Source organism: Triturus cristatus, chromosome 9 (assembly GCF_964204655.1).
Source record: "Triturus cristatus chromosome 9, aTriCri1.1, whole genome shotgun sequence".
Lineage (NCBI taxonomy): Eukaryota > Metazoa > Chordata > Amphibia > Caudata > Salamandridae > Triturus > Triturus cristatus.
Window position 1 is genome coordinate 1,277,176,703 of NC_140592.1, and position 144,179 is coordinate 1,277,320,881.

The window sequence follows — 144,179 nt, forward strand, 5'->3', positions numbered from 1 at the left end:
TTAGTACCCCTAACTTGTCACTGAACACTTCAGGGAATTCTTTCACTAAATTGGATCCCACCACTGGGGGGTCAATCAACAACACCTGCTCCTGGTTGTTTGGGTCGAGTTTTATTCCCAATTCCTTTTGGTGTTTCCACCCCAATAAACTTGACCCCTCCTTTGTCACGTAAACCTTCCCTACTGTGTGCCTGTCTTTGAACGAAATTCTCATCCTTATCATCCCCTCCAGTGGTATGGGTACCCTATTGTAGCCCATGGGAGCAATGTCAGCTGTTTCTAGTATTAGATTGTGTTTAGCAAACTTCTCATTGAACCTGTCTTTATCAACAAGGGTGAATGGGGAACATGAGTCAGCAAACACCTTAAACCTTTCCCCATCCAGTCCTATTTCACATGTGGGATACTGTGTTTGTTCATCCTTGCTTTCATCATCCACCTGAAAAATGAAATTGTTCTCTTCTTCTTCATCCCTCTCTCTGTTTTCTACTACATGGACCTTATTTGAAATCACATTGCACACTTTTGAAAAATGTCCTTTCCTATTGCACTTCCTGCATATTACATTGCGGGCTGGACAGCGCCAATTGTTTGCTAAGTGATTGTGATTTCCGCACCTAAAACACTTCAGGCCTTCCCCTCTATTACCTACGTTCTCTTTATTCTTATTCTCAACTTTACATACTGCCTCCCCATTAGCATTGTCTTTTCCTGCTCCTTTTCCTGTTGCTCCCTCCGAAACTTTCATTTCTCTCATGCACTGTGCAGTATGTTCCAGCCCCTTAGCTATGCTAATGGCTTCCTCCAAGTCTGGATTTCTAGTAAGTAGTTCTTCCTGAAACTTCTCCTCATTGGTGCATCTCACCAATTGGTCTCTAATAAGCAAGTCTGTAAGCGGCCCAAACTCACATGTTGCTGCCATGCCCCTCAATACCGCTATGTAAGATGACACCTTTTCTTCTTTCCTTTGTACTCTTTTAAAGAATTTGTGTCTTTCCAACACCACATTTATTTTCACCTTAAAATGTGCTTCTAGTTTCCTTAATGTATATTCATACACATCCACCCCTTCATCTTCTCCGCTCCCTTCATCATCTACCTGTCTACCTGTTATATCCTCAAAAACTTTCCTTCCTTGTATACCCAGATTATGCAAAAGAATGTGTTGCTTCCTTAGGTTAGAAAAATTCCCACCTCCTATAGCTATCAGATAGGACTTGAAAATACCTTCCCATCTCTTCCAAGGTATTTCTGGCTCCCCCAGCTCATTTAGAAATGGAGGCGGCTGACTCATCCCTGCACCTGCCATGATGTTGGATGCGTAAATAATATTATAAACCCCAAGTGCAGGCAAACAATTAGTTTCTTTCAGACCAAGTGACAAATACCACCTTTATACTGTAATTATAGATAAAACACAATGAATCTAAATACCACTTTTTCCCCACATTGGTATTAACAGGGACCTGCTGTAACCTGAAATTACTTCCCTATTTTTCTTAACCTTCCTTCCACAAATACAGTCCTCTTTCTTTGTTTGGTGTATTTCCCACCATTCCTCTTGTTGTGCTCTGATGAGTCCTTCCTGTGGCAGCCTGAAGAAAAAAACGAGTCTTCGATGAATTTCCTGCTCCTGAGGAGACCGCTCGTTCTGCAGCTTACAATGTCCTTGTTTCGCCCCCCTCAACACGCCCAGCCCCCGTATGGAAGGGGTGTCCTTCTCGTTCCTTGCCTGAAACTTCACTACCCTACCACAGCGCAGCACCCTTCGTCACGCTGAACACGGAGACCTCTAATGGCATGATGAGGCTCCTAGCGGCCGCCGCGCAGTGAACTTCCCGCGGACCAGGACCTTCGCAGCTGCTGGGTGAGTCACGGGCTTGAAGCGGGAGGGGGGGAGGTAAAATTAAGGTTGAATGTCCCTTCACCAAGACAATCTTTTTTCCGCTTGATCCCTCGTACGCCGCTGTGACGCTACGGTCGCTGTGCTTGGCCACACTCTGCTGCAATGCGCTCGCCCCCTACAGCTCAACCTCTGCTGCCAGCGCTACCTCAGGGGTCGCGACCATCAACATCCCATGCCTGCAGCTCCGTTTCACGTCAACACTCGCCGTGGCACCACAGATGTTAACAAATCGGCGGTTCCTCTCCTCGATCCACTCGTGACTGAACCAGGCTAATGGCTGAACTTATTTCGCCTTCTTCAACATCCATTCACCGATGCACAGCTATCCTGACCTGGTATAACACCACTGTAAATCCTCACTCCCCTGGCGTTCCGGGTGTTTCGCATGGGGTCAATTAAATACTGTCACTCCCCCAATTCATCACTCCTCACCATCAGCGAAACCAGCTATCAAGATACATGAAGAAAGCTTCTTCTTCCAGGAGTCTTCCTTCGCTCCACTTAATGCCAGTAAGTCAGAATTTCTACAGGGGAGAATGCAGCGCCGTCCCTGTCACAGCTCCCGTCATCCTCGTCGCCATCTGAAGTAAGTAGACGCTTTATATTTTCTTATAGTTATCTTTTATTAAGTCGTAGAGTAACTGCATCCTCAGCTTACTGGCCAGATCCTCAAGTGAAGGCAACCTCGTCAACATTCCAAGGCTGCCTTCCTGTCAACATTCTGAACGTTACAACTATACAGTAGAATGTGGGGGTGGCCGGAATGTACCATGTGCTAAGTTATAACACTTCCATTGCAATCGACGACGCGACCTGACACCAAAAGACACCTATGCACCCGGCTTCCCTGGGTGAGGTAACTCGAGAACACCAGTGCTCCCGTGGGTTCTAGCCCTAGAACTTCTTAAGCCCAAAAGGGTTTGGTCCTGACTCGATTCTAAGTGTCCCTAATCTTTAATTTTCCAACCGCGACATTGCCCATAGAAGCTAACGGGAACCCGCGGTTGTGTTTACACACTGCACACAGTCCCTGTGGGTCCCCTGTGCACTACCTTGGGTGGTTCCTTGGGGTCCCAGCGATTCTACAGGCCCTAGGCCTTGTGTCTAGTTCAGTCGTGCTTCTTATACCAATTTATTGGTATATGGTTTGGTACGCCCCTAGGGCCCAAACGTGTATTTGTGCTATTACTGTTGATTGCTAACTTGTAAATTAAGTACTTCGAACTTCAGTCTCATAAAGAGACAAGAGGGGTGTGTTTTATCCTAAATACATATATTTTAAATATATACCTGGTGTGGTTGTCCTTTCATTTGATCATTCAAGAGATTATAGACTGGTAAAACAAGCTGCTTTACATTCCTTCAAGACTTAGCCTGAAGGCTGCTCTCCATAGCTACCACTAAGGTAGCTTTTGATAAAGGTTGTCTTTAACCAATTTACCATAAGGGGTTGTTTGGACTGATACAAGGTGCCTACTAGAACTAGTGGAAAGCATATATCAGGCCACCGTCTCACACAGTTGCTCAAGGGATGGATTGGACCGCCACAACCTTTCAGCAAGTCTTAGGTTTCTCCTTTCTGAATTAAGACTATCTGTAAACCATGGTTTGGAGCGTTTGGAGGGGATTCTTTTGAGCTGTAGTGGGGCGACCGAGTCTAGGACATTCATCAATGCGTGGTTATAATGGGCCGTAAGTTCGTGGACATCCGACATGTTCGGTGGAGAGGGCAGGATGTTATCACAGAGATCAGTCAGATCATGCGGGTTGACATTTCGTTTAGGGCTCTTGGACTGGTCTTGGGCTTTACTTGTTCTTACCAAATCCAAAATACGGAAGGTGATGCAATAGTGATCGGTCCAATCACACGGGAGGATAGAATCGAGGAGGAGGGAGTTGGGCTTACCAATGAGGAGATCTAAGGTAGCTCCTTTGATATACGTGGGGCTGTCACAGATTTGAATTAGGGTAAGGTCAAGAAGGAAGGATTTGAGGCTATTATCACCCCATTGTTAGACCTGGCACCTTGGCGTGAGTCTCCCTTCCACTTTTTGCTTCGTTGTGCCTCATGTTTTGCTGGTGTTAGCTGCTCAGAGCACTGTGCCACTGCCAACCAGTGCCACAGTGCAGGTGCTCCCTATATAAAATGTATATGTTGGTTGGATTCCATGATTGGCTTATTTGGTTTACTGTCAGACCCCAGTAAAGTGCACCAGGAGTGCCCAGGGCTTGTAAATACAAATGCTGCTGGTGGGCTTGCAGCACTGGTTGTGCCACCCACAGAAGCGGCCTGGTAAAATGTGTCTAGGTCTGCCATTGCAGAACCTGCGTGCAGTCTGGTACTGTCATGCTGACTGGGCAAGTGCCCCTGCTTGCCAGTCCCTAAACCTTCTAATGCTAAGTAAAGAGTGTCTTCTCCAACCATTGTTCACAACAACTTAGTCTCTCTCAACAGTACAGTGTACACCCTTGCAGCGAGTGTAATGTCAATAAGTAAGGAATATACCTTACCACCACCCGCCACTGCTGCTGGCTCACCCCCTGCAGCTGCCACATCTTCTGCTCCTTCCTTACTGGCCACGTCGCCTTCACAACTGGCCCTGGCACTGGTGGTCGGTACGCCTAGAAAAAACATTGCACATTTTTTAGATGCCATATACACTTCCCCTTATTTATTCTCTTTCACTGGCAAGATTGAAAAAAAGTTAATACATACATATACAACATACATCACTAGTGCATATCGGGTACTAGAGTAGAGTAGACTCGTAGTAGTATGTCCTATTCTGTCAAAAATAGTAAAATATCTGGTCGGGCATTTTGTTGGTGGGAATTGTCGAAAAACCTCAAGATTAAGAAGACTAGAGGAGGACAGCCCAAAGGACTGGACTCAGTGGCTAGAGCTATTGGTGAATCTGATTTTTAAAACCTTTTAAATAAAGAGTGGCCAACTGGGCATGCTTAGCTACAGACAGACTAATAGTAGTAGTACAGAGAGTCATAGCAGAGGCAGTTAGAGCCAGGGATAACAAGAATTTAGAAACAGATAGTCTAGATCGAAGAAGAATTGGTAAAAAATAGAATTAGGAAACAGAAATAATAGTTCGGAAAAAATAAGGTGCACTAAAAGTTAGGGAAGTATAATTATTAATATTAACAACAGAGGACTTACTGGGGCCAGCAGCAGAGCCCTCGGTAGAGGAGCGCTCCTGGCCAGTATCTTCTCCTACAGCTGCTCCCGACGACCCCGTCTTCTTGCCCCTGGATGCTGATCATGAAAGATATAAGAAAGAAAGAGACAAACATTGATGATTGGTGTGAAAAAAATAAAATATTTTAAAAAACAGTCAAAAAAGAAACATACAACTAGATCATCTATGGAAACAACAATTGCAATAAAATTGACTTATCTAATCTGGTCGACTAGTAGTATTGCGGAATTCGCGGACCGTCTAGTTATTATTTATGAACACTAATCCAGTGTTCCATTCTGATTCCAGAATACTAACTAAGCCTAAGTACCTGACCTTGCCCACCTATTCAGACAGGCCAATTGTTCTTTAAGTCTGCATGTCCATTTATTTTAGTCCTAAAAAATGCATAGATGGAGGACACATGCATACATTTTTGCATACACCAAATTGTTGGTTGGTTGCTGCTGATGTTCTGCTAGTGCTAAGCCTACAAACCCTCACTAAACAAACTACAAAAGGTTCTACTAAGGACAGGAGTAAGCAGCACTCAGCAGCACATGACGTAACAGAGGATGCTTCACTCAGACCGCTAAAAAATTACCAACTCATACTAATAAGTAACTAAACCTATCAATCCACCACTAGCTCTTTGTGACAGGATGATAAAGGAAGGACTAGAGTCTCTCTAGCATTACCTAACTTAAGTTCTCTAAAGTAAACTCTTACATAAACAGCCCAAGCGAGCGCAAAGTTGCAAACAAGTAAGATTAGTAGCGTCGTGCACCTGTGGCATAACAGTCACAGAAGATTTTTAAATGTAATTTACCTGCAATGTAAGCAGCAGCATTCTTGCAATTCTAAAAAAATTATATTCGCAATATATAACACTGAGCAGAAGAACACAAAGTAGTAATATTAAATAGCTACTCACCAAGCCCCGGGACCTCAACTCCTAGCAGGTCAAGCAGGTCCTGCTCCCGGTCCAGGATATCCGACCACCGGTGTGTCAGCTGGTTAGGGGTGCACCGGACCCAAGAGCAGTGAAACACTGCCCGGCGCACTCTTCCCCACCACTGGTGACGCTCCCGGAGCCCGTACCTGGACACAGGTCTGCCGCCTGCTGCCAGGGTTAAGGGGAGGTGGCGCGGCACACAAAAATAAAGCCTGCGTCTGCACTTGTTTTGGGCGCCGCGGCTCTGGCTGCGGCTACAAGCCTTGTCCTTTCCCATGGTTCTAGTACTCGGGGGGGGGGGGGCGGAAAAGAAAAGGTAGGAATTAAAAAAGTAAGTAAATGAAATGAAAAAAGCAAGTAATAGAAAAAAAATGAAAAGTAGTGGAAAACAATATAGAATCAGGAAAATAGAGAAATGGATAATAAATAAAAAAGATCAAAAAAAAGTTTCCAGAAACAAAGGATTGAAAAGATAGAGGGAGGATAGAAAAGCAGGCCCAGAACCATAGCAAAAAACCTGAAAAATAAGATGGCTGCGCACATTGCGACCGCATGGGCAAGTTTGCGCGATATTTCCCCTCCGAGCACACAAAAAGCATTGCGAACACGCAAAACGCGGTCGTGAACAGGAAATATGCATCGCGAACTGGCGGGAACACACAATATACTTTCCCGAACAGGAAAAACGCATCGCAAAGGGGCGGAACAAGCAACTCCGCATGTTCGCGGAATTCTGCATAGCTCGCTGAGTTTTTTTTACCACTTCGTGGAACTCCGCCCAGGGTTAATAAACAACTGTATAATTCACTTTAACATAATGCAGTAGTCTTTACTAAGCCTGGGCAGTGAATTACGCTCCGCTCGCGGAGCTTGCGAAGTTTAGATAACTTCGCAATTCGCGTAGAGTGCGAAGTTGCAGATTGCTACGCAATCTACCGCATAGCGTAGTAGTTTTGCTTCCTCACACAATATTCATTCTCGCGCGCGCGGTAACGTCTTACCGTGATTCTGCGTTCGCCAACTCGCTTTTCTGTCCGTTCGCGTGCGCCACGAGATTTGTAATATGGCTGCCCGATCCCGCGAGAGTGTGCGAACGCGAACACGTCATTCGGATGCGCGAGCTGACTTCCGGCGGCTGTCTTTGTAAGATCGAGATCCCGAACATGCAAAAACTACAATCTGGCGAAGAATATCTCTCGAGCTTCATAAAACCTTCTAGAAAATGATAATTTTGCTCAGAAAAACTCCTCAGATTGTGATTTGGCTGTAGTCTTTTGTGCAAGGAGTTCTTTTTTTTTTTTTACTCTTTTTACTCTTTTTTTCAAGAGGAAGGAAGTGCCCCTGAGTCTCCAACTTCCTGTTCCTGTCCAGCAGACTCCTCCCAGTGCTTTGTCCATGTGCTGTTCACTTTCATTTGGATTTGGAGCTGGAAGGATCACTTTTTGTGTCTGTCTGCTGCATCATACCATTGGATTGGATTTATTTGAGGACTTTTTGATTTTAGATTTAATTTTACAAGTAAGTTGGAGAATTGGTGTACATGTTTGTTTCATTGGGGCTTGTTTGTACCTACATTTTTCTGGGATTTTCATTGTTTTTAAAAATTATTGTTGTGGGTGGCCTGTACTTTCAATAGGGGCCTAGGTGTTTTTCTTTGCAATTTCAGCCAGTAGGGTACCCATGGGTCCATGTTTCTGTGGTGTCTGTTGAATGTAAACATCATGTAGGGCATGGATGGCATAGGATTGAAATGCTAAATGTGGCTGTGGTGTAGTTCACTGTTTGTGTGTGTGTGTTAAATACCTTTGTTGGATGTGTGTGCATGCTTGATGTGTAACTTCTTTCCAATCCTTTCGTAGCCCTGTTGATTTTCATTTTTGTATTAACCCCTTCGCCGTGGCACGAATTCCGCCGCGGCGCTGGGGGGGTTTGGGGGCACTGCGTCGCCGCCGTGCTCATGACGGAACCACTCCATCATGAGTCACGGGTAAGCTGTGCTCATGACGGAGTGGTTCTGTCACGACTCCGCCCACTGCGCTAATCACCCGCACAGGCCGTGTGGGCGGAGCGGCTGCCAACGGCCGCAGCATGACGGAACCACTCCGTCATGAGCACACGGCGCCCGTGGCTCATGACGGAGTGGTTCCGTCATGAGCACGGAACCGGTTAAAGCTGTGTTGTTTAGCAGGCCTCCTTTGTCCGGTCATATACAGACCTGCTTCAGTTCATTGTTTTCCATGGCCTGTTGTGACTGTGAGAGCCCATGTGGCTTGTGGCAATTTTGTGGTGGTAGTTTAGTAGTGTGCTTTTTTTTTCCATAAAGGCATTCATGTCTTTTCTTTGTTCCCCTTGGCTTATACTTGTTGTTGTTGTGTCCTGGCCATGTGTGTGGCGGCCATTTTGTGAAGACCGGCATTGTGCTTTTGGCATAGGCTTACATTGTCTGTCTTCCATTTCTTGTTGTTGTGGGTGGGTAGCGGCCATTTTGTGGAGCCATCCAAGCAGTGTGCTTGCTTTTGCCATTCTGTTCCAAGATTGTGGCCTAGTCTGCCAGTAGGCCCAGAGGCAGTCATCCTCAAATCATAATAAAGAGGTTTATAAAGCGCCTGGTTATACTAACTAGTATTTGCCCTTGCGCTGCGGCCAAATTGGACCAGCCTCAAATACGTGGTAAGGGTCATGAGGGAAAGAAGGCTGATAGAATTAAACTGGCTGGAAAAGCCAGGTCTTCAGTTTTTTTCGGAAAATGGTTTCGGATTGTTCCAGTCTTAGGTCCAAGGGGAGAGTGTTCCATTGCTTAGCTGCAAGGTAGCGGAAGGATCGTCCCCCCATTCTTGTTCTTTTTATAACAGGAACTTGAACCTGGCCTGCGCCCGAGGACCGCAAGGCCCTGGAGGGCGAGTAGGGGGACAGAAGATTGTGGAGATAGATTGGGGCCTTCCTTTGAAGGATTCGGTGACTAATGCAGAGGGCCTTAAAGGATACTCGTTCTTTAACTGGGAGCCAGTGTAGGGTGGATCACGCATTTTTCGATGAGGCTCTCTTAGGAAGCATCAGGACAAGTCGGGCAGCCGCATTCTGAATATATTGTAGCCTCTGCATGCTTTTACTGCTGGCACCCAAATAAAGGGCATTCCCATAGTCCAAACAAGAGGTGACAAGTGCGTGGACTAAGGTTTTCCTAGCCGCTACTGGGAGCACGTCAAGAACTTTCCGGAGGCCTTTCATTATACCAAAACACTTTCCGTCAACCGTCCTGGAATGGTGGTCAAATGAGAGCTTAGAATCTAACCACATTCCCAAGTTCTTCACCTGCTCCTTAGGGGCAGGGATAGGGCCAAGGTCTGTGGCCACCATTTAGGAGACCATAGTTTGGTATCTCTACCCACAATCAGTACCTCGGTTTTATCCCCGTTCAATTTAAGGTAGTTGTTCTCCATCCAATCGGCAAGTTCTTGGAGGCACAGTGAAAAGTTGGAGGCATCCTCATCACAAGATTGGGATAGAGATACCACAAGCTGTGTGTCATCTGCATATGACACGACAGTGACGCCGTATTTTTTGATGTTATCGGACATGGGAGCCATATAAGGATTGAAGAGCGTAGGGCTCAATATAGATCCCTGGGGGACCCCTGCTCCATCCTGATGTTCTTGGAATAGAACGGTCCTTGGGCTACTTGAAAAATCCTATCCCGGAGGAAGGAGCTTAACCATTTCAGTGCCAGATTGGCCACTCCACCTTCCTTGAGGCGCTGCAGCAGAATAGGGTGGGCCACAGTGTCGAACGCAGCACTAAGGTCAAGCAGGATCAGCGCAACCGACTGACCTGCATCGACCAGTCTGCGGATGGTTTCAGTAGAAAAGAGCAGAGCCAACTGTGGAGTATGTCGCCCGAAAACCCGACTGCGTGGGGTGCAGCAAGTTATTCTGATTCACGTGCCTCATAAGTTGGTCGTTGACCACCTTTTCCGCAATTTTGACGATAAAAGGTAGAAGTGAGATTGGCCGCAGATTTTCCGGCTGACTATAGCTAATCCGGATTATTTTTTTATGGGCACAACCACAGCCTGTTTCCACTTTCGGGGAACTATTCCTGTAGTAAACGAGAGTTGAATGAGGTGTCTAAAGTAGGGCGCCAAAGTGTCCATACTGTCCTTCATGTTTCTAGGTTTCATGGGATCTTTCGGGGAGCCTGACTTAATGCTCAGGGCTAAAGCTTGAAAGTCTCTCAAGGATGGAAGACTAAAGCCCGAAAGACAGGAAACCTCATTCATAATACCAACTCTCAGCAAAGCAGACTTCCCATTACGAGCCGCCTCCGGAAAGGTTGAGTAAATTCTCTCCACCTTCTCGGAGAAGAATTCCGCTATCCTGTCGCATGCCTCAGCTGAATCCCTATTAGGGGGAGAGATTCTATCCAGCGACGATAGATCTTTAAAGATCATGAACAGCTCTCTAGAGGAGTTCTCTGCTAGTTCAATTTTGGTGTTATAATAGTCAGCTCGTGTCTTCCTTATAAGAGAGTGGTAGTTCTTAAGACTAGACTTATAGGATAGTTTCCTAACTTTGGAAAAGTCTACTCTCCAGCTACGTTCCAGATGCGGTGTGTTAAGGCATTGCAGGCAGTTTCCACATCACTCCCCCCTAGGGGGCCTCCCAGCAGTAGGGCCTGATTAAACTTAGTAGCCGAAAAGCTGGCCCACTTTCTCTGGGGTTTACCTGATTTAAGCACAGTAGGGGGTTTTAGAATCATAAAACTAAAGGGAACCAGATAGTGGTCTGACCATGGAACCGGGAGCGGAGCGTCCACCCTGATTCCTTCCAAGTTGGCAAAGATGGGGTCTAACAAGTGACCCAACTGATGGGTAGGGTGAGTAGATTGGAGCATTAGATTGAGCGCGGCCATCTCCTGACAAAGCTCTTGTGCAGGGGCATTATCCCTATCATCGAAATGAAGGTTAAGGTCACCCAGCACCAGTACCTTAGCATACCGTAGAGCTAATTGAATGACCTGTTCTCTCAGATTATTGGCAAACTGTAGGATAGGGCCAGGAGGACGATATATCAGCAAGCCCTTGATAACAAGGGAGCTGTCAGCCCCGATTGTAAAGAGAACCGCCTCACAGGCCTCTATGGTCACTCTTTCCAGGGCACATTCAATTGTGAGTTTATGGATCAGTGCAATCCTGCCCCCTCTATTAATGGGGCGGTCCAATCATAGAATCCCATAGTTTAGGGGGAGTGCCTCAAGGATATCAGGGGCAGAGTCCTCAGATAGCCATGTCTCCGTCAGCAGCATAATATCTGGCTTACTATCCATGAGGAGATCGAATAGCTCAAGTTTGTGTTTAGTAAGGGATCTACAGTTGACTAATATTATTAGGAAATTCTGTTCCTTTATAGTGTCTCCCTGTTTGTTAGCCAGTGAGAAGGGGCAGTGAGCACATTTTTGTGCCTTGAAATCGGACCGTATGCTATGCGCACATACATCCGTTACAGGGGGGTGCAGCAAACGCAGTTCCTCAGGAGTATAACTGAGAATGATTGGAGGACGGGCAGGGGTTCTGGCCCTAGGCCCCGGCAGGACGCGGACGGGCGCAGACGGGCTTGCCTTAGGCGCGCATTCGGCGCGCCTTCGGCGTGCCCACTGCGCGCGTCCGCGGCTCGTCCTCCCAAGCATGCACCTAAATAGGCCCCGCCCACCTCCACACTAGACCGCAGACCTGGTCCAGCCACCGGGAGACCGGAAGCACTGTTTCCTACTTCCTGCAAACCGTGACGGACCGGGGCAAGGAAGATTAGATCGTGCCACAAAGGGAAGTAGGCTTTGTTTGTTTTCTTTTTTTTTTAAATATACACACACACAATTTAAAAAAGTATACAGCGTTCTAGAACTCAAGCTAGCAATACCATGAGAGAAGCGGTACCTCACAGACTCTGCCACCGTCTGCAATTGAACCGCTGCGTGTCCTTCCAAGCATGCACCTAAATAGGCCCCGCCCGCCTCCACACTAGACCGCAGACCTGGTCCAGCCACCGGGAGACCGGAAGCGCTGTTTCCTACTTCCTTCCCTCCGTACAATCGGCACTAGCAAGCCGTGACGGACCGGGGCAAGGAAGATTAGATCGTGCCACAAGGGTAAGTAGGCTTTGTTTGTTTTCTTTTTTTTTTTAATATTCACACACACAATTTTAAAAAGTATACAGCGTTCTAGAACCCAAGCCAGCAATACCATGAGAGAAGCGGTACCTCACAGACACTGCCACCGTCTGCAATTGAACCGCTGCGCGTCCTCCCAAGCATGCACCTAAATAGGTCCCGCCCGCCTCCACACTAGACCGCAGATCTGGTCCAGCCACCGGGAGACCGGAAGCGCTGTTTCCTACTTTCTGCCCTCCGTACAATCGGCACTAGCAAACCGTGACGGACCGGGGCAAGGAAGATTAGATCGTGCCACAAGGGTAAGTGGGTGCATAAAAACAGTTTGTGTTGTCTGTTGAATTTTAACACCATGGATGTGTGTTAAATAAATAGGGCTTTTCAGCCAGTAGGTAACCCTAGGAATTCAGCTTGCGTACTTTTGGCAACTCTGCACAGCGCGACAACGCGGACCTACAGTTTTTGTTATTTTCGCGCTCTCAATATGCGTGTTCGCACACGCGGTAATGACTATTTGTACAGTTCGCAATGCCGAACACGCAGAATTTGCAATCTGGCAAACAATATCTCGCGAGCAACATAAAACCTCCTCGAAAATGCTGATTTTATGCATTTTGCTAAAAAAACTCCTCAGGTTGTCATTTTGCTGTAGTTTTGGAGCACGGAGTCACTTTTATTTAAAAAAAATATATTTTTAGGAGAGAAAGTAAGTTCCACAGAGACTCCAACTTCCTGTTCCTGTCCTTTGTATTCACTTTTTTGTTATTATTGTGGTGGGTGGCCTGAGCATGTGGGTGGTGGCCATTTTGTGAAGGCAGGCATTCTGCTTTTGGCATAGGCTTACATTGTCTGTCTTCCATTTCTTGCTGTTGGGGGTGGGTAGCGGCCATTTTGTGGAGCCATCCAAGCAGTGTGCTTGCTTTTGCCATTCTGTTCCAAGCTTGTGGCCTAGTCTGCCAGTAGGCCCAGAAGTAGTCATCCTCAAATCATGGGTGCATAAAAACAGTTTGTGTTGTCTGTTGAATTTTAACACCATGGATGGCTTTGGATTGAATTGCAAAAGGTGTTTTTTGGGGTGGAATTGCAGTTTTTGGGTGTGTGTTAAATAAATAGGGCTTTTCAGCCAGTAGGTAACCCTAGGAATTCAACTCGCGTACTTTTGGCAACTCTGCACAGCGCAACAACGCAGACTTACAGTTTTTGTCATTTTCGTGCTCTCAATATGCATGTTCGCGCACGCGATAACGACTTTTTGTACAATTTGCGATGCCGAACACGCAGAATTTGCAATCTGGCAAACAATATCTCACGAGCAACATAAAACCTTCTCGGAAACGCTGATTTTGTGCATTTTGCTAAAAAAACTCCTCAGGTTGTCATTTTGCTGTAGTTTTGGAGCACGGAGTCACTTTTATTTAAATATTTTTAGGAGAGGAAGTAAGTTCCACAGAGACTCCAACTTCCTGCTCCTGTCCTTTGTGTTCACTTTTTTGTTATTATTGTGGTGGGTGGCCTGAGCATGTGGGTGGTGGCCATTTTGTGAAGGCAGGCATTGTGCTTTTGACATAGGCTTACATTGTCTGTCTTCCATTTCTTATTGTTGTGGGTGGGTAGCAGCCATTTTGTGGAGCCATCCAAGCATTGTGCTTGCTTTTGCCATTCTGTTCAAAGCTTGTGGCCTAGTCTGCCAGTATGCCCAGAGGTAGTCATCCTCAAATCATGGGTGCATAAAAACAGTTTGTGTTGTCTGTTGAATTTTAACACCATGGATGGCTTTGGATTGAATTGCAAAAGGTGTTTTTTGGGGTGGAATTGCAGTTTTTGGGTGTGTGTTAAATAAATAGGGCTTTTCAGCCAATAGGTAACCCTAGGAATTCAGCTCGCGTACTTTTGGCAACTCTGCACAGCGCGACAACGCGGACTTACAGTTTTTGTCACTTTCGCGCTCTCAATATGCGTGTTCGCGCACGCGATAACGACGTTTTGTACAGCTGACGATGCCGAACATGCAGAATTTGCAATCTGGCAAACAATATCTCGCGAGCAACATAACACCTTCTTGAAAACGCTGATTTTGTGCATTTTGCTAAAAAAAACTCCTCAGGTTGTCATTTTGCTGTAGTTTTGGAGCACGGAGTCACTTTTATTTAAAAAAAAAAAATTTTTAGGAGAGGAAGTAAGTTCCACAGAGACTCCAACTTCCTGTTCCTGTCCTTTGTATTCACTTTTTTGTTATTATTGTGGTGGGTGGCCTGAGCATGTGGGTGGTGGCCATTTTGTGAAGCCAGGCATTGTGCTTTTGCCATAGGCCTGCATTGTCTGTCTTGTATTCCTGACCTTTTCTTCGTTTTGTGGGTGGCCTGGCCAAGTGTTGGCGGCCATTTTGTGGTACCAGCCACTGTGCTTTTTCCATAGGCCTCCAAGCTTGTGGCCTAGTCGGACAGCTGGCCCAGGGGTACTACTCATCAATCATCACGGGTGCATGGAAGTTAAACAACTGTTTTTGTGTTGTGCGTTGAATTTCAACATCATGTATGGCTTTGGATTGAATTGCAAAATGTGGGCTTTACTTTTTTTCTGGGGTATATTTCACTTTTTGGGTGTTGTAAATAAATGCTTTTATTTTTTATGTGTATATGTTCATTGTTGTTGCTCCCTGATGCTGCATCCATCCCATAAGATGCACACATTTTTATTTAGGGCAAACAGGCTACACTACATTTATGATTTTGTTCTTTGCTATTCTTATTCTTCCTGAGTGTACACAGTACAGTAGTACACCAGGAGCCCTGGCCTTGTCAGTCTCATAAATGGCTATACTGTTGTTGTTCACTGACTTAATAAAATTTAATATTTGTGACCACCCACCACACACTAAGAAGTTATATAATATATTAGTTTGATTGTACTATCTTTTGACTGATGCTCTTCTGGCTTTTTTGCTTTTAGGTACACAAAAGACGGAGGAGGTGTGTCATCATCGCCGTTGTGGTGCCAGACCGACGTCCTGCTGCTGTACACGACGTGACGTGTGAGTGACCTGACCAGCCATCTCTGCAACTGAGTGCTGTGTTGACATCTGAAGAAGGTGCCCCCAAAGAAAGCAGGTAGCAGGTCCTCCGGTACCAAGAATGTCAGGATTCAGGCGAGCAGCGCCTACAAACCTTCACTGAACTACATTACCCAGGAGGCCCACTGGTGAAGGGGGATTTAGGCTCCGGTGTCGCGCAGGAAGTTGCGCGTAATACTGTATCCGTTTTGTTTCACTCTCTCGGCTGAGAGAGTAAGGAAGCAGGAAGGCATCGCTGGGAATCTCTGGGTCCAGAGACTTCAGGCTGGATTGTTCGTGCCTCCAGGAAGACCGTGAGTACTGTGCGGTGGGGAAGTCGGGAGCTCGGCTTCTTCAACGTCAGAGGAGGGTTTCTCGTTGTGGTTGCAGGAGCGGAATACGGCGGTGCTTCCGCGTATTGCCGTTTCCTAAATCTGGTTCTAATTTTAGTAAGAGGACACAGTGGAATACAGCGGTGGGCACAACCGCGTATTGCCGTGTGTGCAACATCTCATGTGTTGGTGAAACACTTTATCAGCGGAGTACGGTGGTGGTTGCAACCGCGTACTCGAGTGTGAGCAACTTGTGTAATTGTGGACTACATTCTCATGGAATACGGCGGTGGGTTGTAACCGCGTATTACCGTTTGTTAACCGGATGACTTTTATTTTTTGTTTCCCCTGAATATATACAACACCTACTGGCAGGCCTCTCTGCTAAAAAACTATGTTTAGCTCCCCTGCTAGTCCCTATCACCGACTTTCTTTGCAGCCAGGCTTGTACACGTCATTAACCCTGTGTGTTTGTTGTTTCAGGTTCTTTTCCCAAGCTGTCCCTTCCCTTTCCTTTCCCTCGCCTGATCCTTCGAATACTCTGTGCACTTTCACGTTTCAGGGTGTTGGTAATATCAGGAGGTGGACCTTCTTTTCTACTACGACTGGATCCTGCGGAGCTGGGCCTGACAAAGAAAGTTGCCATGGAGAAGAAGAAGCAGAAGAAGAAGGAAGTGTCACTTAAGTCTGCTGTGCCTCCCAAAACCTTTTTTGGGACACCAAAAATGACGCCTGCAGCAGCGGTGTCTGGGGGCCAAACTGGGGGCAGCACCTCCGCACCAGTGGGTCCAACCCACCAACACAGGCCCAAGCAGATGAGTGTGGAAGAGGTAGCCAGCCTAATGGTTGAAAGCAGTGATGCTGAGCCTGAACTAAACTTATCGCTATCTCAAAGTAGTACACAATCAACGCAGGAGGGAACACAGCAGATAAGTGGTCAAAAGCAACAGCCGCAACCACTGCCCGCATTAGTAGTTGTTGTTCCTCCCGAAGTAGGGGCAGTTCAGGAAATTGAGCCTCATGCAGAGGAAGAAGAGGAAGCCACTCCTTCAGAAGTTCCATTGTCTTCCAAAACCCCAGCAAGGAAAAGGAGGGTTAGTACATCAAGTTCTTCGCCAAGCCCCCCTTCTGATGATCTAGATGCCACTTGGAAGCCACAAACTGAGTCTGAGAGGGAGACACGTCACAAGAGCAGGTATGGGAAAAGGAAGGTTCCAGAAAGCCTTACACTTATGGATGTTGATGTAGAAGAGCAGGATGATGATGATGATGATGATGAGCCAGTCATCACGAACATCACTCCCGGCCCAGAGGAAATGGAAACCAACAATTTTACCCTAAAACAAGAGGTGCACCACAGACAATTGGCAGACAAGGGAGTCCTTTGTCATTGATGAATTTTCTTCAAAGGTCATACCTTATAAACATTTTATTATTCAAATTATATAATAATTTCAAAAGACATGAGCAAACAGTTCGTATGACTTTACAAAACAGACCAGCCGACGCATTTCGTCCTGAGACAGGATTTCTTCAGGGCTGTCAAACAATGAACAAAAAGATATGTACATATAAATAACATACATGTAAAAGACATATACATATTATAAAAATACTTATACACAAATTTTGACACCATAAGAGCAATGACAAGACAGGACGACATTGTTTCCTAATAGTTAGAAACACTGATTTCAATTATGAGGTACATTTAAATCTGATAGTCATTTTGTTTCCACCAAAGTACTACCACATTTACAGGACCAAACCAAAGAGATATACCTTTATTTTTAAACTAACAAACTCGAGACAGATAAAAACAAACACAAGTAGGTGACAGAGATACCAATAGACAGAAACCAACGGAAGGAACAAAGTGAGGGAAAACTAACCTACCACTAGAATCGTATCGTCAGATATAGAGGGACGAGTCCTCATGAATTTCTTCTAGTTCTTGAGTTGAATATAGTTGGGAGCAAATTGTCATTTAATAAAATCTAAAATAGAAAAAAAGGGGGGAGGGGGGGCAAAGAAAGAGAGTAGAACACCTAGGGTCAATCATGATACTTAGGAAAATGGAAAAAATCAAGACAGCAATTAGATCAGTCACTGGTATGTACCAGAGAAACCAATTATAACTCACAAGAAAGCGCCAAAAAAGTCAGGTCAAATCCTCGTTAATTTTTCAATCCTTAAGTGGAATATATTAAAAGGCAATGTAGCATTCAGTTGACTCTAAAGGAAAGAGAGACAGAAAAATAGGGCACCTAAAGTAAATCATGAACCTTTAGAAACAACAATCATGAAAAAAGCTAATGCAATGGTAAGTGTATTCTCAACAAAATATGAGATGACTTACAATAGGGCGCAAGGACAGCGTCAACAATGTAACCGCCAAAATTCAATAACTTGTAGTCCACAATCAATGGAACCATATGAGCTCTAGACGACGGGGATGTTTGTATATAACATCGTCCCAGAAGTCTAAAAGAGAAGTGAAAAAGAATACAATTATAAAAAATGCGAGGTTCTGAAATAAATCAATAGAGGGGGAGCATTATGAACTTCACATAGAAAGGGCTAATCCACGCGTGCCTTGTATAGCGTGGATATATGAATTTATAAAATGAAAAATTTTTTACTTGTGTGCATCAGCACCAGAGAAGCAAACGGAGCTGATTATGGTGCAACAAAAAAGTTCAAGCAGGCAGAGCGTGTTAGAGTTTCCGAATCTCACTGCAATATAATATTTGCAGACTAACAGAGCACCGAGCAGTCTCCAACGGACAGTGCGAGAACCAATGTACAGGTGAATAACCTGGCCCAATTAGCCCGTAGTTTTTAAATAGTGTATCAAGGTGCAGGAAAACGGACCACGTAGATAGTGGTCATGGTAACAAAAAAACGCCAAGTAATAGGCGTAAACTACGGCGGCCATATTGAATTGGTCTATTGAACTGGTCTATGCTCTCATTGAAGAGCCTGAAATGAACAAATAGCCTTAAATCTCGAAAACTCAAGCTAAACATACACACATAAAATCGGTGTGTTAATATTGAATTATTATGGGAAGCACCAAGAAAAGCAAGCGGAGCTGATTGCAGTACCAAAAGAAGATCAAGCAGACAGAGCGTAATCACGTTTCCAAATCTTACCGCAATATGACATTTGCAGAAAAACAGAGCACCGAACAGTCTCCAACGGGCAGAGCGAGAACCGATATAAAGGTGAGTAACCTGGCTCTTTAGCCCGCAGTTTTTAAATAGTGTGTCAGGAGGCGGGAAAACGGACCACGTAGGCAATAGTCATGGTAACAAAAGAAGCCAAATAATAGGCGTAAACTATCGCGGCCATATTGAACTGGCCTGTGCTCTCATTAAAGAGCGTCAGATGACCAACTGACCTTATATCTCAAAGGCTCATGCTGGACAGACACACATAAGATTGTTTAATTAATGTTGAATTATTGTAAGAGGATGCGAAAAATCGCGAAAATAGTTATTTTAACGAACCCAAGTGGAGAATCTAATTTGGTAAATTACGGCGGCCATGTTGGCGCAATGCGTAATCCAATTAAAGAGTGTCCAATATACCTTTAGTTTGACCCTACAAAAAACACAAAAAGAAACAAATATCATATTAGGGATGTGTCGCTATAGAATTGTTTGGAAGAGTGAAAGGAAGGTCGAAAACGGTTATTCTAACGATCCCAAAGGTAAATATGATTTAGTACGTTACGGCAGCCATCTTGGCGCAGTACGTGGTCCAATTGAGGAGTATCCAATATGCCTTTAGTTTAACCCCATGGAAGACAAAGGGGGGAACAGGTATCATACTAATGAAATATTTCTATCCAATTACTTGGAAGAGTGAAGGGCAGGGCGATCAGAATATATAACAGCCCCATTCTCCACGATCTTATGATGGTGCAAATGACGATATGGAACACAGAATTGGTTATCATATCTGTAACTATAAATAGGACCTGACGTACCCCACGGTAACTATGATGAAATGTCTAAATATCTAAGGGTGAGAGTCCCCTTTAGTATTAAAATATATAGTTATGGTTGAAACAACAAATGGGTTGAAATATGTGAGCTTGAATCGTACAGTGTAACAGGTTCTATTTATCACAGAAGTTATTTCCATGGGAGTTGTTTGGTATTCCCTGTCACAGGGAATTTACCACTCTTGGGGTCTATCTTGATTCCAACATCATAAAGCCCCTCTGAAGAGCCCTAAAAAGATCAATAGTAATAGGGTGAGATTGGCAAGTGAAGAAAGCACTTTAGGAGTTAAGATCAGGATCAGCTAAGTGCGTCATAGATATAATTGTGCAGACAGCAGGAGGAATAGCAGGGAGAAACATATATTCTAATTACAGGCATACAATGAGTTTATACAGATTTCAAAGATAAGCCAAGTAGATTGTTTAGCTTGGGTTATACATTGTAATTTCCTGTTTTCCACCTGCAATAATAACCCCAGAGCTTATCAAAGAAAATAATGCATTTCATCATCGGTATTAAATCCAAATTCCACACTTCTTAGTTTACAGATCCATCATGCCTCATTTCTTCTCAGCGACAATCGGGAATTGTCGCTGAGAAGAAATGAAGAAGAAACAATCTACTTGGCTTATCTTTGAAATCTGTATAAACTCATTGTATGCCTGTAATTAGAATATATGTTTCTCCCTGCTATTCCTCCTGCTGTCTGCACAATTATATCTATGACGCACTTAGCTGATCCTGATCTTAACTCCTAAAGTGCTTTCTTCACTTGCCAATCTCACCCTATTACTATTGATCTTTTTAGGGCTCTTCAGAGGGGCTTTATGATGTTGGAATCAAGATAGACCCCAAGAGTGGTAAATTCCCTGTGACAGGGAATACCAAACAACTCCCATGGAAATAACTTCTGTGATAAATAGAACCTGGTACACTGTACGATTCAAGCTCACATATTTCAACCCATTTGTTGTTTCAACCATAACTATATATTTTAATACTAAAGGGGACTCTCACCCTTAGATATTTAGACATTTCATCATAGTTACCGTGGGGTACGTCAGGTCCTATTTATAGTTACAGATATGATAACCAATTCTGTGTTCCATATCGTCATTTGCACCATCATAAGATCGTGGAGAATGGGGCTGTTATATATTCTGATCGCCCTGCCCTTCACTCTTCCAAGTAATTGGATAGAAATATTTCATTAGTATGATACCTGTTCCCCCCTTTGTCTTCCATGGGGTTAAACTAAAGGCATATTGGATACTCCTCAATTGGACCACGTACTGCGCCAAGATGGCTGCCGTAACGTACTAAATCATATTTACCTTTGGGATCGTTAGAATAACCGTTTTCGACCTTCCTTTCACTCTTCCAAACAATTCTATATCGACACATCCCTAATATGATATTTGTTTCTTTTTGTGTTTTTTGTAGGGTCAAACTAAAGGTATATTGGACACTCTTTAATTGGATTACGCATTGCGCCAACATGGCCGCCGTAATTTACCAAATTAGATTCTCCACTTGGGTTCGTTAAAATAACTATTTTCCCGATTTTTCGCATCCTCTTACAATAATTCAACATTAATTAAACAATCTTATGTGTGTCTGTCCAGCATGAGCCTTTGAGATATAAGGTCAGTTGGTCATCTGACGCTCTTTAATGAGAGCACAGGCCAGTTCAATATGGCCGCGATAGTTTACGCCTATTATTTGGCTTCTTTTGTTACCATGACTATTGCCTACGTGGTCCGTTTTCCCGCCTCCTGACACACTATTTAAAAACTGCGGGCTAAAGAGCCAGGTTACTCACCTTTATATCGGTTCTCGCTCTGCCCGTTGGAGACTGTTCGGTGCTCTGTTTTTCTGCAAATGTCATATTGCGGTAAGATTTGGAAACGTGATTACGCTCTGTCTGCTTGATCTTCTTTTGGTACTACAATCAGCTCCGCTTGCTTTTCTTGGTGCTTCCCATAATAATTCAATATTAACACACCGATTTTATGTGTGTATGTTTAGCTTGAGTTTTCGAGATTTAAGGCTATTTGTTCATTTCAGGCTCTTCAATGAGAGCATAGACCAGTTCAATAGACCAATTCAATATGGCCGCCGTAGTTTACGCCTACTACTTGGCGTTTTTTTGTTACCATGACCACTATCTACGTGGTCCGTTTTCCTGCACCTTGATACACTATTTAAAAACTACGGGCTAATTGGGCCAGGTTATTCACCTGTACATTGGTTCTTGCACTGTCCGTTGGAGACTGCTCGGTGCTCTGTTAATCTGCAAATATTATATTGCGGTGAGATTCGGAAACTCTAACACGCTCTGCCTGCTTGAACTTTTTTGTTGCACCATAATCAGCTCCGTTTGCTTCTCTGGTGCTGATGCACACAAGTAAAAAATTTTTCATTTTATAAATTCATATATCCACGCTATACAAGGCACGCGTGGATTAGCCCTTTCTATGTGAAGTGCATAATGCTCCCCCTCTATTGATTTATTTCAGAACCTCACATTTTTTATAATTGTATTCTTTTTCACTTCTCTTTTAGACTTCTGGGACGATGTTATATACAAACATCCCCGTCGTCTAGAGCTCATATGGTTCCATTGATTGTGGACTACAAGTTATTGAATTTTGGCGGTTACATTGTTGACGCTGTCCTTGCGCCCTATTGTAAGTCATCTCATATTTTGTTGAGAATACACTTACCATTGCATTAGCTTTTTTCATGATTGTTGTTTCTAAAGGTTCATGATTTACTTTAGGTGCCCTATTTTTCTGTCTCTCTTTCCTTTAGAGTCAACTGAATGCTACATTGCCTTTTAATATATTCCACTTAAGGATTGAAAAATTAACGAGGATTTGACCTGACTTTTTTGGCGCTTTCTTGTGAGTTATATTTGGTTTCTCTGGTACATACCAGTGACTGATCTAATTGCTGTCTTGATTTTTTCCATTTTCCTAAGTATCATGATTGACCCTAGGTGTTCTACTCTCTTTCTTTGCCCCCCCTCCCCCCTTTTTTTCTATTTTAGATTTTATTAAATGACAATTTGCTCCCAACTATATTCAACTCAAGAACTAGAAGAAATTCATGAGGACTCGTCCCTCTATATCTGACGATACGATTCTAGTGGTAGGTTAGTTTTCCCTCACTTTGTTCCTTCCGTTGGTTTCTGTCTATTGGTATCTCTGTCACCTACTTGTGTTTATTTTTATCTGTCTCGAGTTTGTTAGTTTAAAAATAAAGGTATATCTCTTTGGTTTGGTCCTGTAAATGTGGTAGTACTTTGATGAGATTGTAATGTGATACATTGTTTGAAAGGCCCAAAATTAATTCTGTAGGTAGAAACAAAATGACTATCAGATTTAAATGTACCTCATAATTGAAATCAGTGTTTCTAACTATTAGGAAACAATGTCGTCCTGTCTTGTCATTGCTCTTATGGTGTCGATATTTGTGTATAAGTATTTTTATAATATGTATATGTCTTTTACATGTATGTTATTTATATGTACATATCTTTTTGTTTATTGTTTGACAGCCCTGAAGAAGTCCTGTCTCAGGACGAAACGCGTCGGCTGGTCTGTTTTGTAAAGTCATACGAACTGTTTGCTCATGTCTTTTGAAATTATTATATAATTTGAATAATAAAATGTTTATAAGGTATGACCTTTGAAGAAAATTCATCAATGACAAAGGACTCCCTTGTCTGCCAATTGTCTGTGGTGCACCTCTTGTTTTATGTAAATACACTTGAATTCCTAAGGGAATAGGCATTTCAACAGTGGGTGCCACTGAGTGTGCACACGTTTCTCCCTCACATACAGGGTCATTACAGATAGAGTGATAGAAGTTTAGGTGCTGGTCAAGTGAAGGTTCCACTGTTAGTTCTTCTTTCTCAAACATTTTTACCCTATCCAAAATGGCTGCGAGGGATGTAGCACGCATACCTCCAACACAGGTAACACCGACATGACCTCCAGCTTCCATATTTACATTAGCAAAGGGCCGGCAGCATTCTACATCCAGCACAAGCACCACCTCAGCAGAAGTAGGTAGTGGTACTGCACAGAGTCAAATTCAACACACACCCTCCAGTTCATCCGGCATTGGAAGTGGCACCTCCAGCAGGAGACAAAAGTTAAGCTCCCCAGCGTGGGACTTCGTTACGGTTAGCGGAAAGGAGGAGAACATTGCTATATGCTCCGTTTGTCACACCTCTGTTAGTCGTGGTAAGCTTGGTACAAACTATGGTACCGGAGGCCAAATGACCCATCTTTAAAAACACCACGCAATCCAGTGGGAGGAGCACCTTGGTCGCATAAAAACTGGAACCATTGCAATTGGTGGGGATAAATGAGTAGAAGGTCCGCTCACGGTGGAACAGGAAGAAGAAGAGGGAGACATTCTCTGTGGTAGTGGTACACAAAGTAGCCCTGTTCCCAGCACTGCAGTGGTAACACCCACATCCTCAGCAACATCTCAGTGGCACAAGAGTAAGAGTCAGCCTGAGACACCAAGGTGTACTGCTTTTTAAAAAAGTGCGACGTTGAGCACAGGAAGGAATACCACGCAGCCTACTATTCTTAGCATGTTTACTAGGCCGTCGGGGCAGTACGAACGCAACCACCCAATAGCACGTTTGTACAATGCAAAGCTGGCTAAAATGTTAGCACTGGACCTTCTCCCTTTTTCTTTTGTTGAAGGGGTGGGTTTTCTGGAATTTGTGACAACCAACTGCCCAAAATGGAAGGTTCCCAGCCGCTACTATTTCGCAAGAGTTGCTGTTCCAGCACTACATCACGACGTGCTGGATTTGCTTGGAAAAGCCTTAAAACAGAGTGCTGTTCAGAGTATCCACCTGATAACAGACATGTGGACCAGTTGCCAAGCCACTGATTACATGTGCATCACTGCACACTGGGTCTCTTTTTCGGGTGTTAAAGATAAGATATCTGGAGGTGTTGTTGACACCGCTGAGATTTTTAAAGTCACTCGCAAACATGCAACTGTAGCCATGTTTGCTATGGAGAAATCACATAAAGCTGCAAACATTTTGGATGAGTTTAACAGCAAGGTGTTTGAGTGGCTGCGACCAAGAGGGCTTAACATTGGTTTTGTTGCCACGGACAATGGCTGTAATGTAGTTAGCGCCACGAAAGATGGTGGCTATTTCAGGGCCCCGTGTTTGGCACACTGCATTAACATTTCTGAAAAATGAAAGCAAAGTCAGCAACTTACTGACCACCTGCAGAAGAATATGCACACATTTCAACCATTCTTTTAAAGCCCGGAAGCAGCTGAGGGTCATTCAACGTGAGCATAAAATGCCAGTCAAAGCACTCATCCAGGAGGTGCCAACACGTTAGAACTCAACTTATTACATGCTTGAGCGTCTGTTTGAGCAGTTCATACCATTCAATGCTTTTGTCATGAAAATGTCAGGAGATCCTACTGTGAAAGGCATGACCATTGAGATGGCCCAATGGGACCTTGTTAAATGACTGACAGAGATTCTACTTCCTTTTGAGGTCTTCACACTTGAAGTCAGCAGGGAGGACTGTACTATGGGCCAATCTATCCCATTGTTGTACATGCTAGAAAAAGAGCTGAAGGAGGTGTCAGAAATGAATGCAGGTGTGGATGACAAAGTAGACGCATATTATTTGGCGGACACCTTAGCCGTTCGCTTATCTGACAATACACGGATTCAAAATAACATTGTGTCACATCGACATTACATTACTGCTTCAATTTTGGATCCACGTTACAAATTATTGCTGTGCAGTAATGAAGTAATTCTTTTTTCAGAAGTGGATGTTGCCAAGTACAAAACTTTGATACCTGAGGAAGCCACTGACTTTGAAAACGAACGGATCTTAATTAGAGGCCCGCCACCCCAGGGCAGAAAAAGTACTACAGGGCACCCAGAGTCAAGTTCTACTTCAGAGCCCGAGAGTAGTGAGTTTGCCTCCCAGCAGTCAACAACACTACCAGCAATAACATCAACAACAGCACCAACAGGATCATCAGCCACATTTTAAAAAATGGCTGTTGATTGGTTTCTACGGAAAGGGTTTTGTACGTCCATTACTGATGCAATGGCAAAAGAGGCCAAGCAAATCGGAGCACCCCTGAACATTTAGCAGATGGTTCAGGCCTATCTAGATGACACAACAGAGGTCTTCATGGAGCAAAGCCCATTGGTGTATTGGTATGGGAATAGAAGCCAATGGCCAGTGCTCAGCAGGCTGGCGATAAAGTATGTGGCTTGCCCTGTTGCGAGTGTCTCTTCAGAGCGTATTTTCAGTGCTGCTGGTGCAATTGTTACTGTGAAAAGGACCAGTCTCTCGCCCAAAAGCGTGGAGAGGTTAACCATGATCAAAATGAATCAGCACTTTATACCACCGGAGTACAAAATACGTGAATCACAGCAGGAAGAGGAGAGCGACTTTGATGACATAAGTAGTGGGTTACATGAAGTACTTCTGTCCGAACCACCAGAGTTTGAGGACGAGCTCCTCTTCCCTGACAACTAGGCTTTCAAATTGTTCTTCCTTCCTTTATTTGTGTGTGTATCTGTTTTTCTGGTTCAAATCTAATCACAACAATCCATCAAAAGTCTCCTCTTTTTATTTCCCTATTGGAGTTGCACGTCTGTGCATAACTGTCCACTCCACTCCTCAGAGTCCTGCTCCATCTTCCTTACACTCCCTAAATACATTTAAAGCAAGCCAGACATTGGATGGAGATGGAGAATAGTACAATACATGTTGCCTCTAACAGTCCCTCCATAAGAAGTGAAATGTGACTACAGCTATATTCCGTTTTGTTTCCAAGCCGAAAGAAACTCATCACTGTCAGAAGGCTAGGCATCTGATCTGACAGCCAAAGAGAAGAGCAAGATAGGTAATGATTATTATGAATGATGGCATGCATTGCATTGGATGCTTGCTGACTACGAGTGAATGTGCATGAAGTCGAACTATACTAGTTTATCTACAAAGTAAAAGTGACTCAGATGACAGTCAATGTTTCCTTGTTGTTTAATAACCACATTGTACTCCTACCACTGCAGGTGCCGGCCAATATCCGTTGCAATGTTGTAATATGGAATATATTATAAACTTAATCAGTCACTACAGACTGAGTTGGTGTTGGAGAAGACGTATCACACGGTCATGATGCTGACCATACTATCTTTGCACACAGTCAGTCAGTTGGATCGGAGATAATTGATGGAATAACTGCGTTTCATGGACTGCCTTAAAAGGTAAACAGTTTCAACAAGAACCACAGCAGACCTAGGCTACATGTACGTGTAGTGGTATGGACTGGAGTAGAGTGTAGTGGTATGAGGGACAGTGGTGCATTGATTTAGTCACTTCATTTGGAAAATGCTAGTTTGCTGCAGTGCATATGCCTTTTGTATGGCTCTGTCAAAATTTAAGGTAAATGGGGGTAGGGTGCCTGGCCTGTGCCGTGGTTGGCCTGTTCTGCGCTGGCTCCTGTCTCGTTGTTGTTGTAGCTTAATGCTGTAGAGTAGACACTATGTATCCAAGCCGCCTCAGTCTGAAAGTGTTCTCTCAAGAGTCTTGTCTTCTCTTCTTGCACTCCACTGTAATTGAGTTTATTTTTTTTAATTCAGTTATTTTTCAATACCCCTTTTGTTTTTCCATCTACTCTTACAGGCCGGCCTTTAACCTGTGCTATAGTGGGAGAAACAACTCACATTTACCTTACCAATGCGCATCAGGCAGGCAATGGTACCCAAGATTGATGTGCAGAGTGTCCATGGAAGGGAGGACCAAGAGGAATGACGAGAATGATGCAACTCCACATTTGGACCAGGATAATACAGTAACTTTAGTATCATTCATCATTCGTCTTTACATTTATTTGATTCCTTTTTTCTCTTCAATCATTACGACTGTGTGTTGTGGTTTGTTTGGTAATTTATCCCTACAACAATTTTTTCATTTCCTTTGCTAGCTTGAAAAATAAAAGTAAGCCCGGTACAGCATGTAATTTGGTTCACTCTGAGGGCAGACAGGCAAGGCAAATTTCATATTAATAATTTATGCCCTGTACAGTCTAATTGTGTAGTAGTAGTTAGTAAGTACAACTCATTATAATTAACCATCAAGTTCTCTTCATCATCATGCATGCATTTACTTTTTCTCACTTTATAGATTTCGTTGATAATGGATCATGGTCGTCTTCCAAGATTGTGTTTTAATTTTGTTGTGTCCATGCATACTGTCTGGTTTTCTTTGTCAAACCTTTTCCCAAACCCCCGTTCCCATCCATTCATCAATCCCTAACCCTCTTCCCCCGGGCTGTGTGATTTATATAGAGGTGTGATGTGACTACATTAAATGTACACCAACAATTGATCACACGCTTGCTGGGGCAGATGTGGTGAAAGCATCACTAATTGAATTTCAACTAAGGCAGGGCAAGGATCTTCTTCTGCTTGCCCACCCGTGCTGTACTTTACTTTGTTCTACTACTCCTCCCACAGTGTCAGTCAGTCAATTGACTTTCTCTTTCTTTTTTCAAATGCTATTGCTGATGTCTACTACTACCACCACAATAACGGCATCTTCTCCATTCATTTGGGAAACCAACCATGCAGCCTTCACTGTGCCGAACTTCATCATCATCAATCACAGGTAAGATACGTTTGGTGGGAGGTATAATGGACCAGGAGGAGAGACTGACAGTAGTAGTATGACAATTAAAAATAACTCAGTGAGGGGTACCGCATCTATCTGTTTGTGTGTTACAAAATTGGCAGATCTTTTAAATCAAACACTGGTTGCGGGCATGCAGCAGCAAGGAAACAAAGTAACAAACCATGTGACGTAAATTGAATTCGTAAAACAGTAACCCACCACAAAACATTAACATCGTATGTTTAAGTAAATAATATATAATTTAATATACCCTAACAAAAATAAACTATCTCCCTCTGACCTGACCCACCCCCCTCCCTAACCCCAACCAATGTCCAAAAGTCAAAGTCCAAAATGTCCGTAAAAAAGTTAAACCCCAACACCCAAAACCCACCCACCAACAAAAGGAATTTAAAAAGGGGCAAATTGACAAGGTCCTAAAGTCGGCGGGCTTTCAGGTGTTTGTCCAGAAGGATTTTGACACACTCCTCTAGGTGCTCCTCCAAGCGGGCCATCCGGCGGAGCATCTGGCGGCGAAATGCCCTGCAGTTACATACAGGGTGGGGGGCAGCAGTGCTAGATATCGACGCATGGTGGCGGGCGGCTGCCGGACCACGGCGCCGTAAAACTGGAGGCAGGGCCTGCTGGGGCCCGGGGCATTGGAGGAGGCTGTAGCTGCAGCCGCCTCCTCCTCCTCCTCCGCCTGAGCCACCAGCAGCCGATATTCATCGCAAATGGCCTCCAGTTTACGGCGCTGGGCCCTGGCTGCCAACTCCTTCCTCATAGGTTTTTGTTGGGAAGGAGTATCTATATCAAGAAAGAAAAAGAACATGTTGTAACCAATACTCTTAGCAAAACAGAAACACAAAATTCATTCAACACATAGTGACACAATATCACTAGCAAGCACAGTACATAACATTTGTGATTTTGTGGTAAGTATCTATACTCCTACTTCCTCAGACTCTAATATTTGTGGGAGTTTCCGTCATTATACTCATACTATATACTCCAGTACACACCAGTCGTCTTGTTCTTATCTCTAGTTTAGTGAAATTACATAACCTTGTTGTAGCCGACATGCCAGCTCAGTCAGCTAAGCTTGCACCCAAGAGAAACAGATATGAATCACATGATGCAGACTCACGTTAGTTTTATTTGCTACTACTGTCTGGAGTTGGGGAAGCTCATATTTTTGTATTACGGGTGGCACTGGCCATACTCTGTCTGTTACATGAGGGCAAATGCTCAATTTCACTTTCACCCTGCCCTGGGTACTACAAAAAGGGTGATTATTTATCAGATCCAATCATCATTGCTTATATTATAGATGGTAATACGACATCAGGTCAGTAGCGGTCGGTGGTGGGAGTGCTGCCGGGTGGTGACGTGGGAAGGTGCAGGGTGGGGGTAGAAAACTATGGATTACGGACAATCACAGGTAATTAAACAATACATATAAATAAATAAAACAAATTTTGTTGCACGCTCTGCATCGCATTTGGCGGTGCAGTGCGCACAATGAAAATCATTTAATTTATTTTTATGTTTACTTACCTGTATTTGGACGTAATACATAGTTTACTTCCCACCCACCCTGCCCCTCTCCATGTCACCGCCCGCCAGCACTCCCACCACCGACCGCTACTGCATAGGGTACTTTGCTTTCATTGATTGTGTAACCAACAGATAGGCCACCCTTTGCAGGGTGGCTGACACAATCGAAAATACATTAACATAGGTAGGGAGTGGTCCTCGGAGTCGGAGGAAGGTGCTTCGGCTTGATAATATATATATATAAGATGTGCTTGCAAACTACTGCGAGTCAACTGTATTCTGAAAATACTACTTATATTCCCCTCCACTTTGCTACTCTGGCGCAGTTTCTTTTACATTTTCTTCAAAGTAAGACTCTCCAGTGACAGTCTCCACCTATGCTGTCTATTGATGATAGTACATCCAGGCATACATCCATTAAAATAAATGTCTATCCTTCTTTTTTATATATCTCTTAACAAACCTTATTTGGTTTCACCAACAACCACCCATGCGTCCGCTCCTTCCTTGCTTGCCTTGGCTTTGAATTTGAACCAAACACAGCTGATTCTTGCTATCTAGTACTATCCACCCATACTGTGTCGCCCACCCAGGCAGGCATTCTTTCACCTTCCACCCATCCTTCAACAACCCATGCATCTGATCTGATTACTATCAGCCACCTATGCATGCTTACAACATATCCTTTTCTGCCAGTCAGTCATATTATTTATCTCGCCCGTCCTTCCACCCTTCTTTCCCTCTTTGTTCAACACATCCATCAAGGTCATCTGATCTGAGTTTGTCTTCTCCATAAAACCTTCACAGCTGAGTTGGAGTCAAATAGAAGAGGCCATTGGTTACTCAACTCACGCTGCTAATGCTAAGTAAAGGGTGTCTTCTTCAACCGTTGTATAATGTTCACTACAACTTAATATGTCGCACAGTACAGTGAGTGAAGTAGTGAACACACTTCCATCTAGTAGTAATGTCAAGAAGTAATGAATATAACTTACCACCGCCCGCCACTGCTGCTGGCTCCCCCCGTAGCTCCTGCAGGTGCCGCCAGTTCACCCACCCCCTCCAGAATGGCCGCATCGCCATCGCTGCTGGCCCCGCCGGCACTGGTGGTTGGTAGTATGCCTAGAAAAAACATTACACATTTTTAGATGCCTTGAAACCTCCCCCTATTTTATTAGTGTTCACTTGGAAGATTGAAAAAAAAGTTAATACAACATACATCAGCACTAGAGTAGTACAGTCAGTAGACAGACACTAGTAGTGATATGGTTCCTAGGGTCATCTAGTCCTACTCTACTCTTTTGAAAGTTAGCCTGAGCCATGTGTAACCCTTTTAGATTCATCATGTCTACTACTCTTTTTGCGCATATTTAATTATACCTCGCAGCTTATTGACATGTGCAGTAGACGCCTTTGAGGCCACATGACGGTTGCGTACAAGTGAAGAGGTAGAAAAACAAGCCACTTTATTATGGAGTTTGGTTAGTCCGTATTGCTTAGCCATCACATACATGTTACACTTTTTGCCATGACTGCGAAATGCTTGCATTATTGCAGTATACTATCTAACGCGCAGCATTTTTCTCATATAATAGACGGAAGATTCCCTTCTACAAACCAGAGATTTGCAGAGCTTATGATGCATGATGTAACCAGTATTTATACGTTCTACGGTGTGGGGTCTTCCAGAATTCACACAGATCTTTTGTCTTGTTCTTGTTGTCCTGCACTTGTAAATGTTTATTGTTTTAATCTTATGCTTTTTGCTGTTGACGATGGCTGTAGTAAAATTTCATATAACGACGTACAGAGCTTGTTACTTGTTTCAAATAAACCTTTTGAACTTACACATAGACTCTGTGGTATTTGGTGTGGTGGACTTACACAAGTGAGTGAGAAAAAGGGTGTTATTATGTTCTGGGTTGTCTGTCTCAGTCATCCTCATTGTGTATCTTCTTTGTGGGGGGGTCGGAGTGAGATCCTAATGTGAGACACTATAGCTAGTCGGTCAGGGGATCGTGGGTTCTTCGGACTGAGGTGTGATCAGTAAGGTCCAACCTCCCATCACCAACATCCTATTTTGTTGTGCATAGTCCTGTATGTGGCTCTGCAGAATCACTACAACAGTAGTAGTATGTACTATCTGATCCAAAATACTAGTCAAATATCTGGTTGGGCATTTTGTTTGTGGGAATTGTCAAAGCCTCAACATTAAGAAGACTAGAAGAGGACAACCCAAAGGACAGGACACAGTGGCTAGAGCTATTGGTCAATCTGAGTTTTATTATTCCAAAGAAAACCTTCAATAAAGAGTGGCCAACTGTGCAAGCTTAGCTACAGACAGAATAATAGTAGTAGTAGTAGTAGTACTACAGAGAGTCATAGCAGAGGCAGTTAGAATGAACTTAGCTAGAGGCAGGGATAAACAGAATTTGGAAACAGATAGTCAAGGTCAAAGAAGCTTTTGTAAAAAATAGAATTCGAAAGTGGAACCATAATTTATAGTTCGGAAAAAAAAGATGCAGTAAAAGTAGAGGAAATATAATTGTTAATATTAACCACTGGAGGACTTACTGGGGCCAGCAGCAGGAGCATCGGTAGAGGAGCGGTCCTCTGGTTGTCCTGCCGACTCGGACCCCGTCTTCTTGCCCCTGGGTGGTGCTGATGATCATGTAAAATATAATAAAGAAAGAGACAAACATTAAGGAGTGCTGTGAAACAAATAAATCATTTGGAAAAATAAGTAAAAAAACATTTTAGGAAACAACACTTGCAATAAAATTGACCTATCTAATCAGATGGATCGACTACTGGGCTGCTTGCTGGATTCACGGATCGTCTACTTATTTATGAACACTCCAGTGTTCCATAATCATTCTGATTACAAATACTAACGAAGCTTAGTAAGTACCACCTGACCTACACCACCTATTCCAGACGGGCCAATTGTTCACTAAGTCTGCATTTCCATTTTTTTCAGCCATCAAATGCATAGATGAGATGGAGGACACATGCATACATTTGTGCATACATACATACAACAAATTGTGGGTTGGTTGCATGATTCTGATCTAGTTCTGCTACTGACTGACCATGCTAAGCCTACCACTCACTAAACAAAGTACAAAAGGTTCTACGGAGGACTGGGGTAAGCAGCACTCAGTGACAGAGGAGGTGTCACGCAGACCGCGTAAAACAATTATTAACTAATACTAACTAAACCTAGTATCCAATATCCATCCACCACTATTTCACAGGAGGACAATGGAAGGACTAGAGTCTCTCTAGCAATAGCATTACCTAACTTCAGTTCTCTGAAACAAACTCTTACATTAATCAGCACAAGCTAGCGCAAAGTTGCAAACAAGTAAGAGTAGCACCGAGCACCTGGGTCCTACAATCACAGAAGATTTTGAAACGTAATTTACCAGCAACGACCTCGACATCTAGCACGTCCAACAGGTCCTGCTCCCGGCCAAGGATGTCAGACCACCGGTGGGCCAGCTGATTATGGGTGCGCCGGACCCCAGAGCACTGGAACACTGTCCGGCGCACCTTCGCCCACTGACGGTGATGCTCCTGGGTAGCGTACCCGGAGCCGGGCCTGCCGCCTGCTGCCAAGGCCAAGGGGAGGTGGCGCTAAATGAAAAAAACAAGGGCAGCCACCTCCGCCTCACAAAAAAGTTGCCGGGCCTGCACCCCTGCAGGACGCATTCTGCCGCAAGGCAGGCGGCTCTTGGGCGCAGGCCCCTTGCCCTTTGCGCTAGAGCTAGATGATGAGCCCTTGGCCATGGTTCTGGGGTGGGTGGGAGGCGGAAAAGAAAAGTTAGAAGGGGAAAAAAAAGTTAGGGGGAAGAAGTAAGAAAGAAGTAATACAAGTAAAAAAAACACAGTAAAAGTAGAAAAAAAATGCAAAATATAAACTTAGGGAAAGAGAGATAGATGATAACTATAAAAAAGTCAGAATTTTTTTTTTAAATACTAAAAATTACAAATATTAAGGGAGGATAGAAAAGTAGGCCCAGAACCATAGCATGGAGTGAAAAACAAGATGGCCGCGCCCATTCGCGACTGCGTGGGTAAGTTCGCGCGATATTTCTCACGAACATGCAATAATCGTCGCGAACAAGTAAAATGCGCTCCCGAACACGACATGCTATACGCGACCCAGAACAGGAAATAAGGCATCGTGAGCGGGCGGGACAATTGAAAAACAAGATGGCTGCGCCCATTGGCGACCGCATGGGTAAGATCGCGAGATATTATCCCCCGTGCATGCAAACAGCTCCCCAAAAACGCACATCGCTTTCCCGAACACGAAAAAGGCATCGCGAACGGGCGCCCCAAGCAACTAGGCACGCTCGCGAAGCTACACGTAGCTCGCGTAGTGCAAGAACATCTTCGCGTTGCTTCGCGAAGCACAACTACGCGAACTATGCCCAGGCTTAGTCTTTACATAGTACACTTTCCTTACAACTTCCACATTCCTGAGTGGCGTACAGCTAACATTTTTAAGTGATGAAAAGTACTTTTACACACTTTTCTCGAAAGACATGCCAGAGAATGACTGTTCTTCTTAGTATATTTTCTTACATTACATGGATCTAGCCCTTGTAACAACCTAATCTTCTGTTTAACACTTTTCGGTGCATATTGTCGTAAAGAATTTCGCATTAAGTCAATAGATTCCAGTCGAATACTGCAAATTATATACAGGAGCTTTTGTGCGCTTCCCTTGCACTTCTTGAGCTATTAATTCTTTTGCAATTGGACAACCATTCCGAACTTCATAACAGCGACCTCCAGTATCAACTGCAAATGGTAAATCGCTGTCTTGAAAGTTGCTTTCTTCATTAAAGAAAGGCTCACTAGTAGAAGTGTGTTTCCACTCACCACTGAAAGTATTACAAAAGTTACTTCTGTTAACAAGCCTTTATCTTTTGCTTTTGTTTTTCACAAACTTTATTATTTTATTTACAGATTTCATCCTTTTTAGAGTTAATATAAATAATTTTCGTTTCAAGTTAAAAGCAGAATCTACTACAGTTTCAATTCACTGCTTTTGTTTGTAAGTTAGTAATCTTCTTTTATACTTTTTACAGTCTTTCAATAAATTCTGAATTACTCTACTTTGAAAAAGTTGTTGTCGAATCTCTTGAAATTGTTTTTGTCTTCGTGTAACTTTTGTTTTTGCCTTATTTTTTGTTTTCTTTTTTTCCATTTGAAGTGTCATTCTATTTCTCATTAGTTGAAAAACTGTTCTTTGTCCTTTCATTCCTATTCTTCTCATATAATTTCTCCACAGCTTTTTTAAGAAACTGTTTAGTGGTCTTACCTAAACAAACTTTAGCATTAGTAACACTCTCATTTTTTTTGTTTCCTTCTCTTTTCATCTTTTTTTGCCATCTTGAATTTGTAATCCAACCAGGATAATTTTCTGAAAAGCAAAGAAAAGGTTCATTAGTTTCTTACATGTATTCAATATTTTAAAATAATTTCATATAATTACTGATAATAATTACCAAGCAATTATTTACATTACTATTTTCTGGATTTAAAATATCAAAACACCACTCATTCCACACAAATATATACTGCGTTCTTCAACAATAGCTTCCCAAACACTTATATAAAGTATCATAATCACTAAATCATTTCCTATCATGTCTTTAACCTCATTGGCCTCTTGCATCGCACTACTCAGCAACTACTAACAATGTTCGGCCTCCCAAACGCAAACCAGAAACCCTTTCCATATAACAGTTCAAAGTGTCACCATATTACTCAAAGGATGCATACATCTCCCTATGCCTTTTCTTAGTGGCATCATACTTAAAAGAAACATACAACTAGATCTATACCTGTGTTTTATAGGTATCAGATATTCTAATACATAACCCATGTGAAAATAGATGTTGAAGCATAGACATACCTTAGCAACGTTAAACTGTTAAGACAAATCATCGAGCAATGTAAATTGGAGTGATATGTAAGTTGCAACTTTGTGCAGTTTTTTCTATACCATAGAACTACATTACGACTTTCTCTGTGCTCCTCACATGTCCCCAGATATTACCACATACAATATACACCATAATCAGATTTTCAAGATCTTAAATAAGAATTGGAATTTATTGAAGTGAGTACCGGGATTGCTCGGTGTCATCTCTGAAAACCTAAAATGACATATAGAAGAAGTGCTACTATTGGAAATTTCATCACTAGAAATTATGTTGAATCTATTAGGTCAGAAGGTACGAATTGGCTGACAAGCCAAGCTAAAGGTTTCTTTATATGTGGAAATTGTAACATATGTGACTTAGGCATTAATCGTACTAAAACATTTAGTTACAACACCAAGAAAAGTTATCATATAAATGAATTCATCAACTGCAATACGGCGGGTGTAATATATGTTCTAATATGTGCATGTACTAAAATATATATAGGAAGCACTAAACGCACCTTGAAACTTAGAATACAAGAACACAGACGAGCCATATTATATCGAGATACAAACTCACCCTTGTATCAACATGTAAAGTAGGATCATGAACATAATGGTAGTTTCAAGTTTCATGGTTTACAGAAAATGACACCTAAAATGAGAGGAGGTGGTTGGGAACTAGAACTGCGGCAGCAAGAGGCAAAATGGATTAGTAGCTGTAGGGTCACAATCCTTGGCCTCAACAGTGACAATGAATTACACTATTTTTTATAGTTGTTATTAATTATCATGACAAAATAAACACAATTCACTTGCAGTTTTTGTATGAGATCATAGGTTGGTAATAATGTATTGAGAAACTGCATCTGTTCTAATTATTCTTATGGAAATATAGAAAATTGATTTAATTTTCGCTTCTACAGTAACAGTTAATTATTATATAAAAGATCTGTACAACATCCAAATGCAATGGAATAATATGTTGGTTTAGCATGCTAATTTATCGATATTGTTTAACTTAAATTACACTGTATTGTACATTGTTTTAGAATAAAAACTTTTTCTAAATAGATTGTTTTTGTTAAATGAAAATTATTTTCTTTTATATTTGTGTGTTTCGATTCTTAGGCACCGTCATGAATTAATAAACTGAGGTACAAGTTCTTTTCATTGCTTGTAATTAATACAATAAGAAATTTATGTCATGTCATAATCAGCATTATTGAATTTTTGCCTGCTTTTCTCAATAGCAGGCTTGAACACGTGGAATTGGAATCGCTCGGCTGGGCGTCTCTCCTCTGTGCTAACTAGGTTCACAATATGAAAAGCGTTTATGGACTAATATTCACTACTACGTTGATAATAGACATTTTCTCTTATTGACTCCTCCTAATTAGAATTCTGTAATTAAACTCTTCCAACTAAGCAAAATATTTTTTTAACCGCTATATATATTTTTTATGTTGTACCTTTTTTGCATTATTAAAGGGAATACGGTGGGTCTTTGTACTTTCGCCTTCCCGTCCTGATAGCAGATTCGAACCCTCAAGGTTGATGACTTTGGTTTACTGAATTAGGCATCTGAACCGATGGACTAATTCGGATTTTGCTAATAGCATGAGGTGTTGCCTGCCTTCAATTTTGATGCCGATTAGTATTAAGTACCGTCATTGGCTTAAAGGACAACCAGTAAGAGAGAGGCTTTTTGTCAGAATACGTTTTCTGGCCAATAGTAATGAGTTTCACAGCTACAGGTTCACACACTGGATAGCACTAACCAGGAAGGGAACAGGTTATTCAAATGAGGAATAGTATAACCACTTGTTCGATTGGTCACTACATATTTAGCGGACCAGAAAGGGAACAGTTTATTTATATTAAGAATAGAATAACTGACTTTACGATTGGCTATTCTACATTTTGCATCTAAACAGGTATTGGATAAAGGGAGGTATTTAAGATGTTAGCTTTGAACAAACGGTTACAGCGGGATTTATCGGGCCACGCTGTTGATGATGGTCATTTACTACCATTAAGGTGTTAGCACAATTGGGGGTTTACGAGGCGACTTTGCCTTATATAATGTGGCTAATGTTGTTTGGGTCACTTTTAATTAGGTTTGTATAGATTTTTCGAGCTGTATTCAGCTCTTTTTGAATTGCACAAAAACTTAGCTATAAGTTAACATATAACTTTTAATAATGGTATAAATTTTATAAATATTATCACTAAAATACTCCATATGTTTTTTTTTCAAGAACTTCATACTGTAACAAGATTTGAATAAGATTACTTGTTTGAAAAATTCACGTGCAAAATTAACGGATATTAAATAGGTAAGCATCATTTAATATAGACCTTTAAACTGCAACCATATTGGCTTAACTTGACCACAGTTCTAAAGATTTGCCATGTTTTCTTCCTTCTCCCCCTACATCTTAGATGAAACTCCTCTAGGAATACTAGTACACTTAATATTTTGATTCATGCGGTGCCTTTGAACGTTTTAATGAGGACATTCACCTTAAAATTACTTAAGGTACGACTTCGGTTTCAATTTAATAGTGATTACTGGTTATTAAACCACTGTAGACCTCAAAATGATAGACTTACTCTATAGTCATCATTTGATTAGATAAATAATACCTTTTTAATTTATAGAAATTGGGATTTGTGTCAACTGTATAGGAATGTTTTATCTTCTAATACAGGCCCTTCTCTATGGTGTTATGAATGTAGATAATGTGTTTAGGCAACAAACTAATCGTCATGTAAAGATGGTGTAACACATTGAAATAAACCAAAATTATATTTTTTTTAATATAGTACCTCCATCTGATCCTGCCTCAATATTAGAATGGATATCGGCAGAGTTATACTTTTTAAGGATTATGTTTCTATTTTGAAGTTACAATTGAATAGTTCTATTTGTTTTTTCTATTATTTCAGCCCTGATGACGTCTTTTTAAGACGAAACGCGTTGGCTGAATTAAATATTGCAACAAAGAGTGATCTGATTTCTGAAAGAAAGCTGCAAGTCTTTAATTTGAAAAAATCGAATGACTTTTCATGAAGAACACTTGACTTGAATTAGAATAAAGAAGATTGGACCTGAATCATGAACTATCTGCCAAATGACTTCTTTTCGTTTTGATGATTTAATTCTAATATAGATATTATTGTCTTTTAATTGTGTTGTTCCTTCTCCTTGTAGATGACAGCAATATTAAGATTCATTTGACATCTGTAATGGCTTTTGAAATTCATTTTTTTTCTGTAAGGGCCCCCACTTAGTTTAGAAGTGCATCCCTGTCGTCAGGTGCATGCCCTCTGTAGGAGAGTAGGATCTGCACTTATGTTGCCCCACTTTTTTTCTGATGTTTACACTGGTTTCTGGCTATAGTCTGGCAGGGTATGCTCAGACGTGAGTCCCTTGCTCACTTTGCCACTGGATTCAAGCTAGCCTGGCTGAAGACGGCTGAAATGCCAGAAACCGTTCCTAGGATACTTGTTTCCGGTCCAGGGAGGACCTGGCTTGGCAGTTCGGGCTGGACTGTTCCCATGAGGCACAGGGTCAGACTGATTTGCATATGGCCATGTCTGAACTGGGGTGGCAGAGTGGGCTAAAGAACGGTGATGGATTAAACCCAGATCTGTTGACTGGGTGTGAGTGTTTGATTGGTTCTGATGCTCCGTCCATCACCACCCCCTTTTGTACCGCTTTGTTCGCCATAAGTTGGCAGGGTATGCTCAGACGTGAGTCCCTTGCTCACTTTGCCACTGGATTCAAGCTAGCCTGGCTGAAGACGGCTGAAATGCCAGAAACCGGTCCTAGGAAGCTCGTTTCCGGTCCAGGGAAGGCATGGCTTGGCAGTTCGGGCTGGACTGTTCCCATGAGGCACAGGGTCAGACTGATTTGCATATGGCCATGTCTGAACTGGGGTGGCAGAGTGGGCTAAAGAACGGTGATGGATTAAACCCAGATCTGTTGACTGGGTGTGAGTGTTTGATTGGTTCTGATGCTCCGTCCATCACCACCCCCTTTTGTACCGCTTTGTTCGCCATAAGTTGGCAGCGTATGCTCAGACGTGAGTCCCTTGCTCACTTTGCCACTGGATTCAAGCTAGCCTGGCTGAAGACGGCTGAAATGCCAGAAACCGGTCCTAGGAAGCTTGTTTCCGGTCCAGGGAAGGCATGGCTTGGCAGTTCGGGCTGGACTGTTCCCATGAGGCACAGGGTCAGACTGATTTGCATATGGCCATGTCTGAACTGGGGTGGCAGAGTGGGCTAAAGAACGGTGATGGATTAAACCCAGATCTGTTGACTGGGTGTGAGTGTTTGATTGGTTCTGATGCTCCGTCCATCACCACCCCCTTTTGTACCGCTTTGTTCGCCATAAGTTGGCAGCGTATGCTCAGACGTGAGTCCCTTGCTCACTTTGCCACTGGATTCAAGCTAGCCTGGCTGAAGACGGCTGAAATGCCAGAAACCGGTCCTAGGAAGCTTGTTTCCGGTCCAGGGAAGGCATGGCTTGGCAGTTCGGGCTGGACTGTTCCCATGAGGCACAGGGTCAGACTGATTTGCATATGGCCATGTCTGAACTGGGGTGGCAGAGTGGGCTAAAGAACGGTGATGGATTAAACCCAGATCTGTTGACTGGGTGTGAGTGTTTGATTGGTTCTGATGCTCCGTCCATCACCACCCCCTTTTGTACCGCTTTGTTCACCATAAGTTGGCAGGGTATGCTCAGACGTAAGTCCCTTGCTCACTTTGCCACTGGCTTCAAGCTAGCCTGGCTGAAGACGGCTGAAATGCCAGAAACCGGTCCTAGGAAGCTTGTTTCCGGTCCAGGGAAGGCATGGCTTGGCAGTTCGGGCTGGACTGTTCCCATGAGGCACAGGGTCAGACTGATTTGCAGTCTCCTTTCTCTTTAGCCGAAAAAGAGAAAGGAGACTACGGAGCATCGAACAAGACGATTAGAGAACCAAAAATCAAAAAGAAAGAAACTAGCCAGACTTTATACAAGACAAGTCACCTCCTGAGAGCCAGCACCTTACACAAAACGGCAAGACAAAGAAGATAAGCCACCTCTTCTCAGAGTGAGCGAATAGAAGTCCGATTACAATCCCACATCAGCCCTGAAGACGACCTCATAAACACAACACAGGTCCCCAGTCACACAGGTCGAAACGCGTTGGCGAATAAGCAGAGATCGTGAACACCTTTGTGAGAGACTAACCTAGACACCAGTTTTTCCACACAAGCAAATACACAGAATGAACATAATCTGTATGCTTGGTTGAACTCTTTTTAGTCACAAGTACCCGACTCTGCTCAGGACCGCAACAGTAGCTAGAACTATAGGAGCCAACCGGCTCAAGTTCCTAAAGTCAAATAGTATCGGACAAATGATTACTGTTAAGCCAAAATAGGCTTCTTGATTGCTTTCAAATTCTTTGCAGTGTTATTTTGACATGTTATGAAGTCACTGTATAAATGTAAATATATGTCACTGTTTTATGTATATAATAAGTGTATCAAAAATGAGTAGTGTTCGTCCAGTCAAAAATTGATAAGTAAATGAAAAAATCGATTTCAAATCGCAGTCATTAAACAGACTAGCTGAAAAAACAAATTTTGTGATCAATGGTGTCAGAGGCAAAATGCATGTTGTAAAAAGTTAGTCCAGATTCCAGCCTCTGCTACACCACATTGAATCTTCCCCCAATTTCATATCAATTGCAAATATGGACACCAAATTAGCATTCAATGAGGAGAATTACGCAGAAATACTTAGAACACCATCCCTATTGGCAGAAACACTGGCAGCGCAGACAGTCCAGAATACAGATCAATGGGAGGCTCTATCATCCAAAAAGAAGGAACAAATCCGGACGGCTCTACATGGAGCGTTCATGACGAAGTATTTGCGGAAGAACAGCGCACTAAGGGGCCTCATAGTCACAAATGAGCCCAGACTATTCCTTAATATAAGGAATTTTGTACTAATTGGTCAAGGATAGCCTGGAAGTGCACCAAGGACTGGTTAGTCCTCATTATCAACACAGCCAGAGAACTGGCCGATGCACTCCTGGTTGAGATCCAACACAGCAAGAGCAGACTAAAAAACATGGTACGGATAACAGTATTCAAAAAGAAACTGGAGGAAATTAATAAAGATCATTCCGAATACCAAGAATACCTCACCCAGTCTAAACTAACCAAACTTAAGAAAGATGTACGGAAATTCAGTCGGGAGACCATATACCCGTCTACCACTGACGAATATTATGATATACCGCCCCAATCACAACAGATTAGGAAAGAACAACGCTTTAGGGCAACACCGCAAAATTGGACCTTCAGCTCTGGAGAAGAGAGGAGCACAAGTGGAAGTAGCAGTGATGAGAGCACTGACAGCTACCAAGGGAGACGACAGCAAAACTACCATCACCAAATGATGCAACCACCAATGCCCCAATTGGGATTTTGGCAGCAGCCTTTTTACCTGCCAGGATTCGGTTTTCCACAAGGCCCGCAGCCTTTTTCATACCGAGGCCGGGGCAGGGGAAGAGGAAGACAAAAAAGGCAGAACACGAGGGTACAGTGGGAAGATCAAACTCCGGTCGCAATGGGGACAAGGAGCAGAGAGAGAGGGAGAGGGAACGGCCCATCAACAAGCAGAGAGTGACGAACATTGTCAACCTTAGCGACTACACCCTTTCTGACGATGAAGAAACTGTACTCTCAAAGGGTTGAGGATTTGTTTCGACACCAAAGAATGACCCATTTCTACTAAACACCGAACTGGCACAATTTTTCAGGAAGATCAAACTCCGCAATCACTTCGGTGAATCCAATGATGATCAGAGTGAAAAGACCGGCACAGGTCTTAAGAAAAAGTCCACGTTCATGCCTTCCACCCAAGAAATCCCCTGTCACATATTGGCGTTTGGGCAGATGGTACTCAAGGAGATAGAAGAAATCAGTTTCAAACAAGAAAAGGGTATCCAGAACCTCACCAATCGGGAACGAACAGCACTGGAGAAATTAAAAAACAACACAGAGCTAACAATAAAACCAGCCGACAAAGGGGGTGCAATTGTCCTGATGAATAAATCTATGTACCAGGAGGAGTGCAACCGCCTACTCTCAGATAGGCCTGGGCAAAAATTTCGTTCCGTTCGCGGAAATTGCGATAATTTGACATTTTTGCGTTCCGCGGAGAGCGCGAAAATGTCAAAAATTCCGGTTTCCGCAGCTTGGCGATAATTTGTTTCTTGCTCGCGCTGTAAAATGATACATTCTCGCGCGCGCGCGATCGCCTTACCTGAATCCCTGCGTTCGCCGACAAGTTTTCTTGATCCGGTCGCGTTCTCCATGAGATGTTGTATTGTTTTTAGCCATTTGCGCTGTCTCGCGACAGTTCGCGCCCGCAGTGACGTCATGCGTCGCGCGATCACTTCTTTCTTCTCGCGATCATGCACCGCGAGAACAACTCAAAACAAGATGGCCGCGCCCGCAAGCAACCACATGGGTAAGTTGGCGACCCGCAACCATGCAGAAAATCTCGCGAACATGCCGGAAAAAAACTTCCGCATCTTCGCGATATTTCTGCTTGTTTGCGATAATTTTAAACATTCTCGCGATAATTTGCGAAGGTTAATTCCGCAAATTCCGCCCACCCCTACTCTCAGATGCCGCCAGCTATGAGAAGCACCCAAGGACTACCCAACACGACGCCTCACCACTAAGATCAAGGGTATGGTGGTTGAAGCACTGTGTAACGATTGGATTACAAAACAAGAGGCAGACTTCCTGGTGAATGAGTCCCCCAGAACACCGAGGTTTTATACCCTACCTAAGATTCATAAAGAGAAGGTACCTCCACCAGGTTGATCAATTGTATTAGGGATCGGATCCATTCTCGAGCCTCTATCACAGTTTTGTGATTGGTTCCTTAAACCTATCGTACAAAAATCACGATCTTACCTACGAGACACAAAAGATGTACTCTGCCTCCTGAGAGACTTGGAAACCAACAACTTGGAAGACATATTCATCACCATGGATATAGAGGCATTGTACACAAGTATTCTCCACAGGCGCACACTAGAAGTCGTCAAACACATTCTATTGAACACCGACTGGAACCTCCTCACGCCAAAACACTTCATGATGGAATGTCCTGAGGTAGCCTTAACTGAAAACTTTATTGAATTTGAGGAAGTGCTGCACCACCAGATCACTGGTACATCTATGGGCAGCACATTCGCCCCAAGCTTGGCATGCCTTTACATGCATCAGTTTGCGGAGGACCATATCTTTAATGCAATCAACCCCTTCACGGAAAATCTGTGGACATGGAAACGGATGACATCTTTATTGTTTGGCGCGGGGACGAGGAAACAGCCAAAACCTTAGTTGAAAGGGTCAATACCAAAGACCAACATCTTAGATTCTCCCACTCTATTAGCAAGGATCGTGCTATTTTCTTGGATCTAGACATCACGATGAATGCAGATGGCATTAGCACTAAGGTACACAACAAACCGACAGACAAGAATAGCCTATTGCTATATGAAAGCTATCACCCAAATGCCCTGGGGAACAACTTGCCAGTAGGCCAATTCCTCCGGGTGCGCAGAAACTGCTCAGAGACGGAAACTTTTCATGAACAAGCAGAGGCACTTGAGGTAAAACTACTAGACCGCTACTACGCCAAAAAAATTATCAAAAGCGCAAAAAAGAGAGCAAGGAATAACAACTGTGACGCTCTGCTAGAGAACAACGAGAAAGAGAAGCCAAACAGAATTGTATGTGTGACAACATATACACCAGTTTCCAACACTGTACAGAAAATTATAAGAAAGAACTGGCACATTCTACATGGCACGGGAAAACGCTGGGAACCCCCGCTTTTTGCTTTTAAAAGAAGTAAAAATTTACGGGACAAGCTGGTACACGCTAAAGATCCACCCATAATGAGGGAGAACCAAGTGACCCTCTGGAACCCACAAAGACCTAAAGGACACTATGCCTCGGGAGTTGTGTTGCGTGTCCCTTCAACTTGACAACCAAGGGAGTAGACACTGGAACTACGTGCCCTTGGAAGCTGAACGACTTCAGCAACTGCAACATGGAAAATGTGGTGTATCTCCTTATGTGCCCCTGCAAACTGAAATATGTGGGCATGACCACTCGTAAAATTAAGACCCGCATCAACGAACATCGCAGTACTATACGATGTAAGAAAATTAACACTAAACTTACTAGACACTTCCTGGAACATAATCATAAGGACACAGACCTCAAATGGGTGATCTTGGAAGTAATGAAAAAACAAAAAACAGATCTGACCAGACCACTACATATCAGGGAGCAGAGATACCACCTTCAAACATGGAAAGAAGGGCTCAATGATGAGATTCCATGGTTACAACTAGCTCTATAACCAGTACATGCCTTTATGTAACCGTCATCAACATCTAGCGTGCACCCACCCCTACCTGCATGTACACGTCATTTACAGAGTCCAGTGCATGATACATCTCTGACTGGCGATATGAATGTCTTGAGATATTTCCAACATCATGGGAATTTTATGTGAACCCCTAACCTGAGTGGCCACATTGAGGCGCGCTCCCATCCACCGTGATCCACTATGAACGACAAGCCTGTCCACACTCTGCCATTTCCTCCTATCTCAGTACAATCTACCACAATTGCGCATTATCAGGCCACTCGGCATATCGTATTGGGTTCTATGGACCCATTTTTCATTTATTCCATTTGCATTTATACCATGCAAATACCTCTGAGATTGGGCCATTTTATTGTGGCATTTTATTGTGCCATTTTAATTGTACCAGAGTATCTTGTGCACTTTATTCTAATAGTACGGCAATTTGCCCTAGAACGCTGACATGCGCGATATCTCGCTCTTTGGCACCGTACTTCCTCTCACAGACGCATTCGCGTAAGTCTGCATCAACACGCATGTGCTGCACTCAGACACCTCAGAGAATCCACGCCCCTTTGCCTGATGACAGAAATGACGCCGGCACCACCCCGGGTGCTACATGTCCGACTGCACGGACCAGAGGCAGCTAGGGCCTTACACCGGAAGCCCATATTTGGCAGGTTAGACATCGGTCCTGATCACTTTACAGCGCGGCTTTTTGTACACCGGATCCCACACTCTGGCACCCAATTAGACCTAATTTTACCATTATTCTCCCTATTTACCTAGCGCTGACACTATCTATAGCCGGATGCCGTCCCACTCATTCCACATCGAGGAGAGGAGGAGCTCACACATAGGCGCAGAAGCGGAGATCGCACCACGTGTCAGTAAGAGTATGAATGTGTGAATGAATGAGTTACCATTTCTTTTTCAGGTACTTTGATTCTGAAATCACTATGGAACCTCATGTGTGTTCTATAAAGTAACTACCAACGTTTTGTAAACATCTGGTACTATGTTTTTTCTCTCCTCATTACTTTCTTTTTTACCGCTGGACCAAAGGGGTCTCCTGCCCTCATCCTACTATGGGGCATTCTGTCCCAACTTTAGGGTAAGCAGTGTGGAGACAACTTCTCCATTTATCGCTTAGTGCACAGATGATTGACACAAACTGCTGCACTTATAGCCACTCACTAATAGCGTTCAGTGTATGTGGCTGATTGTAAATCCTATTCTATTTCATGTGCTATGTTTCGTTTCGCATTTTCCAATCTTCATGTTATTTCTTTCAGGCTTTAGAATCCAAGGCCACATCACAGTGGAAACCCTCTCACCACAGTTTGGTAAGAGTGGAGCATGTAGTTTTTTCACTTAGGTCCTGATGAATGCCGCGGACCCTACTGGGCCATCTGACAGAAACAATTCTACCCCATTGACATTGGTGGGGGGACAATATTATCCCCAACACACCGATCTCCCTATTTTTAATCACCATATAGATGCCAGCAATATTAAAATTAATTTGACATCTGTAATGGCTTTTTAAATTCACTTTTTTCTGTAAGGGCCCCCACTTAGTTTAGAAGTGCATCCCTGTCGTCAGGTGCATGCCCGCCCTGTATCAAACTGAGTTTTTAGAGGGCGAGGACTGGTCTATGATGAAGCATGACACCAGGTGGTGTGTGAGACCAGTCCTTCACTTTTTGTGAAATCCCTGCACTCACGAACTAAGAAACATTAGCACTTAGGTCACCTCACTGGGAGCAGCTCTGTTGTGTTTAATCATCCACAAAATCACCTATGCAGCTACTCACACCCCATAAAACCTTTCATCAATCCACTCCCACAAAGCCATTCACAGACCCATATCAGTACTTACATACCCACTCACTGATGCATAGATCTACACATAAATCCACTCACTCATCCATACAGCCACTCATGCACCCACTCACTCACTAACACAGCCACTGACATATCCACTCATACACCCATACAGCCACTCACACACTGAGTCAGTCACCCATAGAGCTACTCACACACCCACTCACTTATTCATACATATACTAACACATACTCGCCTATACAGTAACTGACACAAGCACACACTCACCCATACAGCCACTCTCACATTCACTCACTCACCCATACATTCACTCATATACCCCATAATTTACCAATGACACATCCACTTACTCACCCACACAGCCATACACACACACCCACTCACACATTCAGCCCCTCACAAACACACACACACACACACACACACACACTAACCCATTTGGCCAATGACTCACCCACTCACTCATCCATGCAGGCAGTCATACACACTCTCAGCCACCCACACAGGCACTCATACAGGTATTCAGATAACCAATCAGTCACCCATACAATCACTCACATACCCACTAACACATCCATACAGCCACTTAGACACCAAATGACAGACTGATGCAAACATTCACACAACCAGTCACTTACTCCTACATTTTTATTAATTCATTTATTTTTAAAGCTTTATATAGCGCAACCATGACCCTAGAGGGTATCAGAGTGATTTACAGACGAGTTGCGGTACACACAAGATAGACAATTGAGGGAGAAAAAGCAGAAATATATACAAAAAACAACAGGTATATAGTGCCATCATAGAGGCAGGTAATAGGACCAAATAGTTGTCAGAAGCAAAAGTAAGCAGCAGTGTGTGAGAGGAAGAAAGAAGATATGCGAGGAGAATAAAACAAGTCATTAAGAGACTAGATGAGGAGGAGAAAGCCTTGGGCTTAGAGTAGCACCAGATCCGACTGGAAGGTCAGAGGCTTCTAACTTCAGTGATATGCTTGGAGGAGCCACTAAAGCAGTCCGGAAAGACACAGGGCCCGATTCACAGAACTAACTTTAGACAAAATCCTAAACTTACTACCATTTTGGTATTCACAGAAGGCACTTACTCATTTCGGTATTCACAGAAGGCACTTACTCATTTCGGTATTCACAGAAGTTAGGAGTCCTAACTTTAGGACACCTAAATGCCTTCTGTGAATACTGAAAGTCTCAAAATTAGGATTTTTCTCGATTAGTAGTAGTAAAGTTAGGACTCCTAACTTTAGGACTTCTAAATGCCTTCTGTGAATACCGAAAGCCTTAAAATTAGGATTTTTCTCAGTTTAGTAGTAGTAAAGTTAGGATTCCCAACTTTAGGACTCCTAAACTGAGAAAAATCCTAACTTTAAGACTTTCGGTATTCACAGAAGGCATTTAGGAGTCCTAAAGTTAGGAGTCCTAACTTCTGTGAATACCGAAGTGAGTAAGTGCCTTCTGTGAATACTAAAATGAGTAGGTGGCTTCTGTGAATACCAAAATGGTAGTAAGTTTAGGATTTTGTCTTAAGTTAGTGCTGTGAATCGGGCCCACAAGCTATTGACTCCATGAGGTGCTCATCAGTAGAGCTTTCACTTCCTTTTTGAAGGAAAATGTTGATGGAATCAGTCTAGTTTCCAGCGATAGGCAATACCTGAGAATGATTGATAGTGTGTTTTAATTTTAATTTTAGGTTTGAGCAGCAAGGTACTGGAACTCCTTGAGGAATGGGCACCGCAGGAGAATTCTAGCTTATTTGCAAGGTCCAGAGGAATGTTGAAGTGCAGTGCTTTGTGTGTCATACAGGCAGGTTTTAGTTGAATCCTTGGCTCAAATGGAAGGGCGAACACCCATTACAACGATGTTCTCACTTCGCGGTGCCATCACAACGCGATTTTCACATCGCGGGGACCTTTACATCGTACACCTGAACAATGCAATCTCTTGCATCGCACTGTCCTTCACGTAGCATGCGATTACTACGCAAGTCCGTGTAAGTAAATAGCGTACTACGCAAGTATGGCCAAATAAATAACCAAGTCCGGGTAAGTAATAGTAATCATTCATAGCGTACTACGCAAGACTGGCCAAATAAATAATATAATTAAAACCATTACTTTTGTTATCAAAATATATATATATAGATATTGGAAAAGAAATATAAAGAAAAATAAAGTCGTACTATTAGTACTTAGTAGTGGCTGCAATGGGTCAGATTGTCCATTTTTTAGTTTCACACCAAGCGGTGACGTCACGTACGGTGACGTCACCGTTCATGCGTACATTAAGTACATTGCGTCAGTCCTTCGGTCGTCGCGACAATTATTTTGAGCAACGTACATCTTAACTCAAGTGGGGGAGGTAATTATAAAGATTTGAGAAGCAACGATCAATGACACAACAGGGCCGAAGACCAGCAAAGAACTGACGTGTCAAAACAGTGTGTCCCCCGGCTTCAGAGAAAATGAGTGACATATCCTCACCTACCGCACCAGCACGAAGAAACGAGACTCTACAGTGCTGTCTAAACACCCACAAAATACCCTCTACTTTACAAACAGAAAAGAGCAGCATCGCAGTGAGCTGAACTGAGATGAAACCCCCGAAGTAAGAGAGACGTGGGGTGGACAAAAACTGACAGGACGGCAGACATCGGAGGGACAGACGGACAGGTGGCTACATTAATAGGCAGACGGATAGACGGATGGATCGACAGACCCACAGGTTGAAAGGAAGACAGTTAAATTGACACACAGGTTGAGGTATAGATAGACGGGCAGACACACAGATAGATAGTGCAAGACCGGTTTAAACATTTTTAGACAAATATTAAATAACCGTTGAGTAAGGCACACAGGGGCATATTATCAGTAACCGCGTTAAAATTATTGCCCCTTTCGCGGCAGGAAACTGCCACTAAAGCGGCGATAATGGACTTGATAATATGCCCTTGTGAATTCCCATAGCAGCCTAGGTTCAGTTTCCTGCCGCTAAAGCGGCGATAATTTTAACGCGGTTATTGATAATATGCCCCTAAGTGAGGGATGGGCAGACGAGAGAAAGGGAGAGGGTAGGTAGGGGCGCAGTTATCAGAAGACATAGGGATACAGTAGTCTCAGTCAGTTGTAAACACAGGGGCTCTCAGGGTGACAAGTGTCCCAGAGTTTTCGTAACACTGTGCCACCTACCGTCTCACACCGACACCGGCAGGAATCGACATAAATTGAAAGTCTCTGTGACCCGCGCGCAGCCGGAAGTGTCAGTAAAAGGACGTGTTACCTGTGATCGGGGTCCTGTCAACTTCTCCTGGGGGGCAGTGGGTGGCAGAGCGACTGTCACCAAGGATGGATGAGGGTCAAGCCAGAGAGCCCCCGCCCAGCGGCCTCCGTGGGGCTCCCTGCTCCTCTTTCATGTTTACCGCTGCTTCTACGTCTCTTTCAACCTCCCCACCCCCAAAACAGACGCCCTCCTCCCGATCTCAACCTTTAAACATGTTCTCCAAGCAATGGCGCGGGATCAAAGTCATCACAGGGAGTTTGCGAGTCAAAACGAGAAACCATTACGCGTTGTAATAGAGTGTGATCTTTCGGTATGCGTCCTAATGGATTTTGCTGTAGGGTAAACAACATTGGCGTTGGAACGCTATGCGGTGGAAAAACGTGCCAAGTAATAGTCATTGCGATGTGGAGGCGACGTGCTAAAAGCGCGCGTTGTAACGGTTGGCGATGTACTGTCATACATCCAAATGGAAGCCAGTTTAGAGATTTTAGGTCCGGAGAGATGTGGTCGAATTTCTTGGAGCCTGTGATGAGCTTAGCAGCTGCATTCGGGGAAGCCCTGAGAGGGGCTAAGCTGAATTTCGGTAGGCCGCAGAGGGTTGCACTGCCGTATTCCAGCTGTGATATGACTAACACTTGCACAGCAGATTTGAAGTCGTCATGAGGAAGAAATGGTTTAAATTTCCAAAGGATGCTGAGTTGGAAGTTCGCTCGTTTGGTAGATGTACTTATGTGACGCTGCATGTTTAGGTTCTTATCCAGCATTATTCCCCGTGATTTCATAGAGTCTATGATGATACATACAATGAGATTCCTATTCACTCACTTATACAGTCAGTCACGCACCCACTGAATCATCCATACAGGCACTCATACACCCACTGATTCACCAATACACCGTGGTATATATATTTAACACTCATAAACTTTTCAAAAACTCTCACAGTCATTGGATGATGTCATCATTGATTTTATTTGAGATGTCATCAGTGATGTTACTGACCATGTCATGAGTGATGTAATATGTGAAGTTATAAGTAGACGCGGGTGGAGAACTCCGCTCCGCCCGCAGAGTGTGCGGAGATTTGCCTACTCCGTGTTCCACAGAGAATGCGAAGTAGGCAAATCTCCGCACACTCCGCAGCAGAGCGGAGTTGGCTAGCTTCCAACCCCACCCCTCATTAACAATTAATTAGACATTAATTAAAACTAAAACAAAAAACACTTACCTGTACTGCGGCATCCCAGGGCTGCCCTCCTCCTCTTCCTCGCCATCTCTGGGTGATCACTGCAAAACCTGCGCATGCGCATTTCTCGCAAGAAATGCATGGGCGCGCATGTGCACTTTTTGAAATCATCACCCAGAGACGCAAGGAAGAGGAGGAAGGCAGCCCGGGGCCGCCGCAGTACAGGTAAGTGGTTTTGGTTTTAGCTTTAAATAATGTCTAATTCATTGTTGATAGGGGGTGGAGGCGGGTGGCGCAGCAGAGTTCCACGGAGTTTGTTCCGCGTAGTCCTGCTACGCCAGCTACGCCCAGGGTTACTTATAAGCAGTACATTTCGGGGGTGCGAGTTATAGGTAGCTCAGCTAACTATAACTGCTGATTTTCACTGGTTGTGTACGAGTGAAAACCCTGTAAGTGTTGTTTTTTTCAGTGAAAATATACATATATATTAGGGGTGGGCGAAGTTGCACTATGTGGAATTCTGCAGAGTTGAATTAAAAACTCTGTGGAATTCCACAGAGTTCTGCGTGCGGGCGGAGTAGGCAACCTGATGCCAGCAAGTTGATAATGGTTGTGCTGAGAGTTTATTCTCTGCTCATGTTCTGCTTTAGAAACTCTGCAGGCATCTTCCCTAGTCCTCAAACTGCACAGGGCCCCTCCAAACTCTACCCTTCTGAGATCCTGAACCTGTAGAGCTCCGCCTGCCCTCGTGATGGATCGGGTGTGCCCGTGACTCCTGCAGCCTTGTCCTTGACACACATCACTCACACAAGTGCACGTGCTATTGATCTCCTGTTTCAGGCAGTCAGCGCGGATTAGAATAGAAACTATGGGGCAGATTTATGAGCCCCTTGCACCACTTTTGCGTCACTTTTAACATGGGAAAAGTGACGCAAAAGTGGCGCAAGGGGCTCATAAATCTGCCCCTATCTTCATTTCTTCCAAACTAGCGTGCCTGAGGCATGCCTCAGTAGCACCTCAGCAGTGCCGGTGCTCTACTCACAGCCTTGGCGCACTCTGCTGCTGTTGGCACTGCTCACCCGTCCCCAGACATGGCGCAGCCCCTCAGTCACTCAGAGGCATCTCCGTTCCTTCCCCCCTCTCCTGCAGAGCTCGCGCCAACCATGGAGTTCAGGAACAAACGATCCCGCTTGAGTCATGCCATGTATGAGGGTCTGTGAGATGCTGGTACGGTCAGTGCTATCCATGTTTGTGACTCCAAGAAGCAGCAACAGGACAGAGAGCTGGAGCAGCGGGACTCATTGGACTTCCGGTCACGCAGTGCACTGCCCTAAGCGAGGGAAAGAGGAGAGGACACGCACAGCAGCATTTCCGAGGCCCACCACTCAGACCTGCCCCCTCCATTCATGAAATGTGGGCTCTGGACTGTGTTCCCCCATGCCGTCAAGCCCTATGTGTAGAGATCAGGGGGGAAGCGTGAAGGCCAGATCGGTGGAGTCAAAGGCTGCCTCCAGACTAGATATGGGCACCAGAAGTAAAGTGAGTCCACTCCGCCGGCTGTAAGCTGAGTTTTATTGCTGAACTCTGCCTTCCAAGAGGGGCACCGAGCAGCGAAACACCCAGAGCGCTGCCAGCGAAGTGAAGTTTACCACCCACGCTAGTAGGTCATTTTTTTGACTTGCCTATAACTTTGGCACCACTTGACGAATCTTCACAGAATGTTCCTAATAACGTGCCAAGGTGATTCTCGTTGCGCATAGAAAGTTTTGGGGTGATCTGTCAAGCGGGGACCAAAAAAAAGGGGGGTCAAAAACATGTAAATTCCCATAGGACCTTTAGACACAGCTATAGCCCGAACTGCTGAACGGAATTACATCACATTTGGCAGGAAGGTAGATGCTGGTCCATGGAAGAGCCTTTTTGAGATTAGGTGTGAACCTGTTTACTAATTCAGAGTTTTTAACCAAAATCCCAATTTGTATATTTAGAGATGTGGAACCTCCGAGGATCTGACAGTTCCCGTGCTCAAATCTGATTGGCTGCCAACACTTCAAACCAGGATATGTTGGCATCCAGTTTGGGATTCGGCTTGAGCCGAGCCCCACAAAAAACATACAAAATAAAGAAAGGGGGGCACAGTAGGACTACCCTGACCGCTAGGCCTCTTGGAGGAGTCCCACAAGGCCCAAAACAGCATTTTTTAAATAATAAACATTTTGTCAGGAATCATGCTGGATACGCAGATCCTGGCAACACTTTTTTAAAAACAGTAGCGCTGTCTCCTGCGCTTCTGTAATCGCAAGCCCCCGGGTGGGCCAGGTCCTGCCGTCAAGCACAATATGTGTAGGAGGACGGTGCACTGGCCCCTCTCCTGGGGCTCATAAAGCCCTGGGGACTGACACCTCTCTATGGTGTTGTTTATAATGTATGCGGGGTTGCCTGCTCAGGAAAAATGTACAATTAATGCTAATTATAATAAAGACCCCAGAAAGTCAAGGATGTCTCACCCCCTTTCACCTCCATTCTGTAAACGCACCTCCTGGTGCACTACTTGTAGGGGGATGGAGTCTGCTTGGCTCTAGAGAGTCCTTGGTGGCAAACAAACCCTCATGTTACCTCCAGTAACAGCTGGATTGCTGACACATCTTTGGAGGCCACGCCCCCTTTCTCCACCACTCTGCAAATGCACCTCCTGGTGCACTGCTGGTTGGGGGATGCAGTCCCCTTGGATGCTGAGGGTCCTTGGGAGCCAACAAGCCATCCTGTTACCTCCAGTAAGTGCCACACAGCACAATTGCTGAGAAGACTTCGGAGGCCCTGCTCCTTTACACCACCACACGGCAAACATGCCTCCTGGTGCACTGCTGGTTGGGGGATGCAGTCCCCTTGGATGCTGAGGGTCCTTGGGAGCCAACAAGCCATCCTGTTACCTCCAGTAAGTGCCACACAGCACAATTGCTGAGAAGACTTCGGAGGCCCTGCTCCTTTACACCACCACACGGCAAACATGCCTCCTGGTGCACTGCTGGTTGGGGTAGGCAGTCCCCTTGGCTCCAAAAGGACCTTGAGGGCCAACTTGCCCTCTTGTTGCCTGCAGTAAGTCTCACAGAGCACGATTGCTATGAAGACTTCTAAGGCCACGCCCCCTTTCTCCTCCACTCTGCAAACGCGCCTCCTGGTGCACTGCTGGTTGGGGGATGAAGCCCCCTTGGACCCTGAGGGTCTTTGGTGGCTAAAAACCCCTCCTATTGCCTCCAGTAAGTCTCATACAGCATAATTGATGAGAGCTGGTCAGAAGCCCTGCCCCCTGTCTCCACCATTGTGCAAATGTGCCTCTGGGTGCAATACTGGTTTGGGGATGAAGTCCTCTTGGTTGCTGAGGGTCCTTGGGGGTCAAGACCCCCTCCTGTTACCTCTAATAATACCAAAACTGTGGGATTCTTGAAAGCTGGTCAGAGGCCCGACCCCTTGCTCTACCACTCTGCAAAAGTGATTATCAGTTAAAAAACACATTCACTTAAAAAACCAAAGGCTATAGGGACATTATAGCTAGGATATCAAATTTTAAAAACCTTAGAAATTCACTGAAAAAAACAACAGTTACAGGGACGTTATAGTTAGGAAATAGAATTTAAAAAACCTTAGAAATTTACGGAATTTTGTTTTTACAGGAACGTTATAGTAAGGCTCAGCTTTCACTCATACAAAACCATAGAAATTCAGCAGTTATAGTTACGTGAGCTAACTATAACCTATGCCCCTGCAATGCACTGCTTCTGACCTCACATATTACATCACCATTGACATGGTCAGTGACATCACTGATGACATCTCAAATGACATCACTGATTACATCACTGATGATATCATCTACAGAACCACTCACACACCCACTCACAATCCCATACAACCACTCATATGCCCACTCACACACCTGCACAACTCACATACCCATACTAGCACTTATACACCCACTCACTCCTCCAAAGAGCCACTCACACACCAACTCATTCACTCAAACAGCCACTAACACAACCAGTCACTCACCCATACATCCGGTCACTGAGCCATACACTCACCCATAAAGCTACTCCAACACCTACTTTTTTATGTACACAGTCACTGACACACCGACTCACTCACCCATACAGCCTCTCAACACAACCAATCAAACGATTGGGGAGAGGATGTAGCCTTACGGCTAGAGCGGTCGACGTTGAAGCTGGGGAACCAGGTTCGAGTCTCGGCAAGGACGCTCAACATCCTGTGATTCTGGGCAAATCACTTAATCTCCCCGTGCCTAACAAAAATGAATGTGTCCTTGTGTAACAAAACTGATGCTATGTAAAGCGCTCTGATACCTGATATCTTCGGGTCTAGTTTGCGCTATATAAAACTCTAAAAAGAAAAGAAAAGAAAAAATCACCCATACAAGCACTCACACACTCACTCACACACCCACACAACCACTTACATACCCATTCACACATCCATACAAACACTCACACATCCACTCACTCACCCATACAGCCATTCACACACTCACTCTCAAATACAGACACTCACAAGCCAACTCAATTAAACACCCACTCAAACAGCCACTCACTCACTGATACAGCACTTACACACCTAGTCACTCACTCAATTAGCCATTCACACTGCCACTCACACATACAGCCACTCATACAGCAACTCACTCACCCACATAGCTATTCACACTCCCACTTATACACCCATACAGCCACTCACACACCTGTATGCAAAAGGATACATACAGTCACACAGCCACTCACATAATATATGTTAGAAGTAGTATTACTCAGTAGTAATGCACCTTGTAAGCTAAGTCAACTTTAGTAGTAGGTTAGTATAAATATTTTAGAATCATAAACTTTTACAAAATACTTACACTCACTAGATGATGCCATCAGTCCACTCTCCTTGCTGTACTCCACCTCTCTGCCATTGCAAGGACTCCCTACTCACTCCAGTCTTGTGAGAGGCCTCTCTCTTTGCTGTACTCGCTCTCTCTACTACAGTTATCTGAGAGGCCTCCCTCCTTACTGATGTCTCTGGATGAGGCACGATCTGCCCATACTGTTCTCTTGGCGTCTTTCCACCTCCTGCTCCTGGCCTCTCTGCTCTCTCTCTTTTTCATGCCGCTGCTCTCCTCCTCTGTGAACTCTCCTGCTCTCCTCCATCACGTGACTTTGGGATGAGATGTAGCCCTCACCAGACCCAAGCCCTGCCCTCTCCATAACCCAGCCTTGCCAACTCCAGAACCCTGCCCTACCCTCTCACGACCCCGGCCCTGCCCTCCCTGGAATCCCCAGCCCTGCCCTTTCTAGACCCCATCCCTGCCCACTAGAGAACCCAGCCCTGCCCTCTCCAGACCCCGCACTGCCCTCTCTAGACCCCCAGCCCTGCCCTCTCTAGACCTCCAGCCCGGCCTTCTCTAGACCCCCAGCCCTGTCCTCTACAGACCCCAACCTTCCCTCACCAGACCCCAGCCCTGCCCTCGCCAGATCCCCAACCCTGCCCTCCCCAGACCCCGAGCCCTGCCCTCTCCGGACACCACCCCTGCCAGACGTGGATGCCCCTGCAATTGATGGGGGGGGTCTGTGATTAGGAGCATGCAGGTCTCTCCGGACCCCAGCCCTGCCCTCGACCCCAGCCCTCTCCAGACCCCAGCCCTGCCCTCGACCCCAGCCCTCTCCAGACCCCAGCCCTGCCCTCGACTACAGCCCTCTCCAGACTCCAGCTCTGCCTTCTCTAGACCCCAGCCCTTCCCTCTCCAGATCCCTAGTCCAGCCGTCTCCAGACCCCCAGCCCTGCCCTGTCCAGACCCCAGACCTGCCCTTTCTAGACCCCAGCCCTGACCTCTCTAGACCCCAGCCATGCCCTTTCCGGTACCCACAGCCCTGCCCTCTCCAGACCCCAGACATGCTCTCTTCAGACGCCCAACCCTGTCCTCTCCAGACCCAAGCTCTGCCCTCTCCAGACCCACAGCCCTGCCCTCTCCAGACCCACAGCCCTGCACCCAGCACTTCCCTCTACAGACCCCCAGCCCTGTCCTCTCCAGAATCTCAGGCCTGTCCTCTCCAGACTCCAGCTCTGACCTCTCCAGACCCCAGCCATGCCCTCCCCAGAGCTCCAGCCCTGTACGCTCCAGACCCCAGCAGCCTTGCCCTCTTCAGATTCCCAGTTCTGTCCTCTCTAGCCCCCCAGCCCTGCCTTTTCTAGACCCCAGCCCTGCCCTCTCCAGACCCCAGCCCTGCCCTCGACAGACCCCTGCCCTCCCTCTCCAGACCCCAGCCCTCCCTCTCCAGACATCATTTCTGTCCTCTCCAGACCCCAGCTCTATCCTCACCAGAACCCCAGCCCTCCCTCTCCAGACCCCCAGCCCCGTCCTCTCCAGAACCCCAGCCATGCCCTCTCCAGACCCCGGCCCTGTATGCTCCAGACCCCAGCCCTGCCCTCTCCAGACCCCACCAGCTCTGCCCTCTCCAGACCCCAGACAGGCTCTCTCCAGACACCCAGCCCTGGCCTCTCCAGACCCAAGCTCTGCCCTCTCCAGACCCACAGCCCTGCCCTCTCCATACCCCCAGCCCTGCATCCAGCACTGCCCTCTACAGACCACCAGCCCTGTCCTCTCCAGACCCCAGCTCTGACCTCTCCAGATCCCAGCAATGCCCTCCCCAGAGCTCCAGCCCTGTCCACTCCAGCCCCACCAGCCTTGCCCTCTTCAGACCCCCAGTTCTGCCCTCTCCAGCCCCCCAGTCCTGCCTTTCTAGACCCCAGCCCTCCCTCTCCAGACCCCAGCCCTGCCCTCTCCAGATCCCAGTTCTGCCCTCTCCAGACCCCAGCCCACCATCTCCAGACCCCAGCCCTGCCCTCTCAAGCCCCCAATTCTGTCCTCTCCAGACCCTAGCCCTGCCCTCTCCAGACCCTGGTTCTGCCCCCTCCAGACCCCAGCCCTGCCCTCTCCAGACCCCACCAGCCTTGCCCTCTTCAGACCCCCAGTTCTGCCCTCTCCAGCCCCCCAGCCCTGCCTTTCTAGACCCCAGCCCTCCCTCTCCAGACCCCAGCCCTCCATCTCCAGACCCCAGCCCTGCCCTCTCAAGCCCCCAATTCTGTCCTCTCCAGACCCTAGCCCTGCCCTCTCCAGCCCCTGGTTCTGCCCCCTCCAGACCCCAGCCCTGCCCTCTCCAGACCTCAGCTCAGCCCTCTCCAGCACCAAGTTCTGCTTTCTCCAGACCCCAGCCCTGCCCTCTCTAGACCACAGCCCTGACTTCTCCAGCCCCCAGTTCTGTCCTTTCCAGACCCCAGCTCTGCCCTCTCTAGACCCAAGGCATGCCCTCACCAGAACCCCAGCCCTCCCTCTCCAGACATCATTCCTGTCATCTCCAGACCCCAGCTCTGTCCTCACCAGAACTCCAGCCCTCCCTCTCCAGACCCCCAGCCCTGTCCTCTCCAGAACCACAACCATGCCTTCTCCAGACCCCAGCCCTGCAGCTCCAGACCCCAGCCCTGCCCTCTCCAGACCCCACCAGCTCTGCCCTCTCCAGACCCCAGACATGCTCTCTCCAGACGCCCAGCCCTGTCCTCTCCTGACCCAAGCTCTGCCCTCTCCAGACCCCCAGCCCTGCATCCAGCACTGCCCTCTTCAGACCCTCAGGCCTGTCCTCTCCAGACCCCAGCTCTGCCCTCTCCAGACCCCCAGCTCTGCCCTCCCCAGAGCCCAGCTCTGCCCTCTCCAGCCCCCAGTTCTGCCCTCTCCAGACCCAAGTCCTATCTCTCCAGACATCATTTCTGTCATCTCCAGACCACAGCTCTGTCCTCACCAGAACCCCAGCCATGACCTCTCCAGACCTCAGCCCTGTCCGCTCCAGACCCCACCAACCTTGCCCTGTTCAGACCCCCAGTTCTGCCCTCTCCAGCCCCACAGCCCTGCCTTTTCTAGACCCCAGCCCTGCCCTCTACAGACCCCAGCCCTGTTTTATTTATTTATTTTATGCGTTTTTATATAGCGCGGACTTTACCCGAAGGTGTCAGAGCGCTTCACAATAGGAACAGCAGCGTTACATGAGGAGAAAATTACAAGTGGGCACGTTACAAAAGCAAACGTTACGTTACCTGAGGCAGTGGTGGCCGTTGTGCAAGTATCAAGAGCAAACAGAATACAAGAGGGAGCAAACGATACATTACAAAAGGAGAGGTGACATGTGTGCAGGTTACAAAAGAGTACAAAGTACAAGTAGAGGTAAAATACTGCAGTATATGGCAGACCCTCAAAACACAAGAACACACTGGGAAGGCACTTCTATAGGCATGGAGAACAGAATTTCCTATAGTGGAAGGACTTCCTTCAGATAATAGAGAGGGCGTGAATTAAATTTGGAAGTGTCTTTGAAGGAGAGCTTTGAGGTCAGTTTTGAAGGCCTGGGAAGAGGTGGTGGTCCGGAGCTGAGGCGGAAGTGAGTTCCAGATTCTCACCGCGTTGCCTGAAAAGGATTGGGCCATTGATCCTTCCTTCTTGAAAGTGGGAGGTTCCAGCAATACATTTTCTGCATTACGTGATGGTCTGGAACCTCCAGAGAGTTTCAGTTTATCCGCCAGGTAGCGAGGGGAGGAGGAGTGCAAGGCTTTGTGGGTGATACAGGCCGTCTTGTAGATAGATCTTGCCTCGATGGGAAGCCAACGGAGGGTGGATAAAATGGGTGTGATGCCCTGCCCTCTTCAGCCCCCAGTTCTGCCCTCTCCAGACCCCATCCCTGCCATCTCCAGCCCCCAGTTCTGCCCTCTCCAGCCCCCAGTTCTGCCCTTTCCAGCCCCCAGCCCTGCCCTCTCCAGACAACAGCCCTGCCCTCTCGAGCCCCCCGTTCTGCCCTCTCTAGACCCCAGCCCTGCCTTCTCCAGCCCCCAGTTCTGCCTTCTCCAGCCCCCAGGTCTGCCCTCTCCAGACACCATTTCTGTTCTCTCCAGACCCCAGTTCTGCCCTCTCCAGACCCGGCCTTGCCAGGCGTTGATGCCCCCGCCATTATTGGTGGTGGGTGAGGGGGGGGGGCGGGGTGTTGTCATTAGGAGCGCGCAGGCCTCCCCCTGTTTGCTGCCTCTCGTCGGCCTCTCCTGCCCTCCATTGTCCCGCATGATGGAGCATCGAGGCCTCTCAGGCCCCGCCAGTCAAGCATCCTTCGAGCGCCCTCAGCGCGGCTGAAGCGCCATCGCGGCGGCGACAAGGGTTCTCGGCGCACAAGTCCCACTTCTGGCGGCACTGAGCCTGTCACTCGGAGGGGCCGAGAGGGCCCCTTGACCGAGCCACGCACCGCTGCCTGCTGGTCACATGTGCGCAGTCAGGGCACGCAGCCAGGAAGAGAGGCGGGCCAGGGGCCACAGCCCAGGGTCACTGGCCCTCCGGGGGCCCATGTCACGCGTGACACATTTACAATCCTTGCCCTTACAGACTACAATATATTCCACTCAGATCAAAAACTCGACGCGGGGTGTCTGTTACTGGAGACAGAGAGGGGCGGTGGGTGTCTATTACTGGAGACAGAGAGAGGGGGGGGGGGTCTGCTACTGGAGACAGAGAGAGGCGGGGGGTGTCTATTACTGAAGACAGAGCGAGGCGGTGGGTGTCTATTACTGGAGACAGAGAGAGGCGAGGGGTGCCTGTTACTGGAGACAGAGAGAGGCGCTGGGTGTCTATTACTGGAGACAGAGAGAGGGGGGGGGGGGTCTGCTACTGGAGACAGAGAGAGGCGAGGGGTGCCTGTTACTGGAGACAGAGAGAGGCGCTGGGTGTCTATTACTGGAGACAGAGAGAGGCGATGGGTGCCTGTTACTGGAGACAGAGAGAGGCGAGGGGTGCCTGTTACTGGAGACAGAGAGAGGCGCTGGGTGTCTATTACTGGAGACAGAGAGAGGCGCTGGGTGTCTATTACTGGAGACAGAGAGAGGCGGGGGGTGGGGGTCTGCTACTGGAGACAGAGAGAGGCGGGGGGTGTCTATTACTGAAGACAGAGTGAGGCGGTGGGTGTCTATTACTGGAGACAGAGAGAGGCGAGGGGTGCCTGTTACTGGAGACAGAGAGAGGCGCTGGGTGTCTATTACTGGAGACAGAGAGAGGCGGGGGGGGGGGGGGGTCTGCTACTGGAGACAGAGAGAGGCGCTGGGTGTCTATTACTGGAGACAGAGAGAGGCGCTGGGTGTCTATTACTGAAGACAGAGAGAGGCGAGGGGTGCCTGTTACTGGAGACAGAGAGAGGCGATGGGTGTCTGTTACTCTAGACTATTACTGGAGATATAGAGGGGTGGTGGATATCTGTTACTGGAGACAGAGAGAGGCGGTAGGTGTCTATTACTGGTGACAGAGAGACGGCGGGGGGGGGGTCTGCTACTGGAGACAGAGAGAGGCGGTGGGTGTCTATTACTGGTGACAGAGAGAGGCAAGGGGTGTCTGTTACTCTAGACTATTACTGGAGATATAGAGGGGTGGTGGATATCTGTTACTGTAGACAGAGATACGGGCAGGGTGTCTGTTACTGGAGACAGAGAGAGGCAGTGGGTGTCTGGTGGGCTGGTGTGGGCTAGCACTGAGTGGGGGGGGAGAGTATGTGTGCCTGTGGTAGTGAGGGGCAGGGCTGGTCTGGGGTGGGCTGTCACTGAGTCGGGGGGGGGGGGGGCAGGATGCGCGCCTGTGGTAGTGAGGGGCAGGGCTGGGGTGGGCTGGCACTGAGTCGGGGGGGGGGCAGGATGCGCGCCTGTGGTAGTGAGGGGTGGCGTGGGGTGGGCTGGTACTGGGTAGGGGAGCAGGATGCGCGCCTGTGGTAGTGAGGGGCTGGTGGGCTGGTACTGGGTCGAGGGAGCAGATGTGGACCTGTGATACTGAGGGGCCTAGGGTGGGCTGGCATTGAGTCGGGGGAGCATGATATGGACCTGTGGTAGTTAGTCAATGGCCTGCTGTGCCAAAGTGTTGGCCAATGGTACGGGGATGCTGGTCTGCAGTAGCCAGGAGCTGGCCCAGGGTAGCTAAGTGCTGGACAGGGGTAGCAGGTGGTTGGCAAGAGGCGGCAGCGTGTAGGCAATTGTAGCCAGGTACTAGTCAAGGGTAGCAGGCTGGTGGCTTGTGCTAGCCGGGTCTGGTGGGTGAGTGAACCAATGTGTCCACTGCAGGGGCCTGTGTTTGACCTCATCGTCACAGGTTCAAAGCCCTGCGGGTTCTGTCAGCCTTTTATCCTTGTCAGGTTGATAACATGCGTACCATTGAGCTGAATAACAAGGCCAAATGTTATTCGGCGCCAAGATGCCCTTCTGGGTGGACGCGCGCACCTGTTATGTTAGGTAGCCAGGCCTGGCCCGAGGTACCCCACATGTGACGTCCCTGCCCCCCCCCCCCCCCCCCCCCTTTGAAGGGGGACCCTCGCAATCAGTGCCGGACGGGTTGCTCTAACCGTGCCAAGGGCCTTGATTGCCCGCTCAGGCTCCCCTATTACATACCGTTTGCTCCAGACCTCCTCTTCTGAGGCCGACCCCCCACTCCCCACCCCCGGATCACTTAAAGGTAATTTATGAGCAGAGCAGAGAGGTTCTCGAAAGTGCTATAGCAACTAGCGCTGAGCGAGGGCCCTCGGAGGAGCTAGGAGGGTGGAGGGGGCGGAGCCCTCGAGGCCCTCATCAGCTGGCCTCCGCGTCCAGGTTCAGAGGCACTCGGAGATTACCGGAGGGAGGGGAGAGGGGCAGATGGGGGGGGGGGGGGGGGGGGGCGGTGAAAACTTCTATCCTGATGTGGCTGCCTCACATACAGGAGTGTGAGGGGGGGGGCAGAGGGACATCTGCAGGTGAGCGAGGAGAGGAGGGGGTCTGGGATCAGGATGGGCAGCTTCAGGTGAGCGAGGAGGGGAGGGGTCGGCTGGGGGCAGAAGGGACAGCTGCAGGTGAGTGAGGAGGGGGCAGGAGGGACAGCTGCAGGTGAGCGAGGAGGGAAGGGGATGGCTGGGGGCAGGAGGGACAGCTGCAGGTGAGTGAGGAGGGATGGGGTAGCTGGGGGCAGGAGGCACAGCTGCAGGTGAGTGAGGAGGGGAGGGGGCTGGGGGAAGGAGGGACAGCTGCAGGTGAGTGAGGAGGGATGGGGTAGCTGGGGGCAGGAGGCACAGCTGCAGGTGAGTGAGGAGGGGAGGGGGCTGGGGGAAGGAGGGACAGCTGCAGGTGAGTGAGGAGAGAAGGGGTGGCTGGGGCAGGAGGGACAGCTGCAGGTGAGTGAGGAGGAGAGGGGGCTGGGGCAGGAGGGACAGCTGCAGGTGAGTGAGGAGGGAAGGGGGCTGGGGATGGAGGGACAGCTACAGGTGAGAGAGGAGTAGAGGGGTCGGCTAGGGGCAGGAGGGACAGCTGCAGATGAGCGAGGAGGGGAGGGGGCAGCTGGGGGCAGGAGGGACAGCTGCAGGTGAGCGAGGAGGGGAGGGGGCAGCTGGGGGCAGGAGGGACAGCTGCAGGTCAGTGAGGAGGGAATGGGGAAGCTGGGGGAAGGAGGGACAGCTGCAGGTGGGTGAGGAGGGGAGGGGGCTGGGGCAGGAGGGACAGCTGCAGGTGAGTGAGGAGAGGAGGGGGCTTGGGGAAGGAGGGACAGCTGCAGGTGAGTGAGGAGGGAAGGGGTTGCTGGGGGCAGGCGGGACAGCTGCAGGTGAGTGAGGAGGAGAGGGGACTGGGGCAGGAGGGACAGCTGCAGGTGAGTGAGGAGTAGAGGGGTCAGCTAGGGGCAGGAGGGACAGCTGCAGATGAGCGAGGAGGGGAGGGGGCAGCTGGGGGCAGGAGGGACAGCTGCTGGTGAGCGAGGAGGGGAGGGGGCAGCTGGGGGCAGGAGGGACAGCTGCAGGTGAGTGAGGAGGAAAGGGGGCAGCTGGGGGAAGGAGGGACAGCTGCAGGTGAATGAGGAGGGGAGGGGGCTGGGGCAGGAGGGACAGCTGCAGGTAAGTGAGGAGAGGAGGGGGCTTGGGGAAGGAGGGACAGCTGCAGGTGAGCGAGGAGTAGAGGGGTCGGCTAGGGGCAGGAGGGACAGCTGCAGGTCAATGAGGAGGGGAGGGGGCTGGGGCAGGAGGGACAGCTGCAGGTGAGTGAGGAGAGGAGGGGGCTTGGGGAAGGAGGGGCAGCTGCCGGTGAACGAGGAGTCGGTTTAGGGGCATGAGGGACAGCTGCAGGTGAGCGAGGAGGGGAGGGGGCAGCTGGAGGCAGGACAGCTGCAGGTGAGTGAGGAGGGGAGGGGGCTGGGGATGGAGGGACAGCTGCAGGTGAGCGGGGAGTAGAGGGGTCGGCTAGGGGCAGGAGGGACAGCTTCAGGTGAGTGCGGAGGGGAGGTGTCCTGGAGCAGGACGAGCAGCTGTAGGTGAGCGAGGAGGAAAGGGGATGGCAGGGGGAAGGAGGGACAGCTGCTGGGAGTGAGGAGGGGAGAGGTGGCTGGGGGCGTGAGGAGAGGAGGGGTGGCTGGGGGCAGGAGGGACAGCTGCAGGTGAGTGAGGAGGGGAGGGGCTGGGGGAAGGAGGGACAGCTGCCGGTGAGCGAGGAGTGGAGGGGTCGGCTAGGGGCAGGAGGGACAGCTGCAGGTGAGTGAGGAGGGGAGGGGGCAGCTGGGGGAAGGAGGGACAGCTGCAGGTCAGTGAGGAGGGGAGGGGGCAGCTGGGGGAAGGAGGGACAGCTGCAGGTGAGTGAGGAGGGGAGGGGGCTGGGGCAGGAAGGACTGCTGCAGGTGAGTGAGGAGAGGAGGGGGTTTGGGGAAGGAGGGTCAGCTGCCGGTGAACGAGGAGTGGAGGGGTCGGCTTAGGGGCATGAGGGACAGCTGCAGGTGAGTGGGGAGGGGAGGGGGCAGCTGGGGGAAGGAGGGACAGCTGCAGGTGAGTGAGGAGGGGGGGGCTGGGGCAGGAGGGACAGCTGCAGGTGAGTGAGGAGGGGAGGGGGTTGGGGGAAGGAGGGACAGCTGCCGGTGAACGAGGAGTGGAGGGGTCGGCTTAGGAGCATGAGGGACAGCTGCAGGTGAGCGAGGAGGGGAGGGGGCAGCTGGGTGCAGGAGGGACAGCTGCAGGTGAGTGAGGAGGGGAGGGTACTGGGGGCAGGAGGGACAACTGCAGGTGAGCGAGGAGGGGTGGGGGCAGGTGGTAGGAGGGGCAGCTGCAGGTGAGTGAGGAGGGGAAGCGTCAATAAAAGAAGCCAGGTCTCCCCACGGCTGTATGCGGGTCTTTTACCGCCATCTCCTGGCGGGCACTGTGCAGCTTTACAATGCAAGGTTTTCTGTGGTGCACAGTGTGAAAGTATGGGGTGCACAGCATTGCATTCCAGGGGTGCATAGCATGGCAGTCCAGCGTTGCTCAGCGTGAGAGTCCAGGATGCACAGCGTGAGAGTCCTCGGTGCACAGCTTCAGCGTCCTGGGTGCACAGCATGGCATTCTAGGGGTGCATAGTGTGAGTGTCAGAGGTGCACAGTGGAAGAGTCAGGGGTGCACAGCAGCAGAGTCGGGGGTGTAAAGTGTGTGAGTCCAGGGTGGCAGTCCAGGGGTGCATAGTCTGAGAGTCCGGGGTGCTCACCTTGAAGGTCAGGGGTGCACAGCATGGCAGTCCAGGGATGCACAGCTTGAAATTCCGGGTGCACAGCAAGGCAGTCCAGGGGTGCATAGTGTGAGAGTCTGGGTGCACACCGTGAAAGTCTGGGGTGCACAGCAAGGCAGTCCAGGGTTACATATCATGAGAGTCCATGGTGCACAGCATGGCAGTCCAGGGGTGCATAGTGTGAGAGTTCGGGGTGCACACCGTTAGAGTCTGAGGTGCACTCCGTGAGAGTCTGGGGTGCACAGCATGGCAGTCCAGGGTTACATATCATGAGAGTCCATGGTGCACAGCATGGCAGTCCAGGGGTGCATAGTGTGAGAGTCTGGGTGCACACCGTGAAAGTCTGGGGTGCACAGCAAGGCAGTCCAGGGTTACATATCATGAGAGTCCATGGTGCACAGCATGGCAGTCCAGGGGTGCATAGTGTGAGAGTTCCGGGTGCACACCATTAGAGTCTGAGGTGCACTCCATGAGAGTCTGGGGTGCACAGCATGGCAGTCCAGGGGTGCACAGTACTGAGAGTCCATGGTGCTCAGCGTGGGAGTCAAGGGGTACATAGTGTGAGAGTTAGGGGTGCATAGTGTGAGAGTCCGAGGTGCACAGCGTGACAGTCGAGGGGTTCACTGTGTGAGAGCCCGGGATGCACAACGTTAGAGTCCAGTGTGCACATCGTGAGAGTCTAGGGTGCACAGAATGAGAATCCTGGGTGCACAGCATGGCAGTCCAGGGATGCATAGTGTGAGAGTCATGGGTGCACAGCAGGAGAGCCCAGGGTGCACAGCATGTCAGTCCAGGGGTGCACAGTATGAGAGTCCAGGGTGCACAGTATGGCAGTCCAGGTGTTCACAGTGTGAAAGTCTGGGGTGCACAACGTGAGAGTCCAGGGTGCACAGCATGGCAGGTCAGGGATGCATAGTGTGAGAGTCCGGGGTGGACAGTGTGAGATTTCTCAGACTGAACTGTGTGAGAGAGCAAGTGTGCAGTGTGAGAGTCCATGGTGCAGAATGTGAGATTTCTCAGAGTGTACAGTGTGAGAGTTTGGGGTGCACTATGTGAGATTTCCAGGATTGTACAGCGTGGCAGTCCATTGGTATACAGTATGAAAGTCCTGGGATGCACTGTGTGAAATTTCCCAGAATGTGCAGCTTGAGAGCCTGGGGCGCACACAGTGCCTAATTTGTAAAAAAAACATAAGTGCCAGGGCCCTCGTCAGGAGTCCCTTGCAGCTTGCACCACCCATTGCCCCTCTCAGGGCTGCCAATGGCAGTGCCAACAACATTACTAAGCATCGCACTCCTACAAGTGTGACAACTCAGAATATTCCAGGCCACCTAAGGCTATGTGTTAGAAGGTGGTTCTGACACTATGGGCCACCCGGATTTTTCGCTTTTTGAGCTCCTAATTGTGGAGCTTTTCCTGTGGGGAAGCCTCATAAGTTGGAACTCTCCCACAGTGAACTCAGGATGTAGGAGACTGCATGGGGATTTCACTGGTGTCCCCCTGGCTTGACCAGGCCACTGCGCAGCAGCTGGAGTAAGGGACACCGGGCTGGTTACATACAGACACATGTGTACATGCGTGTGCACGCGTGTACGGGCTGCGCAGGGGAGATTCCTAGCGTGCGCAGTCCAGGAGCAGCTACAAAGTGAATGGTGTGGCAGGACGTATGCAGTATTGGGTGGTGACATGGAATAGGCTTTATACATTGGAAAGAAACATGCCAGGGAAAGTCAGTGTGTTTTACTGTGTTTTCACTTCCTTATTCCCCTATGGGAATGTGGGGCCCATGGCTAGATTAACTTCCGTTAGGCCTACAGATTCCAGACACGCACTTAAGTCCAATGTAGCAAATGTGAAAAGAAGTATTCTGCAGAGTCCAAAGTCATATTGGTACTGCTTTTGGGTCATCCAGAACTGTCATATTTCTCTGAGCCAGCCATGACCAGACCCAGGCTGAGGGCTGACCTCAGCTGGATGGATTGATAACCGTTCTTCCGCAAGCGAGGGCCTCCTCTCCACGAAGAGAAGATGGGAGGGGCTACAGGCTCATCAATTAGCAGCTTTCACTGGGTGCCAGCCACCATGCTGCACCAAGAGGGAAGGCAGCGTGGGGGATGAGGCTTCAGAGTCACTGGACGACGCCATTTTGAACAAACCCAGAGGCTGGACAAGAAGGAGGGAGCAGGGGCAGGGACATGATGTGTCGCTGTTTGATAGGACCAATAGAGACTTCCTGCCAGCCCCCTACTCAACTTTTAAAAAGTGCTTGCACAGGAAGAGAAGCTCTCTCTGGGTGTGGTCTGCTGAGGGTGAAGGTGCTGGAGCCTGGCGCAATGGGCAGTTGGAAGGAGAGACCCCCTGACTGCCCCCAGGACCCTAACAGCACCAGAAGAAGAGCCCAGGACCAGAGCGCAGGAGCAGTGGCCTCTGCGCAGGGAGAAGGGAGGCCAAGGAGGAGAGCCTGGCGAAAGGCTGGCACAGGGAGCCAGTGAAGACAGCACCCTGCTGAATCAGAGACCCCGAGGGCGGGGCGGGGCGGAGGAGAGTGTTCCCAGTGGCTGGTAAAGAGGAGCATGAAGCGCCCCATAATGCCTCGCCAGGCATTTGGAAATCTGCAGTTTTGGTGCTTTGTGGCCCCCAGAGGAGGGGGGTCACGCTCACTTGTGAAAAGGTGCTGGGGGAGCTGCTGGAGAAGCGCAGTCTTCCCCCCCCTCCAGCACGAAGAAATCTGCCGTTTTGGTGCCTGGTGGCCCCCAGAGGAGGGGGTCACCCTCATGTGTGAAAAGGGTTGCAGGGGGGCTGCAAGAGCACCGCAGTCTCCCCAGCATAAGGAAGAACAGTCCACCCCTAAGTTTCACGGGGCATCTGAAACAATAACCCCTCAAGGGCTCAGCCAGCCTTTAACACCTTCTAGGCTGGAACTTACGTTCTACAGCTGAGGGTGTACTATGAAGTGCATCATGGAGTGAAGGGCTGAGTTGGGGATGTCTGGAGAAGGGCATCCCCTGGAGGTGAAGTGGTGTAATTGCACCGAAATGCATTTACTATTGGTTATTTCTTTTTAGGTGGACTGAAAGTCACATGTGTAAAGTGAAGTACCTGTGTAAGGTGATGTTAAGCTAAATGGAGTTATGTTGCTGGACCTTCCTGCTAGGGGGTCTGGCTGTATTGACGTAATCCCATGCTTTTACCTGCGATTCCTTTTAAAGTGAAGAGTCGCACTGCAGGAGAAGTGTAGTTGCCAGGAGTACTTCTTTTGAAGGGACTGTAAGTCACATGTGTAAGGAGATGTCATAAGCCAAGTGGGGCTATGTTGCCAGACAGTCGTGCTAGGGTGTCTGGCTGTATATGCGCAATCCTGTGATTTCATCTGTGATGCCTTTAGGGGCTGTAATTGCAATGCATTCAAATGATCAACCAAGGTGATGAGTACTGTCATTCTAAAGTGTGCGTAAACTAGGCCTGGGCTAAATTTCCGTTCCGCTCGCGGAAATTGCGATAATTAGACATTTTCGCGCTCCGCGGAGAGCGCGAAAATATCAAAATTTCCGCATTCCGCAGCTTAGCGATAATTTGTTTCTTGCTCGCGCTGTAAAATAATACATTCTCGCGCGCGTGCGATCGCCTTACCTGAATCCCCGCGTTCGCCGACAAGTTTTCCCAATACGGTCGCGTTCTCCACGAGATGTTGGATTGTTGGTAGCCATTTGCGCTGTCTCGCGACAGTTCGCGCCCGCAGTAATGTCATTGGTCGCGCGATCACGTCTTTTTTCTCGCGATCATGCACCGCGAGAAGAGTGAAAACAAGATGGCCGCGCCCGCCAGCAACCGCATGGGTAAGTTGGCGAGCCGCGACCACGCAGAAAATACCGCGAACGGGCGGGAAAAAAACTTCCGCATCTTCGCGATATTTCCGCGTGTTTGCAGAGATTTTTAACATTTTCGCGATAATTTGCGAAAGTCACTTTTGCAAAATTCCGCCCACCCCTAGCGTAAACATGGATTCTTGCTGCTGCGCTTAGGTGAAGTCCCCAGACTGCTAGCCCTTAAGATATAGAGGTGCATACTTTATGGTCAGTAGGAGATGCTCAGTCAGGGTCATGTGTCACCAAGGCAGGTTTACCCCTTTTTAATGCTGGTTGAGGTAATGGGGTGGGTCGCCACTGGGATGGTGCCAGTGCGCAGGGCCCTCGCTCCAGGTTATGTTCAAGTATCTGCATTGGGAGCAAGTTGATGTGCATACATGGGAGTGGTGGTACTAGACCCCACCCCCCCTTTGCGGGAGGGGTGGAGATGTTATGCAATGTCACAAAGTAATTCCAACAGCTTATGTATATTTGTAAATTGGTGCATAGTATTGAGTGGTGTGTGTGTTTAATAAATGTACTCTTACTTTTATAAAGCAAAGTACAGACTGGACAATCAATTATTGAGTGTTATTTTTGTGCACCTGCAAATGGCGATTTTGTCATTTTAATGTATATTGAATTATTAAACAAGTGTTGTTGTGCTCATCTCTGAATCTGACAAACAGCACCACCATGTGGCAGACGGTCATAATTGCAGGTTTTGACAATTAGGTGCTGGTGCCCAGCACCGGAAACCACCCGTTCAAATTACGCCCTGGGGGCCATATTTAATGAAAAAGTGGCACAGCAAGTCACCTTGCTGCACTGCACTGTGTTACTGTGAAATAGCAGAAATGTGCCATATTTTAAAACATATGGTGCGTTCCTGTCCTTTCCCCAGCCAGGCCCCCCCTGCACCATGGTGCGTGGGTGCTTGCATTGCATGCAGGATTGTTTCTGTGCAGGAAGGGGCATCTCCCTGCACAAAAGCCATCCAGAGAGGCTTTTTACTCTTTCTATGTGTGCTGTAGAATGCAGCACACACAGAAAGAGGAAATAACAAGGAGAAATAAAGATATTTTTCTTGTAACGCCTCTGCAGCGGAAGCGTTTTTTTTTGGTGCAGTCCCAGGTTTACCTGTTCTTGTAAATCTGGGAATGCGTCAAAATCCATGGATTTTATATGGTAACACCCATGCAACACCCATGGAAACGTCTACCTGGCGCAGGGTGATGCAACGCAGCGATTTGCGCTGTGCTTCATTATTTGAGATTTATGAAGCCCCGCAGGAAGGCTTCATAAATCTCATTTTCATTAGCGACGCTCTTGCACCACATTGCGTGTGCAAGAGCGACGCAAAGGGGCTCATAAAATGCCCCTGGGCACACAGCATGAGATTGCCAGGATTCAGGGTCGGCTGCAGCGTTGGTGGCACCTGGTGTGGCTATCTTTGTTGGAGCCCCTTTGTGACCTCCTTCAACAGATTCCCTCACTCCTACCCTTCGATGACCCTCCTCATCTCTCCATAGCACCTCTCTCACATTTATTTCATTTATTTTATAGCGCCACTCATCCCAATGTAAGGCATCAGAGCACTGTGCAATGTACACACATATTATACAGAGACAATGAATCATGGAAGTGTGTAAATCAAAGTGTAGGAAATGTTAAATGAAACTACGAGGGCTAAAAAGAGTAGGAGTCACATGTCTTCCATACTGGTCGGCTTACATGTTAAGAGTGCTTCGTCTGAAGAAACACGTACTCAAGGTTTAAAACATGATACAACGGTTGGGGTTGGCTCTACTAATGGGAATGTGTTACTGTTCAAAGGAACCCATTTTATAACCAAATAACAGCAAAAGATTTAGAAAAAACACAATACGTTTCTAAGCCTATGCCTCGCAGTTTTGCAGCAACTCTGCGATGCCGGTTCATAGCTCACTGAGCTATACCAGAGGGATTGTAACTTATGTACTGCAAGTAGCAAAAGGATATATGTGACAAAAGAAGTCATTCACTGAGGTATTTACATAAAATACAAAGATATGATCTGCGCATTATAAGTAGTGCTTTGCAGCAGGCACATTAACCCTCTGTGCTACTTTATGATGAGTTAAAAACTGCCTAGACAAAACACAGATTTCTCCAGCCAGTGGATTTTTGACTCCCAGAGTCTCCTACATGATTATTATACTCGTGAAATCCCATTGAAAGATCTCTGCAGGCTGCTCTTATCTCACCTGTCACACCTGACCTGTCTGCTCTGTCCTCCCCAAAGCACAATGGCGCCCCAAGAGCCTAGCGCCCAGTGCGGGGGCACCATGTGAGTTTTCCCAACATGCACAGTGTATGCAGTGTGAGTTCATGGGTGCACATTGCAACTATGCAAGGGTTGTGCAGTGTGACAGTCCTGGGGTGCCCAGTGTGAGAGCCCTGGGATGCACAGTATGGGATTCCTTACACTGCACAGTGGATGCACTGTGAGTTCATTGCTGCACAGTGTAACACTGTAAAGGCGGTGCAGTGTGACAATACTCGGATGTACAGTATGATAGTACTAGGGGGCACTATGTGAGATTTTCTACACTGCACAGTGGATGCTGTGTGAGTTCAGGAGTGCACAGTGTGACACTGCCAGGGATGTGACGTGTGAGAGTTCAGGGATGAACAGTATGGGATTTCCCACACTGCACAGTGGATGCTGTGTGAGTCCATGGGTGCACAGTGTGGCACAGCAAGGGCTGTGCAGTGTGAGAGTTCAGGGGTGCACAGTATTGGATTTCCCGCACTACAGAGTGGATACATTGTGAGTTCATAGGTACACAGTGTTTCACAGCAAGGGCTGTGCAGTGTGACAGTTAAGGGGTGCACAGTTTTGGATTTCCCGCACTGCACTGTGAATGCAGTGTGAGTGCACAGCATGGGATTCTTGGGTGGTACCATGTGAGATTTCCCTCTCTGCACAGTGTATGCAGCATGAGTTCATGGGTGCACAGTGTAACAATCCAAGGGTTGTGCAGTGTGACAATCCTGGGGTGCATAGTATGAGAGTCCTGGGGGGCACAATTTAGATTGATTGGGGTGTACACTTTGAGTCCTTGAGTATACAGTGTGCAAGTTCAGGGATGCCCAGTATGGGTATCCCCACACTGCACAGTGGGTGCACTGTGTGTTCATGGCTGCACAGTATAACACTGTAAAGGCTGTGCAGTGCGACAATACTGGGGTGTACAGTATGATAGTCCTAGGGGGCACTATGTGACAATGGCACAGTGGATGCTGTGTGAGTTCATGAGTGCACAGTGTGACACTGCCAGGGATGTGACGTGTGAGAGTTCAGAGATGAACAGTATGGGATTTCCTACACTGCACAGTGGATGCTGTGTGAGTTCATGGGAGCCCAGTGTGACACTGCCAGGGATGTGACGTGTGAGAGTTCAGGGATGAACAGTATGGGATTCCCTACACTGCACGGTGGATGCGGTGTGAAGTCATGAGTGCAGTGTGACACTGCCAGGGATGTGACGTGTGAGAGTTCAGGGATGAACAGTATGGGATTCCCTACACTGCACGTGGATGTGGTGTGAGTTCATGAGTGCAGTGTGACACTGCCAGGGATGTGACGTGTGAGAGTTCAGGGATGAACAGTATGGGATTTCCTACACTGCACAGTGGATGCTGTGTGAGTTAATGGGTGCCCAGTGTGACACTGCTAGGGATGTGACGTGTGAGAGTTCAGGGATGAACAGTATGGGATTTCCTACACTGCACAGAGGATGCTGTGTGAATTCAGGAGTGCACAGTGTGACACTGCCAGGGATGTGACGTGTGAGAGTTCAGGGATGAACAGTATGGGATTTCCTACACTGCACGGTGGATGCGGTGTGAATTCATGAGTGCAGTGTGACACTGCCAGGGATGTGACGTGTTGAGAGTTCAGGGATGAACAGTATGGGATTCCCTACACTGCACGTGGATGCGGTGTGAGTTCATGGGGGCCCTGTGTGACACTGCCAGGGATATATAGTCTGACTGTTACTTGAACATGAAATACCTAAAAAAATCAAGAGACAAGAGGTGTTTGGCAAAACAGGAACAGTTTGTTTAATTAAACATAGCAGCTGGGAGAACAGCTACAGGCGCAGGCTCTGAGGACTGTCTGAGTTTACAATCAGCGGCTCCTTTTATACAACTCACCATAGGTAATGAAAGGTTTCCGGTGATCGTGTGTGGTGAGGAATGTACGTTGCTGCCTTTGGAGTCAGAAATGAATTGTCTAATGGATAATCCAGGTGGGCCTCGACCATGGGTGAACACAATGTGGTCAGTGGATAACGAGTCCAGATGCACGACATGGGGAGCGCGTGATCACTGCATGTGCTGTGTCCTGATTGGCTATATGTTCCTAACTCACGTGGTGTTAGACATGGCCATTCCTGTGCGGATTTCCCCAAACCCTTTTGCTTTTTGTCCTCCTGGTTTTGCCAACTCTCTTTTCCTGACCTTAGGACTCTGGGCACCTTTGCACTGTACTGCAGCGGGAAAGTGTGTGCACCCTTCCTACACATGCCAGGACAGGGTGCTTACTTGATTGGTTTAGACGTCATACCTGGTGTGCTTGTTGCCCCGTGAGTGTTCCAGAACACTTGTCCAGCCTGCCATTGCAGGCTGGGGTGCGATTTGCACCAAAGGGGCCTCTGTGGTATTTCCAAATACGTGACCAGTCTGGCAGTGCAGAGTGGTGAGCGTGTGAACCACTGGCATTTCCAAATACCTCTCCAGCCTGCCATTGCAGACTGGTACTGTGGGCTGCAACCAAGGATGGCCGTGGCGCAGCCTCATCATGTTTCCTATCATTAGATTTGCCGTTACAGCCCCTTCCAATGGTAGAGGTGGCTTCGTCAGGATTCGCTTACAAATGCAACTACTAAAACGAGGGCAATTTTGTGCCTTTGGCTTGGCTCCAGTCCACACTGGAGGTTGGGGGAGCACATCAGGGCATTCCCCAGCAACAGCTATAATACTCCGGCATGCAACGCAAACAACAGACCTCTGCCATTTGCGGGTCTAGATGGAGAGATTGGAGGAGAGGTTTTGGCACTTGGCCTCTGGAGCCAGAGGATGGCCCCGCTAAAGATTCGGCTCTACATTCCATGGCCTCACGGCAGACAGGCCTGTAATTTTGGGGAGGCGTCTGTGGTTCAAAGGCAGACCCTCTGCACCACCTCCAACTTCAAAGGCACACTCCAGTTTGAGTACTGGTGCCATACTTCAGCAAAGTGTGAGATTTGCTTGTGGGGACGTAGGACCGGAGAACCTAAACTTAGTATAAGTATAGGAATCCATTCCCTAGGACTTTAGATTACCCTGGACGAAACTCTGCAACATATAACCTGGACCTTCGATGTTCTATCCTGACTAGAAGAATGAATAAATCTCCCTTGGGGTCAAGGAGTGACTCCTCTGCTTGGCAGGCACCAAAGAAGCAACTGACCGGTCTGCAATTCTAAAGCTCCCGCCAGACGCCGAAGTCTTTGCATCACCAGAGGTGGATTTCCAGACTTCCTCGAGGCTACCCTGAGTCCACAGCAAAGCTGAGGCCCGTGGCTATCGTGGGTGACATGGAACCGTGACCCCTGGACACCGTGAACTTTTGCAGCAACACTATCTTCCTGGTCCTCTTCGAAGTTGTGCTTTAGGCTCCGAGTAGCCCCAGCATTGAGCACCTCCTGCATCGAAGATTGTTGGCCTCCACTCCACAAGTGACCCGTGGGCCAGCTTCAAGTGTGACTGCTCAAGGCTCCTTCGCGATCACAAGCCCGTTGGCTAGCAGGTCCCCACGAAGGTGACTTCTTTTCTGATTGGGCTTACCTGGTTGCTCCAGACGTGCCCTGACTTACCCTCGCTGGGTGAGTCCCTCAGACCTTGCTGGTCTGCACTGCAGCCCTTTCTCTGAATTCCAGTGACTTGCCATTGCCAAGGCTTGTTGGGTCCATTCTGGTCACTGATACCGCAGCACTCGACAGGCTTCGTGGGACAGCTCGAATCCGGCTTGTGGACTTCATTGACGCCTCCTGGACCTTGTGGCAAGACACCCATCAACTCACCTGAAGCACCCGACAACTGTGGGCATTGGTCCATCCTGCCCTCGGTCACTGGCTAGTGACCCAGATTCTGTCCCCTCTGCTTTCAGGTTCCTTGCATCCTAGATCCAGCCTTGGATGTCTTCGGACACTTCTCCTCTTCCCGGCAGCAGCAGTTCTTTGCAGGCTTCCATTGAAATTGACGACGCGACCCGACAACAAAAGACACCTATGCACCCGGCTTCCCTGGGTGAGGTAACTCGAGTACTCCGGTGCTCTCGTGAGTGCTAGCCCTAGAACTTCTTAAATCCAAAAGGGTTTGGTCCAGACTCGATTAGAAGTGTCCCTAATCTTTAAATTTCCAACCGCGACATTGCCCGTAGAAGATAATAGGAACCCGCGGTTGTGTTTGCACACTGCATACAGTCCCCGTGGGTCCCCTGTGTCACTACCTTGGGTGGTTCCTTGGGGTCCCAGTGATTCTAGAGGCAATAGGCCTAGTGCTTATTCCAGTCATGGTTCTTATACCACTTTTTTGGTATATGGTTTGGAACGCCCCTAGGGCTCAAACGTTTATTTGTGCTTTTACTGATGCTTGATCACTTGTAACTTAAGTACTTCGAACTCCAGTCTCATAAAGAGACTAGAGGGGTGTGTGTTAACCTAAATACATATATTTCGAATATATACCTGGTGTGGTTCTCCTTTCATTTGATCATTCAAGAGATTATAGACTGGTAAAACAAGCTGCTTTACATTCCTTCAAGACTTAGCCTGAAGGCTGCTCTCCATAGCTACCAATAGGATAGCTTTCATATAAGGTTGTCTTTAACCATTCACCATAAGGGGTTGTTTGGACTCATACAAGGTGCCCACTAGAACTAGTGAACAGCATATACCAGGCCAACTTCTCACAATAACCATAGTAGTGCCTCCTTCTACCTTGTGAGGTCTTGCTGAACTTGCGCCTGTGTGTGTGTGTGACCGGAACTGTCTGGTGTGACCAATATCAACATGCATCGGACGTTCTGCCTAATTTCCAGGGAGGTACAGAATTGTAACTTTTTGTGTCTAACCAGAACGGGCTGGTGCGGCTGGTATCATTGCACACAGACATTGTTCTTGGATTATCTGGTGTGACCAATATCACCGTGCACCTGACGCTGTGCCTCTTTTCCAAAGAGGTACTGATTTTGCAACTCTTCAGTGTGCACACTGTGGTGCCAGGTAGTATTGCCCGGGTAGGGCCTGGGTGGTGAGAATGATTGGCTGGTCTGGAGAAACGCTGCAGAGAAAGATCGGAAGCGGGTCAGGAGACTGCGTGAATCCCTCTGTGCTTCGCAGAACTGGGCTGGTGCTGGAAGGCCCTTGTGGACCCTTCGGTGTGACCGACTATTGCTCTCGAACCGTGTCTGCTCTGCATCCTGTGGGTGAACTTCTAGAGTGGCTGCCAAAACCCTTTTGCCGACAGCCTCCTGATTGACCTTACTGCCTACCTACCACCTGCTTTCCTGGGACCCTAACTAAGAGTGGTTTGGCTGAATGCGGCCTAGTGCCTGGGGGGAGGACAGGGTGTCTCCAATCGGATGGGGTGTAGGATAGTCGGGGTGAGTTGGAGGGAGGAGGGGGGCTTCGGGCCACGGGTTCTGAACCATGTTACCAATTGACCAGCTGGGTATCGGTGGCACCCCATTAGGGTGCTGGGTGCGCATGTGTGCGAGCGCTTGCCATACGGACCCTCGAGATAGCCGTTGCACTGCGCAGCTTGGTGGTGTAGAGTGTGTGTGTGTGACAGCGGGTGGACCACCTGTGATTCACAACACTGGCCGACGATTTGTCGTATGCGTGACATATGTTTTACCCGCAGGGCCTCGGCCCTCGTTGCTGCTAAAAAGTGGTATGATTCTGTGTATGTACGTATTTTTGATATTGCTGTGACCCGGGATGCACCTTCTAACTGTGTGGTGTTGACTTACAATAATTGCAGGGGTGGGCCTGGGGTGGACAACATATTGTACTGCATAGGGGTGCTGGGGGTCGGTGTAGGATCGAATCTTTCCCAAGTGTGCATTTTGCTGATGTCATTTAGAACATGACTGGGCTTAATACAGCTAGAAATAATTCGTAATATGATCTGTGCCCAGAAGTACATGATGTTCATGTTATGCTGATTATTACATGTGTGTTGAATATAATTGTTATTTACATACATCATGTGTGAAGTCTCTTTTGTGACGCTCAGAGTATTTATCGTGAGTGAGTGCTGTGCCAATGCTTTACACATTGCCTCTGTGGTAAGCCTGGCTGCTCAGTGCAAAGCTACCCAAGGGTGAGCAGAGGCTATACACTGTGTGTAATCACCCGCCATGACGGGAGTGGTGGTTTCTGCCTGGCTGGGGGAGTTGCATCAGCCAACCAGGAAGTGCCAGTTCCAACATGTGGCATCTGATTTTATGATGTTTGTAGGAGCGCGCGTACCTCCTCAGTCCATGTGTGCTTCATTGGGGCCAATTTCCCTAGACCATTGTAGTGTCGCTGCACCTATCTGTGGGATTGATCTAAGGTTTCCTGACTGTATGTGCTATCTCACTTGCGACCTATCAATCTATCACCTCGTGCCTCGCTTCCAGTGCTTGCCTGACTACATATTTGCAAGTTGGGGTTGATGGGGAGTTCACAACGGGTGAATTTGTTAATAGAGACGCAATTTTCTTCTCATAAATGAATGTATTGTTTTTCATATTAGCATCAACTTTTTCCATATTAACAACAGTCCTGAGATGGACAGCATGAGAGTCCTGGGAGGCACAGTGTGAGATTGTTTGGGGTGTTCAGTGTGAGTCTGTGGGTGCACAGTGTGAGAGTCCTGGGAGGGACATTATGAGATTTCTTACACTCCACAGTGGATGCAATGTGAGTCCAGGGTTGCCCAGTGTGGCACTGCAAGGGGTGTAAGTGTGAGAGTCCTGAGAGGCACAGTGTGAGACTGTTTGGGGTGTTCAGTGTGAGTCTGTGGGTGCACAGTGTGAGAGTTCTGGGAGGCACAGTGTGAGATTGTTTGGGGTGTAAAGTGTGAGTCTGTGGGTGCACAGTGTGAGAGTCCTGGGAGGCACAGTGTGAGATTGTTTGGGGTGTTCAGTGTGAGTCTGTGGGTGCACAGTGTGAGAGTCCTGGGAGGCACAGTGTGATATTGTTTGGGGTGTTCAGTGTGAGTTTGTGGGTGCACAGTGTGAGAGTCCTGGGAGGGACATTATGAGATTTCTTACACTGCACAATGGATGCAATGTGAGTCCAGGGTTGCTCAGTGTGGCACTGCAAGGGGTGTACAGTGTGAGAGTCCTGGGGGCACAGTGTGTGATTGATTGATTTGTACAGTGTGAGTCTGTGGGCGCACATTGTGAGAGTGCAGGTATGAACATTATTGGGTTTCCTAAGATGTCCAGTGGATGCACTATGACTCCAGGGGTGAACAGTGTGACACTGCAAGCCCTGTACAGTGTGACTTGCCTGGGGTGCACAGTGTGAGAATTCCTAGACTGTACAGTATGACAATCCAGAGTGTACCATGTGAGATTGCCAGGATTGTACAGTCTGACAATCCAGGGGTGCACAATATGAGGGTTCTCGTGGGCAGCATGTGAGATTTCCGACACTGCACAGTGAATGCAGAGTAGTTCATGGGTGCAAAGTGTCACACTGCAGGAGCTGTGCAGTGTGGCAGTCGTGGGCTGCACAGTTTGAGAGACCTGGGGGGCACCATGTGAGATTTTGTTTGGTCGGAGTTTTATATAGCGCTAACTCCCCCGAAGGTATCAGAGCGCTGTACATGGCACCAGTGACTTGTGTTGGGCAAGGTGAGATTAAGTGACTTGCCCAGAATCACAGAATGTTGAGCGTCGTTGCCAAGACTCGAACCCAGTCCCCCAGCTTGGAGGTCGACTGCTCTACTCGCCAGGCTACCTCCTCTCCCCAATTTGATGGAGGATGAACAGGGTGAGTCCACATGTCCACAGTGTGACTGTCGAGGGCGGCACAGTATGATAGTCATGGGGGAACTGTGTGAGATTGATTGAGGATGTACAATATGAGTCCACATGTCCATAGTGTGACCTTCGAGGGCGGCACAGTATGATAGTCATGGCGGCACTGTGTGAGATTGATTGGGATGTGCAGGGTGAGTCCACATGTCCATGGTGTGACTGTCAAGGGCGGCACAGTATGATAGTCATGGGGGCACTGAGGGAGATTGATTGGGGTGTACAGTGTGAGTCCACATGTCCACAGTGTGACTGTCGAGGGCGGCACAGTATGATAGTCATGGGGGCACTGTGTGAGATTGATTGAGGATGTACAGTGTGAGTCCACATGTCCATAGTGTGACCTTCGAGGGCGGCACAGTATGATAGTCATGGGGGCACTGTGTGAGATTGATTGAGGATGTACAGTGTGAGTCCACATGTCCACAGTGTGACTGTCGAGGGCGGCACAGTACGATAGTCATGGGGGCACTGTGTGAGATTGATTGGGGTATACACGGTGAGTCCACATGTCCACAGTGTGACTGTCGAGGGCGGCACAGTATGATAGTCATGGGGGCACTGTGTGAGATTGATTGAGGATGTACAGTGTGAGTCCACATCTACATAGTGTGACCTTCGAGGGCGGCACAGTATGATAGTCATGGGGGCATTGTGTGAGATTGATTGGGGTGTACAGGGTGAGTCCACATGTCCACAGTGTGACTGTCGAGGGCGGCACAGTATGATAGTCATGGGGGCACTGTGTGAGATTGATTGAAGATGTACAGTGTGAGTCCACATGTCCACAGCGTGACTGTTGAGAGCGGCACAGTATGATATTCATGGGGGCACTGTGTGAGATTGATTGGGGTGTACAGGGTGAGTCCACATGTCCACAGTGTGTCTGTCGAGGGCGGCACAGTATGATAGTCATGGGGGCACTGTGTGAGATTGATTGGGGTGTACAGAGTGAGTCCACATGTCCATGGTGTGACTGTCGAGGGTGGCATGGTATGATAGTCATGGGGGCACTGTGTGAGATTGATTGAGGATGTAAAGTGTGGGTCCACATGTCCACAGTGTTACTGTCGAGAGCGGCACAGTATGATAGTCATGGGGGCACTGTGTGAGATTGATTGAGGATGTACAGTGTGGGTCCACATGTCCACAGTGTTACTGTCGAGAGCGGCACAGTATGATAGTCATGGGGGCACTGTGTGAGATTGATTGAGGATGTACAGTGTGGGTCCACATGTCCACAGTGTTACTGTCGAGAGCGGCACAGTATGATAGTCATGGGGGCACTGTGTGACATTGATTGGGGTGTACAGGGTGAGTCCACATGTCCACAGTGTGACTGTCGAGGGCGGCACAGTATGATAGTCATGGGGGCACTGTGTGAGATTGATTGAAGATGTACAGTGTGAGTCCACATGTCCACAGCGTGACTGTTGAGAGCGGCACAGTATGATATTCATGGGGGCACTGTGTGAGATTGATTGGGGTGTACAGGGTGAGTCCACATGTCCACAGTGTGTCTGTCGAGGGCGGCACAGTATGATAGTCATGGAGGCACTGTGTGAGATTGATTGGGGTGTACAGAGTGAGTCCACAAGTCCATGGTGTGACTGTCGAGGGTGGCATGGTATGATAGTCATGGGGGCACTGTGTGAGATTGATTGAGGATGTACAGTGTGGGTCCACATGTCCACAGTGTTACTGTCGAGAGCGGCACAGTATGATAGTCATGGGGGCACTGTGTGAGATTGATTGGGGTGTACAGGGTGAGTCCACATGTCCATGGTGTGACTGTCGAGGGCGGCATGGTATGATAGTCATGGGGGTACTGTGTGAGATTGATTGGGGTGTACAGTGTTAGTCCACATGTCCATAGTGTGACTGTCGAGGGTGGCACGGTATGATAGTCATGGGGGCACTGTGTGAGATTGATTGGGATGTGCAGGGTGAGTCCACATGTCCATGGTGTGACTGTCGAGTGCGGAACAGTATGATAGTCATGGGGGCACCGTGTGAGATTGATTGGGGTGTACAGTGTGAGTCCACATGTCCACAGTGTGACTGTCGAGGGCGGCACAGTATGATAGTCATGGGGACACTGTGTGAGATTGATTGGAGTGTACAGTGCGAGTCCACATGTCCACAGTGTGACTGTCGAGGGCGGCACAGTATGATAGTCATGGGGACACTGTGTGAGATTGATTGGGGTGTACAGTGTGAGTCCACATGTCCACGGTGTGACTGTCGAGGGTGGCACAGTATGATAGTGATGGGGGCACTGTGTGAGATTGATTGGGATGTGCAGGGTGAGTCCACATGTCCATGGTGTGACTGTCGAGGGCGGCACAGTATGATAGTCATGGGGACACTGAGTGAGATTGATTGAGGATGTACAGTGTGAGTCCACATGTCCACAGTGTGACTGTCGAGAGCGGCACAGTATGATAGTCATGGGGCACTGTGTGAGATTGATTGGGGTGTACAGGGTGAGTCCACTTGTGCATAGTGTGACTGTCGAGGGCGGCACAGTATGATAGTGTGTGAGATTGATGGGGTGTACAGGGTGAGTCCACATGTCCATAGTGTGACTGTCGAAGGTGGCACAGTATGATAGTCATGGGGCACTGTGTCGAGGGTGGCACAGTATGATAGTCATGAGGGCAATGTGTGAGATTGATTGGGGTGTGCAGGGTGAGTCCACATGTCCACAGTGTGACTGTCGAGGGCGGCACAGTATGATAGTCATGGGGGCACTGTGTGAGATTGATTGGGGTGTACACGGTGAGTCCATATGTCCACAGTGTGACTGTCGAGGGCGGCACAGTATGATAGTCATGGGGGCACGGTGTAAGATTGATTGGAGTGTAGCGTGTGAGTCCACATGTCCACAGTGTAACTGTTGAGGTCGGCACAGTATGATAGTCATGGAGGCACTGTGTGAGATTGATTGGGGTGTACAGGGTGAGTCCACATGTCCACCCACGGTGTGAATGTCGAGGGCGGCACAGTATGATAGTCATGGGGCCACTGTGTGAGATTGATTGGGGTCTACAGGGTGAGTCCACATGTCCACCCACGGTGTGACTGTCGAGGGTGGCACAGTATAACAGTCATGGGGGCACTGTGTGAGATTGATTGGGGTGTACAGGGTGAGCCCACTTGTCCGCAATGTGACTGTCGAGGGCGGCACAATATTATAGTCATGGGGGCACTGTGTGAGATTGATTGGGATGTACAGGGTGAGTCCACATGTCCGCAGTGTGACTGTCGAGGGCGGCACAGTATGATAGTCATGGGGATACTGTGTGAGATTGATTGGGATGTACAGGGTGAGTCCACATGTCCATAGTGTGACTGTCGAGGGCAGCACAGTATGATAGTCATGGGGGCACTCTGTGAGATTGATTGGGGTGTACAGGGTGAGTCCACATGTCTGCAGTGTGACTGTTGAGGGCGGCACAGTATGATAGTCATGGGGGCACTGTGTGAGATTGATTGGGGTGTACAGGGTGAGTCCACATGTCCGCAGTGTGACTGTCAAAGGTGGCACAGTATGATAGTCATGGGGGCACTGTATCGAGGGTGGCACTGTATGATAGTCATGGGGCACTGTGTGAGATTGATTGGGATGTACAGTGTGAGTCCACATGTCCACAGTGTGACTGTCGATGGCGGCACAGTATGATATTCATGGGGGCACTGTGTAAGATTGATTGGGGTGTACAGGGTGAGTCCACATGTACACCCACGGTGTGACTGTTGAGGGCGGCACAGTATGATAGTCATGGGGGCACTGTGTGATATTGATTGGGGTGTACAGGGTGAATCCACATGTCCGCCCACAGTGTGACTGTCGAGGGCGGCACAGTATGATAGTCATGGGGGCACTGTGTAAGATTGATTGGAGTGTACAGGGTGAGTCCACATGTCCACAGTGTGACTGTCGAGGCGACACAGTATGATAGTCATGGGGGCACTGTGTGAGATTGATTGGGGTGAACGGGGTGAGTCCACATGTCCATGGTGTGACCTTCGAGGGCGGCACAGTATGATAGTCATGGGGGCACTGTGTGAGATTGATTGGGGTGTACAGGGTGAGTCCACATGTCCATAGTGTGACCTTCGAGGGCGGCACAGAACGATAGTCATGGGGGCACTGAGTGAGATTGATTGGGGTGTACAGGGTGAATCCACATGTCCACGATGTGACTGTCGATGGCGGCACAGTATGATTGTCATGAGGGCGCTGTGTGATATTGATTGGGGTGTACAGGGTGAATCCACATGTCCACGATGTGACTGTCGAGGGCGGCACAGCATGATAGTCATGGGGACACTATGTGAAATTGATTGGGGTGTACAATGTGAGTCTATGGGTGCACAGTGTAGCATTGCAAGGGCTTTGCAGTGTGACAGTCCTGGGTGTTACAGTATGATAGTCCTAGGGGGCACTATGTGAGATTTCCCAGACTGCACAGTTGATGTAGTGTGAGTTCATGGGCGCACACTGTGATCCTGCAAGCGCTCTACATTGTGACCTCCCTGGGGTGCACAATGTGGCAGCCCAGGGTGCACCGTGTGAGAGTACCAGGATTGCACAGTGTGACAACCCAGGGGTGCACAGTGTGACACTGCCAGGGCTGTGCAGTGTGACAATCCAGGATTGCACAGTGTGACAGTCCAGGGGTGCTCAGTATGAAAGTCCTGGGGGGCACCGTGTGGGAGTTACCACACTGCACAGTGGTTACAATGTAACCGTCCAGGGGTGCACAGTGTGAGATGTCCCAGACTTAACAGTGTGACAATTCAGGGGGCACAGTGTGACACTGCTATGGCTGTGTAGTGTGACCATCCTGAGGTGCACTGTTTGAGAGCCCATTGGGGCACTTTGGGAGATTTCCCACACTGCACAGTGGATGCAGTGTGAGTCCAGGGGTGCACAGTGTGACACTGCCAGGGCTGTGCATTGCGACCATCCTGGGTACGCAGTTAGGATGTCCCGGACTGTACAGTGTAATAATCCAGGGGGCACAGTGTGACACTGCCAGGGCTGTGTAGTGTGACAGTCCAGGGGTGCACAGTTTGAGAGTCCTGGGGGGCACCGTGAGGGATTTACCACACTGCCCAGTGGTTACAGTGTAACCGTCCAGGGGTGCACAGTGTAAGATGTCCCAGACTTAACAGTGAGACAATTCAGGGGGCACAGTATGACACTGCCAGGGCTGTGCAGTGTGACCGTCCAGGGTTGCACTGTATGAGAGCCCTGGAGGGCACCGTGTGAGATTTCCCACACTGCACAGTGGATGCAGTGTGAGTCCATGGGTGCACAGTGTGACACTGCCAGGGCTGTGCATTGTGACCGTCCAGGGATGCACAGTGTGAGATGTCCCAGACTGTAAAGGGTGACAATCCAGGGGTGCACAGTGTGACAGTCCAGGGATGCACAGTGTGAGATGTCCCAGACTGTACAGTGTTAGAGTCTGGAGGTCAACAGTGGGAGATTGATTGCGGGGGGGGGGGCACAACGTGAGCCCAGGAGCGCACAGTGTGACACTGCCAAGGCCTTCAGTGTGAGAGTCTAGGGTCACAGTGTGAGATTCCCAGATTTGTACAGTGTGAGAGTCAAGGGGAGTACAATGTGAGATTTTCCAGACTGTGCATATTGTACATTTATAGAGACCCCCCTTACACCGCCCAGTCCTGGATGGGCTCCTGGCCCTTTTCATACTAATGTACATTTTGAAGAAGCCATGTCGTCTAGTCATTGGCAACAAGTCCCTTGTAAAATGTGTTATGTAGCTTTGCATTCACTGATTTACATTCTAAGGAATGATCTTCGGAATACATATTTTTCTAGTGCCTAGCGTTATTTGTGTTCTATTAAGGTGCTAGGAAGCAAGGCTGGAGGCACTGGCACTAGGCGCTAGATGGACACGGAGGAGCAAGACTCTAGTCCTGCTTGCTGTACAGAGAAGGACAGGCTGGCGGTCATTGCTGAGTGTAGGCTGTGCAAATGAGGGGAATGCGCTGTGTGGCGGGTCCCAACCATGAACTACAATTCCCAGGAGGCCGTGAACTCTTGTGTGATGTGGGAAGAGGCAGCCATCTTGGAATCTGGGTATGACTTCCATCAGGGGCCACGGGGTCTTTATTAGGTGATTGTGATACAATGTTGCTGCAGCTGGGACTGGGCTACACAGATCTTGGATACACTTGCCAAAACCTCAAGTTTACAAAGAGGACGCCGCGCTATCCTGCTGGCTTTGCATTCCAGTGTCCATGTTAGGGTGGTTTATTCACTCCACCCTTTCCTATGCTTTTGGAACCACATACGAAGCAACTTTTGTTCCATACCAAGTGCATATTCTCTACAGGGACTTATTTAACCCTGAAATTGGAAGGAGAGGATTCTACCTGACCTGGAACTTGTGAAATTACTAATGACCCTTTGTCAATCCTACACAGGTAGATATCGATCCTTTACATATCTCTGCCAAGGACATTTTATCTGACGCCTTAATGTCATCGACCATTAATGCATTTACGTACCACGCCCTGAAGAAGTCCAAGTTCTAACTGGATGAAACGTGTTGGCCGATGTTTTTAATGAATCTGAAATAAATCCACAATAAAGTGAAGAAATATCACTGGACTTTGCCGGAAGTTGACTTTGTTAAATTATTCTGAGTCTATTGTATAACATTGTCTCTTCATTCTATATGTGGTGCCGCTGTTTCTGTTTTGTGTATATCATACTTGCCAAAACCAATAGCATTCCTACGACTTTGTTTTGATGGATTTTGGTAACACAGAAGTATTCAGAAAATTGTGTTGTTGATAGAAACCAACAATATAACTGCTTTCAGATGGGGGTTGTTGCATGTATTGACGTTTACCCGGTGCGGAACAAGAAGGATAGTGAGAACGGACTGTGTTGCTTGTGAGATGTGTGATTGTCAAGTATAAGGTATAGGAGTATAGGAAGTCGAGCATGCACCCACGAATGGCCAGGAATAGAGGACAAGAGAGTCTGAGCCGTGGTGTATTCCTGGCAGCTCTCCAAGAGACAAGCAGAAACTATAACTCATGCTCCGCAGAGAGTAAATAGTGACAACGCTTGAGGTAGTAGTTGAAGCCAATGGGAGAAGTGTTAGTGACTTGTATTTGAGGCACTCGCTCTTCTGCGTGCTTTGTTTCAGGAATTACAAGCTCCCCGCCAAAGTACAGAGAGTTGGTTTCACAGAGATGTTGCTATTACAATTAAGCATCAAACATTCTAGAGTGAGTTGCCTAAGATATGTTTTTGCCTCGTAGATATGCACTACATCTTTGACTTACAGAAGGGACAAGTCATAGTGGTGGAGTCCGGTGCCTCTGTTCCTTCTCGCATCCCAGTCCTGTGTCCTGGTTTCCATCACTGGCCCTCATGTTACTTGTCATGTGGTCACTGATGGAGGCAGTATGGATCGAAAGAGTGTGTCATCCTCGCCCTACAGAAAGGGCGAGTCGTAGCAGTGGAGTCCGGTGCCTCTGTTCCTTCTCGCATCCCAGTCCTGTGTCCTGGTGTCCATCACTGGCCCTCATGTTCCTTGTCATGTGGTCACTGATGGAGGCAGTATGGATCGAAAGAGTGTGTCATCCTCGCCCTACAGAAAGGGCGAGTCGTAGCAGTGGAGTCCGGTGCCTCTGTTCCTTCTCGCATCCCAGTCCTGTGTCCTGGTGTCCATCACTGGCCCTCATGTTCCTTGTCATGTGGTCACTGATGGAGGCAGTATGGATCGAAAGAGTGTGTCATCCTCGCCCTACAGAAAGGGCGAGTCGTAGCAGTGGAGTCCGGTGCCTCTGTTCCTTCTCGCATCCCAGTCCTGTGTCCTGGTGTCCATCACTGGCCCTCATGTTCCTTGTCATGTGGTCACTGATGGAGGCAGTATGGATCGAAAGAGTGTGTCATCCTCGCCCTACAGAAAGGGCGAGTCGTAGCAGTGGAGTCCGGTGCCTCTGTTCCTTCTCGCATCCCAGTCCTGTGTCCTGGTGTCCATCACTGGCCCTCATGTTCCTTGTCATGTGGTCACTGATGGAGGCAGTATGGATCGAAAGAGTGTGTCATCCTCGCCCTACAGAAAGGGCGAGTCGTAGCGATGGAGTCCGGTGTCTCAGTTCCTTCTGTTATCCCAGTCGGTTTTCCTTTTTTCTTCCAATGGCCCTCATGTTCCTCTGCATGTGGTCACGGATGGAGGCAAACGGAACGAAAGATGTTTTCGCCGCAGTTGGATTAAAAGGACAAGTGATTCCTGACACAACAGCATTCTTCACCCCTGCTCTTTCAACCTCTACACACTTCAGACTGTGAAATCACATCATCAAGAGAGAACAGCAATGCCTCGATTCAATTAATGAGCTAATTAAAAAAACTAAATTAAACACAGAACTAACAACCAGATGAACTCCTATGGTACAGAGCCTTTGTGCTGCCTAGAACAGCTAGGAATCCGTTCTGTACGTGTCAATGGGTCAGTACCTCATTCTCTGCTTGTGGAATTCATCGCCTCTCCTCGGCAACACTCAGAGCACAAAACCTTGTCTCATTCTCCTGTGTTACTTATGGTTTTTTATTGTTATATCCTGCAGGTTCTTTTTCGGATGGAGTGATATTTCTCTTTTGATGTTGGTCATACCAGAATGGCATGTGACTCTATGTTTTTCTACATTGACTTTCCATTGTACTTTCACATTCATTTGGCTTTATTGTCTGATCACATGGCCTTATTCTGTGCACCATATTGTATTTCTTTACTTTTCTTTACAGTTCTTTTTAGTTCCATCTTGTTCTGTGTCCACAAGCATCTCATCACTTTTGAATATGCTGCATCTTTGCCGCGAGTGTTCAAAAATAAAATTTGTTTTCATTTTTGTATGATTTGTTGTTATATCTTGAATTAGGTATGATGCATCCTCTCCTTAGTTCTCTGCTACCTGCTGCTCAACCAGTGTGTGTGAGAGCGTGATGTCATCGAGTTAGAATGTATATGTATGCGTGAGAGATGAGTTGGAGTGAGCATGATGCCATCTTGTTAGAATGTTTATGTATGGTTGAGAGATCAGTTGGAGTGAGCGTGATGTCAAAGAGTTAGAATGTTTATGTATGTTTGAGAGATTAGTTGGAGCATGCGTGATGTCATCAAGTTAGAATGTTTATGTATGCTTGAGAGATATGTTGGTGCGAGGGTGATGTCATCGTGTTAGAATGTTTATGGATGCTTGAGAGAGGAGTTAGAGCGAGCGTGATGTCATTGAGTTAGAATGTTTATGTATGGTTGAGAGGTCAGTTGGAGTGAGCGTTATGTCATAGAGTTAGAATGTTTATGGTTGAGAGATCACTTGGAGTGAGCGTGATGTCATAGAATTAGAATGTTTATGTATGTTTGAGAGAGGAGTTGGAGCGAGCGTGATGTCATCGAGTTTGAATGTTTATGTATGCTTGAGAGATGAGTTGGTGTGAGCGTGATGTCATCGTGTTAGAATGTTTATGTAGCTTGCGAGATGAGTTGGTGCGAGCATGATGTTGAGGAAAAGTGTTCTTCTGATCGGCATAATTTGTACCGAGACTCCATTGTTTTTTCATTGCCATCTTGTGTCAAACACTTCCACACGACCTACCTGGTCGTTTCTGCTGATGCCTGGGAAAATTCTAACTGACACGACAAAAACCATCTTGCAGCCTGCATTTCTGCCCAGGAACTGTCACACACCCAACTCCCCTGTTCTTTGCAGTTCAACAAAAAGCCACGAGACACTCAAGCCCTGGGTAAATGATTTGATTTCCATCTCCTGCTCCCAGCCTGGTAAACATCCTTGACACCGTGATCAGGTTATCTGGACAATGGTCTGTCTGCTGGGCCTTGATCAGGGTGATTAAACAATGACCTGAAAGACCGGGCTTTGATCAAGCTGAGTGAACAATGACCTGAAAGACCAGCTTTGATCACACTGAGTGAACAATGATTTGTGTACCAAGCCTTGACCAGGTCACCACCTACAAACATCGTCTGGATCTCGTCATCAACTGCAAACACTGCCCTGATTGAACAATGGACTAACAGCCAAAAGACTGGAATGAAAAAGTATAAAAGGCTTGTAAGCTGCAGAGTAAAGCAGCAGCCTTCTGGGTTTTGTCTCTGACTAGCTTGGGACTCTGTTCCATAGCCCGGGCTATTTGAATAAATCTGGGTTCCTCCTGCAGACGAAGGCTCCTGTGTCTCCTTTTACTACGTATGGAGGGTATGGAAGACTTGGGTTGTTCCCCCGCCGCCGAGACCCAGTAAGTGGTTTATTCCAGTTCTTCAAATGGCGCCCGAACAGGGACTCCACGAGCACGAAGGTCAGGCTCGGTGGATGTGAGGAGGTGCACGGAGAGAATCCGAGGGAGGCACCCTACCCGAGGGATTCTTGCAATCCGGTAAGCCGAACGACTCGCCCCGCTGTTCCTCCCCACCCGGTCTGGGCCACATGACCTCGTTCTCGCTGGAGTCCCCTAGCAAATAATTTCTGGAGCAGGACACAGCCCTACGTCTGCAGAAGAGAACTACCCCGTAAGGTAAGGGTGGACTGATCACCCACCAAGTCTGTATGATTCTGTTATTGACTTTTGCAAAAGCCAAGCTGTTATTGACTTTTGCAAAAGCCAAGCAAGCGAAGTGAATTTTTAAAAACCCGCTGGTGTCTGTTCTGCATGATTCTGCTGTTATTGACTTTTGCAAAAGCCAAACAAGCGAGGTGAGTTTTTAAAACCCGCTGGTGTCTGTTATCTGTTTACAAGTATGCCAGTCAGTAGTAAGTTCAAGAAATTATGTTGTTGTATGTTTACCAGGACTCCCAGCTGGAGGCGGCTTGTCCGCTTCCTCCAGAAGGGACCCCTGGCCATACAATGTATGTTAAACATGGTCCTTCTGCCATAATGCTTTCCTTATTCTGGGTAAAATATGCGAAACAAAGTAACGTGGAATTACAGTGGCCACTTTATGGCTCCTTTAATTCCCAAGTTCTCGCCAACTTAGAGTAACAATTAATGAAAAGAAAAACACGCTATGTTTAAATCTGTCCGATTTTGGAGGAAAGAGATAGAGCAGAGAGCTAGAAAGCAGAAGGCTCAAGAAAGAAAACAGGAACGTATGTCAATGGCCGACCACGCCAGAGAAAATTTACAAAATCAAATGACAAACTCGGTAGAAATAGCCGATAGGGAGCATGGGGCCCGGGTACAAAAATGTTATCCAGCTCGTGAGGAGAAAGGAAAGGGCCATATGGAAGGGGTAGAAGAAGGTGATTCCTTACTTGAGACCATGCTAGAAAGCCCGCCTGCATATGCCCCAATGTACCCTGCCCTGACGCCTCACACCCTGCATGTCCCCCCGCCACAGCCCACTCCTGCCCCCACTGCCCCTCCTACTGTTCTCCCTGTCACACCGACCCTCCCTATTTTTCTTATGACACCGACCACGCACGCTAACCCTGTCCTCGCTGCGGGAATGACAATAAGTCCCCATCCGCCCAACCCCTGCGGCTTTACCCCTGCCCGCCCATTCCCTACTTCCTCGTGGTCTACAGTTAAGCAGGATCTATATAAATTGTTGAATTCCCCCCGACTGGCCTCCTTGCGCTCTGCAGTCAGCTTTTCATCCCTTCGAGAAAATGACCTGCAGAAGCAACAGTGTGAATGTTGGATAAATAGCGGGAATATTTATACCTTTAAAGAAATATGGTCCACTTTTTCCCAGTGGACGATTATGGAACAGACCACCTGGGCTGAATACTTGTGTACCCTGGTCATGCAAAGATTTGAGAATGCGCTTATGCAGATACCCACCGCAGTAATGGACCTTAGGTCACAAATAAAAAGAGGCGATGTTCAGGGAGAGGGGATGTTTGGTGCTATGTCTACTTTAATGGCTTACCGTGATATGACCGCTTTTCCCAACACCCCTCTAGAAACAGCTATGCCAAAGAGAGATGCGTCCCCTGTCTTTGTTAACGCACTTACCGACGCCCAAAATAATGGCCGAGGGGCTGTTGAGGCACACTGGCACAGGCTTTGGGTTCATGTTCCTTGGACAAGGTCAGAAGTTATGCAGTTAAAAGGACAATTACCAGATCCCCGGAAGAATCCGGCTGCCTTTTACAGAGAATTAGGTCAGATTATATCTGTAGGTACTCTCGTTCTTGAGGATATACTCTTATACTTTTTGGTACGGTTGGCCCCACTGAAATTTGGTACAAGATTCGACATACTGACCATGAAGTGGCATTGGGAGGTAAATGGGCTGACCTAGAGGCTATGGAAGAAGCAAGGGTAGGAGGGACTAAACCAGAAGCTGCCATCCTGACTTTTCCCGGTAAAATAATGACGTTTATGAAAACACTTTTGCTGGAAACTGTCATTAACTGGGATAAAATAAACGCCTGTAGGCAGCGAAAAGATGAGAATGTGGCTGACTTCTTTACCCGTTTTGAGACAGAATACAAGGGACTTAGGGGCATATGCATCAACCAAACGAATACCGATTCCTTAATAGCGAAAAATAAGGATTCGCCATTAAGGAATCGGTATATGGCATGCATCAACAGATTCGGTAAAATTTAGCGATTCCTTAAAAATCGCGAAATTTACCGATTTCTCTATAGCGGGGCATGCAAACTCCCATTAGCAAATTGCGAGTTCGGTAATACCGAATTAGCTAATAGCGAGTTCGGTAATACCGAGTTAGCTATTACCGAATCGGTAATAGCGAAATCGCAATTTGCCGCGTCGCTCCGGGAACGTGCAGATGACATCACCAACCAGGAAATACTGCAGCCCCACCCACATAGCCTCGACAGAGGAGCAGACAGGAGCTGGGAAGGAAGACTGCCTGTGCAGAGTGAGGCCACACCGACTCTGCAAATCCAAAGATACACACATCATGGCGCAGGAAGTGCCATCCAGCGCTGAGTCAGCACGCAAGCGAAAGCGGAAATTTTCTGACAGGGAGCTCGAGTACCTTATCGAGGGAGTCTCCAGCAAACACGACCGCCTCTTTGGCAAGCTGTCCCTCAAGGTGCCTGAGCAGGAGAAGTGGCGCATATGGCTGCGCATCCGTGAGAGGGTGAATGCAGTTGGCGTCACGACCCTCAGCATCGACGACCTCAAAAAAAGGTGGTACGACCTGCGGAAGCGTGCCAAAGAGAGGATTGCGGAGAGGCTCCGGGAGGCGAGCAGGACTGGAGGCGGACCATCTACAGCACCAGCCAACACAGCCCTGGAGGACCTTGTGGAAGGGACGATAGAGCGGGAAGCCGTCGTGGGGGTGACCCAGATGGACACGTCCGGCGCAGCCACAAGTGCCCAAGGTAAGATGCATGCCTGTGCCCACACCCAGCATAGCGTAAATCCATTTCCATGCCCCCAGCCCGATCTCAGTGTGTCTGCAGCTCTGGCACAGACAGCTTTACACATGACACTAGTGCATCTTGGGAGTTGTAGTCTAGTCAGCCCAGTGTGCATGTACAGGCGTAAATCCAATGACCATACACCACATCAGTTGAACATGGATGGAGACTGTTCATTTAGTGGACCACAGAGGGACATTTATGTGTACAACACTATGTAGTTGCAATTATCCCACTAACCATGCACTGTTTCACACACAGATGCATCACCTGGGGATTCGGACGACAGCGGCCAGCTGATCATCTCGGAAACACCCGTCGAGTCAGACCAGGAGACAGCGCAGGACGCACATGCATCGCCAACACCTGCCACCCCAACAGCACCACCTCCACCAGCGCCACAAGCTACAGCACCTCCACCAGCGCCACAAGCTACGGCACCAGCACCAGCGCCACAAGCAACGGCACCAGCCAAACAGGCTGCAGCTACTACAGCCACAATAGCGCAGAGGCGCAGGTCCCAAGTTGCGCCCTTGCAGGAGATGGAAACACCCACCTCGCAATTGGCACCCAGGCAGCGCACATACACACCACCTGATGCACCACATGGAGGTGCAAGACACGCACGGCGGCACAGGGCTCGTCGCAGTTCCCGTCTCCTCAGCCGAACAGGATGTCCCAACAACCTCTGCAATCGAGGAGGGGATGCTGCGTACACAGCGCATGCAGGGACGACATGTGGCTAACATTAGCTGCAATATCGTGCGCCTTGCTAGGGAGATGCGCGCCATGACTGCAGCAGTCACGGACATGAGCACGGCGGTCAGGGACATGACCACTGCGGTTGCAGAGGGCAATGCTCAGCTCAGGGAGGAGGTACATGAGCTCACCCGTGCCACGAGGGAGGGCCATGAGTGCCATAAGAGGAGTCACCGGCAGCAAATGTTGCGTTCCGCCGCCGCTACCAAGGCCATAACACGGCACAGCAACAGCACCGCAGTGTTGGCACACTGCTCAGTCTCCCTGCAGGTGGACCTTGGGCACTTCTGCGGGGATGTCGCGAAGTCACTAGGACACATCACCACTGCTGTGGAACACCTTCAGAGCAGCACATGCAGTGCTGCTGCATTGGGAGGGGATGACACAAGTGTGGCTGCCTCCAGTGTCAGCAGCGTGTCACTGGCAGAGGCCAGCACCAGGCGCCGCAGTTCGCGTGCCTCCGCGGGGCCAGGCCGTGGTGAGGCATTGGATACACCTGAGCGGAGGCTTGGGTTACGTGGGAAGCGCCACTAGACAGTTGGACATGCATGCAGGACCATGGTGGGGCAACCATGGCCATCCAATCACTGTGTATGCACAGGCGTGACTTTAAGGCACCTTTTATTTACAATAATGCAATTGGAGCATGATTTACAATGCTAGTTTTGTTGCACAATCCTCAGTGCTACTGTGCATTAAACAGTTGCACCCCAAACTAACTTGTAATGTCTCATTTTCCCATGTTTCAAAAATGATTTTGCATTATGTATGTCCGCCTCCTATGGCCCTCTGCTGTGTTAGGGACGTGTGCCTGTCGTTGTTGGGCGGGTGGTTGGTCAGCCCGGTGGTCGTCATCCCTGTCCACCTCTATGGGTATCCCCCTTCTGGTGGCAATGTTGTGCAGCATTGCACATACAGCAATTATCCGACAGCATGTTTCAGGTTGGTATAGCATGGCGCCGCCAGTCTTGTGGAGGATTCGGAAGCGGCTCTTGAGAATCCCAAAAGTCCTCTCTATCACATTCCTAGTGCTGATATGTGCAGCGTTGTAGCGATGCTCCTGCGGGGTTGCTGGATTTAAGTATGGGGTGAGTATGTATTCACGCAGGGCGTAGGCACTGTCACCTAGAAGATAGAAGCATAGACTTAGCATTGGTGATGTACATACATGTGTGGTGTTGGTGTGGGGAAGCGTATTTCTACGTACCTAGCAAGAGTCCCTCTCCAAATTCTCCGTTGATTAGTCGCCTGTGCATTCCACTGTGGCGGAAGATGTAGGAGTCGTGTGTGCTCCCTGGGAATTGTGCCACTAGGTCCGTTATGATGTTATTGGCATCGCACACAACCTGCACGTTGATCGAGTGGTATGACTTGCGGTTCCGGAATATGTACTCATTTGCCGCGGGAGGACATATGGGGATATGCGTGCAGTCGATGCATCCAATCACATGTGGGAATTGTGCCACCTGGTAGAAAGCCTGTTTGGTGCGGTCCAACTGCTGTGGGGTTGTGGGGAAGCTGATGTGTGTGTGGAGCATTGTCAGCATGGCATCTAGGAATTTCTTGAAGAAGCGTGACAGTGCGCTTTGCGAAACACATCCGGCCACCGCAATTACCCCCTGGAAACTCCCTGAGGCCAGTAGGTGCAGGCTGCATAGGACCTGAACGTGCGCAGGGATTGCATTTGTCCGGTGTGTCTGGTGCTGCAGTAATGGTTCCAGGTCTGCAATCAGGCGCATGATCATAGCACGATTGAGGCGATACTTCTGGTACACCTCGTCCTCATTCTGCCCGAAAACTCGCTCCTGGACCCTTCTCCTGCGCTGTCCTGCTGCATTGATCCGCATCCTCCTTGCAAGCACGTAGAGGGCAGCCATTTTGTGGGAGCCAACAGGGTCTCCTGGGCCACATTTAAGGGTTTAGTGATTGCCTCAATCATTTGCACATGTAGAATTTTTTTTTGCATTATCTTTTTTTTTTTTTTTTTAACTTTACCTCCAGGTTTTGATTCCCCTTATTTAGCTCTTGCAAAATAGCGATTTTTGGGATTTTCGTTATTAGCGAGTTTTGTTGCATTGGGGTGCGATTCGTTATTTGCTATTGGCACTTTCTGGGAGCTAATAGTGATTTCGGTAACTGCTAATTCGGTATATAGCGATTCGGTAACTTAGCATTTTGGGTATTAGCGATTCGGTATGTTAGCGGATATTTATTTAGCGATTCGTTATTTGCTCACGTTTTGGGTTGATGCATTGGGATTGGGTATTTGGGACTCGCTACCGGGAGCTAATAACGATTCGGTATTTTACCGACTGGATTTTGGCTTGATGCATGAGGCTGAAAGTGGTTTGGATCCCCGGACCCCAGGTTCTGGCCCATTGTTTGTCGATAAGTTTGTCAGCAACTTGCTTCCTGAGATCTCCGCCAGGCTTAAGAAAGTTGAAAGTACGTGGTCTGCCCAAACTAAGACTGGTATCTTGGCTATGGCACAATATCACTAGAATAGGGAGAACGAAGATAGAGACAAGGAAAGTAAGAAGGTTAGGGATCTTAAGACTAAGGCACTTCTGCAGCAGGCTTACCCTCCCCAAGGTCCCGATGCCCACGGGAATTTCAGACCCCAACCCCAACTCCCTCCGAGGGCTCGCCAGTCTACCCCCTCCGGCCCTCAATGTATGGGAGCCCTCCAAACAGATCAGTGTGCTTATTGTAAGGGGTACGGTCATTGGATAGATGAGTGTCCCGTGTTATCTGAAAACATCCGAACAGGGAAGACTCGGCCTCGCGCTCCCAGGGAGGGGAGGCCGACTAGGGAGCATGGCCCGCCCCATCCACAGGATAAAGAACGCAGGCTCAGGGATGATACTCCCGTCCGGCAATGCCCGGCCAATAGGTTTGATGGGTACAAAGCCACTCACACTTATTACAATGATGATTATGACGAAGTTGATGAGACAGGGTCCTACCAAGCATGGGACAGCCAGGAAGGGGGTATTACCAGAGTGCAAATTCCAGTGGATCAAAGGGGCCCGTATGTTCAAATGTCAGTTGTGGGGTATGATCAGAATTTTCTTTTGGATATTGGGGCCACCAGGTCTTCTATTGCACGTCTGTCAGTCCCGGAGGCACCCCTTTCTGGCAATATGAATGTCTCCATGGGTTTTGCAGGAACACCTGTGACCAGCCCTGTCTCTGAACCCCTCCCTCTCGATATTGGCCCTGCACATGTTGACGCTCCCTTGGTCCTTACTACAGGTTGCAGTGAAAACTTGTTAGGCATGGATTTACTGAAAGCTCTGTATGCGACCATATCATGTAGTCCCCACGGTGTATCCCTAACAATTTCTCCCACCGCAGCTTCCTATATGTACCTGTCCGGTCCCCTCCCGCCGGAGTTGTAGTCTTTACCTTCCTCCCTCTGGGCATCATCAGACACTGATGTAGGGTGTCTCAACATATCCCCTCATGTGGTACGCATCCAGCCAGGTGCACTTCTCCCCCGCCTCCGGCAGTATCGACTACCTGCGGAAGGAGAAATGGCCCTTTTGACAATAATATCTGAATTGATGGACAAGGGCGTAGTGGAGGAAATACGTGGCAATATCTGTAACAGTCCCATTATTCCTGTTCTTAAAAAGACCAATGGAGATGTTCTCTCCCCTAAAATATACAGATTCGTGATTGACCTGAGAGCCCTTAACAAAATAACAATCTCCCAATACCCTGTTGTCCCCGACATTACAGCCCTCTTAACGATGTTCCCTTCTGATGCCACGCATTTCTCTGTCGTTGACCTAAAGAATGCTTTTTTCAGCATTCCTATGCATCCTGACAGCAGACATTTTTTTGGTTTCTCCCTTGGTGGGCGGAGCTTTAGATTTTGCAGCGCCCCTCGAGGTTTCACTGAGAGCCCCAGTATCTATAGTCAAGCCCTCAAAAGCCAACTAGATTCCCTGGAACTACCTGATAATTCCACACTATTACAATATGTTGATGACCTCCTCATTGCTGCAAATTCTGCCCCAACATGTAAAGAAGCACTCTCTGTTTGTTATGCCACCTTGCCCTCCATAACCACAAAGTCTCTTTGAAAAAGCTTCAGTTTTGTCAAGAGAAGGTGACCTATTTAGGTCAACTCCTCTCGAAGGAGGGAAGGCAGCTCACCGCTGATCGTGTAGCCGTTATCAATGCTATGGCGGCCCCACGAACACAAAAGCAGGTGCGAGCCTTCATAGGCCTAACCTCATACTGCAGACAGTGGATTTCCAATTTTTCGGTCATGGTCAAACCTCTACTTGCCCTCACCACTAAAGACATATCAGACAGTTCCTTTCCATGGACTAGAGAGCATGCGCAGGCCTTCCAAGATTTGAAGAGGGCTCTGTGTACTGCTCCAGTCCTCAGTACACCTGATTATAACAAACAATGTTTTCTTTTTGTACATGAGACAGACGGCTGTGCATGCGCTGTCTTGACCCAGATGTTCGGTGGTCACCATCGGCCATGTGCCTATTTTTCAGCCACCTTAGATCCTGTTGCAAGGGCTCTCCCAGGATGCCTACGGGTGACCGCTGCGGCCGCCCTCATGGTCCGTCAGAGTGCTTGGATCGTCATGAACTCCCCCCTGACTCTGATGGTCCCCCATTCTGTAGATACCCTCCTTAATAACACCAAGACACAGTACCTCACTAGCGCACGACTCACAGGATATGAACTGCACTCTTTGCCAGCCACATTAACATCAAGAGATGCACTGTACTAAACCCCGCCACATTACTCCCACTGGATACTCAGGATGCCCGTTTAGACCCACATGACTGCATATTAAGGACAGAGGAGGAGACGAAGGGACGGGTTGAATTACAGGAAACCCCGATAGCAGAACCAGAAGGTACACTGTATGTGGACGGATCATGCCTCAGAGGGCCAGATGGTAACACCTCAGCCGCCTACGCCCTCACGACATTAGGGCAAGTAGTAGAAACAGATCAGATTCCGCAGTGCTCTGCTCAGGCAGCAGAATTAGTGGCCCTCACTAGAGCCTGTGAGTTAAGCAAAGGGATGACGGTGAATATTTATACTGACAGCCAATATTCCTTCGGGGTGGCCCACAACTTCGGGAGGTTATGGAAAGAAAGGAATTTCCTTACTTCCCATGGGACCAAGATTCAACATGGCCCCCTAATTCACCGATTGTTAGACTACCTGACACTCCCCAGAAAGGTAGCCATTATAAAATGTAAAGCCCATAAGAAAGTGACAGATGATGTTGGGAAAGGCAATGCCCTGGCTGACCAGACGGCCAGACAAACAGCTCTTAGAAAAAGGGAAGGAATGTATGTAGGAGGTCCCGCTAGGTGGGTGACAGACGAGGGCATGGTTGAAAACACAGTACAGAGTGTGATTGATATTCAGTCCCATACTACTCCTGAGGAACTAAGGGTGTGGAAGGAGCAATTAGAAAGGAGGGAATTGATGGTTGCTGGGTCCGTACGACTATGGAAAGACAATGGATGTTACCTGACAGTCATGTGCTACCAGTAGTTACGATGGCCCATGGTCCTGCTCACATTAGTGCAAAAGGGATATGTAAACTGTTGGAATCTACATGGTACAACTCTAAGATACCAGCATATGCTGAAAAGCTGGTTAAAACATGCATGATTTGCCTAATGTATAACCCGGGAAAAGGCACAGTTACCCCTAAGGGAGGATTCTCTCCTCCTACCTTCCCTTTTGAAGTCCTCCAAATGGATTACATCCAGATGGACAGAAGTAACAATTTGAAATATGTCCTGGTGGTGGTCTGTACCTTCAGCCGATGGGTGTAGGCCTACCCCGTCAAAGACTGCACCGCTATCACTACCGCCAAAGTGCTATTAAAAGAGTACCTCCTACGATTCGGTTTGCCCCGCTTGGTCTGGAGTGACAACGGGACACACTTTACGGCTCAGATTATGGAGTATGTCTGTACAGCACTGGGTATAAAACAAAAATGTCATGCAGCTAACCACCCCCAGTCAGCAGGTCTAGTGGAGGTGTACAATGGCATCCTAAAAACTAAAATGACCAAAATAGTAGCCGAGATGGGTGTCCCTTGGGTTGATGCTCTGCCCTTGGCCCTACTGTCTACCAGAACAACGGCCCACACCAGGATAGGGGTATCCCCCATGAGATTGTGTTTGGGAGGCCTGCCAATGTATGGGGTGTCCCACGGCCTAAGAAACTGTCTGATGTTGAATACCCTGTATTAACTGATTATCTGTACAGTCTAACTAATACCTTTCGTACTCTTTATCACCAGGTGCATGAGGCCATACCTGACAAAAGCGAGGGCCCAGGACACGTCATCCAACCTGGTGATTGGGTCTTAGTGAGAAATTTCCAACGGACCAAGAGCCTCGAGCCCCGCTGGACACAGCCCCGTCAGGTGTTGCTGGCCACCCGCACCAACGTGAAAGTAGAAGGTCGGAAGAATTGGGTGCATTTGTCTCACTGCAGGCGTGTGCCTCTGCCCCTCCCCTATGATCAGTGGGTGAGGGAAGGACAAGGAGACTCAGAAACAGAAACAGTCCCGACGTTTGTCCCATTCAGCGATGCCAGACTGCATTCTACATCTACGGAAGCAGAGAGTGACAGCATACTGAAAGGAAGGGTGGAACCCTCCCTTAACTCTGCTCAACACCAAGAACAATTGTTTCCTGACCATACTGTCCCTACTTCCGACCGCTATAACTTGCGCCCCCGAGGGAAGGCTGTAGGGCTGTGATCTTCCCCGACTGACAGTAGTGCTGGTGTGTCAGACTAAGGTACGCCATAGGGCCCTTGGCACCTGCGCCCAGTGAAGCAACCACCAATCACAGACAGCCACTAGATGTCCCTGGCTTAGCACAATGGCTGCCGTCCAAAACACCCGAATCCAGAAACAATATGTCAGTCTGCGACATAGTAAATGCTTCATGGCCACCGTGGTGACGCTGTTTGTCTCCCTCATCCTGTCTATCCTTGGTTGGCTGTTACTAATCTACCATCCTATTACCTCACCAACTCCTACACCGACTCCTGCAGAGCACCAGTATTACACGCTACCAGCCCACGAATTACCCCGCCGTGCAGAATTCTTCAATAACACCTTCATCCAAATGTTGCATCACCATCAGCTGATCATGAACACTTCCAACTGCTGGGCTTGTGGACTGATGCCGCATTCCATGATACACCCTGTCCCATTCTTTCCCTACCCCTTTTCCATCTCTGGGTCTTGTCTTGCATGGTGGATGTTGATGCAGGAGGCCTACACTGTCAATGGTACTGCCAATTCTGTCCTTGGGACATTTCGGGATGACTTCTGGCGGAACAGATCTGGCAATGCCAATGCTCCTTTTTGCCCGACCAGCTCATCCACATTGCTACTACCACCAGATGAACTCAGTGAGATGGTAGTATTCAACTCAACCACTCGACGAACATTTTCTAGATTCCGCACCAGAAGGATACTGCCTGTTGAACGAAACACTCTGAATGTCATAAAAGTGCAGGGCCGTGTCTGTATCCATGGCCTAGGAACTAAGAAAGTTGGTACTAGTATTTGTGATATCACTAAAACTTTAAACTCTACATCTCCTCCAAAGCTGGTGGCATCCCCCAACACCTATTTAATCTGTGGCACAGCCGCCTACACTTGGCTCCCCCGTAACTGGTCTGGTACCTGCTATTTGGCCTTCCTCCTTCCACCAACATATTCTACCCATGGAGGTTACCACCTGTTGATGAAGGGCGCTCTGCGCCGCTCACGTAGGGGCGTCATATCAGCCGAGGATATAGCAGGCCAGGAAGCCGGGAACTTCTTTATAGGTTTCCTTCCATTCTGGGGCCCCATCACGAACAGTCGGGCTATACGAGGACTGACCAGGGTCCTTGAGGCCACCATCACAGTAACAGCTGGTGCCCTCTCCAACATCACTGCAGAGCTACAGACGGACCGCCTTATAACACTCCAAAACCGCATGGTCCTTGATGTCAACCTTGCTGATTGTGGTGGTGTGTGTAAATTTATCGGCTCCAGCTGCTGTGTGTACATTCCAGACAACGCACCTACAGTATACGATGACATCCAACGTCTGCATCGCCTTTCTTCTGAAATTCATCTGGATGAAGACAACTGGTCCCTCACAGGCTGGATCTGGGGCCTCCTTTCCCAGTGGGGGTGGAGGGTCCTCATCTTCCTTGCCTTGGGAGTAGCTGTCCTGGTCTCCTGCTGTTTGTGCTTTCAGTGCTTGCCAGTGCTCTGAACAATGTGTGTCCAGACCATCAAACCTCCACCCTCTAACATTCACAACACCAATATGATGATGATGCTCCAACAAGAGACAGATGGCCTTATGACTGACATTTCTTAAAGTATTTGCCACTCAATGGCAAAAGGAGGGTCTGAGGAAAAGTGTTCTTCTGATGTGTATAATTTGTACCGAGACTCCATTGTTTTTTCATTGCCATCTCGTGTCAAACACTTCCACACGACCCACGTGGTCGTTTCTGCTGATGCCTGGGAAAATTCTAACTGACACGACAAAAACCATCTTGCAGCCTGCATTTCTGCCCAGGAACTGTCGCACACCCAACCCCCCTGTTCTTTGCAGTTCAACAGAAAGCCATGAGACACTCAAGCCCTGGGTAAATGATTTATTTTCCATCTCCTGCTCCCAGCCTGGTAAACATCCTTGACACCGTGATCAGGTTATCTGGACAATGGTCTGTCTGCTGGACCTTGATCAGGGTGATTAAACACTGACCTGAAAGACCGGGTTTTGATCAAGCTGAGTGAACAATGACCTGAAAGACCAGCTTTGATCACACTGAGTGAACAATGATTTGTGTACCAAGCCTTGACCAGGTCACCATCTACAAACATCGTCTGGATCTGGTTATCAACTGCAAACACTGCCCTGATTGAACAATGGACTAACAGCCAAAAGACTGGAATGAAAAAGTATAAAAGGCTTGTAAGCTGCGGAGTAAAGCAGCAGCCTCCTGGGTTTTGTCTCTGACTAGCTTGGGACTCTGTCCCATAGCCCGGGCTATTTGAATAAATCTGGGTTCCTCCTGCAGACGAAGGCTCCTGTTTCTCCTTTTACTACGTATGGAGGGTATGGAAGACTTGGGCGGTTCCCCCGCCGCCGAGACCCAGTAAGTGGGTTATTCCGGTTCTTCAATGTCATCGAGTTAGAATGTTTATGTATGCTTGAGTGGAGTGGTGTGGCTCACTGGTTAGAGGCGGCAGACCCGGAAGCAGAGGTCGGCCCGGGACCAGGGTTCGATTCCCGACGCGGCAGGGTCTTGGGCCAAGGTCAGCGGACTCGATAATTCTCGCCTCGGTGCCTACTCTAACCATGGATCCCGCTCAGCAACTCTGGGCAATAGCTTGCTTAATCTCCACTTACGGCCCCATCAGCGCCGGGGATGCTTGGTCTTCACCTTGGAGATGCCCAGTAGGGACCATCTCACAGGGAAAGCCAGGATGGGTTCCCCAGCGGTATACAGCACCGGGACGCCCTGTTGCGGGGCAGCTGTGCGCTTTACAAGTATACTACATTTTACATTTGAGAGAGGAGTTGGAGCAAGCGTGATGTCATAGAGTTAGAATGTTTATGTATTGTTGAGAGATCAGTTGGAGTGAGCGTGATATCATAGAGTTGGAATGTTTATGTATGCTTGAGAGATTAGTTGGAGCATGCGTGATGTCATCGAGTTAGAATGTTTATGTATGCTTGAGAGATGAGTTGGTGCGAGTGTAATGTCATCGTGTTAGAATGGTTATGTATGGTTGAGAGATCCGTTGAAGTGAGCGTGATGTCATAGAGTTAGAATGTTTATGTATGCTTGAGAGATTAGTTGGAGCATGCGTGATGTCATCAAGTTAGAATATTTATGTATGCTGGAGAGATGAGTTGGTGCTAGTGTGATGTCATTGTGTTAGAATGTTTATGTATGCTTGAGAGAGGAGTTGGAGCGAGCGTGATGTCATCAAGTTAGAATGTTTATGTATGCTTGAGAGATGAGTTGGTGCGAACGTGATGTCATCGTGTTAGAATGTTTATGTATGCTTGAGAGATGAGTTGGTGCGAGCATGATGTCATCGAGTTTGAATGTTTATGTATGCTTGAGAGAGGAGTTGGAGCGAGCGTGATGTAGTTGAGTTAGAATGTTTATGTTTGCCTGAGAGATGAGTTGGTGCGAGCGTGATGTCACCGTGTTAGAATGTTTATGTATACTTGAGAGATGAGTTGGTGCGAGCATGATGTCATAGAGTTAGAATGTTTATGTATGTTTGAGAGATCAGTTGAAGTGAGCGTGATGTCATAGAGTTAGAATGTTTATGTATGCTTGAGAGATGAGTTGGAGAGAGCAGGCTGAGCAGCAGGAGCTGCTCCTGGTCGGGCATTGAAGTTACTTCTACTTTACATCTGTAGCTTACCTGTAACAGAGACTTTTATCTTCTAGTAAATCAAATCATAAAGTCTACGCTACCTGACTACAGCGGATCGCTCATTGATTGCAACAGTTGTTCTAAAATAAAATGTTGATTGATTACAAAAACATATTTCTGGCCTGCCTTTACCCTCATGGTTGTAAGCAATCCAAACTCTTGATCAACCCCACCCCGTTTGTGATGGAAATCTCGTGTTGGCGCCTTCTAGTTTGTCTTATAACAATCTTTTACACTTGGAATCTTAGTTACTTGATGTTCTGCCATGAATCTTTAAAAGCTGTAGCAACACAAACATTGGTGTTCTGTTATAAAGTATTGGTTTTGTGTTCTTCTAAGAAGTCTTGACCTTTCCCTCAGTTTTGCCCACATAGACCCGACCTCATGGGCACTTCAATGGATGAACAGTTAGTGGTGTTGAACGAGGCCTAGTAGCACACTTACTACCACTGGGTGAAAGTATACCAATGTCTCCCTTAATTCTATCATTGTGTGGTAAATAATTTAATTACCGGGACTTAATTTGGTACAGAAACATAATAAAACAGCTCAGTAAATAAGAGGCAGAATCCGTGGTATTAGAGGTTCGGAATGGGCTTTATTCCAATGATCGATTATAATCGGTTGCTCCAAGTTCCGTCACCACGAAGGTTCAGGAAGTGAAGTACATACATTATTGACAAGAAATGACTTTTATAGAACATACAATACAATGAAGCGAATGCGGTAGGCGTAACAATTGATAAGGAAGATGACGATTCACCTGCGTAACCGAAAATGGGCGTAATGAGGAGTAAAAAGGAACATAATTGGTTATGATGTCATATATAGGTGGATCTATAAGATTATACTTGGCATAGATGCGTGCGCAGCAGCATGACGTGTGATTGACGTGCAACTAGGGGGTGAAGGGGACTTGACATTTAGCTCTACATGTGGAGACAAGAAGTCTGGAGGGTCAAGTCAACCTAATCCCAAATCATATCTAACATCCCATGTTTAAAGAACTATGTTATCCACAAAGGGAAGTCTCTTGGACAAAATCTATTCTATACTGACTGTGTGTGCGTGCACAAGCGTCTAAGTGTCTAAGTGTCTATATGAGATGCAAGGGGCAGAAACCTTCCATGGTAACAGGGCTATGAATTACTTGCATGAGGACAGAGAAGCCGAGCCTTTGCTCGGTAGCTGGAAGAATGTTTACTTAAACTACTAAACAGGAATGCATCGGGCAGGGAACGGAGCAGATAATTTCGAAGGTGAAATACAGTTCTTGGCAGGCAGCAAGCTGATGTCAGGCTTCGTGAGCCGCGCAGAGAATGAGGCAAAGTTCATGGTCACAGTTGCAGGCTCAGACTGGAGCTTTCAGAGGCAGAAGGCAAGAAGAGTTCGATGACAGAATCAGGGCCTACTTGCCTGGACTGTAAAATGGCATAAGTGAACCATATAAAGCCGGTGGCCTTTCATACTTAAGAATGGAATATCCGGCCTATTCATGGCGGATCTGACAAAGGACATGTTGGCGGTGGACGCACATGTGTTTGCGTCTTCATAACTAGAACTGGAGGGAACATACATGTACTTGTAACATGCACATAGAACCGTTGGGGTCCAAGATAGGGGACATAACTGACCAGAAAAATCCATATTTCCACATTCCCTCCTTGTCCCCTACTTGCCCGTCAAGAGATATCAATCTTCATCAATCCATTGATCTGTTCATATAACATCATTTGTTCTTCTTTCTCCTTCCGTGACGAATGAATTCTTGGTGGTGGAATACACGATGTGGCACACAGACCACAGATCGCTGGTCCACATTGTAGACATAGACAGCAACTGAATAGTATGAGAAGGCCACTACCTAGGAAAGATAGGACCTTCCATCCAAAGGTAGATAATATACTCCAAAACCAACCGGACCAAGTCCAGGTGCCTGGGTTCTGGTGTATCTGGCTTACAATCTTATGAAGGCGAGTTATGGCCTTATATACAGATGGCGAATTTTCTGGTATGAAAATGCAACAGCTTGATCCGATGACCCTACAAGCTCCGCCCCTATCAGCCAGGATGACGTCAAGGACAAGACGATTTTGAAGCACAACAATCCGCATAGCAGACTGCTCTTCTGTTAAATTGCCTAAAGCGGAAATAGTTTCATTCACTACTGCTTCAAGGGTTCTAGTTAATCTACGTATCAGCTTACTATTAGTAACAGTACCTATATAGGGAAAGAGACCTTTATTGAAATCTGTGTATTTTTCCCATGCTGTTTCAGTGTAATCGACTATTGGGAGATCTCTCCTTACTCTACTATTTACTAAATGAATATTTCTGTGATAATCAGGAGGAGCTAAAAAAACAGGTGGCAAAAGGAATCCAATATAGCAAGTACCGTCCCAGTCTAGAGGCAAACGTACATATACCGTCTGACCACATATGTAATAGGAATGGCGGGAAGCTCTAAATGTGGACTTGCCTTGATCACTAAACTCTACTACAGTCGTGCATTTACTATGGCCCATATGTATGGAACCATTTTTCCTTACACATAGTTCACCCTTTACTGGAAATATTGACATAGCGGGCAAAATTGGAGTAGCTTCGGATTCGACATTTAGGATCATAAGATTAAGCGTGAAATTACCTAATCCATACACTTCGTTTTCTAGATCAGTTCCTGTTCTCTGGGGAAGTCCCTCCTTGTTGGGGTAGCAGACCTTAAGTAAAATTAAGTTCAAATTTCCCCATACCCAGTTATCTTGATAAACTGCAGAATTCGAATCTAGAGAATTAATTAAACTAAACCATGCTCCACAGGAGCCGTTGTGTGTGAACGGGTATGGAAAGAGAGGTAAAATTCCTTTATAATTCTGATAGGGAGGGAGTCGGCCACATATCCAACAATTTGTAGCATTGCTAACCTGATGGGAGTGATGTAACATACTAATAAAAGTGTTATTGCGCAGCGCAAATCTATAAGACAACTCAAGCGGAGATAATTCACTAAAAGAATGTTCAGCAGTAACATTGTAAACAGGTCTAGAAATAGGATAATATATGTGCAACAATATACTTGCAGTAATTATTAAAAGACTCAAGAAAAACAAAATTAATAACGTCATTATGCAATGGCTACGCAATGATTTACAGTACGCATGTCGCTTCAACATTTTTCGCGATTTTCCATGATTCAGGTCTAAGGGATACATGTCGGAGACAGATTCAACCGCTTCACCTTGGAGAGGACTTAAACAATCAAATCGTCCGACTGTTTAGGCCTGAGTTTCAGTTTATAAAGTTCCTGACTGTTGGCCTCAGCCAAAGGTAGTTTTGAGTCAATGGGTGAAGACACACGAGGTGGGCTATTCACATCCGAACGAAGTCCATGAAATTTCTTGATATGACTTGAATGCACCCATCCTTTTCTGCCTTCGATCTTCACGGCTGTCCTTGTGGTGAGCAGGACCAATTTGGGTGATCTCCACCTGGGCTCCAGCTGAGTCTTTCGGTCGAAATTCCTCACAAGAACGAGGTCCCCCGGAACTACGTCAAGGGGTTTCACCTCAGTGTTGTCGGGAAAGGTTGCAGCTACCTGTGAACGACAAGATTGTAGTGCAGACATCAAGGAAGCTAAGTAATCTGTCAGCATATTACAGTCAATATCAGTTATTTTTCGTGGCATAGGCGTCCCCCACATATTTGGTGGTCTGCCGAAGATCACTTCATACGGGGATAGCCCTGTTCGAGAGTGTGCTACCATTCTTGTGTAAAAGAGTGCAACTGGTAGTGCTACTACCCAGTCGACACCTTTCTCCCTGCATATTTTGGACAATCTAATTTTCAGGGTCTGATTATGTCTTTCTACGAGACCTGCTGCCTCAGGGTGTCGGACACAGTGGAATTTCCACTGATAACCTAACAAAAGTGAAACATGTTTCATTAATTCGGATGAGAACGGCTGGCCGTTATCTGAGTGAACAACACGTGGTAAACCGTATCGTGGGAAGAATTCTCGAACCAACTGTTTGGCAGTAGTCGGGGCAGTGTAATCTGAAACCGGGTATGCCTCCGTCCAACGGGAAAGAGCACAAACAACTACGAGAACGTATTTGAATCCTCGACATCGTTCCATCTGGATATAATCCATCTGGAGGACTTCAAAAGGGTGATCAGGAGGATGAAATCCACCCTGTTCTACGGGAACGCTTTTTCCTGGGTTGAACTGGCAACAGATCATACAGGTACGGACCTTTTGTTTGGCTGCTGCTCGTAAATGTTTATTGAACCAAATGTGTTGAATGCTATCTAGCATAGCTTTTTCTCCTAGATGTGCTGGACTATGTATAGTGTTAATTATAACTTGGACCATTGAATCAGGAAGGAACCACACAGACTTTTCCTTCATAATCCATCCTTGATCCGTTTGGATCCCTCCTAATTCGGTCCATTTCTTTATTTCATCTGGTGTAGCATGTGTCTGGATGTCAATTACGTCAAAAGTAGGATCTTTAACTGTCATACAATGTGTCGGCGTCGGGACTATTATCTTTGTCATGTCGGATGTTTGTGTTTGAGCAGTCTGTTTAGCTGTTCTGTCGGCTAGATCATTGCCTTGAGAAATGATATCGGTGACTTTCGTATGAGCTTTACATTTCATAATTGATATTGCAGTCGGTAGATGTATCGCATCTAATAAAGCATGAATGAGGGGTCCGTGCTGAATGTGGGCACCGTGGGAAGTTAAATAACCTCTCTCTCGCCACAGCACGCCGAAGTCATGTACAACTCCGAATGCATAACGTGAATCAGTGTATATGTTGACTTTTTTACTTGTGGCTTGAATACAGGCTTGTGTCAGAGCGATGAGCTCTGCGGCTTGAGCTGACAAAGTATTTATATGATTTGTTTCAATGACTTCAGTATCTGTTGTGACTGCGTAAGCAGCCACTAACTCTCCTGTATTTGTTCTCATACATGAACCATCTACATACAATGTCAGGTCTGGATCTGACAATGGGACATCGGTTAAGTCTTGTCTGGGTTTCGTCGTTATAGTAATAACTTCAATACAGTCATGGGCTAGTGGGTCTGTTCCGATTACTGGCAAAAGTGTGGCAGGATTCAATGTGTTACAGCGTCTGATTTCTATATGTGGCTGGAACAATGTAAGTTCGTACCCTGTAAGTCGCGCTATAGTCAAGTGTTGTGTTTGCGTTCTATTTACAAGAACCTCTACTGCATGTGGTACTTGAACTGTCAATGGATGTCCTAACACTATGGCATCGCTTTGTCTTATTGCTAAAGCTGTCGCTGCCACTGATTTCAGGCACGCAGGAAGAGCCTGAGCTACTGGATCTAATGTACTAGAAAAATAAGCACATGGTTTGTGTGCTCCTGCTTGTTCCTGCGTGAGTACTGACAAGGCAGTACCTTCGCGTTCTGTAACAAAGAGTGTAAACTGTTTTCTGTAACATGGCGTTGCTAAAACAGGTGCTTGACATAAAGCTTTCTTTAGGCTTTCAAAAGCTTGTGTATGTTCCTGAGTCCAAGGGAGAACAGTCGATGTGGCTGCCTCCTGTGTTGTCAACTGAATGAGCGATTTTGCTAGAAATGCATATTGAGGGATCCACTGTCTACAGTATGAAGTGAGGCCTATGAAAGCCCGTACTTCCTTTTGTGTCTTAGGTATTGGCATGTTAGCTATTAACTGAATGCGGTCGGGTGTAAGCTGCCTTCCCTCCTTGGACAGCGAGTGTCCAAGATAAACAACTCGCTGGACACAGAATTGCAGCTTAGAAGGGGACACCTTGTGTCCCTTTTCAGCTAGAAATTGTAAAACTGTCAGTGATGCTTTCTCACATTCGGGTTCGCTTCTAGCGGTGATCAACAGATCATCGACATATTGAAGCAAGGCAGTGTTAACTGGCATGTGGATACTGTCAAGTTCTCGTTTCAGTGCTTGGCTATAGATGCTGGGGCTTTCTGTAAATCCTTGAGGTGCGCGTGAGAATTTAAAGCTACGTCCATTTAAACTAAATCCGAACAAATATTGGCTTTCCGGATCTATTGGGACGCTGAAAAAGGCGTTTTTAAGATCAATTACAGTAAAGAATGTTGCTTCGGAATCAATGGCTGTCAATAATGACGAGATATCAGGGACCACAGGGAATTGTGGCACAATGCACTTGTTTAATTCGCGCAGATCAATAACCAATCGATATACTGGCAGGGCCTTTGGATCTGTTCGTTTAAGAATCGGAATTATTGGTGAATTACATACATTGGAGTCTGTTTCCACAACTACTCCTTGGGCAATGAGCTCGTCAATGATTTGCAGCAAAGCCACTACAGCATCTGGGGGTAACTTGTATTGTCGCATTCGTGGTAGTACCACTCCTGCCTTTAATGTGACTCGATATGGTGTAATATTCATGCAACCAACATCGGTAGGGCCTTGTGCCCATAGATGTGTAGGTAAAGTCTGCAGTCGGGGATCCATGTCTCTAGATACTTAGTGACCTTTAAAATCACGTAAAAACAATCTTACTCCTTCCGGAGAACAACATATTATGGCTCCTAGAGCTTTCAGTGTTTTTATTCCTAACAGATTTTCTGGACATGATTTAGTAAGCAATAAATCGGTAGTTCGGGTCAAAGGTCCTATCGTAAGTGGAAGAGGTTGTGACACTTCATTAACAATAGGTTTTCCTGAAAAACCAAGGGAAATATTCTGAGAGCCTGAGAGGGGTGCCCCTGGAACTTCACTACGTTTTATGGTCGTTCGACTTGCCCCTGTATCGAGTAAAAATTTTCTGTCTTGGCCTAACAATTCACTATGTACATAAGGTCCTTCTTGATCTACAGGGATCTCGATAAGGGGTAAGTCAACTTCCCTCTCTAGGCTGGTTCATGCGTATCGTTGGTAATCAGGATAGTCGTACTGTGCGGTCTGGTACAGTTGTCGTGTCGTGGTTTGTGTGGCAGCAACGGGCAGCGCTGGTGCAGCTGGCACAAACTGTACAGACTGTGGTGGAGCTGGCATGGACTGTGCGTGCTGCGGAGCTCCTTGTTCATTCTGATCCTGTCTAGGTGGCCGTGGTCTTTCTTTTGTATTACCTATGGCGATATTATGTTTCAAAACTGGACAATCGTGTACGTAATGACCTGGCTTTTTACAATAATTGCATGTCCCTTTTACAGGTCCTGCTGAATCACCGGAATGTGTCATACCCTTTTTATGTCCTTCAGCTGGAACTGTCTGAGAAACTAGCATTTTCATTTTCGTGTCTTTCATGCGTCTGTGTTCATGTTCTTGTTCCTCTCTAATTCTATTGTGATGGTACTGTAACATTTGTAACATTTGTGATGGAGTGTTACCTTGCCAGGTACTCTCGAATTTTAATACTCTATTCTTTACTTGGGGCAGGGCATTTTCTACTAATTTTGTTACAAACAGATGTGGGTATGATTCGCTACTTGCTTTTATGCCACTATTTATACCAAAACATTTTTCAAATCGGGCATAGTAATCACTAGTGTCTTCATCTTGCTTCTGTTTACAGGCTGAAATTGTACCCCAATCTTCCTTTTTCGTAGTTAATAAACATGGCAGTACCTGTACTAATAAACCTGGTAGTGCTTTAGTTTTATCCCCAAGTCCTGCTCCTGCAGTTCGGGCCTTTTCTTCTGCTTCTAATACTGACCATTCTATCTTTTGGTCTCCTACCTCCCACTCTTTTTCCCTGAGTTTCTCATAAATGCCAGCAGGCATTAATACCTTTAATATTGTCATAATGTCGGGATAGGTATACTCTCCCATGAGTAACATGTCTTTAATTTCTCGGGGAAAACCCGCTGGATCTTTGTCATGACTGGGTACCACTTTCTTCATTTCTAACAATTCTATTTTTGATATGGGCGTGTATACAAATACGCGTTTAAACTCATTGTCCTCGCCCTTTATTGGGTGTACTTCTCGTAGAGGATTCTGTCTGTCCATGTAATACGTGGTTCTTTCCTTAATGGGTAGTGAAACATGTTCTGAACATACAAAAAGAATGTATTGCTTTCTTGATTCTAGTATTTCTTTAATTAATTTAGTACCTGAACCTCTCCATCTATTCATGAGTAATTCAGTCAATATATCAGGTAAGGGACCAGGGTCCGAATGCTGACTCTGATATAGTATAAGGAGTTGTTGAATCATATAAATCCCAGCTAAACGCTGTTCATCTGGGGTGAGATTCAAAAATGTGCGTGCTACTGTATCATCACTATATTTTCCGGGACTGTCAACCCAATGGACAGCTGACCTGGCTAATTCTTGTTCATCCATAGAATCGAGAAAATGATAACCCCTTCGTTCTCGGAGTAATTTGTCAGCTGCTTGGAACGAATGCTCGTTAGACCTTATATGGACTATGGGTGTTGGGAAACTCCTGTTATTGTCTGGACATATCGGACGTATCGGGTCAATAAGACATCTATTACTATTACAAGATCTTCCTCTACCTACATAGGCTATAGTGTCTGACTGTCCTGTGGGCAGTCCTGATCCTTCTTCCTCGCTTTGTTCGAACTGGTCTGCCTCTAATCTCTCTTCGTGTAGGCGTTCTATTTCTTTACGGATCTTTCGGCACATGGCTATTATACAATTCTGCTTATCATGTCTCCCTTCTGATATATTCTGGCTCCATCTTGTAAGAATTTGCATTGCTTCCGGGTCTACCCCTGGTCGGTCTTGATTTCTGATCACACAATTTATGAGGAAACGTAACAGTTCCCCCTGTATCTCCACTTTCTGATATTCCATAGCTCTGTTAATACTTTCAGAATCTCGCCCTGTTTGAACAAAATGATATATATTATCTAGATGCGCAGTCATTCCTGGTAACTTCCCTAGATACACCGCGGCTCGTCTGATACGTAATGATGCCAGGGTCATTTCGTCCTCTTTGCCGGGCACAGGGTCATATCTACAATCTACAAGAAGTTCCTTAAGCGTGCGGGCATTTATGAGTTTGGGTGTACGTGAATGTCCTGACTCTTGAAAAGTAAGTTTATTTATTCTGGGTGGCGTAGAAAAAATGTTGCTAGTACCTCCCGTAGCCCCATCTGGGGTGTCGGGCGTGAAAGGATTAGTTGAACGCGATACAGCAACTATAGGTGTGGACACAGCTATAGAAGTATCTGCAGGGACAGATGTAGAAACAGATGTGCTTGCCGGAACTCGTTGCTGTAGAGATACGGGTACCGGATCTTGGCGTTGAACCTCCCTGACAGGCGGTCTATGTGGGGCGGAATTAGCATACTCGGGAGCTGCGTCATCTAAATATGAGGAAAGAAAAACATCTTCTGCGGTTCTAGGATGCCCCTTAGGATGTACCTTTATTGGAAATAATGGGGTTGGCAAGTCTTTCGGTATCTCTGGAGTAGCCTTAGGTAATCCTTCGGCCAGAAGGGGATACATACCATTCATAAGGGCATTTCTTTGTCTGTCTACTTGTTCTGATTTCACTCGGATACCTTCCTCAATTAATAGATTTTCTCGAACTTTATTTGAACTCTCTTTATTCTTCTCTTCCTGTCGGAGTGCTTTTTCTGTACGTCTATGAGATTCTTTACGCCATAACTCAACGGCATCTTTCTGTGACTGTCTGACTTTCCTTTTCCATAACTCTTCCTCGACTTTCATGATGCACTCTGCATCCCAGGTCCCCGCTGCGGGCCACCTCTGACTTTCTGGTAATTCCTTGGTGTAGTCTACCCATAAATCAAGAAATAATATAGCGTCTAAGCCATGTTTATGATACATGAAGTACCCTGGAGTGTCCCTAGGAGGAATAGGAACGGCTTCTTCGAGTACCCCTTTTCTTGTTGTGATCTGTCTTAATTTCGAGAAGAGCGGCATATTGAGAACTGATCTGATACTTGGTTTTAAACAAACTTAATACAGTAAACACGATAATGAACAGTCATTCACACCACAATATGCAGAACGTACTTAAAACATTTAACATTTAACATTTAACTGAGCAACGATGATGATGATGATCTAAGGAAAACTTAAATCACTAAACATAATACTCGACATTAACTGAATTATATACTTGATATACTGCTAAACAGTACAGATACACTGCTGAAACAGTGCAGACCGGATTTGTGTACCCAAACCCGTCTTGACCGGCACAAACTATGTGCACGTCAGAAAGCCTCCCCAGTAATGGTACTCACCGGGTAGCTCGGAAACGGAAGGCCTCGGAAACTGGACTGAACTTGAACCGGACTGGACTCGACTCGAACACTGCGGAGACTGGACTCGACTTGGGACTTCGGAAACTGGTGGGCCTCTGTATACCTCGGATCTTGCTCTCTCAGCTAGGCTCTGGTCGGGATACTTCGCACTTCTCACCGCCTCGTCTGGGTGTTGATCGCAGCCTCAGTCGCCCCCGCTTGACCGGAGGGAGATACAGGAAATCCTGCTGGTACGCGTTATTGTCCGTCCAGCTGTGGCAGGAGACCGGGCCTGCAACTCACCGCCGGCGCGTGAGATGAGAAAGTGTCCCTGTTCGGGCGCCATTCATGTGGTAAATAATTTAATTACCGGGACTTAATTTGGTACAGAAACATAATAAAACAGCTCAGTAAATAAGAGGCAGAATCCGTGGTATTAGAGGTTCGGAATGGGCTTTATTCCAATGATCGATTATAATCGGTTGCTCCAAGTTCCGTCACCACGAAGGTTCAGGAAGTGAAGTACATACATTATTGACAAGAAATGACTTTTATAGAACATACAATACAATGAAGCGAATGCGGTAGGCGTAACAATTGATAAGGAAGATGACGATTCACCTGCGTAACCGAAAATGGGCGTAATGAGGAGTAAAAAGGAACATAATTGGTTATGATGTCATATATAGGTGGATCTATAAGATTATACTTGGCATAGATGCGTGCGCAGCAGCATGACGTGTGATTGACGTGCAACTAGGGGGTGAAGGGGACTTGACATTTAGCTCTACATGTGGAGACAAGAAGTCTGGAGGGTCAAGTCAACCTAATCCCAAATCATATCTAACATCCCATGTTTAAAGAACTATGTTATCCACAAAGGGAAGTCTCTTGGACAAAATCTATTCTATACTGACTGTGTGTGCGTGCACAAGCATCTAAGTGTCTAAGTGTCTATATGAGATGCAAGGGGCAGAAACCTTCCATGGTAACAGGGCTATGAATTACTTGCATGAGGACAGAGAAGCCGAGCCTTTGCTCGGTAGCTGGAAGAATGTTTACTTAAACTACTAAACAGGAATGCATCGGGCAGGGAACGGAGCAGATAATTTCGAAGGTGAAATACAGTTCTTGGCAGGCAGCAAGCTGATGTCAGGCTTCGTGAGCCGCGCAGAGAATGAGGCAAAGTTCATGGTCACAGTTGCAGGCTCAGACTGGAGCTTTCAGAGGCAGAAGGCAAGAAGAGTTCGATGACAGAATCAGGGCCTACTTGCCTGGACTGTAAAATGGCATAAGTGAACCATATAAAGCCGGTGGCCTTTCATACTTAAGAATGGAATATCCGGCCTATTCATGGCGGATCTGACAAAGGACATGTTGGCGGTGGACGCACATGTGTTTGCGTCTTCATAACTAGAACTGGAGGGAACATACATGTACTTGTAACATGCACATAGAACCGTTGGGGTCCAAGATAGGGGACATAACTGACCAGAAAAATCCATATTTCCACAATTGCAAAGACCATGAGATGCACCTCTGCTTTCGTAATTACACACTGTGAGGCTGCATTCCTTTTTTGCATAGCTTTGCGTGACATTTGCCAGATTTTTAAACTGCCTGCAGATTGTGTTACATACAACACAAGGCTTGGCTGTCTGTTAATCTGGTCATTGTTTGGACACAAAGGGGTATATCTATCAAGGTTTTGTGTTGTCTTTTTGCCACGCAATGGGGCACAAGGGCAACGCAAAACCTAAGTAAGATTTATCAAGGAGCACGGGCCGTCTTATGTGGCTTTGAGTGGCTTGATAAATCTAGAGCAATGCAACGCAGCGCAAATCGCTGCGTTGCGTTATTCTGCCTCAGGAAGGCGTTCCATGGGTGGCGCGTGGGTGTTCCCATGCATCCACTCATGGATTTTGGTGCATCCACAGATTTACTATTACTGGTAGACCTGGGAATGCATCAGTATGCTACACCTCCCCAGGTGAGGAGTAATGAGGAGAAATATCTATATTTCTCCTTTTTTTTTAACTCATTCCATGTGTGTTCCATTCTGCATCACACACAAAAGGAGGAAAATGCCTCTGAGGATTGTTTTTGTGCAGAAAGGTGCCACTTCTTGCACAAAAACAATGCAGCCTACAACGCAGGCACCCTAGCACCATGGTGCGAGGGTGCCTGCATCGGCGCTAGGTAGAACACAGTGCGCCAGCGCTCGGAAAGGGCAGCAATGCACCGTATAATGTTAAATAGGGGCCATTCCAGCCCCTTCATGCGGGGCAGCAAGGAGGCTTGATGCGCTGCACTGCGTGAAAGATTGATAAATATTCCCCCGAATGTGTAGGGGTGCATGAAAGACATTCTGGGACCCAAAGACAGTGCTAACATGAGCCCCCCAGCTTTACGCAGACCCATCAATGGCATGACCTCAATGGACACATCATTTTCTCTTGCTCAAATTAACAAGCCGGAGAAGGGGGTTTTCCAGCCTTTGCAGCATTTTATATTTCACAATAGTGGGAATCCCTTTGTCTTGTGTGGCCCCATACCGAGGACCTGGAAGGACCCAACAGCTGCATCTGGAGTGCTCATCCTGAGGTCGGAACTGAGGCTTTATTTCAGCGCCCTTTGCAGCAAGCACAGGAGCTGGGTGGGAGCAGCCACCCCCACTCCATACATCATAAGGGGAGAAAGGTGTAAAGGTACCTGTGATGAGGTGCTGCGGCCCAGATGCACAGGTCACTAGAGATGCTGGCAGAGGGGGCCTGGTGGAGTCAACTACTTGCTGGGCCTTAACATGGTCTGGAATCACATATTCTGCTAGAATCAGCTGTCAGCCAATCGTAAAGTAGGGAGGGTTTGGACTCATTGTTTAGGGGGTGAAATATGAGTGGGACAAGTCTGATGTTCACCCTTTTATCCAGTTTCTTGGCTGAGTTGCTAAGAATTATGGTGACCATTCTAACTAACATCACTTGTAGGAGATTTGCACATAATATTTATGAGTTTATTGCAAAACACTAATACTTGTGTCTGTGCTGATTTCAGGATGCAGAGGGAGGCTCCACACACCACTGGTCGATGACGGCTTGTATGACAGGTTCTCTGACAGCTGCTCTGACGGCTTCTCTGAAAGGTGCTCTGATGAGTTCTCACACAGCTTCTCTGACAGCTTCTCTGAGAGATTCTCCGACAGGTTCTCCGACAGCTTCTCTGACAGGTTCTATGACGGGTTCTCCGACAGCTTCTCTGACTGCTTTTCTGACAGATTCTCCGATGACTTCTCAGACAAGTCCTCTGACGGCTTCTCTGAAAGCTTCTCTGACAGGTTCTCTGACAGCTTCTCTGACGGCATCTCTGACAGCTCCTTTGTGAAATTGTTTATGCTTTTTCTGGGCTGAAAAACGACCTGGGGATTGCCTATGTAAAAACGGGTCCATTATTTGATAACAGTCCCCTCTTAATATAAAGTAAGAGTCATGAACTTGTGTACACCTCTGTGCAATGGTAGGCCAAAAAGTAGTATCATGTTGTGTGTGGGTATAAAAAATAATAAGAGTGAGGGGGATATTTTCTATGATAATCTTTACAATAATCCATCTACCGATGTCATCTGTTTGTTGAGAAACCATTTTAACATTTAGAGATTTTTTAACCAGTATCACAGCCTTATTTTTCTTATTTATTGACGGGGAAGCATACACATTGCCAGCCCAGGCCCGCTTACATTTCAAAGCTTCGTTCTGTGTAAGGTGAGTTTCTTGAAGAAGCACCAAAGCAGGATTAGCTCTGCCGGGGTGGGACAAGACTCTGTCGCTTAATCGGATTAAGAGATCCTTTAATCTTCCATGTAATTACTCTGAATTATATACAATCAAGAAAAACAGTATTTAAGAGTAATGAGGCATATATAAGAAGTTCAGCAAGTAGTATGAAGAAGAGGAAATACAGTATTAGAATACAATCAGAAGTAAAGATGAGGACAAAAAGGAAAAGGAGAAGGGAGGAGTAGAGGGAGGAGAAAGAGTAAGAAGAGAGGACAGGACAAGTCCAGACAAGACGACTGAAAAAGAAAAAACATGCCTGTAGGGGAACAGAAAAGGAACTGGGGTGGTGACAACACAAAAAACAAAAAGACTGGAGAATTCCCATAGAAGCACATGTTCTGGTGTCAACATGGGCTTCTATGGGAATTCTCTGCGGCATATTTTATTATCAAGCCCATTATCGCCGCTTTAGCGGCAGTTTTCTGCCGATAAAGCGGCGATAATTTTAACGCCGGACCTTGATAATATGCCCCTAGGTTCTCAAAATGGCGGCTGCTTCATGAAGGAAAGAGGTTGCGGTGGTAAAACTGAGTCAAAAGTGCTTGCAGCACAAAGAAAGTTACCAGCCAGATGTTACGGCAACTTCTGCCATCTCTTCCCACTCAGTGCTGTTGTCTGCACCTCCTTAAGATGCCGTGAGAGGTCCGTGAACGATCCGGTGCGGCGGAGCTCTGGGATCAGGGTGCCATCTTGCATGCCGGCTAAGCCACTCCCCCCCGCCCTGCCTCTTTTAACCAGCAGGAGAGCCACGCTGCGATTCATTCGGTTAGCTGCTTTGTGTCTCTTAAGCAGCAGGGGAGCCGTGCTGCGATGCATCCAGTTAGCTGCTCTGTCTCTTTTAACCAGCAGGGGGAGCCGTGCTGCGATGCATCCAGTTAACTGCTCTGTCTCTTTTAACCAGCAGGGGAAGCTGTGCTGCGATGCATCCAGTTAACTGCTCTGTCTCTTTTAACCAGCAGGGGGAGCCGTGCTGCGATGCATCCAGTTAACTGCTCTGTCTCTTTTAACCAGCAGGGGGAGCCGTGCTGCGATGCATCCAGTTAGCTGCTCTGTCTCTTTTAACCAGCAGGGGGAGCCGTGCTGCGATGCATCCAGTTAGCTGCTCTGTCTCTTTTAACCAGCAGGGGGAGCCGTGCTGCGATGCATCCAGTTAACTGCTCTGTCTCTTTTAACCAGCAGGGGAAGCTGTGCTGCGATGCATCCAGTTAACTGCTCTGTCTCTTTTAACCAGCAGGGGGAGCCGTGCTGCGATGCATCCAGTTAACTGCTCTGTCTCTTTTAACCAGCAGGGGGAGCCGTGCTGCGATGCATCGAGTTAACTGCTCTGTCTCTTTTAACCAGCAGGGGGAGCCGTGCTGCGATGCATCCAGTTAGCTGCTCTGTCTCTTTTAACCAGCAGGGGGAGCCGTGCTGCGATGCATCCAGTTAGCTGCTCTGTCTCTTTTAACCAGCAGGGGGAGCCGTGCTGCGATGCATCCAGTTAACTGCTCTGTCTCTTTTAACCAGCAGGGGAAGCTGTGCTGCGATGCATCCAGTTAGCTGCTCTGTCTCTTTTAACCAGCAGGGGGAGCCGTGCTGCGATGCATCCAGTTAACTGCTCTGTCTCTTTTAACCAGCAGGGGGAGCCGTGCTGCGATGCATCCAGTTAGCTGCTCTGTCTCTTTTAACCAGCAGGGGGAGCCGTGCTGCGATGCATCCAGTTAGCTGCTCTGTCTCTTTTAACCAGCAGGGGGAGCCGTGCTGCGATGCATCCAGTTAGCTGCTCTGTCTCTTTTAACCAGCAGGGGGAGCCGTGCTGCGATGCATCCAGTTAACTGCTCTGTCTCTTTTAACCAGCAGGGGAGCCATGCTGCGATGCATCCAGTTAGCTGCTCTGTCTCTTTTAACCAGCAGGGGGAGCCGTGCTGCGATGCATCCAGTTAACTGCTCTGTCTCTTTTAACCAGCAGGGGAAGCTGTGCTGCGATGCATCCAGTTAACTGCTCTGTCTCTTTTAACCAGCAGGGGGAGCCGTGCTGCGATGCATCCAGTTAACTGCTCTGTCTCTTTTAACCAGCAGGGGGAGCCGTGCTGCGATGCATCCAGTTAACTGCTCTGTCTCTTTTAACCAGCAGGGGGAGCCGTGCTGCGATGCATCCAGTTAGCTGCTCTGTCTCTTTTAACCAGCAGGGGGAGCCGTGCTGCGATGCATCCAGTTAGCTGCTCTGTCTCTTTTAACCAGCAGGGGGAGCCGTGCTGCGATGCATCCAGTTAACTGCTCTGTCTCTTTTAACCAGCAGGGGAAGCTGTGCTGCGATGCATCCAGTTAGCTGCTCTGTCTCTTTTAACCAGCAGGGGGAGCCGTGCTGCGATGCATCCAGTTAACTGCTCTGTCTCTTTTAACCAGCAGGGGGAGCCGTGCTGCGATGCATCCAGTTAGCTGCTCTGTCTCTTTTAACCAGCAGGGGGAGCCGTGCTGCGATGAATCCAGTTAGCTGCTCTGTCTCTTTTAACCAGCAGGGGGAGCCGTGCTGCGATGCATCCAGTTAGCTGCTCTGTCTCTTTTAACCAGCAGGGGGAGCCGTGCTGCGATGCATCCAGTTAGCTGCTCTGTCTCTTTTAACCAGCCGGGGGAGCCGTGCTGCGATGCATCCAGCTAGATGCTCTGTCATTTTTTAACCAGCAGGGGGAGCTGTGCTGCGATGCATCCAGTTAGCTGCTCTGTCTCTTTTAACCAGCAGGGGAAGCTGTGCTGCGATGCATCCAGTTAACTGCTCTGTCTCTTTTAACCAGCAGGGGGAGCCGTGCTGCGATGCATCCAGTTAACTGCTCTGTCTCTTTTAACCAGCAGGGGGAGCCGTGCTGCGATGCATCCAGTTAACTGCTCTGTCTCTTTTAACCAGCAGGGGAAGCTGTGCTGCGATGCATCCAGTTAGCTGCTCTGTCTCTTTTAACCAGCAGGGGGAGCCGTGCTGCGATGCATCCAGTTAACTGCTCTGTCTCTTTTAACCAGCAGGGGGAGCCGTGCTGCGATGCATCCAGTTAACTGCTCTGTCTCTTTTAACCAGCAGGGGGAGCCGTGCTGCGATGCATCCAGTTAGCTGCTCTGTCTCTTTTAACCAGCAGGGGGAGCCGTGCTGCGATGCATCCAGTTAGCTGCTCTGTCTCTTTTAACCAGCAGGGGGAGCCGTGCTGCGATGCATCCAGTTAGCTGCTCTGTCTCTTTTAACCAGCCGGGGGAGCCGTGCTGCGATGCATCCAGCTAGATGCTCTGTCATTTTTTAACCAGCAGGGGGAGCTGTGCTGCGATGCATCCAGTTAGCTGCTCTGTCTCTTTTAACCAGCAGGGGAAGCTGTGCTGCGATGCATCCAGTTAACTGCTCTGTCTCTTTTAACCAGCAGGGGGAGCCGTGCTGCGATGCATCCAGTTAACTGCTCTGTCTCTTTTAACCAGCAGGGGGAGCCGTGCTGCGATGCATCCAGTTAACTGCTCTGTCTCTTTTAACCAGCAGGGGAAGCTGTGCTGCGATGCATCCAGTTAGCTGCTCTGTCTCTTTTAACCAGCAGGGGGAGCCGTGCTGCGATGCATCCAGTTAACTGCTCTGTCTCTTTTAACCAGCAGGGGGAGCCGTGCTGCGATGCATCCAGTTAGCTGCTCTGTCTCTTTTAACCAGCAGGGGGAGCCGTGCTGCGATGCATCCAGTTAGCTGCTCTGTCTCTTTTAAGCAGCAGGGGGAGCCGTGCTGCGATGCATCCAGTTAACTGCTCTGTCTCTTTTAACCAGCAGGGGAAGCTGTGCTGCGATGCATCCAGTTAGCTGCTCTGTCTCTTTTAACCAGCAGGGGGAGCCGTGCTGCGATGCATCCAGTTAACTGCTCTGTCTCTTTTAACCAGCAGGGGGAGCCGTGCTGCGATGCATCCAGTTAGCTGCTCTGTCTCTTTTAACCAGCAGGGGGAGCCGTGCTGCGATGCATCCAGTTAGCTGCTCTGTCTCTTTTAACCAGCAGGGGGAGCCGTGCTGCGATGCATCCAGTTAGCTGCTCTGTCTCTTTTAACCAGCAGGGGGAGCCGTGCTGCGATGCATCCAGTTAACTGCTCTGTCTCTTTTAACCAGCAGGGGAAGCCGTGCTGCGATGCATCCAGTTAGCTGCTCTGTCTCTTTTAACCAGCAGGGGGAGCCGTGCTGCGATGCATCCAGTTAACTGCTCTGTCTCTTTTAACCAGCAGGGGAAGCTGTGCTGCGATGCATCCAGTTAACTGCTCTGTCTCTTTTAACCAGCAGGGGGAGCCGTGCTGCGATGCATCCAGTTAACTGCTCTGTCTCTTTTAACCAGCAGGGGGAGCCGTGCTGCGATGCATCCAGTTAACTGCTCTGTCTCTTTTAACCAGCAGGGGGAGCCGTGCTGCGATGCATCCAGTTAGCTGCTCTGTCTCTTTTAACCAGCAGGGGGAGCCGTGCTGCGATGCATCCAGTTAGCTGCTCTGTCTCTTTTAACCAGCAGGGGGAGCCGTGCTGCGATGCATCCAGTTAACTGCTCTGTCTCTTTTAACCAGCAGGGGAAGCTGTGCTGCGATGCATCCAGTTAGCTGCTCTGTCTATTTTAACCAGCAGGGGGAGCCGTGCTGCGATGCATCCAGTTAGCTGCTCTGTCTCTTTTAACCAGCAGGGGGAGCCGTGCTGCGATGCATCCAGTAAGCTGCTCTGTCTCTTTTAACCAGCAGGGGGAGCCGTGCTGCGATGCATCCAGTTAGCTGCTCTGTCTCTTTTAACCAGCCGGGGGAGCCGTGCTGCGATGCATCCAGCTAGATGCTCTGTCATTTTTTAACCAGCAGGGGGAGCTGTGCTGCGATGCATCCAGTTAGCTGCTCTGTCTCTTTTAACCAGCAGGGGAAGCTGTGCTGCGATGCATCCAGTTAACTGCTCTGTCTCTTTTAACCAGCAGGGGGAGCCGTGCTGCGATGCATCCAGTTAGCTGCTCTGTCTCTTTTAACCAGCAGGGGGAGCCGTGCTGCGATGCATCCAGTTAACTGCTCTGTCTCTTTTAACCAGCAGGGGGAGCCGTGCTGCGATGCATCCAGTTAACTGCTCTGTCTCTTTTAACCAGCAGGGGGAGCCAGGCTACTGTGCATCTAGTTAGATGCCGTGTCCCTTTTTATATGCCGAGAAGGCATTCAACCTAAACTGGAAATTAATTTAACAGGAAGTGAATTTCTTCCTCGAATGATTGGGAAGTAAATATGTTCAGTTAACAACATAAAGCTATTTTTTCTAAAGGATTCCCTGGTATGGAATTTTAGCCTGATAAAAGTGAGGGTCGGGATTCACCTTCAAATCACAGAGAAAAGAATGTTCTAGAATAAAAGGCACTCCTAGCGCTGCTGCGCATCAGTGGCATGATCGAGGTGCCGACAAAACAAAGGATCAGCTCTGGGTCCATTTGCGCCAGCAGCACATTCCAAGAAGACTCTAGTCAGGCGTTCGGAGACTTGCACCCTCAGGCAACAAGAGAAACGCCTCAGCGACAGATCACACAACTCTGCCATGTGCTGAGGCCAAAGAGCGGGAGACCCAGCATTGGTAACGAGTTCCGCCCAGTTAGGGCACCCGAACCTTTGGCTTTTGCTCAATCGCGTTTGGGCCCTTTCTATGATGAGTCTGCCCACCTGAGTCTCACTCGCAGTGATGTCCACGGCCAGTGCCAGCCTTTAGGATAAGGCCCCTGCGACGCAGCTAAGGTAAGGGGCACTGGGTTGTTTACATGTGAGCATGGGTGCACATGCATGTGCACACGGGGGCAGGCTGCACGTGAGAGGCTACAGTCTGGTGCAGCCTGGTAGCTGCCTGTGGCAGTTTTAAACTGAAAATCTGACCTGTCAAAATACCTCTTTTGACAGGTCTAAGCCTTCTCTTTAAATATTAAAGTCACCCATACGTTGGCCTTATTGCCCATAAAGGCAGGGCGCAGATATTTAAAAGAAGGGCATGTAGAAATTCATGCTGAACATGTCCTTACATTGAAATATCGATCAATCAATAAATCAATCAGGGGTTTGTAAATCTTGGCTACTAACACATGTAGGTCTCAATGCGCTGTGAGGTGGAGAGGGGGCTGCTGATCCATCGGATGTGGAGGGTCAGTCGAAGAGCCAGATCTTGAGGTCCTTCCTGAATTGAGGCAGTGAGGGGGATTGCTGTAGGGAGAGAGGTCGGGTGTTCCAGGTCATGACGGTGAGATAGGAGAAGGATCTTTCTCTGGTTCTGGCCTTGTGAATCCGTGGGAAGGTGGCCAGGGCCAGTTGGGTGGAGCGAAGTTCTCTGTAGGGTATGTGAAATGAGAGGCGGTGGTTCGGAGATGCAGGTCTTGCGTCATGGAGAGCTTTGTAGGCATGTATGAGGAGCTTGAAGGTGATTCTCTTGTTGACTGGGAGCCAGTGGAGTTGTTGGAGGTGTTGCGTGACGTGGGTGCAGCGTGGTACGTCAAGGGCCAGTTTAGCTGCAGGGTTTTGGACGTTCTGTAGTCTTCGAGCTGGTTCTGTGTGACACCGGCATAGAGTGCATTGCCGTAGTCGAGTCTGCTGGTGATGCGTGTGTGGGTGACCGTCTTTCTGGGTTTTGTGGTGTCCATCTGAAGGTCTTTCAGAGCAGGTGGAGTGTGTGGAAACAGGAAGAGGGTACGGCATTGAACTGGCAGTTCATTGTGAGCGAGGAGTCCAGTATAATGCTGAGGTTGCATGCACGGTCCGGGGGGGGGGTGGGATGGGGTTCCCAGAGTGGCGGTCCAATAGGAGTTGTCCGAGGCTGAGGGGGTGGGTCTTAGGATGAGTAGTTCGGTATTATGCCTTGAGGGTGTCGCAGGTGGGACTGGGCACCCCCTTTAAAAGAAGAAAAAAAAGAAAAGGAAGACACAGTGGGAGAGCCACTACTCAAATCTTCATTGGTCCGCGAAGGGAGCGCCACATAATGCCTTGGGCTTGATGTGAATGTTGTTTCATTGCTGGTGGTAGGCCCAGGATGTCAGGGACAACACCAATGAATTTAAGGAGTGTTGGAGGGGCTGCAGGAGTTGCAGCAGCCCCCGGGAGTAATATTTAAAAGTGACCCTTATTTTCTGGGGTCTTGGACTCTGACCCCATTGCTGTTTCTGCCTCATTAAGCAGCAACTTTTGTTTTGCAGTCTGGAAGTGCAGTGACCTTAAGTGGTTGTTTCTATGGCTACATGTTCTGTGGCCTAAAGGTAGTTAAAGTAAGGTTCCGACACATGTCATGATGAATTTAAATTATATATTGACAATATATTGCAAACAGTGATCTTTTTAATGATTGGCAATAATGATTGCATTTCAACATGGTTATTGATCGTGGGGATATAATAATGAGTTTTTGACGTGATGCTGTTGGTCTTTTATGTGGTGAGTCCTTGACAAAGCTAATAGGCTTGCCTTATATGTTTTTGTGAGGACCCTTTGACAATAGGACTGCTTTATTTAAAGAGATACCGCTTATAAGACGCGATGTTGTATCTGGAATAGAACGGAGAGTACTGTGATTTGGATGGGGGAGTCGTGACCCATTACGAGCAAATAAAGTCAAAAGAAGAGTGAAAGAGGAGCACAAAGACCACCAGACAGAGATAGAGAAGAACAGAAAACATGAGAAGAGATGAAAGCAAGAACAAGATCTAGGGTGGCTGTATGAGGGACATCCAGAGTACAGAGGTGCACGGAAGACGCGTGCAGGTCAGAGCTTTTACATAAAGAGTGTGATCACTTCCGAACCCTCCCTCTCACAGAGCTTAGTGCCAATATCGGCCACACTCACCAGCCCTCCCGCAGCAGCATACATGTAACATAAATAAGCAGACAAGACAACTTTTTGGCGGGAAAAATTGCTGCAGGTTTATTATCATACAAAATATGCCAACATGGTGGGTTATCTTACAGGCGATCCAAAGGCAAGCTGCCCCTCGCGTCCTACCACCTGATGGGCCAACTCGCATCGTGGCCTTAGCCAATCGGTGCTTAGCGGTTGTGGTGAGGGGATAGCTCCTCCTGTATTCCGGTGAACCATCGGTCCACCCTCTTACTCATGCCCCCCTCCTACGAGGGGCGGAGCATTCAAGCGAGCCCCGGTTGTACAGGTTTCTAACTGCCCGTAGGACAGATGGGGTGCCGTCGCACCCCAGGGTCCAACGCACAGACGTCCTGGGGATATTAGGCCTCAGCACCCTTTGTGCTCCTGAAGAGGGTACCCCTGAGTACCTTTCCGCCTCTGGATCGCCCTGTAACTCCGCCACAGCCCTGGGTGTGGCGACCGTAGCAGCCAGGGCCCTCCACCAAGGCCGGCATTCCTACTTACATCCCGCTATTTCTAGGGCCTCTCTCCTATCCAGCAAGAAACAGGTCCATGCTTATACTGGACAGATGTATCCCATCGTCCTCTAAACACCCTGTGAATTTGGCATGTAGCACCCATGTCTAATGAAGCCAAATCTCCTCTGCTCAGTGAATTTACGCATAGCGCAGATGAACCTCCTGCGCGCAGGCTCCATCGCCTCTCCCGACCGAGCTCCATGCCACGGGAGACGGGGGTGATTTCAGACCACTGAAGTTCACCTGTCCCCAACTGGTTGCTTATTTGCACCGTGTGGTCTTCGTGGTCTTCTTCTAGGGTGCATTACTTCGCCACATTGACCAGACAATTTCACAGTTCTTTTCAATTTATCACTGGTTCACATTACAATGGTGTCACAACAGGTTTGAGGGAATAAGTGTATGGTGCCCGTTTATTAGACACTGCACCCTTTCGTGAAGTGACAACTTACACAGCCTACCCTGCTTGCTGAACCTTCAACCGGTCACAGATGCCCGGTCCCTGCTATCCACCTGTGACCCTTGATACTTACACCAGTAATGGTGTCGGACTACAAGATTTTGTGTCACATGTTTCGCTGTGGTCCCTTTGGTGGATCCGCTGGGACCCTTTTGCGGCCCTGCAAATGCTGTGTCATGCACTACGGGCCTTTAATGCCCTTGCCCGTCCCTCAAAGACACCTGACAGCCTGATGCCCCCGCAGCTTTGGTGAGGGGTTTTGGGCCCAGCACACCCCAGTCTCTGTTTCTAACATGTATCTCCCCTACAGGCTCCAGTTAGCGTGATTGGCCATCCCTGTCCTGGCAAGGCCTGTCCATGGCCGTTCCCCCCCTTTGGTGACTATCGTACCATGGGATATGTGACATAAGCACGGGCGTCCTCGTGTACTTGCTGTGTAAAAGGGGGAACCACATGAACAAATACTTGGCCCTTCTTGAGCAGTGTGAACGCCAAAACAATCATTCTTCAATCATTGAAGCCAAATTATGCTCTGACCTCATGTTCCTCTCAGCTTATTGCACCGCAACCCACTAGTTAGCTGGGAGCTTCCGCAAATGCCTGGCTCCCTGGCTATAGGACGGGTGTTTTTGTCTGTCCTGGATGGTCTCGAGGATCCATCTCTTGGTGCATGCTTGCAACCCTTAACATTATCACATTAGTTGGACAAGCCGTCTGCTAGGCCGCAAGCTTAGCTAAGCCCCTGGGGAAATCGCCTGCCTGTGGAAGCCGACCGAGCTATCTCCCTCGGCATCCCATCCCTTTAACACAAGGTTTACCGCTTGAGGCATGTCACTAATTGTCTCCCTCATGCGTTTAAGGCTAGTTTGAGACCTGCTTAGACAACATCCCTTCTAGTACACCGTGCAGAGTAACTATTCATGTTTGTCTCTTGACCAGTCGCCCCATTTGGGCACTCGTTGGATCCAAGGCAGCTTCTAACAAGCACCCTATCCAAATGTATATATCATGTTGCGCAACTCGGGACGCTATTACTTCATCACTACGTACTTCCCGGCATGTAAAAACTGCCTAAGATCTCCCCCCTTAGTACCTGAATAACCACTAAATAAATACTGTCTCAGGTAGAAAGATTACTAGCGCACCTAGCCAAGGGCCCTCCACTGCGTGTGAACCTCTGCTGTTGCGTTTTAGACTGTTGTATTTGCCTGCCCACATCCGGACTCTACAAGTAAAACCAGTCAAACCAATCGCAGGCCCTCCTGCTAAGACACAACCCTATATGGCCATAACGTGCCAATATGTGTCCCATGTTTTCTGTGCAACAGAAATTGAAACAACCGTTAAATCCAAAGGCAATAGTCACCAATGATCTTGACTTACTCAGTGCCTGTTGTAGTGGTCCTCTCTGAAAGCCAGACAGTGCCACTTAGTGGCCGACTGTCTGAGGCGCCAGTGGTGACAATTGAGGGATGGTGCCGCGCACCAGAAACCCCCCGTCAGATTGAGCACCTGTGAACTTGCTGCTGGAAATAGAAGTGGCGGGCCAGCCGCACTTCCGGAAGTCCAGACTTGACTTTCTCACCTTGTGGGGTTAAACCAGTTACAAAATTGACAAGTGCGTACCCCGCAACTACCTAGATGGGGAGAAAATGTAAGTGTCCCTCCCCCTTGTGCGACAAAGGTGGATTGCCATGACAGAAAGATATTAAAACCGTGTTTGGTTTTCGGAAACAGTTGTTCTGGGCAACAGAAATTAAACAAACCGTTAAATCCAAAGAGATCAAACAAATAAAGGCTTAGTTGTATCAGCCAGACCAACAGTGGAGTCATCGCTGAATGGACCAAGTGTGGGCCACAATGGAGGAGGTATATGAGAGGCTACTGCAGGCCCCAAGGTTTGTGCAACTTGCTGCCGCCTCACCATAATGCCAGTGGCCCTGAGTCCAAGGAAATGGTGATGTTGTGATACAACTTAAGTTAATGTGGGCAAAGTTAAATTTGTCGGTTCATAGTTCAAGCAGCTCTGTACTGACAGGTTTGAGCAGTACGGTGAATACCAACCGTGCTGCAGTCTGCCCATGAGTTTATAAAGGTAGTCTAGCCTCACATTTAACCGCATGTCTTTGAAGCATCGCAAGTCAAATACAGAGTTAAAAGCCCCTTCATTTAACTTGAGCTTAGATGCATTGGTACTAACTGCTCCTATTACCTGGAAATGTGTGGTGCGTCCCCTAGCTGGAAAACCTATGGGTGTGCACAGACACAATGCCTGGAAACATGTAGAGCCCAAGCTGTTTTAGCAGTTCTTCCTGCATAACCCAGACAAGAAGTCCTGCCAGAACTCTCTGTGTCCCTTTACATTGGTTCCGAATAGCCCTGCCACTTTCTGATGATCAGTGGCCATTTCTGTCTCTGAACCTAACCCATGTTGCACTGGTTTGGTTGCGGGCCCTCAAGATCACTTACACGGTAGGGAGGGAAACAGCGTCAGGGTGATGGACAAAGAGGCCGCCAGGTGGGCGGGGGAGGAACTTATACCTCTCCCCGTCCCCCACCTCGGCCAGAAGTGACGCACGGTACCCCGAAGGGGTCCCCGGACACTAGGCTGTCCAGTGTGCCATCCTGTGGCACTAAAGGGGCCGCCCTCCCCAGATACTGAATCATGGTCTATAATTAATAAAGGTGTTTCAATTCATTGCAAGTCTGGAAGGTGTTTCTGGGACCCTTCCACTATGAAAGACGTACAAAATATTCTTGCCCAAACCTTACTTGATCTAGATGATTGGCAGGGTAGGGAATTTTCATGTTTTGAAACTCTTAAGGAAACCCTTACCATGAGAGCTAGGAAATTAAGTAAACCTAAAAAGCCATATCTCCCTCCTAGTTTATTATTACCCCTAAATAAGGAAATAAATAAACTCGTAAGGCAACAGTTCATTAGTAGAACTAAGGAAAATGAGTATAAGATAGCCTTATTAAGAAGAAGGCGAGCTAGACTTAGAATCAAATTAAAAAGAGAAAAAGAAGATTCTCTCTGGATCAGGTTAAGAGAGGCATCGGCCTTTAATAAATCTAGAGAATTCTGGACCCTAATAGGGAAGGGATGTGGGGTAAGAACTTCCCCTATCCCTATCTCTATTGCCGAAAATGTCTGGATATCATTTATATCCAGTTTGTATGCTTCTAATAATGTAGAGGGGGATAGCTGGGATTTAGCCCTAAATAGTCAGCCTATTATAGAGCTCCCATCTGAGAAAACGATCGCTTCGGTGATAAAGAGTATGAGTGCGTCCGGAGCTATGGGCCCGGATGAGCTGCCCATGTCTATAATAAAGCAAGACGTTACATCCTGGAGTAGGATTCTCCTTCCAGTATTCCGTGCGTGCTTTTTACTGAGATCAGTCCCTAATTCGTGGAGGGGAAGTATATTAATCCCGATATTCAAAAAAGGAGAGCGGGATAGCCCTGGGAACTATCGTTTAATTGCTCTTTTAGATTCGATAGGGAAAATTTTTGCAAAATGTCTTTTGATTTTAATCTCCGAATGGATGGAAGCGAATGACATCCTACCTTTGGAACAAACTGGATTTCGTAAAGAGCATGGTACACTTGATAACTTAACAGCATTACAGGTGATTGTCGATAAATATGTACGTGTTCGCGGTGGTGGAATATATGCGGCATTCATTGATTTCTCCACAGCGTTTGATAAGGTCGACCGACCAACCCTGTGGAGAAAACTCGCTATTCTAGGGATGCCGTTATATTTGCTCGAACTTGTAAAAGCCCTCCACTCGAACACGTGGTGTAAGGTATTACAAGGTGGAGAAAGAGGTTTGTCTCAATCTATCCCCTCACCTAATGGGCTAAAACAAGGGTGCATATTGGCCCCTATATTGTTTTCTCTCTATACGGCAGACCTTCCTTCTTCCATTTCAGTGTGCGGTGGGATAGCCCCGATAATTGGAGGATCTCCTGTATCAATTCTAATGTATGCAGATGATATCCTCATATTAGATTTAACTCCGAAGGGCTTGTCTAACCGCTTATGTGCATTAAATCAATTTGCAGAAGCAAATTTCATGAAGATTAATGCTTCGAAAAGTAAAATCATGTGTATTTTTGGAAAGAAAAAATGTAGGTCTGTAAATTACGGATGGGCCATAGGCGGACATAAGCTAGAGGTGGTAAAAACCTACACCTTTTTGGGTAAAATAATATCGGCAAACTTAAGTGAGAAACTCCATACAGATCATAACTCGCGTAAAGCATTAGCCCATGGTATGGGATTATGCTCCTTGTACAAGGCTACAGGGAAGAGACACCTTACACTATTTATGGAGGTATTTAGGGCAAAGATCCCTGCAACTTTATTGTATGGGTTAGAATTAGTAGAGTTAAAACACTGGGGATTTTTACATAGAATGGAAGGAAAGATATTAAGAAGAATTACTTCCATTAATACAGCTTGTTCTGTATCCTCATGTAGATTGGAGTTCGGACTCAGAAGTTGTTGGGTACAGGGGCTGATAGCTCTGGTAAGGTGGGTAGCTTGCATAGCTAGAGGTAAAAAGGATTCCTTACGGGAAGCCATAAAAAATGAGCTTCTGGGCAGTTTCAATGAGTTTTCCCTGTTAGTAAAAAACTTTAGAGAAGCAGTAATTCTGTTAGAGCTGGATGTAAGTACTCTGTTCCTACTTACTCCCTCCGAACTAAAATCTAAATTAAAAAGTGCATCTTGGGAGCTCAGTTATAAATTGGATATGATTGCCCAACAAGGAAAATCGGAAAGGCAACTTCTTTTAAACACATATACATTAAAGCTGCCACAACAATACCTCACATGGAATATCCCCCACAGAGTCCGTAGGTTTTGGTACCTGTTAAGACAAGATTTGCTTCCACTAAATCCACTTTTAGCTAAATGGTATGGTGTATCTCCTATATGTAATCTTTGTCATAATGCTGTACAGGATCGTAATCACGTTCTGTTTATCTGTCCTGTTTTACGCCCATTGCGTTACAAATGGTTGAAACCTATCTGTTTACAATTAGGAATTTTAAATGTAAACACTTTTTTTCATGCACTTTACTGTCCTCCAAATGAAATGTTCTGTTTTAAAGTTTTTAACTTTTTTAAAGGTTTTTTAAATATTTATTGAATGAAATATAGAGAAATATCTGTCAATTGTCAGACCAGTGTATATGATGTATCTTCTTCTCATCTGTTTGTCTGTGATTTTATTGTAAGTATTGTTGTATAATTGTGTCTTTATTTTATGTGGCCCTCTTTGAGAGCCAAAACATAATAAACTTAAACTTAAAAAAAAAAAAAACTTATGAGGGTCCCCTGCGGGGACGAGTCGGTCAGCCCGCATTAGACCAGGTGGAAAACCCCTGAGCGTGTCCTGAACATTGACTGATAGAAGTGTGTGACGTGCTGTGTGACGTGCTGTGTGCCAAGCATTGTGCAGGACATGGAGACATCAGCAAGTGTGACCTGTGGAGACACGAGGCTGCCTCCTACTGGCTCCAGGGATGCGTGTGAACCCCGCTTCTGAGGCTGTGAAGAAGTGTCACGAGCTGGGAAGTGAGGGCATGCATCTGCGTTCCCGGACTGTCATTTAACAGATCCCCAAAGGATCCCCCAGCTATGAGTGTGATCACAAAGAGATACGGAGTCTCTTCTAATGCCAGAAGAATGTCAGTGACCAGCTTGTGATCCGGTGACCACACCATCAGTGACAGGTCAGACTGCTGCACACTGATGACTGGGGAGAGAGCGCACAGCGGCACTCACCCCTTCGTCAGTCAATGCCAGCGGGAAGCAGGGGCTGGCTGACTCTAGGCGCTCAGCCCTTCACTCCTGCAGAAAGCTCTCAGAAGGCGAGGTTTGCCCTGCAGGCAGGGAACGTAAAAGGCAAAACATAGCATAACAGAAGCTCGTGAGAAAGAGACAGGATCCGTGCTCTTTAAGGCACCCTATAATATATCCACGCATGCCTTTATTATGGGAACAGATTAAAAGACAGGACTTTGCCAATCGTCCCAATGACTAGTGCGCGCGAGCCTCGGTTCACCTTTGACTCCCTGAAGCGCTGCGCATCCGTGCAGAGAAAGGACCGGACCAGAGAAGGGACCCTAGAGCCCCGCTGCCCCCTCTGGGGCACGGGGTGGGGGTAACTTCCAGGGGGGAGGGAAGGAAACCCTACCGTGGCGCAGCAAGAGCCCCGCTGCCCCTCTGGGGCACGGGGCGGGGGTAACTTCCAGAGGAGAGGGAGGGGGACCCTACCATGGTGCAGCAAGAGCCCCGCTGCCCCCTCTGGGGCACGGGTAAGTTCTAGGGGGGAGGGAGGGGGACCCTACCGTGGCGTAGCCAGAGCCCCGCTGCTCCCTCTGGAGCAATGGGCGGGGGTAACTTCCAGGGGGAGAGGGAGGTGGACCCTCAGGCACTGTTTACGGGCGGTGGGCCCCTTGACTAAGAGCTCCTGACTGGCTCCGGGGGTGGCGGGCCCTCTCCCCTATGCACTTTGCAGGGGTTACCTTACTATCCCTTGACAGTCGAAGGCCACAAAGGAGGGCTTTAACACCCCCGTGGACTCAGAGTAGCACATGTGCGCTGCTCTTCCAAGCAGAGCATCCCAGCTTATCGCAAGGGCGACCTCTGGAGTCCGGGCGGGGCAGGCCCCAGAGAGCTGGGCTTACAGTAGTGACGACCCTCTGCCATAGTATCGCCATTGGCACCCCTCAGTCCCCCCTCCAACAAAATACATTACCCAATAATAACACACACACAGACTGTTTGATTGGGTACAAAATGCTGCAGGTTTATTACATACACCGTTATGTAATAGGTGGGTTATCTTATGGGCGATCCAAGGGCAGGCAACCAACTGGGCCGCCTGCCCGCCTGATGAGCCGGGCAGCATTGGGGCGAACCCAACCTTTGCTGCAGTCCAAGTGATTCTCTTCCAGGATCACGTGACCGTTGGTAACGTCTACTCACGCCCCTTCCCGGGGCGGAGCGTAGCATAGCAAACTCCTGGTTGTTCAGGCCCACAACCGCCCGAAGGACTAGCGGGGCGCCGACACGGCTTCCGGGACCCTACCATGAGGCTCCTCGGATTTGGCTCTGGCACCCCCTATGGTGCCGCGCAGAGGTACCCTTGGTACCGGCCTGCTTTCAGATCGCCCTGTAACTCCGCCACAGCTCTGGAGGCGGCCACCGTCACCGCCAGAGCCCCCCACCAAAACAGCTATAGTCTTACCTGCCACCTCTCCTGTCTGGAGCTTCCTGCAATCCAGATGAAGGATAACCATCCCTGCTGGTTATAGATGGCCCCATCTATATCCCAAGACCTTGACGCTATCCTGGGTCAGATAGCGTCTGCTGAAACAAGAGGCCATTCAGGCCTGGGGAGTTGTGCCAAACGCAATTCACCCCCATGCGGGAAAGTTCCACTGCTTCACTTGCCTCAGCCCCGAGCCAGCTCTGGGCGGGGTGGCCGCCGACACCCAGGCTCGCAAGGCCCCGTCTGTGCTGATCTCACCTAGCTGCCATTCTCGTAGCACCGAGTGCTCCTGAGAACCTGCGTGCCCATCTATGGGACAGCAGCCCGCTTGCTAGGTGACCACTCCCCCACCCGCCTGGCTGCTCTGGCTATTCTGGCGAGAGGGATTTTAATTAACCTTTGAAAGGTCCCTTTGTTTGCTAAATCCTGACGCGCAGGAGTGTTCATAACTGAAAGTGTGTGGCCATGGGCAAGGGATCCTCATGCCTTTGCCATGTATCCCTTATTCCTTATGGGAATTATGCCCGTTCAGTTCCTTCTGTGGTGAAACCCCCCAGGCATACTGGCTTAGAGAATCTGTCTGATTTAAGCAGTGCGCATTGCCTGCGGCATGGTCCAAGCATTACGGATTGGCTAAGTCCTACTTTAACCCATCCTAGAATGCTCCCAGATAAGAGGGTGTCTGGGGGGGGTACCGACCGCCAACCCAGGGCATCCCTAGCGGTGACAAATTACCTGCCCCGTTAAAGTTTATTCTTAGTTACACACTGGGCGTGCCAAATGTTCTATTGACATAGTGTCCCATTGTGTTTGACACGCTGCTACCTCAATTATTGGGATGGCAGTACACTATGTTGGCTGACCGCAACCCCACCAAGCGAGGTACAAGTGTCGTTATCCTAGGTTACCAGTTCCTGCTTGCTCCAGTACACTACCAGTGGGCGTACCTCTAAATGATAGTGGTTTCACACAGCTGTAAGGCCAGAGACACGCCTCTTAAACCTATTTACTGGTCTTGCTACTCAGCACCCTTATGGTTGGAGCTCTGTGTTTACGCAGCGCGCATGCCCCCATGGCACGATGTTGCTGAAGAGCCGGGGTCTGTTACCTTAAATGTCTGAAGTGAGGAGTTGAGGTACACAAGACAGGTAATATGCAACTGGAGGATGTATGTACTTCTGCCAATGCCTGACAGCGGCCCAGCTGTGCCCCAAGACCTCGCAGAATTCACATCCTTGGGCTGTTAGCCGGTGGCATGGCAGGCTGTAGTTTAGCAGCTCATGACATTGCCTCCATGTATAAACACAAACACCGTGCCTCACTACGCGCCAGTACCCTTGGCTTAAACAATGCTTGTTAGTTGTATAAGAAAGATGAAGCAAAATTCTAGCTTCCCTGCGTAGCCTACTGCGGATGCTTCAATTCTGACCTGGTGGGACTGTCACCTTAACGTGTTGAACATTCCTCAACCGTCTCCCTTCGATGAATAGCGAGCTCAACCGCAAATGAACCAACACTAATCAACTTCCGCAACAGCCAGACAGGTAACCTACTCGTGATCAAGGTGCGGGTGCGGGAGCCCTTTGGAAATGGAATGGTGTTCGCCTCACACGCCGCATCCCTCCTCGCACAACGGAGGGTGGCTCATCATCGTTTCGTCGTTGCCTCCATTTAGAATGGTGAGTCCTGCTTGCTACCCCTCCCGCGTGTGACCCCAGGTGGGCTTTTGGCCTGGAGGACTGTATTATGGTGGCAGGATCTTGGTGCGGGGTGTGCGGCGCGCATTGCAGCTGGGGCGGGCGCGGGCTCGGCGGGGGGGGAAAGCCGGTGTTTGTGGAGAGAGTCGCAACCCCCCCCCCCCAACCGGACATGGCGCTGGACCTAGCGTAGGCCAGCATGCAGCGCATGGGACACCATCGAGGAGTGCAGGGTCGCGGGTTGGTTTGTTGCCGCTGTGGGGGCCTTAGTTTATGGTTCGTGTTATCTGTAGGGAGGCGGGTGCAGTGATCATTCCTTGGGGGCATCGGTGCTCACGCTGGCTCTCCAGGGCCTCCGGGTCGAGACCGCCCGTTTTTAATGTGCGGGGCTCGAGCGGCCGCGGGCGCTGGACAGCTGAGCATGCAGCACGGCGAAATATTCACTTACGATGAGCATCAGGCTCACGGCCTCTGGCGCTCCGGAGAAGGGTCATGCTGCACCCAAGCGTGGGGGGGTCGGCACAGAAAACAGGGCTTCGCCGGATCCGGGTAAAGGACGCTACTGAGGCACGCGTCCGATCCCAGCGCACAGCTCCACTGTAGGTGCATTGCCATGCACCGCCGCTGCCCGTGGTTCGAGGCTCGCTTCTGCACCTTCAATGGCAAAGGAGTGTCATCTGCCCCAGCATCGTAACCAAAATCCTGTTCCTCGCGAGGTATTTCCTTAGCTATTCGCTTCGGAGCTTCATTTTATTAGGGCGAGGCCTCTTTGATTCTCCCGATCTCGCCGACTTCAGAAGCTAAGCAGGGTCGGGCCTGGGTAGTTCTTGGATGGGAGACCGCTTGGGAATGTGTAGGTAAACACGATGCCCATGCTCAGCGCTCCAATACCTTCGGGTCTAGATCGCAGTATATTTAAATATGCAGGGCTTGTAACCAGGGTGCGAGCTTCGAGGTCGCGCCCAATTCCTCAATTCTGGGCAAATCATTTAATCTCTCCATGTTTACCTGAATGTGAAGGTAAACACGGTGCTCATGCAAGCGCTCCAACACCTTCGGGTCGAGATCGCGCTATATAAATATGCAGGGCTTGTACAGTCCTGTTTGTTTTCGATCCAATACCTTCGGTTCAAGTTCGTGCTATATAAATATGCAAAAAAATCTTGCTGTTTTAGAGTCGCGATAGGAACCCGGGGGGGGGTTGCTGTTGGCAAGGCAAGGGTGGCGGTTTCCGCAAAGCAGCCGCGGGCCACATGCGGTGAAGGGGCGGGCATAATTGTTGTGCGCTATGGCCCTTTCCCGGGGGAGGCCGGGCAAATTGTGCAAGCTCCGGGTGCCTGTAGAATCAGAACATCGGAGTGCACGTATGGTCAGAGGCAGTTTTCCCCAGGCCAGTCACAGCAAGGGTCCGCTTCTCTGTGACGGCAGCACGACCCGCAGGATAGTTTAGGGAGTTATTTCAGGCTGCAGGGCAGAGGCTAAGGCTTTGCTGTGTACAAACTAACAAGTGACCCGGTTGGAGTGGGACCGCAGCCCGACGTCCCAAATGGCACATAAGTTTCATAGTGAGAAGTTAGCCAACTCCTCCCTGGGCAGCATACCCCCGCGTGAGCAGAGGCGGCCAATTGATCTCCACCGGAGTGTCTTCCTGCAGCCACTGTGCCATTTGCGCTTTGGAGACTGAAAATAGGAGCTGGGTTGTGGGCACGTCATCACACAGCTGGCAGGGCCCCTGGGGGGTTTGCTTCGCCCACTATCTTCCCTGAGGCTACGCGGTGCATGCGGACGATAGAGCTGCCTCCTCACTAGGCAGAGCACAGCACGATGCATACTAATTAATATCTGCCACTCTATTGCCATGGTTTTCTGCACTGCAGGAAACTACAAGGTTAGAGAGGCTGCCCGTAGCTGGCCTCGTGATTTAGGGCATAGGACACAGCCGTGCTGGGCCGACTTGGAATCGAATTTGTTTGGCGGTAACACCAAAGGGTTTTGGCGCACCTTGGTGGCACGGTTGTTTACATGACTGATCATGGATTGGGGTTGTTTTGTTCACTTTATCGATTGAGTGGGTTGCTGTCCCATCCGTGGGATGGGTTTTTCTGCCACATAACTATTTCACTGGTGCGGAGTGGTTGTTGGAGATCAATGCGCAAGCATGGGCAGCGACCGGTTTGGCCTGGCCAGCAGGGAGCGGCACAGGCCTTGAGTAGGGGGACCGGCATACGGCACTGGCAGGGGTCCCTTTCTCTCACTTTACATCAGTGATACCCTTGGACTTGGGAGGCGTCAGTTTGCGTCGGAGTGGTGCTTTTGTGGAACGTAGATGCCGTGGGAAATATTTGATGGATTCATTCATGACCCCTACGTAGGTACCACATTCACAGTGAATTGTTGGTCATCTTGCCCTGCTGCACAGGCACATCCAGACAACTCTGTACTAAACAAAGCAGTGAGCAGGAGGATTGAGAAGTAGCTACTTGGATTCCTGGTTGCACTGCGTCGAGCCGTTACTTTGTACTAGCAGGTGGACCATGGGAATGGTGCGTGTTATCCATTCTTTGTCTAGGCGGCCTCAGTGAAGAGGGGACGATGGCTAATAGTGTATACACTTTGCACGAGTCCCTTGGCTTAGTGTTGGTTAACGACTCATCTCGCAGAGGCAAGGGATGTGTTGCCTAACAGTTGATATGGCCCCCGTAGTTACACTCGGTCTTACCAAAACCAAAAAAAAAAAAAATCAGTCATAGGTTTTTAAATGTCCCTCATAGTTGCACTGATATGATGAAAAGGTCACACATAGCAAACTGAGACCTTGGCAGCTAGGGATGGGGGCGGCTAGCTCTTGGTGGCTACGCAAATGATCCAGATTTGTGGCTTATTTATCTGATGCAAATAGAAGCATTGACTAAGCCATAAGATGAACTTGTAGGTGGAGTGCCCATATTGTATTGATCACATGGATGCAATGACATAGCGGCCACTACATAGCTGCAAACTACACATCGGCCACTAGGCTAAATTACAGCACAAAGTTTACTGTGTAATTTGACTAAGTGGGTGCTGGTGCGCTGCCTGTGACTTAATTGCTCACTGGCGCTTGGGACAGTCTGCCACGAGTTGGCACTGTCTGTCTATTGTAGAGATGACCCCGAAGGCATGAATTAGTGCAATTGGCATTAAAATCACTGTTGCCAGCTGTCCAAGCCATCCTTTTAGTTTTGAGGGCTTGAATTAGGCTGAATTTTCAAGTTTGCACAAGTTAGCAAGGTGTGGTGCATAAGGAAGTGCCCGCCGGACAGGAGTCCTGGCGTATAGTGGCACAATTGTCAGGTGTTCCTTAGAACTGCCTTGCGGTATGTAGAGCGTGCGTATGCCAATTCTAGTTTTGCGCAATACTGGGCGTCACAATGTATGTGTCGCCGCGAACAGCCCTAGGTCAGAAATTGTGTTTTACTCTGCCTTCAGTTGGCATCGCGGTACGTCTGCCTTGGTGGTTACCGGACAGGGTGCCCTGGGTGGGGCAAACCAGCATACCAGTTTGGGGTTGATTATGGGTGCCATAACCAATTTGTACTGCCAGGGGTCCATTATGCGTAAAGACCACTCGGGGGGAAGTCTCTCACAATTTGGCTGTATGAATAAATTCTTCATTCACTATTCTGATAATGGGCATCGCTCCACCCTTCCCAGCAAGGTAGACGTAAGCGGGTAGTTGTGTCATTTGACGTTGCGGAGCGATTATTTCAATGCTTTTCTCCATAGAACTAGTCTCGCCAACTTGGTTTCAGTAGTTTGGATGGTGCCTGTGTCTCAAAATCCATCAATATTTAACTGAGTATCGGTTGACTCGCTGTCCACTGGACATGCTCTGGTATCCTATACGTGTCGTGTTCCATGACTCCAGCTTTGCGAGTATAAACTCCTGTGGAGTACCTCGGTCTCTGGTCTTCAGTTAGTTAGCTTTTGTGGCTTCAGCTCCAGAGTTTTCATTTCCTGTTAGGTACAGGGATAGCTCTTCTCCAGCCAAGGTCACATTGGGATTCCTTTGGAATCAGGTTGTTCGGTGAAAACCTCGAAGTCCTGCAGGCGCCTGGGTGGCGTGCGCCGTGAGAAGACTGTTTCGTATTATTCCATTTAGTGATGTTTCGCTGCTTGGCCTACTAGGTCCTTTGGACATCAGGAGTTAGGCATATGGCCCTTATCAGTGTCTTATTGATGCATGTGCTGCTGTTGACAAACGGTAAAAGGGTTGTCGGTTTTGGCCGGGAACCGGCAAGCATGGTTTCAGCTTTCTCCATGAACAAGGGTGCATTATCGGCCTAGAACCCATGTATACTTCCCGGGCCTCTGCCCACGCCGAGGAGGGCCATATCACACAAAGCACAGGGGGAGAGGTCATATATGACATCACAGACTTGATCAGTGATATTACCAGGATCTTCCCTTGTCCCAATGTAGACAAAAGTTACGGTCTGGCCCAGGGTTGGCAAAGGATAGTTATGTTGTCTCTGCATGCACCGATCTCGCAGTACAACGAGGTAAAACATTTTGTCTCCAAGGCGGGGACTGTGCGCCACCATTCCATTTCCAAAGGGCTCCCGCTTCCCGCATCATGATCACGTGTAGGTGACCTGTCTGGCTGTTGCAGAAGTTGATTAGTGTTGGTTCATTTGCGGTTGAGCTCGCTATTCATCGTAGGGAGACAGTTAAGGAATGTTCAACACGTTAAGGTGACAGTCCCACCATGTCAGAATTGAAGCATCCCCAATAGGCTACGCAGGGAAGCTAGAATTTTGCTTCATCTATCTTACACAACTAACAAGCATTGTTTAAGCCAAGGGTACTGGCGCGTAGTGAGGCACGGTGTTTGTTGTATATACCCGGAGGCAATGTCTTGATTCGCTAAACTACAGCCTGCCATGCCACCGGCTAACAGCCCAAGGGTGTGAATTCTGCGAGGTCTTGGGGCACAGCTGGGCCGCTGTCAGGCATTGGCAGAAGTACATACATCCTCCAGTTGCATATTACCTGTCTTGTGTACCTCAACTCCTCACTTCAGACATTTAAGGTAACAGACCCCGGCTCTTCAGCAACATCGTGCCATGGGGGCATGCGCGCTGCGTAAACACAGAGCTCCAACCATAAGGGTGCTGAGTAGCAAGACCAGTAAATAGGTTTAAGAGGCGTGTCTCTGGCCTTACAGCTGTGTGAAACCGCTATCATTTAGTGGTACGCCCAGGTTAGAATAGGGCGCTTCTTAAGGTTCGGAGGACCATTGCGGTTTGTGGTATCTCCCAGCGGAACCACTGCAAGTGTACTGCAGCTAGCAGGAAACTGGGAGCCTGGGATACCGACACTTGTACCTCACTTGGTGGGGTTGCGGTCAGCCAACATAGTGTGCTGCCGTCCCAATAACTGGGGTAGCAGCGTGTCAAACACAAGGGGACACTATGTCAATAGAACATTTGGCACGCCCAGTGTGTAACTAGAACTAAACTTCTACGGAGCAGGTAATTTGTCACTGCTGGGGATGCTCCGGGCTGGTGGTCGGTACCCCCCCTGGCCACCCTCCTATCTGGGAGCATTCGAGGATGGGTTAAAGTAGGACTTAGCCAATCCATAATGCTTGGACCATGCCGCAGACAGTGCGCACTGCTTAAATCAGACAGATTCTCTAAGCCAGTATGCCTGGGGGGTTTCACCACAGATGGAGCTGAACGGGCATAATTCCCATAAGGAATAAGGGATACATGGCAAGGGCAAGAGGGTCCCTTGCCCATGGCCACACACTTTCAGTTATGAACACTCCTGTGTGTCAGGATTTAGCGAACAAAGGGACAGTTCAAAGGTTAAATAAAATCCCTCTGGCCAGAATAGCCAGAGCAGGCAGGCGGGTGGGGGAGTGGTCACCTAGCAAGCTGGCTGCTGTCCCATAGACGGGCACGCAGGTTTTCAGGCACACTCGGTGCTAGGAGAACGGCAGCCAGGTGAGATCAGCAAATAGATTGGGCCTTGCGAGCCTGGGTGTCGGCATGCAACCCGCCCCGAGCTGGCTCGGGGCTGAGGCAAGTGAAGCAGTGGAACTTTCCTGCAGGGGGTTGAATTGCTCTTGGCACAACTCCCCAGGCCTGACGGGCCTTGTGTTTCAGCAGACGCTATCTGACCCAGGATAGCGTTAAGGGCTTGGGATATAGATGGGGCCATCTATAACCAGCAGGGATGGTTCTCTTTCATCTGGATTGCAGGAAGCTCTAGACAGGAGAGGTTGCAGGTAAGACTATAGCTGTTTTGGTGGGGGGCTCTGGCGGCGACGGTGGCCGCCTCCAGAGCTGTGGCGGAGTTACAGGTCGATCTGGAAGCAGGCCGGTACCAAGGATACCTCTCCGTGGCACCATAGGGGGTGCCAGAGCCAAATCCGAGGAGCCTCATGGGAGGGTCCCGGAAGCCGTGTCGGCGCCCCGCTAGTCCTTCGGGCGGTTTTGGGCCTGAACAACCGGGGGTTTGCTATGCTACGCTCCGCCCCGGGAAGGGGCGTGAGTAGAAGTTACCAACGGTCACGTGATCCTGTAAGAGAATCACCTGGACGGCAGCAAAGGCGGGGTTCGCCCCAGTGCTGCCCGGCTCATCAGGCGGGCAGGTGGCCCAGTTGGTTGCCTGCCCTTGCATCGCCCGTAAGATAACCCACCTATTACATAACGGTGTATGTAATAAACCTGCAGCATTTTGTACCCAATCAAACAGTCTGTGTGTGTGTTATTATTGGGTAATGTATTTTGTCGGAGGGGGGACTGAGGGGTGCCAATGGCGATACTATGCCGCTGACCGCGGCCCCCGCAGGGGGCCACTAGAGCGGTCGGCACCCTAGTGTCGCCTGGGCACCGGTCACCCATCCCCCTCCTGGGGGGGCAGGGACTCCGGCCGGTGTCCCCCTCTTCTTTCCTGCCCGGAAGTGATGCGAGGGGTGTCACTTCCGGGGCTCCCCTGGGCGTGGGGGGAGGCTATATAGCCCTCCCCCACCATGCCGGCGACCCCTTATTTGCCTCGTACGCCTCATCCCTCCCTACCGCTTACCCGGTGTGGTGATGGCAGGTGGGGGAGAGAATATAGTAATATTTCCTTTTTTTTTTCGTTGCAGGCGGAGTTAAAGGGCGATCTGGAAGCAGGCCGGTACCAAGGATACCACTGCGCGGCACCATAGGGGGTGCCAGAACCAAATCTGAGGAGCCTCATGGGAGGGTCCCGGAAGCCGTGCCCAGAATCACCGTATGGGAACACGGTCCGAGGCTGGACCCTGGCACCAAAGTAGGCAGCGCACCTCGGCCCAAAAGAATGGAGCGCTTTCAGGAGCAGTTTTTTCATTACCTATTCAAGGCACATGCGAGTTAAGTGAATTGCCCAGAATCACCATAAGTGAACGCGACCCCGAGGCTCGAACCCTGGTTCCAGCCCCAAAGTCGGCAGCGCGAACT